The 120,334-nt window shown below is 37.9% G+C and overlaps 11 protein-coding genes and 2 long non-coding RNA genes across 21 annotated transcripts; 4 read left to right on the top strand and 9 right to left on the bottom strand.

Moving 5' to 3' along the window:
* The first annotated feature begins 4,125 nt into the window (after positions 1–4,125).
* LOC127807361 (internal alternative NAD(P)H-ubiquinone oxidoreductase A1, mitochondrial-like) lies at positions 4,126–7,906 on the top strand. Its single transcript, XM_052345146.1, has 8 exons — positions 4,126–4,878; positions 5,549–5,759; positions 5,831–5,991; positions 6,073–6,138; positions 6,375–6,538; positions 7,061–7,175; positions 7,302–7,481; positions 7,601–7,906. Exons 1-8 carry the CDS (start codon positions 4,468–4,470, stop codon positions 7,751–7,753), a joined length of 1,461 nt encoding a protein of 486 aa, XP_052201106.1. The 5' UTR covers positions 4,126–4,467; the 3' UTR covers positions 7,754–7,906.
* A 251-nt stretch (positions 7,907–8,157) lies between these two features.
* Positions 8,158–10,931, bottom strand: LOC127807357 (zinc finger CCCH domain-containing protein 66-like). The gene is made up of 2 exons (XM_052345133.1): positions 10,688–10,931; positions 8,158–10,373 (listed from the first exon to the last, which is right to left on the bottom strand). Exon 2 carries the CDS (start codon positions 10,358–10,360, stop codon positions 8,246–8,248), a length of 2,115 nt encoding a protein of 704 aa, XP_052201093.1. The 5' UTR covers positions 10,361–10,373; positions 10,688–10,931; the 3' UTR covers positions 8,158–8,245.
* Positions 10,932–13,318: 2,387 nt separating this feature from the next.
* LOC127807999 (protein SMAX1-LIKE 6) lies at positions 13,319–19,639 on the bottom strand. 2 transcript variants are annotated; one of them, XM_052346300.1, is made up of 4 exons: positions 18,039–19,639; positions 15,650–15,893; positions 15,320–15,487; positions 13,319–15,241 (listed from the first exon to the last, which is right to left on the bottom strand). In XM_052346300.1, the coding sequence occupies exons 1-4, from the start codon at positions 19,493–19,495 to the stop codon at positions 13,556–13,558; spliced, it is 3,555 nt and encodes a 1,184-aa protein (XP_052202260.1). In that variant the 5' UTR covers positions 19,496–19,639; the 3' UTR covers positions 13,319–13,555. The 2 variants fall into 2 exon arrangements, with proteins under 2 accessions (XP_052202260.1, XP_052202253.1); XM_052346293.1 differs by having other exon boundaries at positions 13,319–15,487; positions 18,039–19,636.
* Positions 19,123–21,608, top strand: LOC127808013 (uncharacterized). Its single transcript, XR_008024850.1, has 2 exons — positions 19,123–19,270; positions 20,110–21,608. It is a non-coding gene; the product is annotated as an uncharacterized LOC127808013 (long non-coding RNA).
* Positions 21,609–40,862: 19,254 nt separating this feature from the next.
* LOC127793600 (putative serine/threonine-protein kinase-like protein CCR3) lies at positions 40,863–43,930 on the top strand. The gene has a single exon (XM_052324384.1). It carries the CDS (start codon positions 41,045–41,047, stop codon positions 43,388–43,390), a length of 2,346 nt encoding a protein of 781 aa, XP_052180344.1. The 5' UTR covers positions 40,863–41,044; the 3' UTR covers positions 43,391–43,930.
* Positions 43,931–45,488: 1,558 nt separating this feature from the next.
* On the bottom strand, positions 45,489–49,054 carry LOC127793601 (phosphoinositide phospholipase C 2-like). 2 transcript variants are annotated; one of them, XM_052324386.1, is made up of 9 exons: positions 48,658–49,054; positions 48,352–48,551; positions 47,726–47,861; positions 47,425–47,637; positions 47,123–47,331; positions 46,786–46,903; positions 46,334–46,477; positions 46,159–46,245; positions 45,489–45,927 (listed from the first exon to the last, which is right to left on the bottom strand). In XM_052324386.1, exons 1-9 carry the CDS (start codon positions 48,964–48,966, stop codon positions 45,616–45,618), a joined length of 1,728 nt encoding a protein of 575 aa, XP_052180346.1. In that variant the 5' UTR covers positions 48,967–49,054; the 3' UTR covers positions 45,489–45,615. The 2 variants fall into 2 exon arrangements, with proteins under 2 accessions (XP_052180346.1, XP_052180347.1); XM_052324387.1 differs by having other exon boundaries at positions 47,123–47,328.
* A 2,943-nt stretch (positions 49,055–51,997) lies between these two features.
* Positions 51,998–65,023, bottom strand: LOC127791395 (phosphoinositide phospholipase C 2-like). 5 transcript variants are annotated; one of them, XM_052321262.1, is made up of 10 exons: positions 64,874–65,023; positions 64,340–64,652; positions 63,999–64,198; positions 63,309–63,444; positions 63,007–63,222; positions 62,710–62,921; positions 61,633–61,750; positions 60,325–60,483; positions 60,134–60,220; positions 51,998–52,410 (listed from the first exon to the last, which is right to left on the bottom strand). In XM_052321262.1, the coding sequence occupies exons 2-10, from the start codon at positions 64,646–64,648 to the stop codon at positions 52,105–52,107; spliced, it is 1,743 nt and encodes a 580-aa protein (XP_052177222.1). In that variant the 5' UTR covers positions 64,649–64,652; positions 64,874–65,023; the 3' UTR covers positions 51,998–52,104. The 5 variants fall into 5 exon arrangements, with proteins under 5 accessions (XP_052177222.1, XP_052177214.1, XP_052177238.1 ...); XM_052321254.1 differs by having other exon boundaries at positions 64,340–65,023; XM_052321278.1 differs by having other exon boundaries at positions 60,340–60,483; positions 64,340–65,023.
* A 151-nt stretch (positions 65,024–65,174) lies between these two features.
* LOC127791390 (phosphoinositide phospholipase C 4-like) lies at positions 65,175–84,339 on the bottom strand. Its single transcript, XM_052321243.1, has 9 exons — positions 83,787–84,339; positions 82,784–82,980; positions 80,960–81,095; positions 80,640–80,873; positions 80,297–80,532; positions 80,046–80,163; positions 66,499–66,651; positions 66,294–66,380; positions 65,175–65,704 (listed from the first exon to the last, which is right to left on the bottom strand). The coding sequence occupies exons 1-9, from the start codon at positions 84,099–84,101 to the stop codon at positions 65,411–65,413; spliced, it is 1,770 nt and encodes a 589-aa protein (XP_052177203.1). The 5' UTR covers positions 84,102–84,339; the 3' UTR covers positions 65,175–65,410.
* Positions 84,340–93,252: 8,913 nt separating this feature from the next.
* LOC127791420 (probable pyridoxal 5'-phosphate synthase subunit PDX1) lies at positions 93,253–94,552 on the bottom strand. The gene has a single exon (XM_052321293.1). The coding sequence runs from the start codon at positions 94,418–94,420 to the stop codon at positions 93,488–93,490; it is 933 nt and encodes a 310-aa protein (XP_052177253.1). The 5' UTR covers positions 94,421–94,552; the 3' UTR covers positions 93,253–93,487.
* Positions 94,553–96,923: 2,371 nt separating this feature from the next.
* On the bottom strand, positions 96,924–101,682 carry LOC127797893 (uncharacterized). Of its 2 annotated transcripts, none has more exons than XM_052331092.1 (6): positions 101,324–101,682; positions 100,615–101,192; positions 98,470–98,659; positions 98,245–98,309; positions 97,455–97,665; positions 96,924–97,355 (listed from the first exon to the last, which is right to left on the bottom strand). In XM_052331092.1, exons 1-6 carry the CDS (start codon positions 101,423–101,425, stop codon positions 97,035–97,037), a joined length of 1,467 nt encoding a protein of 488 aa, XP_052187052.1. In that variant the 5' UTR covers positions 101,426–101,682; the 3' UTR covers positions 96,924–97,034. The 2 variants fall into 2 exon arrangements, with proteins under 2 accessions (XP_052187052.1, XP_052187059.1); XM_052331099.1 differs by having other exon boundaries at positions 100,675–101,192.
* Positions 101,683–109,667: 7,985 nt separating this feature from the next.
* Positions 109,668–112,269, top strand: LOC127796901 (peptidyl-prolyl cis-trans isomerase CYP19-4-like). Its single transcript, XM_052329309.1, has 7 exons — positions 109,668–109,834; positions 110,154–110,235; positions 110,779–110,826; positions 110,962–110,985; positions 111,329–111,511; positions 111,659–111,734; positions 112,013–112,269. Exons 1-7 carry the CDS (start codon positions 109,760–109,762, stop codon positions 112,149–112,151), a joined length of 627 nt encoding a protein of 208 aa, XP_052185269.1. The 5' UTR covers positions 109,668–109,759; the 3' UTR covers positions 112,152–112,269.
* Positions 112,270–114,073: 1,804 nt separating this feature from the next.
* Positions 114,074–118,005, bottom strand: LOC127796911 (uncharacterized). Of its 2 annotated transcripts, XR_008022102.1 has the most exons (5): positions 117,983–118,005; positions 117,637–117,688; positions 117,303–117,376; positions 117,099–117,153; positions 114,074–116,767 (listed from the first exon to the last, which is right to left on the bottom strand). It is a non-coding gene; the product is annotated as an uncharacterized LOC127796911 (long non-coding RNA). The 2 variants fall into 2 exon arrangements; XR_008022101.1 differs by having other exon boundaries at positions 114,074–117,153.
* A 21-nt stretch (positions 118,006–118,026) lies between these two features.
* On the bottom strand, positions 118,027–118,482 carry LOC127788441 (protein EARLY FLOWERING 4-like). Its single transcript, XM_052316744.1, has one exon. The coding sequence runs from the start codon at positions 118,480–118,482 to the stop codon at positions 118,027–118,029; it is 456 nt and encodes a 151-aa protein (XP_052172704.1).
* Between the last annotated feature and the right edge of the window lie 1,852 nt (positions 118,483–120,334).

Genomic DNA, 120,334 nt, shown 5'->3' with positions numbered 1-120,334 from the left:
AGAACTAAGAAATCTACTTCTTTTGGACCAGATTTTCTTACCTATATGGTAGAAGATGAGTCTCAAACTTTTAATGAGGCTATGACATCGTCAGAGGCTCCGTACTGGAAGGAGGCCATCAATAGTGAGATGGAGTCCATTATGCAAAACCAGACATGGGTGTTGGTTAACTTACCTCTAGGAAGTAAGCCAATTGGGTACAAATGGATATTTAAGAAGAAACTAAAGGCTGACGGTACTATAGATAAGTACAAGGCCCGTTTAGTAGCTAAAGGCTATCGCCAAAAAGAAGGGCAAGACTTCTTCGATACCTATTTTCCAGTGATGAGAATCACATCTATAAGGATGTTGATCACAATCGCAGCGTTACACAATTTGGACATTCATCAGATGGATGTAAAGACTGCATTTTTAAATGGAGACTTAGAGGAAGAAGTGTATATGGAACAACCCGAAGGGTTTGTCGTAAAGGGACATGAGAAGAAAGTGTGCAAACTCATAAAGTCTCTGTATGGACTAAAGCAAGCACCAAAGCAATGGCATGAGAAGTTTGATCACACTATGCTTGCAAATGGGTTCAAGATAAATGAGTGTGATAAATGTGTTTATGTTAAAACCATAAATCACGAGTGTGTCATTGTGTGCTTGTATGTGGATGATATGCTGATAATGGGCACTAATAGAAGTGTCATAAACTCCACAAAAGGGATGCTGAATTCCAATTTTGATATGAAAGACCTGGGTCTTGCTGATGTCATTCTTGAAATTCGAATAACAAAGAATGCCGAAGGGTATATACTTTCTCAATCACACTATATCGAGAAAGTATTGCATAGATTTGGTCATTTTGAGAGTAAGCCCGCAGTTACTCCATTTGATCCAAATTCTAATCTAAAGAAGAACAATGGTGAAGGTTTATCTCCTTTGGAGTATGCTCGGGTCATTGGAAGTTTAATATACATCATGAATTGTACAAGACCCGATATTGCCTACTTGGTAGGAAGGTTGGCAAGATACACGAGCAATCCTGGACGTGACCATTGGGATGCTTTGGTCAGGATACTCAGGTACTTAAAGTACACATTAGAGTATGGGTTGCATTACACGAGGTATCCACCTGTACTAAAAGGGTTTAGTGATGCTAATTGGATTTCAGATAGCATGGAGACTAAATTGACCAGTGGGTATGTGTTTACCTTAGGTGGATGCGCTATATCGTGGAAGTCTTCGAAACAGACGTGCATTGCACGGTCTATTATGGAGTCAGAATTTATTGCTCTGGATAAAGCAGGAGAAGAAGCATAGTGGCTTCGAAATTTCCTTGAAGACATTCCTCTGTGGCCTAAGCCTGTAAACGTGATATGTGTCTATTGTGACAACTTAGCTGCTTCAATGCGAGCTAAAAATAGTGTCTACAATGGGAAGTCGAGACACATAAGGCGCAGGCATAATTCTATAAGGCAACTGCTCACCAATGGAATAATCTCCATTGATTATGTGAAGTCGAAGGAAAATTTGGCAGATCCTTTGACAAAAGGAGTGACAAGGAATACATCAAAGGGAATGGGGTTAAAGCTTGCGAAATGAATTACTCGGTGGTAACCTAACCCAGTTGACTGGAGATCCCAAGATCTAGGTTAAATAGGAAAACTGGCTGGGATAATTCATAGTCTACACACTAAGGAACTTATAGTTCCTCCCCAGTTCCCGGTAATAAGAGTGTGTATTCTGTTGATGGTTCAGGTAATATTGGTATCTTTTGTAAAATGAGTATTAACAGAGTGCTCTTAATCAATGCTTACCTATGTGAGAGTAGAAGTGGGTCGCTTCTATGAGAACTGTTCTTAAGGCTTAGGTTCTCTAGAGAGCTCTCATGAATTCAGGATATTGTCCAAGACCAAAATGGACACAACCGTATAGAACTCGAAGGTGTAAGATGAGTTGTGTGTGATATCTGTTGTCTAGATTTACCACCAGGAGGGTAATTCGAGAGCTGGTCTCACTACTTCTTCGGTAAGTTCGACAGATACTCACTAAGGGAGGTTCAAGTCCAAAAAACACATTCCCTGATGCATAACTTGTTGTTTGCTCTCTGTGGTGTCGTGTCGATCGGTTTGGTTATACACACTTACACTCATGTGAGGGATTGTTGGTTTTCCTAGTGTGTGAGTGTAAGTGTGTGTGTGGGTGGTTGTCCCATATTGGTTGTATAAAGAGGTGAGAGTGGGTATTTATTCTCCTCTCTCACACTAGGGTTTGGGGCCTAAGAGGCATCCAGATTTTGTGAGCGGGCAAACCCCTTGGCCCACGCGCCGCCGCCGCCGTCCGTCCGGTCAGACGGTCGAGTCGAGTCATTAAGATATATTTTTGTATAAAAAAAATAACAAATTAAATATTTTCTTTTATTTTTCTCTTTCAGTGGCTTCCCGAAGCGTTCCCATTTAATTTCGAGAAATTATTTCTGGCCGCTTCGTCTTCTCCAAGCATCGGCATTCATTCCGACCTTCAATGCTGCTTTGATGGCAGCGTCTGTTCGGCCTCTTCGACCCGCCTATATAAGGCTTAGACGATCTTCGTTGAGACTTAGTCGATCTTCGTTGAGAGGTAGAGATTTTCATTTTTACTTCTCGTGTGTCACCAACAGAGAGCGAGTGCCTTGCGAGTTCTGCTAGATCCGGTCGAGCTTGGTCACCGTTCTCCCAGAGTTGGCCGTTGAATCCTGCATTGACAGACGCCGAAGCCTGTTGGTGACGGGAGCAGGGCGTCACTGTCTTTAGGACAACGCTTCAAGCGTGCCTCGGCCTTCGTTGTTTCAGTTCTTCCTTTGCTGATTTTCGGGTTTGAGTTTCTGCTACTGATATATATATATCTCTTGCAATAGATGCGATTTCATATCTGTTGCTGTGAATCTATTGTTGCTGGCGGCTAGTTGTTGAACTTAATTTGATCTGTGTTGTTGTCCTTTTTAAGGGATATTTTGCATTACTTGCATAGTGTTGGGGCATTGGTTATCTGTGTATTTGCCATACCAGTTGTACCGTGGTTCTAACATCTTATACATACGTCCATGGCATCGCCCTCTCTTACAAAAACACAGACATCCAAAAGGGAGAGAGAGAGAGAGAGAGAACGCGGCTCTTGTTCAGCTTTGCTATTATCTGCTCCGCCCGAAACACCATTCCACTCCCCCCTGGACCTGGTACCTGCTGTGATCTAAATACTTTGTTAATTTTTCGAGAGAGAGAGAGAGAGAGAGAGAACGCGGCTCTTGTTCAGCTTTGCTATTATCTGCTCCGCCTGAAACACCATTCCACTCCCCCCTGGACCTGGTACCTGCTGTGATCTAAATACTTTGTTAATTTTCGGGTTTCATATTGCATGGTATTATTATTATTATTATATATTGTTATTTTATCTGAAATTAATCATATGTATATATAGGAGAGAAGGTGGCAACGGCAGGAAGGTCTCTGGTGAGCGTAGAGCTCGATGACTACGGCGAACCGCGGCCACGATCCCAAGAGCAGAGGTGGCGGGCGCCGAGGCCCGCCCGTGATTAATTTTCCTAATTATATAATTAATTAGTTGAATGGATCCGATTGACAGATTACAGTATGATAAAAATAAGTGTTTTTAACATCTGCTGGCACTTTGAGCAAGACCCAAGTGTATGGCATTCAGCATTCTAGAAAGCCTTGAGACAATGTACAGTACTTGTAGTTATAGGACTCAAAAGGAGGATGCTCTCTAATTCACTCATTCAACTCAAAGTTTAGGCTTTTCTTAATTGGATCAAGTCTCTCCACACATAAAACTATAATGTCATGCAATTTCAAGCATTTGGGTGGAATATATATATAAAAGAAAATGAAATTGAACGGTCATCCATTCATCATATATAAAAAGAAAAGGGCGAATAGTAATTAAAAGAAATGAAATTGAACGGTTATCCATTCATCATATATATATATATATATATTCTTGATTAGAATTTAATGCGCGCATGAAAACTATATAAAATTAATAAATCAAAATGGTTTGATTCTTCAGTTGGGGGCAGGAATTGAATTTTAACCAAAAATAAATAAATAAATAAATAAATAAATAAAAGCAAATGTATCCTTGCAGGCAGGTACCAGGAGGCAGAGGCTCGGAGTCGCTGCTAGTGCTAGATTGATTTGATTCGTAGATGCACGGTACGGTAGTTCTCGAAATTTCTTCCAATCCAAATACGTATGTTTTTCTTAGATCGCCGCCACCTGTCGAGTGGGGAGCGTTGCAGCTGCCGCCGCCATCGCCAACACCACCACCTTCCGATCAGTGCCGTCGGCTCTGCTTAATTTCCGCCGAGTCAACGTCTCTCTCTCTCTCTCTCTCTCTCTCTCTCTCTCTCTGTATATATATATATATACACATATATATAGGTATACAGAGACGCCATACTTCTTGCTCCACCATTCTCTGAACATGGCTATGGCTTCCTTGAGAAAAAACCTAATGAAATTACTCCCCCTTTCCTCCCCGGCCAGACACTCAATTACTCCAAAAGCCGCTTCATCTTCCTATGGATTCAGCACGGCGCCGGCGGGGCTGGGCCCAACGAAGCCGAAGGAGAAGGCCAGGGTGGTGGTGCTGGGATCGGGGTGGGCCGGCTGCCGGCTCATGAAGGGGATCAACACGGGGCTCTACGACGTCGTCTGCGTCTCGCCGAGGAACCACATGGTGTTCACTCCCCTCTTGGCTTCCACCTGCGTCGGCACCCTCGAGTTCCGGTCCGTCGCCGAGCCCATCGGCCGCATTCAGCCGGCAATCTCCCGCGAGCCCGGCTCATATTTCTTCCTCGCCCATTGCACCGGCGTTGATACTGATAACCATGCGGTATCTCTACTTTGCCCTAACTTAACAATGAGTCGGAACATTGAATTCTGTATTTATTCATGACCCTATACGATATATATATATATATACACATATAAGGTTATGCATAGGAAAAATTATACAAAGTGATAAATGCAATAAAAAGTTGAGATCTTGAGAAAGATACGGGAAAATTCCAAGTTCTTGGTAGTTAGGGGATAGGGATGTATAAACAGGGGAAGCGCAATTTTAAGTGACACCATTAATTACTAACATTTGGATGAAGATGGTATTTGTACTGAAGTTTTAATTAGATACAGATGGCCTCCCCTAGTACTGTATGAAATTTTTATACCTGTCTTCTAGTTGTACAGCATTGCATAAATATTATATGATTTCATACGAGATATCTCTCCCTAACAATTAACATGAAACCAGTAACCAGCTGTATTTACTTAGAGTGGTATTTCTTGGCAACCAAGCAGAGCAAGATGGTTTATTATCTTGTTTGTTATGATAAATTGTGCGAGAGGAAGATCAATAGATATTTCTGTCAGTAGGGGGATGGAATGAAACAAGCATCTAATAAAAGAGGAGGTAGAGAAAGACCTTGTAAGGGCCATATAAGGCCATAGATAGAAATAGTTGACAAGCCAGAAGATAAAGGATTGCACGTTGTTCTTTGTAATAGGTGCATTGCCAAACTGTAACTGATGGTGACACCTTAGAGCCATGGAACTTCAGTATCTCTTACGACAAGTTAGTCATTGCTGCCGGAGCTCATCCCTTGACTTTTGGAATCAAGGGCGTGGAAGAGCACGCTGTTTTCCTTCGTGAAGTTTATCATGCTCAGGAAATTCGGAGGAGACTACTACTAAACCTGATGCTCTCTGATGTACCTGGTATGGTGTGCTTAAGAACTTGTTTCCATTTAGCATTGGTTATTCCCTCTAATAGATGTGGGCTGAGACAGGAGTTTCTGAGGAAGAAAAGCGCCGACTGCTCCACTGCGTGGTGGTTGGTGGTGGCCCGACTGGAGTGGAGTTCAGCGGTGAGCTTAGTGATTTTATTTTGAGGGATGTTCACCAGAGATATGCACATGTCAAGGACTATATTCATGTCACTTTGATTGAGGTTAGTTGATTAAGATTTTTGCAGGATTTCTGTGATGTAATCCTATTGTTAATAAAGTTCTGGGTATGATAATCTTCACAGGCAAATGAGATTTTGTCTTCTTTCGATGATCGCCTAAGAAAATATGCAACAAAGCAATTAGTAAAGGTAAGAGACAAAATTGATTGTTTGGAAGTTGTATTTTGTGGAGTTTCCATCTGTTTTTTATAGCATATTTGTACTGGAATGTTAAACAATCTAGCCCTGTTTCCATCTTTTCTGAGTCTCTTCAACATAGAGGTTTATCAACCGGGGATGGTGGTCATGTTTTTGTGATTCTATCATACTTGTACATACGCATTTGGATTCAGAATTTTTGTTTTTAATGTGTTAGTTCCTCTCAGTCAGGAGTTCGTCTTGTTCGTGGAATTGTCAAGGATGTTCAAAGCCAGAAGATAATACTCAATGATGGAACCGAAGTTCCCTATGGGCTGCTTGTATGGTCTACTGGGGTTGGTCCCTCGCCGTTCATACAGAATCTGGAACTTCCAAAAGCTCCTGGTGGAAGGTGAAGAATAGTTCTTATTCATCAAATTATATTTTCACTTTGCAGTTGTTCAGTTTTTACTCCTCTTTTGTTTTTTTTTTTTGTTTTTTTGTTTTTCTTTTTTTTGGTTAGACTCCACTCAGTTTGGCAATGCACCTAGTATAAACGACAATATATCAAATCTTTTGTAAGTTTTTGCATTCAATTTTGGAAGTCAATATGTAGTTCCGGGAAACTCTTTTCACAAAAGACATATTTCCTAGAAAACTCTAATTCCTCGGGGAGAAGCCATAAGTCTGTCTGAAAACCTAACCGAAACTGGCATCAGTAGCGATATGATAAGTGTATTGGGAAAAGGTTGCAGGATGCTCAAGAAACACAAACGCAAACAGGCATAGGCCGGATAATTTCTGTTTGCACTTTGGCTTTGCAGCCTGAGAATTTTTTACAAACTCATTTGAGAGAAAGTAATGAAAAATCTTGTATTAGTCTTCTTGTTTCTTCTGTACATTCAAGTTCAACTCATTCATGAGTTTCTTACAGGATTGGTGTTGATGAATGGCTCTGTGTCCCTTCTGCTCCCGACGTGTTCGCAGTTGGTGACTGCAGTGGGTTCCTTGAAAGAACTGGAAAACCAGTCCTCCCAGCTTTGGCCCAGGTAAATGGGGAAGAAATTTTAGCTCCTCCTGATTTTCTTCTCCTCATATTTGTCCTCAAAACTTTCAAGCTGGCTGTGTCTCTTGTCTGTTTATCTGATCTTCCATTTTGGAGTGTGCTGAAACAGGTAGCAGAGCGGCAGGGCAAGTATCTAGCAGGCCAGTTGAACAGGATTGGCAAGGCCGGCCGGGCACATGCCAATGAGGCTACAAATACAGAATTGGGAGAGCCATTTGTGTACAAGCATTTGGGCAGCATGGCAACTATAGGCAGATACAAGGCCCTTGTGGACCTCAGGCAGAGCAAGGTAAAAATTTTGGACATCCAGCATTAAACTAGTCCGATCAAACAAACAACTGGTGATCTAAAATTCCCATAACTGATCCCACATATTGAGATAAAAGCTGTGTGTTATTGGTGTTATAGGAGGCAAAAGGACTCTCTCTAGCAGGATTTGTTAGTTGGTTTATTTGGCGATCAGCGTATCTCACCCGTGTCCTAAGCTGGAGGAACAGGCTCTATGTGGCAATCAACTGGTTGACAACCTTCATTTTTGGCCGTGACATAAGCCGGATATAGATTTGAATACAAGGTTACTAGTGTCTTCATGATTTTGTTAAAACCGTTGTATGTTAGTATAGTTTGCACTTATGGTACCAAAAATGAGAACACGATTTGACTTTTTATTGGTATTTTGTTTTATGGTTGTATGGTTTCCCTCCATATACGAATGAGAAGCATTTTTACTTTCAATGAAGAAAAAGTAGCTTATAAACTGCAACAAACAAAACAAGGGGGCAGAGAAGAGAAGAGAAGAGCAGAGGAGAAGAGAAGAAATATTCTCTCTTAATAAAGAGCCTAAAAATGGAATTGGCGGAATTACTTTATCCTGCCCACGTTTCTTGTTTTCATCCATCCGGGCCTCAGGTCCGTTACATTCTCTCCATTTTCTTAGCTTACATTTATATATATAATGAATACGATTAACAATTCAAAAATTAATAATTGAAAAAATAGCAAGAAATCTTCTCAGATTGTAAATAATGAAAACCAATTTGGACCCTAACATTGTTAAGCAACCATCTGCTTCTGGTCCATGTAAAGCGGCTCCACCCATGAAGGGAGTAATTCAGGGCTTCCGCTGTTTGGACTATATTGCTGATGCTGGTTCTCTAGGCAAAACTCGCCGGGCTTTTCCACCTTCACCAGAGACTGAACCCAAGGCACATCTGGATCGTCGGAGGTGTCCAACATTGACGGTGCAGTAGGTAATAAACTGCTGCTGCTGCGGAACCCGAAAGAAGAAGATTTTCTTAATTTGCTCAACTCTTCTTTCTGGACGCCCCAGTCCAATTTGCCATCCGGGGATCCCCAATCTGAAAGGTTGGGAGGTACCATATTAGCAGAAGAAGCCGGTGAAGAAATCCCGGACAGACGGTGTGCACCACTCCTATCAATGAAGCTCTGGCTCCTCTTTGCAAATGCAGCTGCCCTTGAATTCAAAACTGCAGCTGCAGTAGGGCCAGATGGGTCAACCCCAAACGATGATGCCCTGACTGGCGAGGATGAAAGGCTTGTCGGGTAGCTCGCACGTAGCTGTTGGTTTATGTTCTGGCGCATCTGCATTCCTGTCGGAGACTGGACCTGGGATCCAGGCGCATCCAGAGAAAGCCCGTGTAACTGGGTCAAACCTACGGGATCAAGAGATCCAAAAACATCATCAAGGTTAGTAGGTTTAAGGCCTCCTAGCCTGTTGGACTCCCCATTTCGGTCAACGAGGGAGGTAGCAAATGCTGCAGCATTGACGAAGGAATTATTCCAACTGGTCGGGGAGGACAGTCCTGAGATCTCATCTATCAACTGTTGTTGGCGACGAAGTCTTTCCAGTCCAAGGATTTCAGCATCTAAGTCCATGTCCCTAGCGTTCAGTGCAGTTTTCAACCGGCTACCAGGAAGCTGCAGAGTCGGCAGCACGATGTTGGGCTGGTTCTGCCACATCGACCCTCCCAGAGATGAAGCCGCTGATGGAGACATGGGCGGTGTTGAAGTGGACGGCATCAAATGGGATGGTGAACCAAGATTGAGGGGGCTTATTGATGTCATATCCAATGACGAAGCACCATTTGAGAATGATCTCGGAGAAGGCACTGCCGACCCAGTTGAAGCATACAAGGGGCGAAGATCTTCAGGCTTATGTGCAAAGAAGCACACCCTTCTGGTGCATCCTGTCTCGTCCTTGCATAGCCGGGTTCGATACTGTGCAGGGTGAAGCCAGCACTCAAAAATTCCATGGGCATACTCACAAGCATCCCCTTGCCTGCATGTACCCTTCCGAAACTCAGGACATGGCACGCAGCTATAATGATACTTTCGTGGATCACGCCGCCTGGCATTTTCCCCAGGGTGGACAAAAGGGCATTCTGTCCAGTCATGAGAGTAAGCCCTTGAGCAAGGCTTCACCTTGAAAACATACATCCTGAACTCATCCGTCCCATATATCCCATTCTTAATGTCCGGTAGAGAAAGATCAACCGGATACTCTTTCTTCTCAGTTCCATCTTTCGATGCAGCTGGTTTCAATGTCAATTGATCCAGTTGTTCTTCAGTATCTTTGACGGTCTGATCCTCAAATATACACTCTTCTCCAATATCACAACCGCCCTCTAGCAGGCGCAGCAGCACCCTCCTCTTTGAATTGAAGGACGAACCCAACAATGGAGAGATCAAATCAGCAGGTCGGTTCCCATTACCATCAAGAGAATTGGAGTCCGCGCAAGCGTGGAGCAAAAGCTTAACAACATCAGGCGAAGAACCAGAACCGCCAGCCACAGCACAATGAAGGGCGGTGGCTCCATCCGAACCACACGCCCTGTTAACATCAACTCGCGCAGTTTCAAGCATATAACTCAAAACATGCTTGCTGCCAAACATAGCTGCAATCATGAGGGGAGTCCTCTCTTCAAAGGTCATCTCCTTGGACCCAATTCTTCTCCCATACCAGCAGCTTGGCTCATCAACGCCATGACCGTCTTCTTCTACCGCAGCTCTAAAGCCGACCAGGTCATCAGCCGCCGCTAATTCAAGCAAAACCGAGTAATTATCTAAAACTCCCACCTTTTTCCCAAATTCACTACCCCCCATGACTAAACTAGCCGGATTGGTTTTCCTCTTGGAACCACTACACATGGCTTATTCCCTCCTACAAAACAACAAACACAGCCCCTCAACAAAAGCTCCACAAAAAGTTCCAATATTCGTAATTCAACAGCAAGCACAAGCATAATAAAAATCCTAAACGAAAATATACACACAAGAATCGTTCAATAAATGCAATTTTCACACAAATTCCATACCCTAGCAGAAGAAAATCAGAGATTTCAAAAAAAAAGAAGAAGAAGAAGAACATGAATCGCGAACAGGAGCTACAGAACTTATAACGATCAGGAATCGAAGAAATACAACTATAAAATAAATTAATACCTTGGAAACACAAAAGCTCATGTAAATTCATACCTTGATTCTATCGAATAGGAAGAAATAGCAAAACTAGCGGAAGAACTCAAACTGGTTTTGCCTAAACGATCCCACCACTAGATAATATAATTGAGAGAAAAACAGAACGATAGAGAGAGCTATAAATCCAGAGAGGGAGAGAGACTTTTCTTGGCTCCTTTTGGGTTTGAAGTCAAAAAGTAGAGCCTACGGACTCTGTGTGTGTGTGTGTGTGTGTGTGTCTCTTTCTCTCTCTTCTCCACCCAGTTTTCTTCTTCCCGAAGGCCGAGAAATGAAACCCAAATGCAAATGCAAATGCAAGGCAAATTATTTGCAGGTGGAGCCCACGGCGCATTAAGTATCTAACCGCCCCAGGGTACAAAAGCGCCACGTGCCCCCCAAAATCTGCCCGATTGAGATTCCCGGGTCGGGTTGCGGGGTGACGTGGACGTAAATACGCCGTCCCTATTGGGGAAAATTACAATATTGATTGTAGCGTCACCGGCCTGCCTGCTGCCTGCCTCCGTGTCTTTTCTTTTTTTTTTGTTAATGGACATGTGATGTGACAGCCGCTCCGCTTTGGACGATGGGCTTCGGCTCACGGCTTCGGATGGGCCGTCGCTGTTGTGTTCTTATCCGCTATGTTTGTTTGGAATTTGGATATTTTCTTGCAAAATGCAGACTCAGCATCTTTGGAGCCATCCACTTTCGGTCGTCGGTTCCTAGCTAGTAGTAGTAGTAGTCGGAGGAGCCTACAATGATGACCCGTCACCTTGTCCAGTCTCCTCTTGTCCCTTCTTCTTATTTGAAGAAAAGAACCACACCTCTCTCTCTCTCTCTCTCTCTCCCTCTCTCCCGTTCACATTTCAATCGGCCGGCCGGGGGGGGGGGGGGAGGTATTTACTATGCTATGCCTGTCCATACCCTCCCATTAATCAAATCTCCCGTTGACTCCTTTTTTATTGTTATTTTTGTTATAAAAGAAAAAATATTGAAAAGCTGTTGGCTATTTAATATTTTTATATATGAATTAAAAAAATAAAAAAAACAATTATTCCATTTATAAAAAAATGAATCCATCTTGACTCTTATTTTTATTAATTAAACTAACTATAACGATTAGTTCATGATCCAATCAACTAAACTAAATCAACATTGAGTTGGAAGCTCCTCTCAGTTCTCTCTGATTTAATTGCCAAATATTTGTTTATTTTTGGATGGAGTATTCCTATTTTGTTTGCTACACTGCAAAATATATTTTATAAATATAATTATTAATTTTATATTTTATTTATTTTAAAATAATTATTTTAGCTATTTTATTCTTTATCCAAATAAAATAGAGAATGATATTATATTTATTTACGTTTTATTCTTTTGAATAATAAATTTTATTTTACTTTATTTACTTTTAGATTTTATTTTACTTTTTATTCCACCTCTTTCTACTACCAATGGCAAAGTAAAAAAATTACGAGAATGTGAGGTGAATAATAATATATGCAGATTAAATGAGTTTTTAATTGATTTTATTTGAAATTGTTCTGATTAAGGTATGTGTAAAAATTAATAATTAAAAAGATATAAGTATAACACTTAATTAAAAAGGCATTAGTAAAACAAGTATATATAAAATAAAAAAAGTTAAATTTCCCTTTATGATTTCATTTAAAATTGTTCTAATTAAGACAAGTGTTAGTAAAACAAGTATATATATATATGTATATATATATATATAAAGTTGAATTTCCCTTTGTGGAGATAAGGGAGGGTGGGGCTTGACTTTTGGAAAGGCTGTAGCAAAAAGGCTGCTGCTACTTTTTCTTTGATTTCTTTCTCTTTTTTTCTTCATTTCTAGAAGACGACAAACTTCCCTTCTATCTACATTATTTTCTATGCTTCATTACTAATGGCTATGGTTATGAATTAGTAAGACCCTTACATGTATAAATGTTATATTTTAAAAGGTAATTATTTCATTATGAGCACATAGACATAGACGTGGAGGCCCCTCCATCCCACTACCAATAACACAACTTTTTGGATGATTTCTTTTCTTCTCTTTTTTTCATTCCATCTCATGGTGGAAACTTTGCGGGTTAGCTTTATCTTTTTACGCGTCCACACGTGCGATGACAAAATTCTACACGTAATCTTAGGTTTTGGATTCTATTTTATGCTTTTACTGGTGGTTGACTTGCTCTTTATTGCTTATCAACTAGCTTCCGGCCTAGGTTTGTCATTGTGGGCCTCAGGCCCAGTAGTAAAGAAGACCATTGGGCTGAGGGGCAAAGCCTTGCTTTTTTTTGACGTAGAAAAGCGAGGCCCAATAAAATGATCCAGCGGGCTTTCATCAAGGACCCGCTCCAAAAACATGGAATCGAGTTTCTGCTGACTGCAGGGGAAAATATGAAAGATGATGGGGCTTTGGGGGGGGGGGGGGGGGAGGGGGTGTTGTATTTGAAGCGAAACCGAAACGTGAGTATGTTCACAGATCGGGTTGTTGGGTTTTATATTAACCTAAATTTGAACAAAACATGATCGGATTTATAAGCTAACTTATAACCAACTCAACCAACCCAATCAAATTTCAGGTTGGTTTGGATTAAGTTTTGCGAGAGAGAGAGAGAGAGAAAGCGCGGGGTTTACATGTGAGAACTAAGAATTATCTATTATACAGGAGCAGTTTACATGCAACAAAAATTTTCTGAAGGGGGGCCCCTAAAACTGTAAGTGGCGTTACCAAGGCAAAGGAAGGGTATTTGGAGAGGGAGAGCGAGAGGGGGAGCTACATCTTTACTTTATACATGCTACTAGTTACAAAGAAAAGCAGTTTTAAACTTTTTTTTAAGACAAGCAACCGCCAAAAACAAAGAAGGAACTTTGATTTCAATTGAGCATAATTCTAGTGGGAAGGCATGAGGATGATCCTCCAGGCTCCATTAAAAGGCGGCGGCGGCCTTGTTCTACGAAAGGAACCAGTTTTACAACAGAGCGAGCAGTGATGCTGTACCTCCGCTTGGCTTCTGCAAAGCTCCTGCTGAGAACCCCTTCCACCCAGTCCTCCACTGCCCTCTTTGTGTCTGATTGCCAGGCTGCGGCAAGCAGTTGCACCATCACCTCCTCATCGATCTCCAGCGAAGCCTCGCAGCATCCCACTATCTTCTGGAAGCATCCCCCGATTTCTTTCAGCACTTCTTCTGCAACCGAATCAAAATTGAAGGGCTCAAACACAACCCTTTCGTCCATTTTACCCAAGAAATCTTCCAACCAAACTTCTGAGTTTTCCGAGCTGGAGTAGTCACCCTCGTAGTCTGCACAATCATTGTCTTCTGATTCCACTGGAAGGTTCAAATCCAGGAAGCATTTTGCTGCCTTAGAAGCCCGTTTTGGTAAGTCCAGGCTCTTCTCCAGCTCCATGGACTCGTTCATGTCGATCAGCTTCCGTTTGCTGACAGATACCACTGCCTTGGCATTTCCCTTCCCTCGCATAATCGACACAACGTTCACCCTGTTACAGGAGGTTGTACTGGCATCTCCAGCAACACATCCAACTAAAACTTGCATTTGCCAGGCTTTGGCTCCCAATATTCTTTCCTCAGAAAATTTGACATGGTCTTCCTCAGAAGTATCTCCTTTATTAACCCATTTGGTATCTGCTGTGGTGACAAAGATCACATTGTTGGTACTGATTTCTTTCCCATGTGAATTGGGAAATCTACCAGTTTTGATAGCCTGAGACAAACTATTCTGAGCCAGCAAATCAGCTTTGTCTACATTTTCAAGAAACATAACCGAGCAAGGTTTCCTGCTCAATTCCTCAGCAATATAATCGACAACTGTTTTTCCCCTTAACTTTACACCATACTTATTTAAATCGTGACGGTCAAAGATGGAGTATGAAGTGCTCATTCCATCTTCAAAGCTCAGATCAACAGAGAATAAACTTTCCCTACTCCCAGATATTACCTCAGCAAGTGCTTCGGCAACTCTTTTCTTTCCCAACTTGTCTTGTCCAAGAAAGCTGACCCAAATGTCTCCTTTCTGGTTTGTGCCACGAAGTCTTCCATGGCCAGTTTTGCAACGGGATATAGCTTGACTAACAGTAGAAATGGCTTCACCTTGCCGGCCAACCTTTTCAATCAGTACTCTACAAAGGGACTTGAAATCTTTCAAGTCCACATGCCCTCCCAACTCAGGACCAGAACAGGATGAAGGAGAGGCAATATGATTTGATGCATTCTCACTGACTGCATCAAAACCTGCAGTAACAGAACCCGAGAAGTAATGGAGCCGACTCTTATGATCCTCAAATTTGGATAGTCCAGTTTCTGGACCAGACACTGCATAAATTGTTCCCAACCCCAAATCTGTGGTCACAGAAGTAACTGATGATGGTGATGTACGATCAGAGGGGAGGCCCAAACTGCATACAGGGTAAGCGGTAGGCCAGGGGATTTCCATCTCTAGCTGATGACTATTTGGGGCTTCTACCGGTAGCTTGGTTTGGGAATTAGCTTTTCCAGTTTCGGAAGCCACTGGAAAGGTTATGGTTTGTCTCTGGGCAGAAACCTTCTGCAAGTCCATTGGCACGGAAGAAATTAGATTGGAGGGTCTGCTTTCATTTGAAGATGAATATTTGCTGCTACTTGCCTTCCTATCTGAAATAAACTGAGAAGCATCCAAAGGTTGAACTTCTGGCCTAGTCTGCAAAATTGCAGGATGGAATGACCTAGTGGGATGAAGACGCAGGCAGAAATCATTCCATTTCCTCTGTAAACCCATCAGTTTTGCATTCAATGCCGTTCCATCATCCTTGGCCTGGAATGAAATTAACAGAGTTCATGTTTATCCAAACATTTAGACAAGCTAAACAATGGATGGAACACTTCGGTGTTGTAGCATGCATCTATCCTTATGCAGATCATATGCATGTGTAGGGTGGGTGGGATAAATGACTGGCATCATAAGATGAGTACATACCTTTACAACATCCTTTCTCTTGCTTGTGCCACATTCATTTGTCAGCAACCAAGAAGACAAGCCTGCTGAGTACTGACCGGCAACCGATGTAGTGGATCCTCCCATCAATATGGCAGAAACTTCTTGCTCATACTTTTCATTGCAGACATCACAACGAGTACACTGACTTGTGCTGCTTAATATATTCTTGTACTCGGTCGGAGTAGAAAAGAACCCACCAAGTGGAACAAATGACCCCATCAAGCTGAAAGGATAGCATGAGCATGGAACTGTGAGATCCAATGGACAGAAACAAGTCAGAAGCTAAAATGTTCCATGGGGGCATATATTCTTCTTCTTTAGTAGAGTAAATTGGAAAAATACATTTCTTGTGTAAATTTGTACACATATTTTGTATTTAATATAGAAAATAAAAAGAGATGACATAAAATAAAAAGGAGATGCACGTGTGGAGGTTTCAAAGTTACAAGTCATAGTGCATATGGCACTCAGTGTAATCAGAGGCAGGTAAAATTCCCAGTCTAATGCGCCGCTTTATTGGAGGAATAAATCTCATCAGTGGCCCAAACAGAAGATCAAATTAACACAAACCTAGATGTACCAACAAAAAATAAAATAAAAAAAATAAAAAATCTTCATTCTCAAGGGCCTAGATGCTTTACCATCAAAACTTTTACCAGCCAAGATTTCACTACCCAGAGGAATCCTTTCATTTGTCAGTGAGGCATAAAACTTGAAGGATGTCTAATTAAATGCAGGAGGTTTTTAATGTGTGAAAATAAATAGTAAAGTAAATAAACTAAAAGGAAAATTATCAATCCGTGCCATTTTTTTAAAATCCAAAGCTATCAATGGGGTTAAGGCTTGTGTTGCAGACTCTCAATCTGACTGCATATACTGCAAAAGTTGGTTCACATTTGCAGATTGAATGAAGAGAAACAAGGAGCGCTATGTTCAAATTAAATTATCATAACCGAAGTTGAAGGATAAAGCTAGAAAGGCCAAAATAAAATTTCAGCTTTCAATGGAAAATCTTTTGATTTTTGGAACCACGGGAAATATATGTTGGAAGGAAAAAGTTTGGAATCTGAGATATATTTCATATCATAAGGTAGGAATTTAAGAAGTGTAAAATCTCAATCTACACCAAGTTGAGTAAGTTATACCTACCATCTAAAGTCAACTATAAATAAGGTTGCAGTGAAACTTGTTAAAGATAAGATGCATAAGATGGTTGCGACATGCGAAACAAAAATTAATAGAAGCATGTGTGAGGAGAGCAAATGGTTTGTACCAAAGCTGCTAAAGAAATAATACAGAGACAGAAAGAAAACCTGACAGAAAACTTTTAAGCATGACATTAAATATAATAGTCTTATTAGAAGATACAATCACGGACAAAGATGATTAGCAAGTTAGAATCTATGTAGTCAACCTCACTTAGTAGATGTAAGGCTCATTGTTGTTATTGTTGCCATAGAAGTAAACTCCCAAAAATGTCCTCTAAAGTTAAAGAAGATATTTTCCAAAACTAGGGCATATAGGTTTCTCTACCAATAGGGCAATACTTGGCTGACAAATGAAAAGTAAATCACTAAAACCAAGTTAGTTCAGTGGAACATGCATTGTTTCAACGCATGAATCAGCAATTGGAAGTTGGAACATGATGCCCATATATTTTTAAAATGTGGTATAATAGGGATGGGATAACCTTCTATAGATTACATGATTACGATATAAGACATCCAAGATTCTTCTAATTTCAATTTTTGTTTAGCAAAAAGCCAAGCAATGAGATGCAAAATAAATGTTGTATATAGTTTTTAAATTGATCTTTGCAAGAAAGCTCATTTGTCAAGCAAGATGAACATTTTCCCCTTCTGAATCTTATGCATTCTGTCTGTTAAAACTCCAATCTCCATAATTCTCAATTCGTTGCTAGAAAAACGTCTAAAATAAATACACTATAAAATCTCCGGGATTACATTGGGTCATTAAAAATTCATGTTTCCTGAATGTATTTACCAATTCGTAAGTAGCTAAAAACTCACGGTTTTCTGGTAACTGAGGTGCCAAGAAAACACACAAACAATCCAGAATATTATGGCTAATAAAGGAATACAAAATTTTGCAGATGTTTCTCTTTAAACAAAGCGAGACATTTGGGCATTGCCAAAATTGGATCACAACAAAGCAACAATTATTTAAATTTCTTAACGTGGAAGGTTTTATTTTAAGGCTTCATCCATCCCTTTTCCAAAGAGCTTATTATTTATTTTATTAAACTGATGACGCCAAACGACCATTAAACAATACAAAATTTTAATGCCAAACGGACTACGTATTGTATTGTAGCGACAGAATTGGATATCTAAGATGAGTCACTGACCTGGGTTTCGAAGATAATCCTGCACTTGAAGGTCTTGAACTTGTGATTGGCAACAGATGCAAATCCCAATCTTTCTCAATTGCAGGAAATTGAGCCAACATCTTAGCGTATGTCTCGTAACTCTCAGTTGCTCCAATCAACCACAACTTCTCGCCGTGAATCTCCACCAAGCCAGTCAATTGAGAAACCACATACTTCACAGAATCATCCGAAGCGCCATCGCCAATTAAAACATTCAATTCGCCGATATTAGCAACGACCCCAGGCCCGGAACGATTCTTCGCTGAATCACTTACTTCTTTGAGCTTCAAATCAATCATTTGCTTCACTTCATGACTTCCCGCTTTGGCAACGAACTCGGAAATCTCTGTCGAGATAGAGACGACGCTCAAACCCTCAATTTCAGATGGCAATACGCCGTTTTTCCCTGTTCGAACGCAGGCTAGGAAGCTAGAGAGCGCATCCTTGGAGCAAACTCCAATCAGTAAAGGATTTTTGCCCTTTTTCTTTAACAGAACCTCACCAATTCTTCGGCTGTTTCCGTCTTCGGTTTCGAACGTGGAAACGCCGGCGAAGGGGAACTTGAAACCGGGTAGAGAAGAAGAGTCCGCATCGGGGAAATTGCAGAGAAACAGAGGCGCGCACCGAGACCGCGAGAACCTCGGCGGAGGATGGAGAATGGCGAGCTTGATATCACAGCTGCGGAAACCCGCTTCCCCAAATACCCGGCTCACAATCGGGTCATCCAGAATCGAGAGCATAAAATGCTTGAGCTCGACCTTTACGCACAACACCGACGATTGACTACTTTGCTGTTGCTGCTGCTGCATCTGCTGGTACAAGTGGAACGTCTCGGGTTGCCTTCTCTGGTTCGCCTGCGACCGCCGGATCGCCGCCATGAGCGAGTTCGACACCGGCGGCTCCTCCAGAGCTTTCACCGTCGGCAGCCGGTCGAGTGACACGCCGACGCAGAGCTCCAGCGCCCGGAACTGCAGCCGCGGCGAGTAGGCCGAGCTCCGAGCGCGTGCGCACGCCTCCCGGAGCTGCGACGACGGCAAAGCCAGCAGCGCGGAGACGGCGTGGAGAGAGGTGGTCTGAGCGTGGCTGCGGCGGCGGGCGACGGCCACCGCATCGTCGAGCGCACGCGCCGCCTCCTCGGTTAAGCATTGCCTGGCTGTGCCGACCGGCGTTGGCATCGCCGGCGAGCATAAATATGTACACACAAGCAGCAGGTAAGTAAATTTTTTATAATATAATAAAAGGATATAACAATAACAGCACACGAGTCGAGGGGAAACGGGGGGAGGGGGTATGGAATGGGAGGAAGTCCAGGGTCGAAATGGAATAAAAAATTCAAAGGGGCGTATAAAATTATTTAATATGGCAAAATGAGAAGGGGTGGAGGGAAGGTTGGAATGAAAGAGAAAGAGAAAGAGAAAGAGAAAGAGAGGTGGCATTTTCTTTTTTGGGGGTGGTGGTGGTGGTGGGAGTGGTGTGTGCGATAGTGGGGGCCGCAAAAGAACAAACACATGGTGAGCACAGATTCCCTATCACTCAAAAGGAAAAATCTTTTTGCCAATTCGATGTTGTAGTATTATACCCAGACCCCTTTTAGGCCCCCTTTAGCCCGTCTTAAAATTGCCCTATTGGCCTCCCGCACCTTTCAACTTTTCTCAGACACCCCAACCCAACCAGCAATAAAGATAGATAGATAGATAGATAGATTCATTATTATTATTATTATTATTATTATTATTATTATTAATTAACAGAAAGAAAGAAGGCTTATTAATTCATTCCCATTAATTGGCTTTCGTGGAGCTCCCAAACACGGCCTTCGAGGAGATGCCATTGTCTGTGTCCACTTGATCGTGAGAAAATGGGCTGGGCCACACGGCCCACTGCCATCGCTGTCTTAGCTTTGAGCCTTAAAGCGACCTTTTTAAACCTCTCACAGAGAGAGAGAGAGGGGTAGGGGTCTTGGGCTTCAAACTCAACCCTTTAACAGTCCCTCTTTCTTTTTCCTTTCTTTTTTTATTTCTCACTTCGCCATCATGTTCGAACAAGACAGTCGCCCACGGAAACTCTTACGCGCCCTCCGCCCGTGACAACACATCCCCCGTGGGGCAGAGCCGGCCGTGTTCATGAATGATTGGGCCACGCGTTCCAAGTCCAGCAGCTCTGTCTAAGTTTTGTGGTCGGGAGAAATAGTTGTCTGACACGTGTCCGAGTGCATGAAGGTTATAGTGAACCGCGTTGACGGTGAGGTTATCGTCCCGCCCCGTCCCAGTAAGGCGTAAAGGTATGTGATTTGACCCTTCGTTTTGTTTTGATCATACTTTTTTTTTTTCTTCTTCTTTCGCCCTCCTTATCTTTATTTTTATTTCAGAACATAAAAGGACAAAAAAAAATATTTATGTGATCCACGAGTTGTTTATAGTTTATTGCAAGTTGATTTATAGCATTTTTTAAATAACAATGGTCACAATCAAGGAAAAAAAATTATTTTGCTAATTTAATTTTAGCGTGACAATATTTTGTTTGGAAAAATAGTAATAAATTCAATTTTGAGGGATGACAAGCTGACACTGAGGGTAGGTAAGAATAGTAATTCAATTTTAGCATTTTTTTTTTCTTCTTTCATCACTTGGGGGGGGGGGGGGATCTCTTAAAGAGACTAAATTTTTATGATAACATTATAAATTGTTTTATTAACATAAACTCGGATAAACATACAAGAAAAGACGATAAAACTCCAGACTTTAAATTTACAATATATACTATTTACCACCACATAATATTTATTATTTAATAAAAACAAGAAGAGGCAGAGCATGGACCATCATCTCATCTAATGTCATGGCTCGCTCTCCCTTGTAATGTTGGTCGAATCGAATGGTTAATTGAGGCTTCAACGTTTAAGGGGTTCTTGGGATTTTCAGCCAAACAAGCCGTAGCAATCATGCTGTGCGCTCATCCTCTCGGGTGCCAGAAGGGCCACCAAACCCAAGAAAAGCTGTTCGTTCGTGACTGACTGTGACAGCTTATTTTGGACCTGCATTACGCCCACTTGCATCGCCTTGGTGGACTCCACCTCACGGCGGCGCACTGGTGGCGTGGACCAGTGATCTGTGGCCTGCGGGGTTGTGTGTGTTTTTACTGGCTGAAATTAGGGAATAAACGAAAAGGAGAAAACAGGTGATAATGGGTCTTTATGCAAGTGAAGTGAGGCTCTCACTTTCTCCAAAAAGTGGCTTTTGCTTAAATTGGTATATTACCCATTGTTTCCACCTCGGTTGTAAGGTTCCATTCCCTTTCTGAGCCAAACCAAAGCCCACAACCCAGTGCTTGGGACACTGCCTTGCCAGAGCCCTATTTTTGGTTGGCTCAGTAGTGTCCTGCCATTGCCCTAATTTTGGATAATCTACATAAATGTAGATGGCTATACGTCCTGCCCTTACAGCATTTGGGTCAATTTGGTTTTTGTCACCATTCTTAAAAGTCAAAATCTTGCCTGTTCAACCCTAAATCCTTCTAATTATTCTATTTAGGTTTCTGGGTTTGATTTGATTCCTTGTAATTTCATCCTTTTATAAATGGGTTTGTCATTTTTTTTTTTTTGGGGGGGGGGGGGGGGGGGGGGGGGGGGTTCGATTTGACTGGGTAACTCTGGTCCAAAACTAAATGATCACTAGCCATTAGCCAACTGCAATAATGAATCATCTTGGTTGACCAGGGATTGCTTCAAGTCCACACCTAAATTAAGATTGATCAATATCATCACCCATTCTGTTTTCTTCTCAGCAAACTCAATAATGAAATGAGAACAAGCAAACACATTTAAGACACAATCTTATGCAAGATATGGACGCCAAATATGATAGGATTGAGCGTAATATAATTTTTATTTATATATATATATATATATATTTTTTAAAATAAATTTCCGATGAGAATCCATAACCCACCCTTAAAAGAGATGCTAAAACGTTAAGAATAAACATGCATATTTTTCCGAGTTGTATATCTGTTGATGTGATACAAGTGGTAGAGTAGCCCTATGTTGGCTTCAGCATGAAGATTAGAGCAAGTGGGGCTTTCGCACCAAGCAGCTGGTCAATTTTCCCGGGACCATGACAAGTCTCCGTGGATATCATTCCAACCTTTAAAGCAATGGAAAGCTTTGTTTCCGTCGTCATCTGGACAGGTGCCATCTGCATCCGCGTTTATGTATATCTTTATCAATTCCATTTCACGGGGGTTCAATTCAAACTGTTAAACTATAGTTTTTCTACATAATTTTGGGTTTTCTTTTAAGTAAAAAAAAAGAGTAAAAGGGGGGGAGAGGCAACTGAGTAAACAAGTACAACCACCCCGCTCGTTCATTTGGTAGGTAGGGCCGATTCTGTCAAACTAGTTAATGGTATAGCCAAGTACTATTTAAAAGACCAATAACATTCCCATTAAGTTTTAGTTATAATATAAAGTTCTTTCATTATTTAAACTCAATTAATAATTATTTTTGAAATATTTCTATTAGAATATCCTAATTTTAGAAAAGAATAAAAAAAAAAAGATGAGTTTTTTTTTTTAGGTTTTACTGATTATTATAGATGGTGGGTGTATAAGAATCCTGGTCCACTCATGTCTTATCAGCCTTAGGTTTATGGTTTGAGATCTTAATTTAATCCAATAAAGAGTTGAAAGCAAGGAGAAGTTGATTGAAATTGGATGGCTCTTCTCTAGAGGAAGAGTTAAGTGAATGTCAAGTGGGTGACTTCTCAAATCTCGTTTCCTATAGGCGGTTTAAGAGTTGACTTAAATGACTAATGACAATTAAGCAACTTTTTCTGGGCGGTACAGCGTTAGGCACTTGGATCTGTCTGGAAGAAGTCTCGTTTCACGCTACTTCCAATCCGATCAAACCCAACCCAAAAGCTTGGCAGGAGAAGAGACCCATTTACCAGAAAGAAAATTCCAACCAACCCACCCACCCACCACCTGTTCGCCAAAATGCCTGACGGAATTAATAGGTAATTAACCAGCATTTGAAGGCCAGAAATGAGAAGAGTGAAGCAGCCCTTATCACAATCAAGAGGCTGAAAAAGCTACCGAGCGTGTCTCTGCTATAGTAGGCTGTCTTCTTCTAGCTCGGCACAATAATAATAAGTAGAGAGAATCTCTCTCTCTCTCTCTCTCTCTCTCTCTCTTTCTGAGTCAACTGTTGAGGAGTAAGACGCATTGATGCCATGGAGGAATTAGCCGAGATGATAAGGCAGCAATTGGGCTCCGTGATGTGACGGCAATTTGTGCAAAAAGCGAGATCATGAAGATCGCAGCGAGATTTAATGGGTCGGCGAGTGGGGTGGGGGTGGGGGGGACCGGTCCCTGCAAAGACGCTTCACTCATTAACACACGCACACTCACTCACTCACTCACTGTTATGAGTGATCGATCTGATCTGCTTTCTGTTCTTTTGCAGATTCTTAGTGAATGGGATTCAGTCCTCCACTCCCTCTTTCAATCGCTTGAAAGCTACTTACCAACTTGCTTAGATCCTAAACCATCTGCTTCTTCTCATTTTCTTCCCCATTTCAAATTCAGAAGACGTTGCTTGCTTTTGGTGTTAGGGAAACACATCCCCATAAGAAAACAAAACACTTCAATCGTATCTCGCTTCTTTCAAGTAGTTTCTTGACCTTTTTTATTTTTATTTTTTTATTTTCGTTTGTCTGTCGGTGAATATATGATTCTTTGAAATCCATATTGAAAAAAAAAAAAAAAAGGGACTGGAGTCTGGATTGATCGGTTCAGTTAGTTAGTGGTTCCGTCCGGTTGGTATTTAAAGATCAGTTGGGAAACAACCAGCTACGACTCAGCCGGCCGGTTCACTAATTTTTAAACCTCCCTACCTCTCTCTCTCTCTCCCTCTTTGTCACTGTCCATCGTTAAACCATCTATTTTCGGACAAGGCTTTAAAGACAACTAATTAACTGGATAAATTATTATTATTAACAAATAAGGGTGTGTTTTCAATTTTTTATTTAAACCAAAAATTCAATCTGATCTAAACACTAATCACACTCCAATTCCGTCTTCCGTCCACTTATTAGTTTCAATCAAGTTTTTTTATATAAATATATATATGTATATCTTGTATGTATGAAAATGATATATGAAAAATGAAATCGATCAAATTTATTTATGAGAAATTATTGTTTTGCCATTTATTTATTTAATGTTAATTTTCCGATTTAATCTTTTAAAATATTGAGAATTAAACTGTTTTATTTATTTCAACAGTCGGGGAATATATAGGCTATGCCTGAAAGGGACAATTTAATCATTATTGGCTGTCGTATTCAATTATGACTTGCTATAAATGATAGAGGCCAAGTGTACTTCTTAGAGGCATGCAGAACCCAGGGAAGAGGAAACCCCCGCCCCAAGTGTATGGCTAATCCATATGCAAATTTTGATTGAAAAATCATCTTCATAGTGTGAATAAAGAGATCTAGAGGACGAGGAAAGGATTGATAAGGGTCTGATTTTATAGAATAATATATATGATAACAAACTTAAATAATTAATCACATAAAATTCATATAATAGACTTATTCAATGTTATTAATGTTTAATACGTTACGTTATTTATTAGTAAATTTTGTGTCCACACTTTTTTGTTAGAGTTGAGAAAATGTCAGCAATTTATGTGTCTTTTTATTTTTCTTTTCAATTAAAAAGCAAATCGATATGGGTTATTGAGGTAATTTTTCATCACATCATTACCTCAGTGATTTTTATGTGTGATGATGTTTTAGAGTTGATCACTGTTAAATCCATTTACTTGTTGCATTCTTAATTAACTTTTCTTAATTATAAATTATTTTTGGTCTTCGTCAATTCTGGGCTTGTCCAAGATTCGCTCAATTTACCAAAGAAAGATGGAGTTTTGTCTCTCGTTAGGTCTTATGATGATCAAGTTAGTCATAAAATCTAAGACAACGTGACATAATAATAATATAATGATAATGTTACTATTATATGTATTTTTCGCACTACTCATTATGGGCTAAACTCAGTCTGATGGGTCGACCTAATCGCCCGGAGTCTAAAAGATCCAAGTGACCTCGTCAAAGAAATCCCATACGCCATCGAAATCCGAAACTCATAAAGCGAGCTCCTTGCAAGCTTCCGGTGAAACTCCTAACGAGCTCTCAACGATTGACTAACGAGCTCCCAGTAAAACCTTTAGTTCATTAGACTATCTAGATCGCTGGCCTAAAACCTCTAGCTCACATAAATGGCAAAACTACTGAAAAGTCAGAGGTATGGTCCATTTACTTTATTTGCAACGGCTCATGCTCCTTGTAATGATGATCTCACTCTCAGTTTTATACAGATGATAAGGACTGTTTATCCCCCGTTATATCATCTTTATCTTTCTATATGTTATCCAAAATTGTAAAGGCCCCTCAATATAAATAAGAGTCAGAGATACCATAAGGGGCAAGGAGAATAATCAGACACTGCCATTTTGAAAGAATAATTAGAGTGTGGTAGTGGAGTAAGCATCGTTCTGGCCGAACCACATAAAAAGTTGACTCATTTCTAGGATCTTTGTTTTCTTCTTCTTGAAATTTTAGACTCACTCATCGCGTTCCAAAATGAATCACGATCGACTAAAATCGAACGTCGACAGTTATTAATTAAGCATCTAACTTTTCAGGTTCATACATTTATATTGGTACATCGTGAAATTGGTGGAGAGCCACAATTGTGTCATGCAAACTATTAAAATTTTTCATCATTACAACACTAATTAAAAACACAAAAAAATTAAAATAATACACATTTTTCATCTCTAAAATGCATGCAAATAGAAATTGATATATCTTAATTATTCGTTCACCCAACTTAGGTTATAAAAGCCAAATACTTAGATGGGTGTTAACAAATTCTTTTCATATGATATCACATTATATACTAATTATCTTAGAAAGCGTACAAGTTGTTCTATATATGTGGCCACTACCACTGGCCACTGGCCGCTGGCCACGAATAGGCACATTCTTGCTAGTTGCTAACCCAAAAAGAAGAATATGAATGAGATGAGTCTTTGTTTGGGGGAAGGGAGTGGACTGACTAATGAAGTGGCATCACAATGAGTGAAATCTAATGTAGAATAAGAGATGGCATGCACATAGTTGACATCAAATTCCTTTCAAATATCTCAAATTATTGTTATATTTTTAGTATTTAAAAATAAAATAAATAGATAGATAAAACAAAATAAATATATTTTTTTAAAGAATAAATTAATAAATTTTATTTTAAAAATATATTTTTTTTCAATCAGTTTTTTTTGCTGCTGATCTTGTCATTTTTCGACCAATTTTGGGCCAAGCGATGAGACCAGCCGATTTTCAAAATATTGGTAATGGGCTTGAAAGCCCATAATATTGGAGTCCACTTGGGTTAAAAGGCCCGTTTTCAAGAGATAACTTTTGACTGGTTCAATAGCCAACTGGGCCGCAGGATAGATAGTTTCAGATATGACTGGTTCCGACGATCTCGAGTGCGATTTTGTGCACCAGGCAAAAATCAAAAAATCAGCACTGGGGTTTTAAGTAGGGTCGGCAATTTTGGACACAACCCGATTATACGACATGAGACGACACAAAGTTAAGTGGATTAGAGTTGCGGTTAATTGGGTTCGGGTCATGATTGGGTCAACTCGTTTATGACACAATTATTTTTGTATCTTATGCGGGTTAACCCGTCTAACTCGATTAGACACGTAATGACCTAGTTAATTAAACGTGTTAACAGATTAACTCGAACACGTTAATACGATTATACACGAAATAACATGTTTAAATTAAATAACATGTTTAACAGGTGACACAGCACAACCCGTTTAAATTAAATGGGTTAAACAAGTTAACAGGTGACACGACACGTTTAGTTAAACGAGTTATATCGTGTTACACATTTAATAAACGTATCGTGTTCGAGTTTAAGGAATTTGATACTATTATTAAACGGATCGTGTTCAGGTTAGCCTGATACGTGTTATATTTGTGTCTTAACACGACACGATTACGTCTTGTCAACCCGTATTGTCACCCCTAGTTTTAAGAAATTGCAAGGACTCTCTTATACTATTAAAAATTTATATTTTTTACCTTGTGAATTAATATGTGTAGTATAGAGAACCTTACTTGTTAAAAATCTGTCTATCTTAAAATCTGGTGACAATCAGATATACCAAAGTACCCCTATAGGATCCACCAGAATAACTAAAATAAATAAATAATTAGAACAAACAAAAGCAATGAAATGAAAAAAAAAATTAATTAATAAATTTTCAGTTGCTTGAAGATGTTACCGTTGGTCATACAATGGTTAGTTTTTAGCTATAAAAACTACACTCAAAAACCATAAATCATTATATTATTTTCTTCCCATTTATTGAAACACCACAACTTCCACATGAATTAGGGGAAATAACAACGTCAAAAAGCTCTCAAACCTCATAACTAGGGGAAATATCTCAGAAGCTCTCAAAGAGCATTCCTCACCATCTTTCCCACTTTAACAAACAACTCCATGGCTTTTTCTATCTCAAATGTCATAAGTAATGTAAATGTTGGAATGATAATGTTCAAGAATAAGAGATACAATTGTGGGAAAAGACTATTGTGAAGATTTTTGAGTCAACTAAACCCTGAAAATATGTATTTTCACTTTGAAGTCAACAAGTGTAGGTACTACTATTTTTGGACATATAAAGAGAAGAAATCAATAGTGCAAGTGTTCAGGGACTAAGTGATAACATGGTTGTGCAATTGGGGATTATCGCCCTTGCGCGCGCGGTCTCCTGCCACTTGTACTCTCGATTTCAGTAGAGGAACTAAATCACAGGTGAATGTTTTGCCTCATTGCGCAGAGCAAAGAATCGAATTCACAACCTATTGGTGTAAATCATAACTTATCGTGATCCAATCACTTGACATGTGTCTTGAAGACAACATAATTGTACAACTTACTATGAAGATTGATGCATTATTTAGGAAGTTAGACAAGTTGAAATCAATTATGCCGGAAGGATTTAAGATGATTTTAATCTTAGTGGTGCTAACAAACAACATAGACAGGCCAAAAGTGAAATCTTTGATAGCTAATTTTTAAAAAAATTAAAAAATCAAACCCACATATCTTATTTTTTCCCATACAGCAATCACAGAACCCATAGACACCCACCCTATGCGGAATTAACATTCCAACGTCACCATACATATATATTTGCAGGCCATATACTTGCAAAAATTAATTAGGAAAAAAAATAGTATCAACCCTATATCAGCAAGCACAAAAAATGCTCAAAAAAACCTACCCTAATGAACATGAAATCACAACACCGTAAAAACTCTAAGGGTGTGTTTGATTGGAATAGTTTTCCATGGAAAATGTCACATGAATGAAAATTTTTTCATACTTATATGTTTGATTACTTAATATTTTTTATGAAAAATTTTCGTAGTATAACACATTGAACACATGTTTTGACCTATTTTTCATAAAAATTGCAATTAAGGGGAACTGGGAATTATTTTTCATGAAAATGAAACATATTTTCCTTTTTCATCTTTTTCCAATCAAATAGACCCTAACTTTAGAGTTGTTCTATCTGTTGCCCTAATCAGTTCAAAAGGTTCAAACTCAAAAATTTGTTTCAAAATCAAAAACATAACAAGAACCTCAGTTATTTCAAATGGAAAAATTGACATTTTTACAAAAATTAAAATTTGTCCATAAACCCACAAAACACTTTTCACAAAACATATCTTTTGGGGCTTCGATGGAGACTTCAATAATGAGCAAGCAACCATACCTAAATGGGATCAAGAGCCTTTTTGTGAATCAAGTTTGTTGCCCAAAAAAATATCCATGAAGAGGGGTGAATTGAATTTTTTAAAAAATAATTAATAATTTTAACTCTTTTAAAAACTCTTAAATTTGTGATTTTAATATATAGTGATTGGAGTAGAAGTAATTATAATAAAATCACACAATCACAAGAAACAAAAGAAATTTATAGATGTTCGATTTTAAAGAGCCTAATCTTCTCTCTCAAAACTTAGCTTGAGATTTCACTAGAGAGAATCAGCACTAGTTTTTAATTGGAACTAGAACAAACATACAATTTTTTGCCTAAACAAGAACCACTAGCATACTACTAGCAAATATAATCCTCTCATACAACAAGTGAGTAAAATAATCTCCTCACACAACGAGTAAAAATAACAAACTTACAACTAGAGACAATTATAAATAAGTCACCAACGGTTGAAAATTTCACTAGTCAGCACACTTCCAGCACTTCGAATCTTCTCACTCTTGTTTGAATGCTCTATAAAGTTTATTCTTATTTGAGCCTCCATACTTACCCTATATATATACATCTTTCAAACAGACTAGCCATTAAAGAAATAGTTAATATGAAATTTGAAATTCAAAAAATATTTAGGCTTTTTCAAACAATAAGAAAACATGTCTTACCTTTAATTCAAAATAAATTTACTTTTTGTATAAGAAATCAAGATTTAAAAATTCAAATATAAGTTTTTGAGACATAAATGATTAAAATATGAAAACGTGTCTAAAAATAACCTCTTTTAATTTAAAATAAATTTACTTTTTGCATGAGTAAGAGAAAACATGTCTAAAATTAATTCTCCTTTAATTCAAGATTTAAAAATTTAAATATAAACTTTTGAAACATAAATGATTAAAACAAGAAAATATGTCTAAAAGTAATTATCCTTTAATTCAAAATAAATTTATTTTTTACATGAGTAAGAGAAAACATATCTCCAAATAATACTCATTTAATTCAAAATAAATTTACTTTATGCATGAGTAATAAATGCATTTATCAAGATATAAAAATTTAAATATAAACTTTTGAGACATAAATAATCAAAATAAGAAAACATGTCTAAAGATAATCTACCTTTAATTAAAAATAAATTTACTCTTTGTACCCAATTTTAATTCAAAATAAATTTACATTTTACATGAATAAAAAATACATTTATATCATAAAAATATTTTTGTTATCATCAAAATCATATTTACTTATCCTTGAGCTTAACGATCTCCCTTTTTTATTATCATCAAAATCATATTTACTTACTCTTGATCTTAACAAAATTTGGTCAAGATCATCTATTTTCTCTGTCTCCAAATAGATTTAGAGGTGTTTGCTTCAATGGAAATATTTTGGCTGAGCAAAACGTTTCGTCTCCCTCATTCCTTTTCTCATGTGTTTGGCACCAAAGCCTTAGAGACTGATTTATGATGGGACATGTAAACCCTACTTTTTCTCATGTGTTTGGCACCAAAGCGTTAGAGACTGATTTATGATGGGACATGTAAACCCTACAATTTTGCCATCATGCCGCTACAACTTAACACCAACAATCTTTTGATAGGATGAAAAACATATATTTTTAATAGTGCAAGTGTCTTTGCAGTTTCTTAAAACCCTAGGGTGGTTTTTGATTTTTGCCTTTTGTGCACCCGGGTAAATATGACCCCTCCATTAGTTTTGGGGGGGGGGGGGATCTCTGCCACTCTCCGGCCGAAGTTTACTATCATTCTTGGAGGGCAAGTCGGAGTGTTTTTCCATCGAGAGAAAGAAACCCAATATTGGACCAATAGGATTCACTGATCGAGTCGAGGTTGGTTTGTCAAAAGTTCAATAAAAAAGTTCCGACATTAACCAAACAGAATGTAGATCGAAACAGAAAACACAAACTAGCTAGGACCCAATTAAATGATAACGAAATCCGTTTTCAGCCAAATAGACAGTAGAATGAATAAAAACAAAAGCAGTCAAGGGAGAGTAAACTCATGAAACCTCTGAAGAAGAAAACAGTCATGAATCTTGTCAGTGTTTTGTTACTTCTATTGCTTAACGTTTGTTTTATAGGGTATAAATGCGGTACATGGTCTATGTCACCTTCACCACTTAGATTCTTTCATGTGTTTTCCATAATCTCTTTCGTTGCATGAAAATTTTGAAGACTTGGGGCACGAGTCTGTTTTTGACCCAAGTGGCTGTTGTAACTGCAAGTTCTGCATGAGCAAGCTGTAGTGTTGAATAACATCACCAAGTTTCTAAACTGTCTTACATCAGTTTATGGTTGTCTGTGCCTCTGCAATCAAAATATTTATTTACCGCTCCAAGATTCCTGCAAATACTCTTTAACAGAATGCCAGATTCCTGACGACTTTATAATAGAATCTGGAATTATTATAAAGGGGGGCAAGCTAAAAAAACTGCAAGATTCAATTGTCTTTGTTTCAGTGACCACGTCGAGATGCTTTTGTTTTGATTTTTGTTGTTTGTTGTCCTGACTGGTTTTAGCGCCCAAGGACAGGGGAAGTTTACTAGAGAGATGAAAACAGCCTGAGCCTTTGGCCTTTGTGCCTTTCACTACCATGGGAATAAAACAATTGGTTTTTGGCAAGATAACGGAGGATCATATGAGTATTATGATAGCTGCAATTTTGTTGACGTGGAACACAATGAAGATGCCAGATACTTTTCACAATGTTTTGCCAATTAAGTAGTTTTGTCCGCTAGAATTTTGGATAAGGTGTGTGGGATATAGTGGATTTTTTCCTTAAAATCGTTCCTTTTAATATTAGTTCAGTGGGCTTATCCATCTTAAGAGCTTCATTACCTTCTAGTACTGGGACTTAATTGTGAGATCAGCGTGGGAGTCTTGTTATAATTTGCACCCGTGGTAGTGTATAGCTACTGGTGATTCCCTTTCCTGAGGCAACCTTCACAGTTGTTAAACCATCAAGTCCGTGATTTGCCATAGAACTCAATGCTATGTATTTTGTACGTTGCAACATATCAAGCCTTACTGCGACTAAGTGGAATCAACTACATAGACTCTAGCAGGCCAATAATCTTTTTCTATATCTTCTTATAAGGTCATTATAATTTGTGCCATGCCTATATCTACCTATTGTATTAGAGTTACAGAACATTGGTTAATGTTAATGGGTTTCAATGCATAATTCTTAGCAGAAATGGACGATTTGAGGTATGCTTTTCGGATTTGAATGCACTGGGGACAATGCACCGGTAATCTAATGAATCACGGGCTGTAGTTGGAACAGCCTGTAGCACCCCAACCAGATGCGGAGCAGTTCGTCACGAAGTAATTCGAAGAAAAGGTCATTCCAAGAAGAGTTTTAATATGACTTGATCGGTTTCGGTACCAAAGAGAGGGTCCGTGAGTTGTTAATGAAAGGAAATTTTCAAAGAAAAACAACTTGAATGTAGAATCTTTCTTGGATCGGAAGTTCAAGTTCTACAATGATTTAAATAGTAAAAAATAACAACTACTTCCTCCTAATCAGCAGAAAAATAGGAAGATAAAAAGCAACCAATCTGATTCCTAATATATCTCTAACTATGTAACAACCATAGCTAGACTTATTCAACAAGAGATAAAAACAAACTTTCTTAACAACTAGCCTTAATAATCTAACACTCCTCCTTAAGGTAGTTGTTGGTCACTCCCAGCTTCTTCCTCATATCTTCAAATTGATCACGTGAGAGTGCCTTTGTGAGAATATCAGCTAGTTGCTCTTCTGCTGGACAATATATCATTTCAATCTCCTCTGCCTTGACTGCCTCTCGAATGGCATGAAACTTGACAAAAATGTGTTTGGTTCTTCCATGCTGAACTGGATTCATTGTGATAGCAATAGCTGACTTGTTATCCACATGCATCCTAGTAGGAGAATTTTGAACCATTCCAAGGTCTGCAAGCATCTTCCTTAGCCATAAAGCATGATTGCTAGCTGATGCAGCTGAGATATATTCTGCTTCAGCTGTAGATTGAGCTACAACATCTTGTTTTTTTGAGTTCCAAGAAAACACTCCATTTCCAAAAGAAAAAACATATCCTGAGGTGCTTTTGAAATCATCCACACTACCAACCCAGTCACTGTCACAGAAGCCTTCCAACTCTGGGTTTTCAAGCCTTGTGTATGTAATACCAAGGCTAGCAGTGCCTTTAATGTACCTTAGGACCCTTTTTGCTGCTGCAAGATGAGTTTTCCTTGGAGCATGCATAAATCTCGAGAGCAAACTAGCTGCAAACATTATTTCTGGCCTTGAGGCTGTTAAGTACAATAAAGAACCAACAATGCTCCTAAAAACTTTGGCATCAACAACCTCACTTTCATCCTCCTTAGATAGTTTAGCATTAACTACTAAGGGTGTAGGTACTTGCTTTGCTTCACTCACCTTGAACTTCTTCAATAGGTCCATGGCATACTTCTTTTGTGTTAAGAAGATGCCTTTTGATTCTTGATATACTTCCAGGCCTAGGAAATATTTCATCAGTCCCAAATCTGACATTTCAAATTCCTTGGCCATCATCAACTTGAACTCTTTTGCAGCCCATACATCTCCTCCTGTAATCAACAAGTCATCTACATACAAAGACAGAATTAGTTGAACCTTGCCATCAACTATTTTGACATATAGTGTGGCTTCATTTTCACTCCTTTTGAATCCTTGTTGCATTAGAAAAGTATTTATTTTGCTGTACCAAGCACGTGGTGCTTGCTTCAATCCATAGAGTGCTTTATGCAATCTATAAACTTTATCCTCTTCTCCTGGAATACTAAAACCTTCTGGTTGATCTACATAAATGCATTCTTCCAGAACACCATTGAGGAACGCTGACTTTACATCCAAATGCCATATTTGCCAACCAAGTGCTGCTGCTAGTGCTATTAACATCCTGATAGTGTCATATCTTGCCACAGGAGCAAAAGTCTCATTAAAGTCTACTCCTGGCTGCTGAGAGTAGCCTTTAACCACCAATCTAGCTTTAAGTTTGTTCACAGAACCATCAGGATTTATTTTGGTTCTATAAACCCACTTAACTCCAATTACTTGTTTATCTGTTGGCCTTTCTACGAGTTCCCAGGTACTGTTTTTATAGATCATCCTTAGCTCTTCCTTCATTGCTTCAATCCATGCTAACTCAGCAGCTGCTTCTTCATAGGTTGTTGGATCTTTGATAGAGAGGCTGCACCTTTGATACACATCTTGCAAGGATCTAGTGCCTCTAACAAGAGCAACATCAAATTCAGCAACTTCTGATGCAGGCAACTCAGATAGATTAGGAAAGTTCTCCTCCTGAACAACAGGATCATTCCTCCATTCCCATTCTGCTCCTTCATCAAATGTCAAATCCCTACAGACAAAAAACCTATTTGCAGTAGGGTTATAAATCCTATACCCCTTAACATTGGAGGCATAACCAAGAAATATACATTTCTCAGCCCTATAGTCCAACTTATCCCTCAGCTGCTCATGCACATGGGTGTAACAAATACAACCAAACACCCTCAAATGATGAACTAAAGGTTTGAAGCCAAACCAGACTTCGGATGGTGTCTTTTCTGCCAGAACCCTTGTTGGCAATAAATTAAGCAAGTAGACTGCTGTATTGGCAGCTTCAGCCCAAAACCTTTTTGGTAGATGCTTCTCAAACATTAAACACCTTGCCATTTCCATTACTGTCCTATTTTTCCTCTCACTGACCCCATTTTGTTGAGGAGACCTAGGAACAGTGAACTGTTGCAAAATTCCAGCTTGCTCACAGAAGCTCTTGAAGGGACTGGATGTAAATTCTCCTCCATTGTCAGTCCTCAGTACCTTAATTTTGTACCTTGACTGATTTTCCACTAGTTGCTTAAACTTAACAAAAGAGCCGAACACTTCAGACTTCTTCTTTAAAAAATAAATCCAACTGTATCTTGAGTAGTCATCTATGAACAGCAGGAAGTATTTGCTGCCACTAAGTGATTCAGTGGACATTGGTCCACATAAATCAGAGTGCACAAGCTGTAACTTCTGAGTAGGCCTCCAGTTTCTTTCCCCAAAAGGCAACCTTGTTTGCTTCCCAAATTCACAAACAGCACAGATACCTGGGTTTGTTACAGTAATAGGGAAATCCTCAACTAGACAGTTTTCGTGCATCCTTTTGAGTGTGCCATAACTGAAGTGTCCAAACCTTTTATGCCAAAGGTTAGACTGATTGATACTAGCAGCAAAAGACCTCAGTTTAGACTTCAACTCTATTGGAAAACACTTTTCTCTCATAGGTACTTCTAGAATCAAAAATCCACCAGCATCACTTACTAGGCATTTCTTATTCTCAAAATGCACAACATAATTTTGTTCAAGTAATTGTCCCAAACTAAGCAGATTTTGACAAATGTCTGGTACTAAAAGAACATCAGCAATAAACTTGGTACCTGAAGAGGTGTCTATTGCAACCAACCCTTTTCCTTTGGTTTTCAGAAAGCTTCCATCTCCGATCTTCACTTGGGTTGAATGTAACTCATCCAACTGAGTGAAAAGCTTCTCATTTGGAGTCATATGTTGAGAACAAGCACTGTCAATGAGCCAAATATTTGACTCAAAGTCAGTACCACTTTTTGTGGCAGAGAACAATCTCTCCTCTTGACAATGATTTGCCTCAGTCACCTGAGCCTGCTGGTTGGCTTCTCCCTTTCTCTTACAGAATTTCTCACTATGTCCAGGCAGGTTACAAAGAGAACATTCACTATGTCTAGGCAGGTTACAAAGAGAACATTTGTATCCTGGCCTAAACCAGCAAAATGCTTCTGCATGAGTGTTTTTACTGCAATGAGAGCAAGGAGGATATTCCTTCTTTTGCTTGTAACTTTTCTTTTTTAACTTGCCCTTCTTCTCTCCATCTCCTTTCGTATACTCCTTCTGCTTCCCCTTGCTTTTAAAGCTAGAGAAAAATGCACCTTCCACCTGTTCTTCATGTCTAATAGCCCTCCTTTGTTCCAGTGCTTGGAGTGAACTCACCAACTCATCAAGTTTGAGCGTGGTTAAGTCCTTTGAGTCCTCCAAAGAGGAGATTTTAGATTCAAATCTCTCTGGAACACTCACAAGGACTTTTTCCACTATTCTTCTATCAGGGAGATCCTCTTGAAGCAACCTAATCTGATTGACCACCTTCATAAGTCGATCAACATAGTCCTTGATGCTTTCAGAGTCCTTTATCCTTGACAAATCGAACTCTCTCCATAGATTGAGAAGCCTCATCCTCTTGTTTGCTTCACTACCCTGGAACATTTCTTTGAGCCTATCCCATGCCTCTTTTCCAGTTTGACAAGTTAAGATTCTAGCCAAAATTCCTTCTGAGACTGATGCATGAATAGCTGACAAGGCCTTATACGGCTTGACAGATTCTTCACTTTGTTGCCTCAGCTGGTTGATGGTGGGATTAGTTGGTAATGCTCTCTGCACATAGCCTTCCTCTACACAAGACCATAAATCCTGTGACTGCAAAAAGACTTTCATTTTGACAGCCCAAATTTGGTAGTTTTCACCATTGAAGAGCTGTGGTGATGGGACGATGAAGCTACTGTTGAATGATGACATTTAGGTTGGCTTTTGAGGGTTATTTTTCTGAGGTTGAAAAGGTAGGCAGATGGCAAGAAGAATGGAGATTTTTTTTTTTGTTGAAGTTTTCACAGACCCTTAAGATCAAAAAAGGGCTCTGATACCATGAAAGGAAATTTTCAAAGAAAAACAACTTGAATGTAGAATCTTTCTTGGATCGGAAGTTCAAGTTCTACAATGATTTAAATAGTAAAAAATAACAACTACTTCCTCCTAATCAGCAGAAAAATAGAAAGATAAAAAGCAACCAATCTGATCCCTAATATATCTCTAACTATGTAACAACCATAGCTAGACTTATTCAACAAGAGATAAAAACAAACTTTCTTAACAACTAGCCTTAATAATCTAACAGTTAAGGTAAAGCACCTTAATTTGACTTTCGGAGTTTCATGGTGTTTTAGAATGCTGCCGCCAATCAGCCAATGTTTTTTCTTTTCTTGTTTATTTTTTCTAATGCCAAATAGAACCTTAGATTCCTGCACGTTGGGCGTGCCCACAAACTTTAAATAAATAAAAAAAAGCTTCTTTTTCTCTTCTCAATTAAGTTTGATATTACACCATACTAGCCACCATACTAAGAGTAGATATGCATCTCCATCAACTTCATTTGTTTGTCTTATGCTAATATCTCCATCAATCTTTTTAATCTCTCTCCAACTACTTCATTGGCATTACAATGGGTCTGATTCACCTAATCGTGGATGATGTTACCTATTATTGCATGCATTCTATGCACTTTTACTCTTTTCATTGAAAATTTAACCCAACGTATTTTTTATTATGCAGAATTAAATTAAATTAACAGTTAACCAATAAAGTCGTGCTTCTTAATTACTTTGCTACTATTTTATAGCCAACAATTATCCAAGGAAAGGAAGGAGGAAGAGAATTTATGTTAGCTAACTCATAATTAACGTAAAACTTGTTAGATTTAAAATTGAATAAAACAAACGTGATTCTTTTGAAAAGAGTAGTAGGTGACATAAAACAAGTAATTAATAAAAGAGATAGAAAAAAAAAAAAAAAAAGGCTTGATGATAGACTTAAGTTTGATATTAAGTATACGAATATTACTGAAAAAAAAGATATTGGATAAGAATTAATGAATACAAATTTAGAATTTATGTGGTTAATTTTACACATTTATAATAAAATAAAAACGTGATAAGGGGTTATATATATTCAAGGACAGAAACATAACATTAATTTCTCTCTGCTGCAAGCTCATGTGTTAAATTTTGCTTGCAGATGGAGTAACATCTGGTGTTGGAGGATATTTTATTTATCACATCGGCTTTGTATTTAAATGGAAGAGGATGTTAATTTAAGAACTGTTGAATCTTTTGGCATGAATTTTAGTTGAAGTTTAAAAAATTCAGAATTTATTTAGGGTTATGATCATGGCTTGTTTGATATATATTGTTGTCTGCTATTAAAATAATATTTAATAAAATAGTGTTTGATAACTGTGTTATACTTCACTACAAGAAAAATAAATTTTAGTGACGGAATAATCGTGGCTAAATTTAGCGATGAAACCCGTTGTTAAAAAGAAAAATAATAAATTTTAATTTTTAGCGATGGGCAAACCCATCACTAAAAAGAGAAAAAAAAATTTAAATTTAAATTTTAGCGACGGGATGAACCCATCGCTAAAAAAAAAATTAAAAATTAAATTTTAGTGATGGGCTAACCCATCGCTAAAAAAAAAAAAATTTAAAATTTAAATTTTAGTAACAGAATGAATTCGTCGCTAAATAGAAAAAAAATATAAATTTTAAATTTTAGCGACGGGACGAACTCGTCGCTAAAGATAAAAATTTAAACTTAAATTTTAGCGATGGGTTAACCAGTCACTAAAAGAAAAAAAAATTAAATTTTAGCAACCGGCAAACCCGTCGCTAAAAAGAAAAAAATAAAAATATAGTTAATTAAAAAGAAATCCATAATTTATATTTAATGTGAAATTCATACTTTAATTTCACATTTTAACAACTAAATTTATATTTCTAACTCAATTTAATCAAATATACTTTATTTTTTTTGTAACAACTTAATTTTTTTATTATTTTGATTACATGTACTTGTATTTATCTTTAATTTTTAATTTTTTTATTACATTTATCTTTGATTACAACATAGTAAATGGGTTAAATTGATAAAAAAAATAAAGATTTAAAAATTAAATTAACTTAAAAATACAAATAAAGAAGTGTAATTAAATAACAAAAAATTTAAATGACTTTACAAAAAAAAGAAGAGGTAAAAGTACATAATTGAATAATATGTCTTTTTAATTTATCTCTTCTTTTTATTTTAAATTTATGAATTAACTCATTTAATTTAATTTAATTCAAATAATTTATTTTTTAATTAATTAATTTAATTCAATTAATTAGTTTAAAAAATTTTAAACTATGAGCTTCTCCACATAGTTTTCATAATTAACCGTAAAATTTATAAAAATTTCAATTAACTTCAAGATAAGAACAAAATTTTTCGTTACTAATATAATAATTTATAAATTTTTATTTAAATTAGTAATGAAAAAAAATTAATAAATATTAAAATTAATATTCATTAAATAAATTTAAAATTTTTTGGAGTGTACGGGCCTACTTAGGCATGCACGGCCTTGTGCGGGAGAGCCCCTCGCCTGGCTGCGCCACCCCAGAGTGACCCCCACCCGGGGATTCGAGGTGGCTGCTCAGGCGGCCACGTGGCGCTACCTCCTTCCTTCAATTCCTCTGCCTATTTTCACTAATTCATTTTGTGTATTTATTTTGTAGGATATATCACTTATTAATGTTAAAATAAATGATAAGAGTTTGGTTAATATTTTATTATTATACTGTTTAATAAAAAAACTGTTGTATTTAAAAAAATGTAGCAATAACAGTTTGACAAGCCCATGAAACTGGGAGGTAGCTAGCAACTCAGACAGTGGTTGCTACATCTCAATTCAATCTGTTTCTAGAAAGAAAATTTACAAAAAAACGTTCATTTTCAGTTTGGTAATCCAGCGAGGGCGAACATTTTAAGGAATTAATAACTCTAAACTCAAAACTAATGCTGGTTTAGTGCTCTTTTAATAACCACCAAGGGCACAATGTTGTGTTGACTAATCTTGTGCATTATTTGCCAAAATTAAAACCTGGGTCTTGATAATCTGTTCTGACTTTGATGCCCATTTGCATAGTTTTTGACAGATATTGAAGCAATAGAATGATATAACTTGCAGATGACGTGCTTTGTGCTGTAAAATGCATTAAACAAAGGCCACCTCCCTCAAGTCTCCGAGACCAGTTGACAAAGTCAGAAGCCAGCTTTTTATTGATCAAAACCCAGAGACGAAGGGAATTTGAGATGGAGATGAAAGCTGAAGCTTCCAGAGACGTTGATTCGTACTCAATCATACATCAAAAGTGACAAAAAAAAAAAAAAAGAAAAGAAAAAAGAAATTGACATTTGAGAAAGGAGGATGGCATTCATTGACATCCTTGTATAAAATGAAAGTTGAGTTCATGTCCTTCCAAATTAAGCACCTCCCGTGATGTCACAGTTAACCCTCCTTTTTTTCAGACAATAAAGTCACCATCACCACCACCACCACCACCACCACTATTAATTAAGTAGCGTTTTAAGGATGCTTCTTTGTTGTTTCATGTCATGGAACAACACTGTTGGAGACGCGTTTGGTTTATACACGGGTTTAGATTTAATGTACTCATCACACAAACTAATATTAATAATATTTTAGATACCGTCGGAATTAATTATTGGCACTATCTGTATGCATAATTAAACCCGTTATCAAAATCCCTGCCACTTGGTATATATGTAGCTCCCTGCTTGCTGCAATGAATCTTAATTTAATGTACAAATATATGGTGGTTGAGCAAAAACAAATAAATACAAATACAGTCAAATGTATAATGCAATGATTGTCAAAATAGTAGCCTAGTTTTAAGTGGAAGCGTTACTGATCAGTTTAGTATTTTGTGTTTAAATTTTGCAAGTTTGAATGGTTTCTTCACTAAATTAACTGAATATTCAGATTTAAAATTAAAAGTGAAGAGATTAATTATATTTTATTAACGTATGCGTGACGAGAGTTATTATGGGATTCTGATCAACAACAGATGAGGTGTGGTGTAACGAAGATCATCAATTTTTTTGTATTATAGAAACAACTCTACTCATGAGCCTAAACCAATACATGAGGCTAGAGAAATTCTTGCGAGAAATTAAAAAACAAAAGAAAACATGCACAGCTTTGTAGCAACATGGAATAATCCACCACGACCAGGCCACCCAGCCACATTCACACGCTCCCTCCACCCAGTTTCTGTTCTTCTTCTTCTCCTGCAGCTTTCACTTTCACCTCTCTCTCTCCAATGAAGGACAAAACAATAAGGACCTTCGCGACCGTGCAATCCGACCCTTTCCCATGAAGCCACCACTCGCCTCTTGCGCGGCAATCATCACCTTCCTCATCGCCGCCACCTCTCTGTCACTTCTCGTCTCCAGCCTCGGCTCCGGCTCCACGCTCGCCCTCAGCTACGGTCCCAACACAGTCACCGTCTGCGGCATCGCCGCCGGCGAGCCGAACCAAAGAATCCAATGCTACAAAGACGGCCGCACCCTTTTCCTGGAACCCAACATCTCCTACGAGTCCGTCTCCGGCGGCCTCCACCTCATCTGCGGCCTCACCTCCGGCGGCTCCACCCTCCTCTGCTGGGACACCACAACCTTCCGAGCTAAGCGTGTCCACTACAGCTCCTCCGGCCGCTTAAATGACTTATCTGTCGGCGACTCTCAGGTCTGCGCCGTTCAAGCCGGTGACGGCACGGGACTGTGCTGGAGATTCCCATCACCCGAGGTATCATGGAAGTTCGGTACGCTCACTTCCGGCGCAGGGTTCTCTTGTGGAATATTAAAGAATACCAGAAGAGTCAAGTGTTGGGGTAACGAAATTGGAGCTGAGATTCAGAACCAGTTTAGTGATCTCGCAATGCTAAGCATAGTTGCAGGTGAATCTCATGTTTGTGGAGTGACAAAAGCTGGGAATTTGATCTGCAAAGGAAGCAATGCCAGTGGCCAGCTTGATGTTCCTTCTCATTTGCCTTTTGAGTTCTCTGGCTTTGCATTGGGCCCAAATCATAGTTGTGGAATTCTAAGGAAAAATGAGTTGGTGGTTTGCTGGGGAGGAGGGTCAAAAAGATCAGAATTAGCAAGCAGTGTAGTAAAATCTATTTCATTTGAGGCCCTAGAAGCTGGTGTGGATTTCACTTGCGGGTTAACAACCAAGAATTTATCAGTGATTTGTTGGGGGGCTGGTTGGCCCGGTGGGCTTAGTTCAGGAACTGTGCTTCCACTTCAAATGGTGATTCCGGGTCCTTGTGTCGAAGCTTCATGCAGCATTTGTGGCGTGTTTCCAAACTCAGAGAGTCTTTGTGCTGGTTCTGGCAGCATATGCAAGTCCTGTGACACTGAGCTCCCAATTCCAGCTCTGCTTCCTCCAGTGCCACGATCATCACCACCATCCCAAGCTTTGCAGCCCCTCTCTCCTCCACCAGGAGACCAAAACAGGTTTTTTTGGGCGTTTGGCATTGTGGGGTCAGTTGGGGTTCTTGCTGGGATTTGCAGTTTGGTCTATTTCCTGTGGAGGAATGGTCTTTGTGGTTTGTTGGATAAGAAAATTGACGATTCTGTGCAGCCCACAACTGGTAAGGTCAATGTGGCTGCTGCCTCGGAAGCTAATGGTGGTTCTAAGGTTCCTCCTCGGACATCAAGCTCCTTAAAGCGGGATAACCTGGCGTCGTTTAGGCGCCAAAGGAGTGGAACTTCATCGCGACACAGCGACAGGGCGCAGAAATTTTCCCTGGCAGAGCTGTCTGCCTCCACCAAGAATTTTTCATCGGATAATAAGATTGGTGGTGGGAGCTTTGGAACAGTTTACAGAGGCAAACTTGCTGATGGCCGTGAAGTAGCCGTTAAAAGGGGTGATACAGGTGCTAGAAAGAGGAAATTCCAAGATAAAGAAAGTGCATTTGGTTCAGAATTAGCATTGTTAACACGACTTCACCACAAGCACTTGGTGGAGCTTCTGGGATTCTGCCAAGAAGATGAAGAGAGGCTTCTGGTTTATGAGCACATGAGCAATGGTGCCCTATATGATCATCTGCATAACAAGAACAATGTTAAAAACAGTAGCAGCGAACTGCATTCTTGGAAAATGAGGATCAAAATCGCGTTGGATGCTGCCCGGGGAATTGAGTATCTTCACAACTACGCAGTGCCGCCTATTATACACAGAGACATCAAGTCCTCAAACATACTTCTGGATGCGAATTGGACAGCAAAAGTGTCCGATTTCGGATTGTCATTAATGGGTCCAGATTCTGATCAAGAGTTCCCGCCAACCAAGGCAGTTGGGACAGTTGGATACATTGACCCCGAGTACTATGTACTGAATATTTTGACTGCTAAAAGTGATGTTTATGGTTTAGGAGTGGTGCTATTGGAGCTTTTAACAGGAAAGCGAGCGGTGTTTAAGGACGAGGGATCAAGCCCCATGGGTGTGGTGGATTATGCCGTGCCCCTGATAGCGGCCGGGGGACTAAAAACTGTCCTAGACAAGAGGGTTGCGCCGCCTGCCATGAACGAGGCCGAGGCGGTGGAGCTGGTGGCTTACACAGCCCTGCGGTGTGTCAACTTGGAGGGCAAAGAGAGACCCACAATAAATGAGATTGTGGTTAGTTTGGAGAGAGGTCTGGCTCTTTGTGGGGAATAGCATAGCGTTTCTAGCACCAAAGCTGGCTTTCTTTTCCTTGCCAACGAGAATTCACCCACAAGGAAGAACTAAGAAAGCAATTTCTTTCAATTCTTTCTTGATTCTTTCTTTATCTTCTCACAACACCCCCCCCCCCCCCCCCCCCCAATTTCTTTCCGTATCCATTTCTCTTTATAGTTGGGAAAATTGTCCTGGTGCAAGCCATGATTTTTGTGGCTGCATCGCTCTGTTGAAATGAAGGGCTTTGCCTAATTCTTTCCATTGCTTCTCTAATTTGTCTCTACCACAAAGTGTAGCTTTCAACACTGATGAGATGAGAGGAACCTGCGATTGCATGTGCCTCAATAATATGCCTGAGCCACCATGCAAAAGATCCCAAGCAAAAATGATGAGCAATGGTTGGTAAAGCGTGCAAGTGTGCAAGTTCTAGTGCCCTAATTTCAATGTGACAACCTGTTTTACATAGAATAGATCTCTAGAAATATTTCTAGGATACTCTGTCCCAGATTCCTTGTGTATTTTATAATAGGTACGGATAAGTCGGGAACTTTGTGTATATATATATATATATATATATTATTTATTTATGGAATCTTAAAACTGGCATGGAGGGAGAGAACTGGCAATCTCAGTTACAGCAGATACAGGCTGGTAGATCCACTAAACAAAAATTAGAAAATGCACGACCCAGAATTTAATCACATTCTTTGCACTAATCAAGATTTGGGGATGTTAAAGTAATCGGTATTGGAAGATCATGGAGTGTAAATTGTTAAATTTAAAAAGAAATGAGAAAATGGTCTTTGAAAGAGATAAGGTGTCACAACCCAAAATTCGGGATCGTGATCGGTACCATCCCCCAAGAAGCTACAAACCCTAACAAGGAATAGTAAGTTTTATAACACACAAACCTTCAAACATTTAACCATCTCATATACACTACAAAATAAATGCATTTCCATTAACGGATATTGAAATGTCCATCGGGTTATAAATCCATTAAATACTTACAATATTCAAAATTTCTCACTTTACATACGAAAAGAATATTAACTTCCACATACTCAACCTGTGAAATGAGATACATGTGTTGTAATCGGAGCATGACTAGAGTAAATGGAATAGAATCGTTTACCACGACTTTTACTATAAAAAATAATGTCAACCTACAAAATTTAAAATATTAAGGGGTAAGCTTGACAATGGCTTAGTGAGAGGCGAAAAGCATTATAATAGGGGGAAGTATAGAATCAATGCAATAGTATAGATCATCACGCTATGACATTTCAAGTAATATATAATACCAAATGAGAGATGATGAATAAATATGCACATTGAGAGTAAACCATTTAAAACAAAAATTCACACATTTCTTTCCCTTGGTGCGGATTATCTTTACGCCACCAAAATCCACTTTGACGGATTATCTCACGCTGTATATAAACATGGATGGCGGACTATTTCACGCCCATCCAAAGTAGACTATCTCACACCCTAACGTATATGTAGTTCACCAATGGCTAACTCTTACTGTGGTTAGCAATACAAGATTCTAATAGTTACTCCATTCAACACTCATTTCATATCAATATTTAATATTATCAAGGCCATATGTAATAAATCACATACAAGTATCACCAACTAGTCCACGTTAACAGGAATGCAATCAATCACAGGTGTCAATATGTGCAAAACAATTAATATGGATTTCAATTTTCCCGTATACAATTTACGAACGAAATCATGAATAACATATATAGAATACTAGAATGTATGCTGCTATGTCATCACTCGATGACATGTCACTGCCACCTTACTTGATGACACATCACTGAGCTAGTGTCACTCTCCCGAGCTAAGTCTAGCTACTTTGAGTTGACTTGAGCTAGAGTGAGCTAGAGTTGAGTTGGAGTGAGTTAGCTTAAACTACTGTGAGCTATTCAAAACTCACATTGAGCTCTCTCTAGCTATCTCGTGAGCACACTATTACTAAGCTTCAATTTATGATCTATTTGATCAAGTTTAACTTGTGCGTAAACAAGTATTCACTCAAATTCCAACAAATATAATAGGAAGTGAGATAGAGATGTGGGTTGAAGATAGCTGAGCGAAACAATACTTAGAATTAAACAGTGTTGAGGAACAGAAGCAATAGGGAAGAGATGAACTGCACAACAAAGCAACATCATCATGTCTTTTAATTCAGCACAAACCAATGCTGAACTTCAACCATATATATTTTCATATATGAAATCAAAATGCATAAGAAGCCTAACAGATTTGTACTTGTCTCCCCGACGACTGTACAGGGGAACAGATCGAATTCCAGTTCTTAGCTCTGAAACAGGCAAGCAGGTTTGGCCTCCAAAGTCATGTCTCCCAGTTGTGTCGTACTCCATCACTTCGATCCGAAGCAAAGCCAGTTCAGGAATCCTCAGAGGGAACTCAAACTCCTCATTCCACACTGGTATCCACTCATCTTCAATCGCTTTTGTCCTCTTCATCACCGAATCCAGCTTGATTCCGGCAATCCCAACCTGCAAACATATCAGTCAGCCACAATATCGATCTATCTTTTAAGGTGGGTTCTTTATCTGAAAGTGATAGTTGAAGGCACGCTATAGGTTAATAGGACCAAGTAATATAACCTTAAATCTTTCCGGTGAACTACCGATGTGGGATTAGATCTTGATGGCACCACATATTTTGCTACATGCAACAATGAATGATATAGCTTAAGATAACTGAGTAGTTTCTCATCATCTTACCCTTGCATAGAAGTCCGGAGGGGAGTACAGATCAAAGTGGTTATGGCTGAAATCTAAATGCCACCCATCGCCCATTAATACTTTTACCTGCTTATTACAGCCCACAGGTTAGTAGGATTGGTGAGCGAGAGAGATTAAGGAAATGTAATTAGTCACATTATTGTTAGAATCTCACCTTCAAAATTGTCCTAACGGGGAAGTTATCTCTTGGATCGAAAACGTTAATTGGATCCAACATGAATTCTGGTTTTTTGACATAACCACAGCCACCATTAGCTCTGAACATACCTTGCATGATCCATAGATACTTTCCATATCCCTGTTACAGATTAATGGAAATCAAAAGAAAAAAAAAAGGAAAGAATGGCATCTGTTCTACGAAAGCGTCAAATAGTATTCTATCTCACTGGTAAATAACTGCAAGAACAGGAAAGAATCGCCTTATTGAGCAATCATGCCTCCTTAGGAAGATGTCTCATTGATCTCAAATGAAAAACACCTTTACAACTTTTTGTGAAAATTGCCCAAATTTGAGGACAATAATGCAATTGTTCAAACAGGTCATATACCTTTCAACCATTTAGCCAACTTATAACTTAACAGACTAAGAGTAACTTGCAATCTAACCTGCATGTTAAAGGCAACCATTTGAGCTCCATGCATCCATCCAGTTATAGGATCGTAATTAGACGAGTTAAGGCGTGTACCCTTTGGATACACTCTCAGTAAATTCCGCTGGGTAAACCTGACAAAAATAATTTGATTACAGTTAATGATCACCAACACGGGAAAAAGAGAGGGAAAAATTAAGCAACTCCTAGAAGTGAACACTATATCCATGTTGTAAACAAACTCATTTCGCAAAGCATGATTAGGCAGTAAACACGCACACTTGTGCGAAACATGATTAGGCAGATAGGAGACCTAGCTAGTTCAAATGATCCTGAAGAAAATCCATCGTTACCTGACAATGTCAGTTGCATACATTTCTAAAGCACCCTCAAGCTCTTGCTCGCTCAAGCTAATACGTTTAGCTTTATTAGGATCGTCAAAAAACCATTTTGTTATTCCACCTTTCTGCTTTCCAGCATGAATTGCTATTAAATGCCTGTACTCGGGAACTGCATGCTGTAAATCTTCATCCTGATGCTCTTCTCCATCATCTGCTTCCTGCTATTGTCAAATAGTTAGTCTAAAATCAAGGGAAGACAACTATAGGTCGACTAATTAAGCTTCGTACTCGAACAAATTTTAGAATTCATGAACCTCATTATCTTTTTGATTTTCTTCTCCAGAGGGCTCTTCCTTAGCTGGACTGTTCTTCTGTGGATTCCTTTTTGGCTTCCCATCAGTTTCTAGGTATTCTTTTGGTGGCTTTGTTGATATCAAAATCCTCTTCATCAGTGATGCTGGCGAGGGAAGCTCTTTCAACCCCGAGCCGGGGCAGTACAGTATGCTTCCAAATACTTTTTGCACCATCTGCAGGAGAAGTTTATTTGCTTCAAGAAAATGTATGGTCTTAAATCATAGGATGGTTAAAAGGTAGAGATGTCGTATAAATACTCACGGAAGCTACTTTAGCTTGGAGATCTGAATTAAGGTGGTCTTCAAAAGTAATCACAACTGGATATTGAGAAGCAACGAAGGCATTTTCCTTAATGGCTTCCAAGCATTTCATGAGTTCTACTGGAGTTGTCAGTGTCCTAAAATGGTAAAGAGAATGACCAGTTGAAGCTTGTAGAGGAAAAACTGTTGTCCTTAGACCAGGCAAATGAATGCCAGTCATGAGAGATTTAATTATAATGTCACAAGGATGTTTCACTGTGATTTGATAACAAATTTTGTGGGAAATTATCTTCATATCCAAGTTGCCATACATTATTGTTTCAATGCAAGTTCAACAGCCTCAAGATGGGTTCCAATGGGGAAAAAAATTCATAGAAATTATGCAGCATGCAGATCAAAATTTGAAACTTCCACTAAAAGCCTTAGGTACTCATTCAAGATAGAGCAATATCATACTTCACTAAAAACCAACAATTTTTTGAGCAATATCATACTTTCGTATCCAGTTGCAGAGGGAAGGTTGCATACAAGTACATCCCTCCCCTAATCCTCTCACAGCCGGGAGTCAGCCAAATTAGGACCATGTCATATGGTACAAAAATTCGGAAAGAAATGCCAAGTTCATACCCTCCATGACGAACATCAACTTCATCTTGTTTTGTTGTACTTGGCCACAGATCCAATTCAATGACCCTTACACCTCTACGCAGTGCTCTGATGATAGGTTCAGTACTGCAATCACTAGTGACTTGGTTTCCTGTCAAGTATGAGTTATGGCCTGTGTACATAAAATAATGAGCCAATGGTGCTTCCATGTCATGGTGAACCTGTGTACAAATTCTATGGTTTAGTTGCTATAGAAGACCCAACACACATTAAACATTTAAGCAAGACTATAAGTTGAAAACAATATGAAGAACAAGCGGAGATTACCCCGAGATTTGGGGGAAGGGGAGGATTAAGGTCACCGAGGAGATATCTTAAGAATGCTTCGAGATGCAGCTCCCTCCGCTGGAAGATATTGAGATGCTTGAGGCTGTCGAAGATAGCCTGAGCATCCTTCTGTGTTGATTCTGTTTCTCCTTGGAACTCTCTCAAGAACACGAGCAGCTGATCAACTTTCATGGTGCCATTATCAGAGTAGCTATCGAACACTGCCTTGACATATTCAGGGGTTTGGGCTGCCTTTGGCCTGAACATTCGCCCGCAACAACAACACACTTTGTAATATTGCTTCGACATGTCTTCCCCGAAGAAAGAGCGAGGGTGAGAGACTTTGCCCGGTAATGGCGGACTGCTTATTGTTGATCTTATAAGATTACAGAGTGAAACAGATTGTTATAGATAAAGAATATAAGGCTGTGCAAGTGAGATCCCAAAGTTGTTTGGCCACTCATTCTGGAATGGCTTGTGGAAGCAAGTGAGAATATATTCTTACTTAAGCCAGGGTGCTGTACAATTCTCAAGTTAGAAGAAAATGTAAAGTACAAATGCATGCAAGTGTATGGTTGCGTAAAAAACAAGAGATTGCTTTCCGTGATGAATTCTAGGACTCAGCAATCCTTTCCCTTGTTTCTATTCTAATGTAATCAAACGCATCAAACCAGTTAACAAATTCTTCATTGAGAAAATTGGACCAAATTCTTCTTATAACCAAACAAGGATAGGTGATTCCCCCGTGCTTCATGCAATTGGGGACGGATTCCTGCATCTATGGTGTTTTGAGGCAATTGAAAAAGTTCCAAGATGGTTATCTGGTAGACATCTACTGGCGTACAACATGTTTGATGTGCCACGCCACGTTTTACATTGTTTGTTGACTACCGAATGTCATTCTTCTCCTTTATCGGGAATTTGGGGCCAACTATAAATAGAAATTCAAGGGTGGAGCTAGTCATCTACTAGGGTGATGATGCCTAAGTCTGGTACAACATGTCCGTGTAGCGACTAACTCTGTTGATGTCATAAGAGTTTCATTAGAGACTTTTAAGGTTAGAGATATTTTTTGAATGGTAACTTTAGTTGGACAGTGTTTGGTCTACTAGTATGATCATTTATAAGTTATATAACTTATTTTGTTACGCGTTTGTTAAAAGTTAAGAGTTTAAATATTACTTATTTTTTAAGCTATTTTGGTAACTTATTCCAAAAGCTCCCCCCTTAGACGGTGTTTGGTCTACTAGTTTGACCATTTATAAGTTACGTAACTTATTTTGTTAAACGTTTGTTAAAAGTTCAGAATTTAAACGTTACTTAACGTTTAAGCTATTTTGGTAACTTCCCCCCCTCCCCCCTCCACTTTAACGCTACTTAACTTTTAAGTTATTTTGGTAACTTATTCCAAAAGCTCTCCCCCATTTTTCAAATAAGCTCTTTGTAACATCTCACATCGAGCAATGGGAAGGACCAGAATAACTTATCCTGATGGATCTATGCGAACTTCCCAGGGGGTTACCCATCCTTAAGCTTCCCCACCTCAAGCATGTTTAACCTCGGAGTTCTTTACCTACATTCAGCCCAAAAGATATTTAGTTGGTGTTGTTTCCTTCCTTACTTATTTTCGATATATACTACCATTATCTAGGCTCTTAGGGTATTACATTCTTTCCCCTTTAAACACATGACGTCCTCATCATGCGACCTTACAACCGGTCCCAGATCTCCCCCTTTTGCATGGCTGATGTGGGATTTGCCTAAGGTGCCACGCACCCCCATTAGGGACTCAGCATCATTGCTGAAGTTTGCCCTACTACTGCGTTTAGAGGCTCGGGGGTCGACTCTGATACCACCTGTAACATCCCACATCAAGCCATAAGAAGGACCAGAACAATTTATCCTGATGGGCCTACGCGAACTTCTCAGGGGGTCACCCATCCTTAAGCTTCCCCACCTCAAGCACGCTTAACTCCAGAGTTTTTTTGCCTACATTCAATCTAAAAGGTATCTAGCTAGTGTTGTTTCCTTCCTTACTTATTCTTGATATATACTACTATTCTCTGGACTCTTGGGATATTACACTCTTTGTAGCTTATTGCATTAATCAAAGATGAAGAATTTACGCCCCTAGGGTTTAGCCTGGTGGTTCCTAGTGATTCCCAAGGGTGTTGCCATCACGTTTGCATTGATCTAGGATTCGAAACCAAGGGATTGTTAGGTCCTGATTTACCTCTCCCAGTATCAGGGGGTGCCAGTGATAGGGTGTAATCTAAAAAAAAAAAAAAAAGATGAAGAATTTACTCTCAAACATTCTAGATATTTACAACTCTATTTTTTCTCCTCTCTCTGCCTTCGTCGTCACCTGACCCATTTTCGGCCGCCACCTCCATCACTGCCTCCTCTATGTTTGTTGTCGTCGTCTATCGTTGTCGCCCCCATCTGTGATTCCATTCCTTAAATATATATAAAATATATATATTTAACATATATACATATATATATATTTTAATGTATATCGAATTAATATATTTAATATTTTAATTAAAAATAATATTTTTATAAATTTTATTTATATTATTCAACTACATGTCTATTTTTTTTTTTTTTTTCAAATTCTAATAGTTTATCAACTTTTTCAAACCAAACACATAACTATACAACTAACAATTTAAAATATATTTATCCAAATACATTATCAACCTAAACGATACCCAACTCCTAACCTTTACACAACTTATAAGCTATAAAATAAACTGATAAGCCAAACAGCATCTTGGTAAGATGTTAGATGAAAAAGAATGATAATTCAAAATTCTATACTTAAATTCTAGAAAAGTAGTTTGTAGTAGATAATGGCTCATATACTCTCTTTTGTAAGGAGCTTTATGTTAGTGAAATGAGAACTGAGAAAAACGAGTGAGAAAATTTATTTCTCTGCAATTTCTTTCTCTCTTATGTTCTGAAATTTAACAATCTCGGTAAACCTCTTTTCTACCGCAAATCAATTTGTGTCTTGTGGGGTACTATTTGGTTTAGTGTTTGGTGAATCTGTCCACTGCTTTATTGATAATTTACAGAGTCCCAGTCCCAAGTTGGAAGCGTCGATACTATATCTGGTAAATTAAGTGATGGTAGCAGCTATGGAAGCCAATAAGTATAGAATTGAGGGGGGAAAGAGAACACAACAAAACATGAGAAGACAATTAAACGAGCAGATGGTGAGCAAGACATCAAAGTTTGCAAAACCTAAAACTTGAAATGAACTCGAGCAATGTGCCATTATACGTAATGTTGAATTCAGTGGGATGATTGCTGCAAAACAATCAGAAACTGCAAATTCAGGAACTAAAGAAATGGATTGGAAGGATCACCATCATTCATTTTGCTTTACAATTAGTCATCTCTTTCTTGTCTTTAAAGACTGCACGTAAACCAATGCTAACTTCAATCATGGATGTTTTCAAATTCGAAACGCATAAGAAGCTTAACGGATTTGTATGGTTTTCCCCTACGGTCGTGCAGTGGAACTGCTCGAATTCCAGTCCTTAGTTCTGAAACAGGCAAGCAAGTTTGGCCGGCAAAGTCATTTCTGCCAGCGGGGTCATCATCCTTCACTTTAATCCAAAGCAATGCCAATTCAGGAACCCTGAGTCGGAATTCAAAGCTCTCATTCCATTCTGGAATCCACTCGTCAGTAACTGTTGTTGTCCTCATCGTTTTCTCATCTGCTCGCACTCCGGCAATTCCAACCTGCAAACACATCAAGCAGGAACTCCATCCATTTATCCCGAAGACAATCCCATATAGCAGGATAACAGCTTGATATGTTATTGTTGCATGTTGTTTAATTAAGCAATAACAGTTTCGACAAGGAATCATATTTAGCACCAAGACAGTCTACCAGATGGCAGAAAAGCAAACTAAAGACAAGAAAATGCATGGTTTGATGCATTATCAACTGGAATTATAGGGTAGTAGTACATTTTGGTAGTAACAAATTGTTGAGAAATAGTGACATTGTTACTGGTTATCTAATCTGCTGTAATTTTACTGTTTTGATGAATATTTTATTTTTGCTATGATCAACTAGCTGCAGCAGAAATTAAGGAAGATATTTCTTAGATTTTCAGCATCTAAGGTTTTTGAGCTGTGAATATGTGGTCCAGCTTAAATTCAGCTGAAATTTAGAAGTCAAAGTGTCTTTATCAGTCAAGAGCAGTAGTTGACTGTTGAAAAAGTGTATTTTGTTATCAATCTTATGAATGTGAAGTAGAAGATGTTCTGGTCTTTTCCCAGCACATATTACTCTCCATTTCTTTGCTTAAAAAGCTAACAAGTGGTATCAAAGCAGCAATCTGATCTTAGAAAGGGCTGTGATTGTTCGAAGCATAGAAGCTGAGAGGAAATCTACAGGATAAAAACACTTTGCAGATGGCTTCCAGTCATTATACAGCACAACCACCACCACAGTTCACAGGTGAAAACTATGCCTCTTGGGCAATAAAAATGAAGGCTTGCCTGCAGGCTTATGATCTGTGGGAGGTAACAGAGACCGGAGAAGATCCGCCACCTTTGAGGGCAAATCCTACCATTACTCAGATAAAGCATCACAGCAAGGAGGTTGTAAAAAAGTTCAAAGCTCTATCAGCTATTCATGCAGCTGTTTCTGAGTCTATCTTTATTAGGATTATGGCGTGTACTTCAGAAAAGGAAGCTTGGGACAAGATTAAGGAAGAGTTCCAGGGAAGCACGAGAACTAGGCAAATGCAAGTTCTCAATTTAAGGAGAGAATTTGAGTCTCTCAAGATGAAGGAATCAGAGACTGAAGGAATTCTCTGACAGACTTCTCAAGGTTGTAAATCAGATTAGAATTATGGGTGAAGAATTGAATGATAAACGTGTGGCGGAAAAGTTTCTAAAAAGTCAACCAGAAAAATTTGAAGCAAAGATCTCATCCCTGGAAGAGTCAAGAGATCTTTCTCAAATTTCCTTAGCTGAGTTGGTAAATGCTTTGCAAGCTACAGAGCAGAGGAGGGCTATTAGACAAGATGAGTCCTCAGAAAATGCTTTTGTAGCCACTCAGAAAGGAAAAACACCTACAACTAATGGAGGCAGAAAGAGCTATGGTGGTAAAAGAGACAAGGCAAAGAAGGAAGGCCAGAACAGTAGGTTTGGTGATAAGAAAGGAAAGTATCCACCATGCTCAATCTGTAAGAAGAATAATCATTCTGAAAGGTTCTGTTGGTACAGACCTGGAGTACAACGCAGAGCTTGCAAACAAATGGGTCATGTTGAAAAGGTTTGCAAGAATAAAGGAGAACAAGCAGCTCAAGTAGAGGAGTCAGCACAGCAATCAGAGGAAACCTTGTTTGTTGCTAGTCGTTATTCAGCCAACTGCAGCTCGGAATCATGGCTAATAGATAGTGGGTGTTCTTATCACATGACCTCTGAAATAAACAACTTTAGAGAAATTGACAAGACCTACAAGTCAATTGTTAGAATTGGAAATGGAGAGCTCTTGGAGGTCAAAGGCAAAGGGATTGTTGCTGTAGTCACTCCCTCAGGTACCAAACTTATCTATGATGTTTTATATGCTGTAGTCACTCCCTCAAGTCAATTGTTGGTCAAATGCTTGAGAACAACTATTCACTGGTTTTCAAGGACAAAATGTGTACAATATTGGACCCTGCTGGTTGTGAATTGATGCATGTTAAAATGATACATAGAAGCTTCTCCTTAAAATGGAAAAATTCAAATGCTTATGTTCAGTAGATGCATCCACCCTTTGGCACAGGAGGTTTGGTCATTCAAATTTTTCATCATTAAAATTTATGCATGCTAAGCAACTAGTCTCTGATATGCCAGCTATACATGATTATGGGAGCATGTGTGAGATTTGCCAGCTTGGAAAGCAAAACAGGCTGCCTTTTCCAACAGGTAATGCTTGGAGAGCTAATGAGAAACTTCAACTTATCCACTCTGATGTGTGTGGCCCTATGGGGACTCCATCACTAAATGGGAGTAGATACTTCATATTATTTATTGATGACTTTTCTAGAATGTGCTGGGTGTTCTTTATGAAGCAAAAATCTGAAGTCTTCAAAACTTCAAAGCAAGTGTGGAAAATCAAAGCTGTAGTAAAAATTAAAGCACTTAGGACTGACAATGGTTCTGAGTATAATTCAGAAAAGTTCAAGAAGTTGTGTGATGCTAATGGCATTCACCATCAACTTACAGTGAGGTACACACCTCAGCAAAATGGGGTATGTGAAAGAAAGAGCAGAACAGTTCTTGGGATGGCCAGATGGATGCTATTAGAAAAGAATCTGCCTAAAAGTTTTTGGGCAGAAGCTGTGAATGTTGCAGTTTATCTCCAGAACAGACTTCCAACTAGATCGCTGAAGAAACAAACACCATTTGAGTGCTGGTTTGGCACAAAACCTTCAGTGAATCATCTGAAGACATTTGGATGCATTTGTTATGTACATATACCAGAAGCTAAAAGAGACAAGTTAGGCAAAAAAGAAGATGTAGGGCTTTTCTTGGGTTATAGCAACAATGTAAAAGGGTACAGAATATTCAATTTGCTGTCAAAAAAGGTTGAGATAGGAAGAGATGTGAAATTTTATGAAAATGCATGCTGAGATTGGGAGAAATCTTAGATTTGGTCCCCTCTCAAGAAGCAAATTGAGGAAGAGACTTTCCTAGAACAAGATGTAACTTCTGTTGGGACTTCAATAGACATTAATTCAAATACTGATGAAGAAGAAGCGATAAGAGGTACCAAGTTACTGTCAAAATCTATGCAAGGAGTTATGTAGCAGTGCTAGAGCCAAGCTGTTTTCAAGAAGCAGTTAGAATATTTGAATGGAGAAAAGCATTTAAAAGCAATGCAAGAAGAAATGTCCATGATTCAGAAAAATGATACATGGAGATTGGTAGCAAGGCCAGAAGATCAAAGAGTAATAGGAGTGAAGTGGGTATTTAAAGCGAAATTAAATCCTGATGGCTCAATCAATAGATACAAAGCCATACCTGTTGTCAAGGGATATGCACAACAATATGGGATAGGTTTCTCTGATACCTTTGCTCCTGTGGCAAGATATGACACAATCAGATTGTTGATAGCCTTAGCAGCTCAAAATGGGTGGAAAATATATCAGCTGGATGTAAAGTCAGCTTTCTTGAATGGGTACCTTGAAGAACAGATTTTTGTTGAGCAGCCAGAGGGGTTTCAAATTAAAGCTGAAGAAGATAAGGTGTATTTGTTGAATAAGGCTTTGTATGGTCTTAAACAGGTACCCAGGGCCTTGTATGACAGGATTGATAGCTATTTAATTAGTCTGGGATTTGAAAGAAGCTGCAGTGAACCCACTCTTTATGTTAAAAAGGTTAATTCTGATTTCATGATCATTTCTCTTTATGTTGATGACCTCTTAGTCACAGGCACCAATTACAAACTGGTGGAAGAATTCAAAGGTGAGATGCAAAAAATTTTTGAAATGACAGATCTTGGCAAGATTTCTTCTTTTCTTGCATGGAGATTATGCAGTTTGAAGGTGGAATTTTTATATGCCAAAGGAAATATGCAAAGGGAATTCTAAATAAATTCTCTATGGAGAATTGTAAATCAATTAGTACTCCTCTAGCTCAAAATGAGAAGTTGAACAAGAATAATGGTGCTATGAAGATAGATGCAAGTGTTTACAGGAGTTTAATTGGATGTTTGTTGTATCTAACAACTACCAGACCCGATATCCTATATGCCACCAGTTTTTTGTCAAGATTTATGCAAAGTCCTAGTGAGTTACACTTCAAGGCTGCCAAATGTGTGCTGAGATACATCAGACGGGCAATAAACCTGGGTATTTTGTATAAAGAGTCAGAAAGTGTGAAGCTAGTTGGGTACACTGAGTGACTGAGGAGGCTCATATGATGACTTAAAGAGTACATCTGGATATGTTTTTGCTCTTGGATCAAGTTTCTTTAGCTGGAACTCCCAGAAGCAAAACACGGTAGCTCAATCAACAGCAGAGGCAGAGCATATTGCACCTGCTGCTGCTGTTAATCAAACAATATGGCTAAAGAAGATTCTAACTGATTTAAAACAGAAGCACAGAGGAGCTACTGAGATACACTGTGATAACAAGTCTGCTATAGCCATGTCCAAGAACCCAGTATTTCATGGGAAGACCAAGCATATAAAAATAAAATATCACCTTGTTAGGGAGGCAGAGAAAGAAAAAGAAGTTGACTTGATTCATTGCAATTCTGAAGAGCAAGTTACAGATATAATGACTAAAGCCTTACCCAAAGCAAGGTTTGAAAAGTGTTGCGCAAACAACAGAATCGCACACACACACAGATACCACTGAAGCCTTTTGACCCAATCAATAGAGACAAAATTGATACTAAAAATAAACACAACCAACAAACACAAACATAAACTGATGGAAAATAAACGACACGAGAGATTTACCGTGATTCACCCAAAAGGGCTACGTCCACGTTGAGCTCTGGCAAAGGAGTGCTCACTACACTATCGGAGTAAAATAGGGTTTACAATAATTACAATATACAAGCCTCACAACCACTCTTATGTACACAGATTGGTTCATTATCAAAATCGCCTCAAAACCATAAAAATGGAAGATCAGAGGCTTACCCTATTGAACCAGAGAGAAGAACGAGAAGGAGCCAAAGAGTCTAAAACAACACAAATGAGAAAAACCCTCAAACCTCTTGGCGTCTACTCACTCTCTCTCTCAATCTCTTATCATTACAAATCCCAATGCACAGTGAATAAATAAGGGTTGCACGATGTAAAAGAATGGCTGGGATTACAGCAGATAAAAGGCAGCATCGACGGTCCAGATTGCACACAAGGACAAGGCATTCGGTGTTAGAGTTATGCCCCACAAGCCAATTATATTTACATGTAATTGATCATACTTTACATTTTGATTCTTTATCTTCAATCAATTGTTATTGCAAGGCATTATGTTTTTATTTGTCATTCATGGTTGTCATCATTATTTATTGTAATCCATACTTGACAAAGTCCATAAATCAAATAGACTCATGGAATATGGTTGTGTATAGAGATGACGATCATGAAACATATTCCTTTCAAGTCTTGATCTTAAATGTTCCTAGTCATAGAGTTATTAGGATTGGACACTAATAACTCGGATAGACTAGCACATATGATGCATGCTCAATTAGAAGAATGTCTCGTTTCATGGACATTGGTGTGAGGACATTAGTGCGTATATGTGGGTGCTTATTATAAGAATAAGTACACTGAACTGACCCGTTACAGAATTCCAAATGGTTATTATTTAATATCAAATTGAAATTTCTGTGTTGCAATAGTGCAGATTGATCCTTAGATTTGAGACATCATGGTAGTCTTATATTTGACTGGTTACACTTTGATTCTTTTTTGGATTCTAATGGAGTCATTAATAAATTATCACTGGGCGTAACCTTATCATATATGAAGGCTTGTGAATGTCGAAATAGGATTCATCACTTATTGATAAGATGAGAAGATGTCCTATGTATTCCGATGATTTCATGACTGAGGAAATCCTTGGCCAAGGTGAGGTGGAAATCAAAAGGTGTTTTGATTTCACCTATCAAGTCATAAATCTGGAATGGATACATAGTTATTAAATGATTAGGGTTTCATCATAAAACCATACCCTAAATTCAATTGGGACATAGATTGATTAAAGGATTTTACTGCACGGTAATTGCAATTGAAAAGGTCTGTGTTTTTCATCGTTGGCTAGGTATTCATGGCATGTTGCTAGACATTAACCATGATATGTAGGGTTTTAGAATTAATTTGATTAATTCTAAAACTATTAATTAAAGAGTTTAATTAAGAAGCCCATGAGATGTGCTAATTAAAGAGTTTAATTAATCTAATGAGTTGGGCCTTCATATAGCCCAATGGAATTGGCCCTACATCTAGCCTAATAGTGAACCTAAGGGGTCACACACTTAGGTCGAGCCCGTTCCACAATTTAAAAGAGAGATTCGGCCCAATGTGATTAAAGGCCGAGCTTAAATTGTTTAGGGGTTTTCCAAGGCACTATTAGGGTTTTTAACTCTATAAATATGCCACTTAAGAAGTTGGAAAAAAGAGAAGAAATTCAGATCTCTCTCAAGAGGCGCCTAAGGATGCTAGCACTACTCGAGGCGTTCGTGGAAAGGGTCGATCATGTGGACCGACTTGGAGGAGTTCGTGCTTGCAACTCTACGGATCATAACCGGGCAGAATCGAAGCTTCACGGTCGCTGGTTTCCTAACATTTGGCACGATCGACAGAAGGACAACCGGGCGGTTGCCAAGCTGCCCTCTGCTGCCATGTGGCAGCGGTTGCAGCTGACCCTCCTGCCCGGTTCCTTTAATTTGAAACAGTGTCCCTTTAATTTGAAACAGTGTCGTTGAATGCTTCATAATCAACAAAAAGCTAAGAGAACTGCTTGGTGTTTCCAGTAATAATGTCAAGGAAGAGTTTTGAGAATAGTGACATTGTTACTGGTTATCTAATCTACAGTAACTTTACTGTTTTGATGAATATTTTATTTTTTCTTTGTTTTGATCAACTGGCTGCAGCAGAAATTAAGGAAGACATTTCTTAGATTTTCAGCATCTAAGGTTTTTGTGCTGTGAATATGTGGTCCAGCTTAAAGTTAGCTGAAATTTAGAAGTCAAAGTGTCTTTATCAGTCTAGAACAGTTGTTGACCGTTGAAAAAGTGTATTTTGTACTAGTATATAATCTTATGAATGTGAAGTAGAAGATGTTCTGGTCTTTTCCAGCACATATTACTCTCCATTTCTTTGCTTCAGCCAGTTGATCAAATGACCAGAACATATATAAGAAATGTCTTCCTTAATTTCTTAAAAATGTACTAGTACAAATGGCCATGAGGATTTCTCAACTAGGTTGATTTTTTGTATACAAATTTTGGCCATGTTCTCTTTCTTGTTTTCAGGTCATTTTCAATTTTCTAAAACAGTAAAAACATGTTTACTTTCATATTTTTAAAAACACATTTTCGAAAACAAGAAAAAAAATTTGTAAAAAAAACTTAAAATAACAAAAAGTCGTCTTAGTTGTTTTTATCACAAACACACTCAAAAATTTTCAAAGCATGGAAAACAATACAGACAAAAAGAACGCGTTTTCAGTAATTTCAAAACAAACACTCAAAATACAAAACTGAAAATGAATTCAAAACTAAAAACTAAAATACGAAGAAAACAACCCCTTCATAATTTGTATATTGTTACCCTTCAATTGAAGAACTAAAAGCATTTATTTAACCCTTTGTCCATGAGTATGATGATTTCAAAGTGTGCACATACCTATATATCTTGCTACATGAAAAAATGAATCCAATCATTATAGGAGGAGAGAAGAAAATGTATCTTTGTATATAGAACTCATCATCTTACTTTTGCATAGAAGTCTGGAGGGGAGCACAGATCAAAGTGGTTATGGTGGAAATCTGAATGCCAGCCATGGCCCATATATAATTTTACCTGCTTATTGCCCATGGGTTAACAGAGATTTGTAATTCACAGAGAGAGAGAGAGAGAGAGAGAGAGAGAGAGAGAAGATTGAGGAAATCTAATAGTCACATTACTTTGGGAATCCACACCTTCAAAATTGTCTTGATTGGGACGTCCTTGCTTGGATCAAAAACAGTATTTGGATCTAATAGGAAATTTGGTTTTTTGACATAACCACAGCCACCGTTGGCTCTGAACATGCCTTGCATCTTCCACAGATGATGTCCATATCCCTGTTAAAAAATGAAAGGAAAATAGAGAAGGAATTCAATGAAATAATGTTCAACAACTTGTATACATTTTCCTATTTCACCTTTAAAAACAGCGAGAATGGGAAACAATCACCTTATCATGCAGAATGTTATTGCATATTCATGTTCAAGAAAGAGATCTCCTTACACCTTAAATGCAAAAGTTTTGGCAACTTCCCTAAATGTTACCCAACTAATTTAATAACTCTAGAATTGCCCACACAGGTCGTAACTGATTTAGCAAACTTTCTTCCTTATCTTAACCTCATGAACTGCAATGCCCTTTCTTTAAACTAAAATGAAGATGAGATCTAACGAATCAATGTCCAGGCGGGAAATGCTTTGCTAGTGATGCTACTAAGAAAGAAAGAGAAGGTAAAATAATTGCTCCTTGTCCCTTAAAGCCCTTCCAGACAAAAACAGGGCCATACTCACCATACTATATGTAGGCTCCTTACAAAACTAAGAGTAAAATTGCGTTGAGAACAAAGAACTCTTGTCTGATGATTTGTTAAGCCACATGCTTCTTCAAAAGATGATGAGATCTAGGAGTTGTCCAAGAATGGATTTGGCATCACAGAGGTAGAAGAGTTCTAAATTGATACCTTAATGTTCCCTATTTCAAGGCGAGAGAGAGAGAGAGAGAGAGAGAGAGAGAGAATTTCCTGGTAAGTTTGTCATAAATCTTGTGGCCATTGCATTATTGTGTACAACAACAATCACAAGTCTTAATCCCAAAAGGTGGGTCATTGCATTGATTTGCTGTTTTCTGTTTGGATTAGTACATAAATAGGTAAGGTTGTAAAATTTGAAATAAAAACACATTCAAATATGCATTCCTGTATATAAATAGTACATAAAGCAAGCAAGGGTAAGATTTTATGTAGCAAGTGAGAGCTTTTGAAAAGGCAACTAAAAGTTCAAATTTGGCACCCAATCTAACAATCTAACCTGCATATTAAATGCAACCATTTGTGCTCCATGTGTCCAACCAACCATAGGATTGTAATTGGATGACAAAAGACGTGTACATAAAGCAAGCAAGGGTCAGATTTTATGCAGCAAGTGAGAGCTTTTGAAAAGGCAACCAAAAGTTCGAATTTGGCACCCAATGTAAATTAACAATCTAACCTGCATGTTAAATGCAACCATTTGTGCTCCATGTGTCCAACCAACCATAGGATCGTAATTGGATGACAAAAGACGTGTACCCTTGGGATAAACTCTCAGTAAATACACCTGGGTAAACCTGAAAAAAATAATTATTACAATGAATTATCAAGATGGGTGTGAGACATGAGAGAGAAAGAAATTAAGCAAGTAAATAATTTCCAACTCCTGATCCAGTTATAATTACTACAGGAAACTCCTGATCCAGTTATTATTACTACAGGAATGACTTAAAGCGGTATCTCTGGTTGTTGGATCAAATTATTCATTCAATCTATAAATTCTAACCCACCATACATTGATAACATGATTCAAGCCAAGGTTTAGCCAACCCTTGATAGGTTCAGCTTTCTGAATTCATGGTCTCAGACTCAGCCTGGCCAATGCTTAGTAGATAAAGAACCAAAGAAGATGCAGTGAAGATGATGGGGAACCACAAAATAACAAATAAAGATATTAGTTTTATGTGATTAGTCAGTTTGATTTTATCTTAAGGAATTGTAGTTTTATTAGAATTCTTAATAAATTATGTGGTGGAATTTAAGACGTATTACATTACCATATAGATGGGATTAGTTTTAAAAATGTTTTAGTTGTTTTAGGATTTTTATTAATCCTATAATATTGCTTATTGACATAATCAGAAATTATGGTTTACAGTATGATAAATGTAAAGTTTTTGGAGAATCTTTAAACTCTCCCTCTCTCTCAGCCACTTCTCTTTTCTTCTTCCTCCTCCCTCTCTCAGCCACTTCTCTTTTCTTCTCTCTGTTCTTCTCCTGATATTCTTCACTTCTCTTGCTCTTCTTCTTTGGTTCTCCATCAGTATACATCTGGAAATCTTGAAGGAAATTCTTCATTTTCCTCCAAATATAACAGTTGCAATGGTGTATTACTTAAAATTGTTTTACTTAAATGATTGAAATAGTCATAGACAAACTTAATGCAATAGGATACTACATATTAATAAGCACGACTATGTAGATAGTAGAAGACCTAGTTTACAAGAACTGATCATGCAGAAAACCCTATCATTACCTGATAATATCAGTTGCATATTTTTTCACAGCATTCTCAAGCTTTTCCTCACTCAAGCTAATACGTTTAACTTTATCAGAATTGTCACAAAGCCAATTTCCTATTCCACCTTTCTGCTTTCCTCCATGAATGGCAATTAAATGCCTGTATTGAGGACCTGCTTGCTGCAAATCTTCATCCTGATGGTCTTCTCCTCCATCTGCTTCATCCTGCTGAGTCAAACAGTTAGCCTAAAATCAACAAAACAAATAGAGATGTGCTGAGCACAGCACCAAACAAATTTTAGTAGTCATGAACCTCAACATCTTCTTTAACTTCATCTCCACAAGGTTCTTTCTCTGCCGGACTCTCTGCCTTCTGTGAATTATTTTGTTGCTTCCCATCAGATCCTGGTAACTCTTTTGGTGGGTTGGTCGAGATCAAAATCTTTTTCTTCAGTGAGAATGGGGAAGGGAGCTCATTTAAGTTTGATTTGGGATGAAACAGTGTTTCCCCAAATGTTTCATGCACCATCTAGTGGAAAAGTTATTTGCATCAAGAAACAGGCATGGCCTTAAATCCATGGAATGGAGGAATTTTACAGAAGTTTAGATGCTCACACTAGCCACTTTAGCTTGGAGATCTGGACCAAGGTGGTCTTCAAAAGTAATCACAACAGGATATTCAGATGCAGAGAAGGCATGATCCTTAATGGCTCGCAAACATTTCACGAGTTTTACTGGAGCTGTGCTTGCCCTAAAATTATCAAGAGAATGACCAATTGAATCAAGTTTAAAAAAAAAGAAGAAGAAGCAAATATAGTCCTTAATCAAGAAATGAAATGTCAGTGAGAGATTTAGTTCATAGGGATTTCTCTGCTTTATTTGGCAACCAATTTTGAGGGAGTTTAGTTAATCCACATCAAAGTTGCCTTTGTTATGATTCTGCACTGCAGTTTCAGGTGAGCATTGCCAAGAAAGATGAAATAACCAATAGAGAGAAGCATGAACCTTAAGGACTACATTTCAAAGAAACCAAGATGGATTCCAAGGGAAAATTTATATATTGTGCTGCAAGCAGATAAAAACATGTTTCAAACTTTCAATGAAACGTTTAGGTACTCAATCAAATTATAGCAACAACATAATTCTCCATCAAGAATATGACAACTTGCATCTGCAGATGTTTGATTATACATCTCACAGACATAATTATACAACTAAGTGAACACATGAAAAAGAGCAGCACATCCCCATGAACTAAATCAAAACCATATCATATTTTGAAAACAAGTGCAGGTTAACTCGTACCCTCCATGACGAACATCCACATCACTTTTTTCTGTCTTACTTGGCCATAAATCCAATTCAATGACTCTTACACCTCTTTGCAGTGCCCTGATGATAGGTGCAGTACTGCAGTCACTAGTGAATTGGTTCCCTGTTATGTATGAGTTGTGGCCTGTGTACAAAAAATAATGTGCCAAAGGTGCTTGCATGTCATGATGCACCTGTGTAACAAATAAATGTTTAATGAGTTCATTATGTCGTTATAGATAGACCAATTGATTGTATTACCATGGAACAGCCAGATCGATTACATGAACGTAATTGTTTAAATTAGAAACTGAAAACAAAGGAACAGGGATTACCTGTGCAGATGGTGAGAGGGGAGGATTATGGTCACTGAGGAGATATCTGAAGAAAGCTTCAAGATGCAAGACCTTACGGTGGAAGATATGGAGATGCTTGAAGCTGTCGAAGATGACCTGAGCCTCCTTTTCTGTTGCACTTTCTTCTCCTTGGAATTCAATCAAGAACTGGAGCAGCCGACCAGTGCTCATAGTGCCATTGTCTGAGTAATTATCAAACACTCTCTTTATATCTTCAGGAGTTTCAGCCGGTCTTAGCATGAACTTTCGTGTGAAACAGGAAACCCCATAATATTGCCTGGACTTCATTTTCCTGAAGAAACGAGGGATTGCAGTGAAAAATGGGCTTCTTATTGTTAAATCTTCTAAGAGCGCAGGGCAAATCAGATTGCTAGGTTATGGCCCACTCTATCCAAAAGATGTAACATTTCAGATCAGAAGAAATTGATACGCAAGCATACGCGTGCAAGCTTGTTTGGCAGGATAGAAGTTTGCCCCTGAAGAGAATTTTAAAACCAGACAGCGGGATCCCACCTTTAATTCAGCCAAATGCTTTAATGTCTTTCTTTCTCCTTTATTGGAAATCAGACGCATCAAGCAAGCCATGAAAGTAAACTGAGGAAATAGGTAATGAGACCTTGCTTTACTCGGTGGGTTTTGAATATGTACATTGCCCAACTCAATGGGTTTTGATATCGGCAAGATGAAGATGGTCACAAGCCAACTGCAAAATCAACCTGCTTCATGAGCACCACTTTGTTTACACAAAATCATACCGCCAAACAATTTTTTGTGAACTCACAATCATCCGATCCACTATGCAAGATTCAAGAAATGCTGGAAAGTCAAACAGAGAGCTCGGCTCTGATGGTTTATTAGTATATACACTGATACACAACTCCCAAATAAAAGGGTATACATACAAAAATATCATGTATTAAGTGATAACAGAAGCTCTGTAGGCCAAAAGTAAAGGATTGAAAAGCAACCACACCACATTAGCATACACAACCGTAAAGAGCCAGACGTGGGGGAATTTCGAGCAACAGAGATGTGAAAGTCAGCAACATTTCAAACAAACTCAAAGCGCATGAGAAGCCTCACTGAGTTGTACGCCTCTCCTCTGTCGCTAAAAAGGGGGACTGCACGAATCCCTTCCCTCAGTTCGGAAACAGGCAAGCAAGTTTGGCCGGCAAAATCATCTGTCTCAGACATGTCATACTCGTGTACTTCAATTCTAAGTACAGCCAATTCAGGAACAGTTAATGGGAAAGTGAACTCTTCATCCCAAACAGGCGTCCAGTTGTCCTCTTTTTTATTCGTTTTCTTCATTATCTCGTCATCAGGCACCCCGGCAATTCCAACCTGCTCAATTAAAGAGACCACCAATAAATTCAACAAATAAATTCATCTGATTATCTCAACTAGTTTCTTAAAACTTTTTCGGTGTTCTAGTTATAAAATGTCTTCTCTAGCCATCTGTTTGTGAAAAAATATAGACTAGAATAATAAAATTACAAGGGTTACTTCAGTCCAGACAAATGACGGAACAATTAGCAGAATCAGCGGATTCATCACAGGCAATGCGATTTCTCTTTAATGCTGTCCTTCACAAGAATAGATGCTCACCAGTTGATCAACAATAAAAGAATAATGGATGTATGATGACCATCATAAGAAATATGTACTCTCAGATTCATCATAATGCTCAGACTGGCTCAGGAGCTGACGCTACGCCAAGAATTTGGCGTATCTGTTACACAAAGTTACTCAAGTTGATAGTGGAGACTTCCCTTAAGTGCACGGTAAGCCAACCTATGGTCATTCATGTCCCAACTTAATATATGACTTATACTTCGTATTAAATCACCTCAGCCGTCCAAATGTAAACCATGTAGTGTCATGAATCAACTAGTGCAATGTAGTAAATGTAGTAGTGCAGGCTACAAGTTACCCTTGTGTAGAAGTCAGGCGGTGAGTACAAATCAAAGTGAGTTTGCTTAAAATCCAAGTGCCATCCATCACCCATATATATTTTAACCTGCAGGTAAAAAATCATGCTCTGGAATTATACACACATACATATATCAATATGCATAATTTGAAGAGCAAGCACGCAAAGAAAATAGATCTATATTTGCTTCAGTGATGATAGCTACCTTTAAAGTTTTCTTCACTTGCAACTTGGCTTTAGGATTAAACACCTCATCATGTGGTCCCTTTGTCATCAAAAGATCAGGCTTCTTCACATAACCACATGCCCCATTTGATCGAAACATCCCATGCATCAACCATAATGCTCTACCATATCCCTGAAATTGATACAGTGTGATGAGTGGGTCTGTCAACCATGACCTTAGAAGTCTTGTGAAAGATTCTAGAGAAAAAAGCAATCCAAATTGCTTATATATGGATTATTAAAGACATACGTCAACAATGACAACATACCAAGCCTTTATCCTACCATCTTGCAGGGGCGGACGCAGGGAGTGGGCAGGGTGGGCTTCAGCCCTGCCAATTTTTTTTAAAAATGGATTTTGTACACTTAAAAAAAAAAAAAAAAAATTTATTCTAAGCCCCCCAAATCCAGCCTAATCCCAAGACCCCTCCCCACCAGCCTAGCTTCCCCACCCTTCTTGTTTTCTTTTTCAGATTTTGTTAAAATTATAGTTCTGTCCCTAACTTTTGCGATCGAAAAAAAAAAAAAAAAATTTATTGGTGAAGCTCATGATTGGAAAAAAATTTTGAAGCCCCCCCCCCCCAGGTAAAAATTCCTAGGTCCGCCCCTGCCATCTTGGGTTGATCACATGAATTCTAGTTTTCCATTCATTTCTATCTATGGCTTCATCTTCTATAAGACACATACAATTTATCAAACCTGTCTCCAACTAAGTTTTTTTTAATCTTCCTCTACCCTTTTTTGCTAAGTACTTGTTTCCTTCCATTCACTCTTCTCACAAGAGCTTCTATTAATCTTCTTCTCACATGACCAAACCAACTCAATCATGTCTCGCGCATATATCACAAAGAAAAAATAAGTAAAGGACTTCTATAGAGATATGGGGCTTTTCTAATTAATATTGGATTATATTAAAAATTTGCATTGAGCTCTTACCTCCTAGCTATAGTGATGGACGAACTCAATAAGCACATTCTAGAAAAGGTGCCTTTATGTATGTATTATATGATGACATTATCTTGATAAATGAGTCAAAAAAAAGACATGAATGCTAAAACTTGAACTACGGAGGAATTACTTAGAATCAAAAGGTTTCAAGTTGAACAAGTCAATAACTAAATATATAAAATGTATGTTTAGTAAAAAAATTTGAGTGGTGTTGTGGTAAGTCTTAAAGATCAAATTATCCTAACAACATATAGTTTAGATCTTTGGATCAATTATTCAAAAAGACTAAAAGATAATTAAGAATGTTACTCATATATTTGCTTTCAGTATTTTATGCAATGGTAAAATCTCTTTAAAGCTAAAATAGAAATTTTATCAGACAACTGTAAAACCAGTTCTGTTATCTTACTTAACAAAAAAATAAAATAAAACCAATTCTGTTTTATGTGCAAAATATTAGTGGAACTATGTTGATGTAATTGTGAACGTGCGACCATACACAAAAAGATAATTAACAAAGAAATTATCAGTAATAAAGTTGGAATAGCATCTATTATGAGAGACATTTAAAAAGGCCTAGATATGCAAGGATAAGAACCAATAGACGAACCTGCACAGAAAGTAGATGGAATACAATAAATTTGTAGCAAGAGATGTAGAGAAAGACTTAAAAACTTGGTGAAAACTGAACAAAGTAAGGTCTCTTAGGTAGAGAACCCGAGACCTAGAATTTTAATTTGAGTGAAATTAAACTCATACTTTGATTAATCGAGGGAACTGACTCTATACATAACTCTATGCTATCTAATCCTAATATTTAGGAGATAATATACAATAGAAAATTAAGATACACAAGATAAGATAACTACCACATCTTACATCCTACTCCTATTAATTCTCCTGATTTTTAGGAACTTATCTAGATTATCTCTTTTGAGTCTTCAATTACTTATCATCACATGATCGGTACTTGTTCCTTGCGTAGACTCCTTAGCATTTACTCATTTTCTTCTCGATGAGACTCCTTCGCAACCTAGGACTCTCCAACACCCTCCCTCAAGCTAAGGAATAGATATCACTCATTCCTAGCTTGTTAATGAGAGTCTCAAACCCTAGTCTTGACATAGCTTTAGTAAGCACATCTGCCAATTGCTCTGCTGCAAGAACATAAATCAGCTCAATTTCCCTTTGGATAAAACTCCGATCAATCCTGACATGTTTCATTCTATCATGCTGCACCAGGTTGTTAATAATGCTTATAGCTGACTTACTATCACTATATACCTTTGTTGGTCGAGTTAGAGGCATTTGTAGGTCCTCCATTAGTCTTACTAGCCAAGTTAGCTCACAAATACCTTAGGCAATTGCCCTAAATTCTGCTTTCGCGCTGCTTCTTGCTACCACCGATTGTTTTTTACTTCTCCATATAACCAGGTTGCCCCACAATTTTGTACAAAACCTAGATGTTGACTAACTATCCATAATTGATCCTGCCCTATCTGCATTAGAAAAACCTTCAGCCCCTATTTCACTACTCCTTTGGATCATAAGTCCCTTACTAGGTGTTCCTTTCAAGTACCTCAAAATATGGCATACAACTATCAAATGTTGTTGAATGGAAGCATGCATAAACTAGCTCACGATGCTTACTGTATAGGCTATGTCCGAGCGAGTTAGGGAGAGATAAATCAATCTCCCAACTAGCCTTTGATACCTCTCTTTATCAACCGGTGGGTCACCATCATTTTTCACATATTTCCAATTTTTTTCTAGAGGAGTATATCTTGGTTTACATTCTAACATTTCAGTTTCTTTCAAGAGATCAAGAGTATATTTTCGTTGAGAGATTATTATACCTTGTTTGCTTCTAGCCATGTCCATTCCAAGAAAATACTTCATCGCACCCAATTCCTTAACTTCAAACTCCTCTTTTAACCTCTGTTTTAAAGCTGCAATTTCATGAGTGTCATCCCCTATAACGATTATATCATCTACATACACAATCAAGATGCATCTTTTTCCGTTAACAACATGTTTAGTAAAGAGAGTATGATCAGCCTCACCTTGTTTGTAACTGAATTTAGTGAGAGTAGAGTTGAATTTCTTAAACCATGTCATTGGAGATTGTTTTAACCCATATAGAGATCTATGTTGTTTGCATACCTTTCCACTTCTTTCTTCTTTCTCAAATCCATGTGGAATCCTCATGTATACCTCTTCTTCTAACTCCCCATTTAAAAATGCATTTTTGATATCAAATTGAAACAATTCCTAGTCTAGATTTACAATAATGGATAGCAATACTCTTATAGAATTTAACTTTGCTACTGGAGCAAAAGTCTCTTCATAATCTATCCCATAAGTTTGAGAGAATCCTTGGGCTACTAATCTAGCTTTATATCAGTCTATACCTCCATCTGATTTGTATTTGACAATAAACACCCATTTGCACCCTATAATCTTCTTGTTTTTTTAGGAAATCTACAATATCCCAAGTGTGATTGTTGTTTAGTGCTCGGATTTCTTCCATCATTGCCTCCTTCCACTTAAGATTTTTTAATGCTTCTTGAATATTTCGAGGTATAGTTACTTCATCCATAGTGGTAGTGAATGCCTTGAATTGAGGAAATAACCTGGAATATGTCAAAAAATTTGGTATTGGATGCTTAACACATGACCTTACCCCTTCTCTAAGAGCAATAGGGACGTTCAAATCACTGCTAGCTATAGGGTTTTCCTCCTCATTTGTTGGACCTCCCCTTGGTTCTAATACTTGGTTGATTTGAGGAGTTGGATGTTTAGCTCGTCTTGAGTATACTTTTATTGGCTTTTCTAGGCATAGATCTTCCCCTGAATCAATTACCCCTGGTTCTGTTGAGGATTGAGGAGCTTGAGGAGATGATGAATTAAGATGGTTAGGTTCAAATGGTGCTGGCTATGAGTGATTAGCAGCAGCTGTTTGAATAGGATTATCATTGGGAGGCGGGGAAGAAATCAGTAATGTAATGGTCATTGGCACGGTAGGATCCCAGTGAGTTTCTTCCATTTGTAATGGAGTACTTGAGTGATAGAACTCATCTTCAACAAAAGTTACATCACAAGAAACAAAGAATTTTTGTGATGTAGGGTAAAAACACTTATATCCTTTTTGGGTAGGAGAATACCCAATAAATATGCACTTGATTGCCCTAGGTTCCAGTTGACAATTAGGGCTGTTTTGATAGAAAATACCACACAACCGAATACTTTGGGAGGGAGAGTGCTGAGAATTCAAACATGGGGAAATACAGATATGAGGTTGTGCAATGGAGTTTGATAATTTAGGACCTTGAAAGGCAGCCTATTGATTAAATAAGATGTTGTTAGGACTGCTTCTCCCCAATACCTGTTAGGAGTAGAACTAGTAAACATGAGAGATCTAGCTACCTCAAGCAAATGTCGGTTTTTTCACTCAATTATCCCATTTTGTTGAGGTGTATAGGGACAAGTGCTTTGATGAAAAATTTCGTTGGTAGTTAGGTATTAAGTGAATGAGTAGGAAAAATATTCCCGACCATTGTTAATTCTAAGGATACAAATAGAGGACTAAAAATTGTTTAGAATGAGTTTATGAAAATTCTGAAAAATTGCACACACCTCAAATTTTTCTTTCATTATGTATACCCAACAAACTCTTGTGTGGTCATCAATAAAGGTAGCAAACCATCTAGCACCATTCAAGTTTAGAACTCTAGCCAATCCCCAAATATCATCATGGATCAAGTAGAAAGGTTTAGAAGGAGTGTATGGGTTCGATTGATGAGTACTATGAGTTTATTTGGCAAGAATACAATGATCATCACACTTAAGTACCAACTTCTCTTTATTGATAAATAAACTTGGGTACAAGTGTTTCAAATACGAAAAGCTAGGATGATCAAAACGTTTATGTCATAACAAAATTTCAGAATTTGAACTAACATTAAGAGAGAACCTAGGAGGAACATGACTAGGGAAAGCCTGGTTATCAATTAGCCAATAAAGTTCATCCTTCTCCTCAACACTACCAATCATCTTCCCCTCAACACTGCCAATCATCTTCCCTGGGGATCGGTCTTGAAAAACACAATATGAAGGAAAAAATTGTCATAATACAATCCATATCCCTAGTTAGCTTGCTCACAAATAGTAGACTGCATTTGAGATTGGGCACATATAACACAGATTCTAGTTGTAGACCAGCAACACACACACTTCCTTTTCCTTTGACTAGAGATACGGTACCATCTGCCATCAAAACAATTAAATCCTTATCTCTAACTTGAAATTTATCAGATATAGTAGTAGATCCAGTCATGTGATCAGACGCCCTGGTATCTACCACCCCTATTCATCCTCATAGCAGTTAAAGAAAGAGCCTGGTTACCTTTTTGTACCATGGATGCTGAGGAGTTAGCTGCTAAATCATCTGATTCCTTTGCATTGTGAAAACCATTCACCAGTTTCTATAAAAATTCAATCTGGTCAGTTGTTAAACCCATACCTTTTTCACTGGTAGGTATACTAACCGCTTCATATGCTGGTTTCTCTTTTTCCCTCTTAGATCTGGGTTTCCAGTTTGGTGGCTTTCCGTGTAACTTCCAGCATGTGTTCTTTGTATGGTAAGGTAGGTTGCAGTGCTCACACCACTGTTTGTCCCTATGATTGTCTTCTTTCTTGGTAGCAGCAAGAGCCAATCCTGAATTTGGCTCTGTGGCTGTGAGCATAACCTTCTTTCCGCTTTCCTCTCGTCTAACCTCAGCAAATACCTCTCGGAGGGATGGTAATGGCTTGGTACCTAGGAGTCTCCCTCTTACTTCATCCAAATCTGGATTGAGCCCTTGGAGGAAGTCAAAAATCCTCTCCTTTTCCAGCATCTTGCTGTATTTTTGACTGTCAACTGCACACTCCCAACTTGGATCATAAAACAAATCCATCTCTTGCCATAACTCTATTAGATTATTGTAATATTCTATAACTCCATAACTACCCTATTTGGTAGTCCTAATTGCTGCTCTCATCTCAAAATACTGAGCTGTGTTTTCTAAATTAGAGTAAATTTCTTGGACTGCATCCCATACCTCTTTTGCAGTCTTGTAGAACAGATAAGGCCGTGCTGGAAATATGCTAAAATCAAGGGAGATTTGTCCTTGATCCTAGAATATTCTAGGATCAAAGTTTTATGTAAATAATATGTAAATATAGTAAGTCAAGAATGTAGTTTAGGATGATGTCAATATTTAGATTATTTCCTTCCTTTTTTGTTTATAATCCTCTGCTTAAAAGAGGATGTTGTTCTTGTTCATTTCAATCAATTAAGACAAATTGTCTTTGATTATTTCTGAGATGGTATCAGAGCTAGATTACATCCCAGCCATCCATTCTGTGTGAGGTTCTTCATGCAACCGTCTACGCCTCCTCTATTGGCCTCTTGATTGGTCACTAACGCCCGGATTCGGCAATTCCCAGCCATCGCCCAGCCTGAATCTACTGGTCGCGGCCACCCAAGATCGACCCAAGGTCATCTTCTCTATCGCATCCTCCATTGTCAACCGCAAGGTCTCTTTCTACCGCCTGCGAGTGCAAGCTCTTCATTCCGAACGGTGACACCCACTCCGATTGGGTCCGCTGTGTTCGCTTCAGCCTCTGCCGATTGCTCGCGACCTTGACCAACTTCAGTCACTGTTGCTGCACAGCGCAGCGCAGCCGCACATCACAGCCACTGCAATCGGAGCCACCGTAGCCACTGGAAAGCACTACCGCAACTGTTTACTGTGGCCGCCGCGTTGTGCAGAAGAGCTGCAACTGCCTTCTGCTTGCTGGCACCTTACAATCGACAGCAACCAATTTTGCAGCCATCTCCCAGATCTTGGTAACCTTACTTGCTTCCTTTCCTTCTTGTTTTCCCTCTTCCAACGTGTAAGTTATGTCGGAAGTCACTTCCGAAACATCCTTAAATCCTGCCGCTGCTATCCAAACAAAATATCCAGCGACCCAGCCAAACCATTCTATCCAAATCACCACTATTCGTTTAAATGGTGATAATTTTCTTTACTGGTCTCAATCTGTCCGGATGTATATCCGCGGGCAAGGAAAAATTGGCTACCTTACTGGCGACAAGAAGGAACCTGCAGTGGATGACCCAGCACACTCTGTTTGGGATGCTGAAAACTCTATGGTCATGACATGGCTGGTTAATTCCATGGATGAAGATATCAGTTCCAATTATATGTGTTATCCTACTGCAAAGGAGTTGTGGGATAATGTAAATCAGATGTACTCTGACCTAGGTAACCAATCTCAGGTTTTTGAGTTAACTCTGAAGCTAGGAGAGATTCGACAAGGAGACGACTATGTTACTAAATACTTCCATTCCTTAAAAAGACTGTGGCAAGATCTTAACCTCTTCAACACTTATGAGTGAAAATCTACTGAAGATTGCAACCACCACAAGAAAATGGTTGAAGATGGCCGTATTTACAAGTTTCTTGCTAGCCTTAATTTTGAGTTCGATGAGGTGCGAGGGAGGATTATTGGCCGATCCCCCTTACCTCCCATTGGTGAAGTATTTGCTGAGGTTAGAAGAGAAGAAAGCCAAAGGAGTGTCATGCTCCGCAAAAAAACTGCTAGTGAGTCGATTGAAAATTCTGTTTTGTTTACTGATACAGCTGCCTACAAGCCTGCACATTACCAGCATAGAAGCAATGAGCGGCCTTGTGTCTGGTGTGACCATTGCAACAAGCCACGCCATACTCATGAGACTTGCTGGAAAATTCATGGCAAACCTGCCAATTAGAAGAACAACAAGCAAGGAGACAAAAGCAGTAATCGTGGGGTCCCTACTGCGAATGAGGTTGACACAGGTCCCTTCAACAAAGAGCAGATTGATCAACTCTTGAAGCTGTTACAATCCAGTTCCTTATCTAGTATTCCTAGTGTTTCCTTGGCACACACATGTAGAAAACCTAAAGCTCTTTCTTGTCTACATTCCTTTCCATGGGTTATTAATTCCGGAGCTTCTAATCATATGACTAGTTCTCCTTATTTATTTAATACCTATTCTCCTAGCTCCGGAAATGAAAAAATCATAATTGCCGATGGTAGTTTTTCATCTATTGCAGGAAAAGGTCTTATTCAACTAACCGAAAAAATTAATCTCCATTCTGTTCTTCATGTTCCTAACTTGGCCTGCAATCTTTTGTCTGTTAGTAAACTTTGCAAAGACTCTAACTATCGTGTTACTTTCTTTGAATCCTATTGTGAATTTCAAGACCAGAACTTGGGGACGATGATTGGGCGTGCTAGGATGATTGAAGGTCTTTACTACTTTGATGAAAAGTCTTCTAGTAATAAAAAAGCTCAGGGCTTTAGTAGTACTAGTTCAATTCATGTTCAAGACACAATTATGCTATGGCATCTTAGACTAAGACATCCTAGTTTTACCTATATGAAACGTTTATTTCCTAAATTATTTGAAGGAATGGATTGTTCTTCTTTTCAATGTGAAAGTTGCATCTTGGTAAAAAAATCATCGTTCTACATATTTACCAAAACCCTACCAAGCATCCAAACCTTTTTATATAATTCATAGTGATGTTTGGGGACCATCTAAAATTTCTACTCTATCTGGAAAAAAATGGTATGTTACCTTTATAGACGATCATACCCGTTTGTGTTGGGTTTATTTGATGCACAAAAAATCTGAAGTGGAAACTTTATTCAAAAACTTTTACACTATGATTTCAAACCAATTTCAAACCAAAATTGGTATTTTACACTTTGACAATGGCACCGAGTATTTCAATGAGCACTTGGGGGATTTTTTGAAAACCAAAGGTAATCACCACCAAACTACTTGTCGGTATACTTCTCAACAAAATGGCATTGCTGAACGTAAAAATTAACATTTACTCGAAGTAGCACGTGCCATCATGTTTTCTATGTATGTTCCAAAATATTTATGGGGCGAAGCTGTTTTAACGGCGTCCTATTTGATAAATAGGATGCCTACTAAAGTATTAAAGTACCAAACCCCCCTTGAGTGCCTCAAAGACATTTTTCCCAACACTAGATTACATTCGAACCTTCCCATCAAAGTTTTTGGATGTACTGTGTATGTTCATATACCTACTCAATTTCGCTCAAAACTTGATCCTAGAGCTGTCAAATGTGTTTTTTTTGGGTTATACCTCTCATAAAAAAGGCTATAAGTGTTATGATCCTCTCACAAAAAAGACTCACGTGAGTATGGATGTCTCATTTGTTGAAAACAAACCTTATTTTACCAAAATTCCCTTCAGGGAAAGAACCATGAAGCTGAAGACAATTTTTGGGATGTTTCTATCCCCCTTCCAAATGCAATTTGTCCTACTCAGGAACCACATGTTTCTAATAATGGTCACCTAGGAGATTCTGGTTCTTTGATGCCAAGTAAAGGGGTTTCTCGGGCAAGGGGAGAATTACTACAAACTGATCATAATGATCTAAATTCTAAGCTTTAAGTTTATACCAGGAAGAGATTTCATCAAAAGAACAAAGACTTGAATGTCAATTCTGCACAAAACCAATCTAAAAACCTGATAAATGGCACTGTAAGTTCAAGAACTCCCACTTCAACTTCTAGTCCACCTCCCTCTACTTTACCTAATAGTTCCAAAATTGATTCTTCAACTATTTCCAATCATTTACCTACTATTTATGATCTTGATATTCCTATAGCAATTAGGAAAGGTGCCAGAAGTTGCACTAAATATCCTATTGCTAAATACCTCTCCTACCACAGATTATCTAAGAATCATAAGACTTTCACATATAGGATTTCACACTTGTTTGTGCCAAGGAATATACAGGAAGCTTTGAATGATCCAAACTGGAAATTAGCAGTTATAGAGGAGATGAATGCTCTAAGGAGAAATGGTACTTGGGAGATAGTTAACTTGCCCAGAGAAAAAAAAATAGTAGGGTGTAAATGGGTGTTTACAATAAAATGTAAGGCTGACGGGAATGTTGACAGGTACAAAGCCAAACTGGTGGCTAAAAGCTTCACTCAGACTTATGGAATTGATTATCAGGAGACCTTTGCTCCTGTGGAAAAAATAAACTCTATCAGAGTCCTGTTGTCTCTTGCAGTAAATTCAGATTGGCCTCTACACCAACTTGATGTCAAAAATGTGTTTCTTAATGATGATCTTGAAGAGGAGGTCTTTATGAGTTTACCTCCTGGATTCGAAAATAAACTTGGGAGTAACAAAGTATGTAGACTGAAGACATCCCTGTATGGTCTCAAACAATCTCCAAGAGCATGGTTCGAACGCTTTGGAAAGGCAGTTATCAGTTATGGCTTCCTTCAAAGTTAGGCAGATCACACTATATTTTACAAACACTCAAAAGGATGGTAAAGTTGCAATTTTGATTGTTTATGTTGATGACATTATTTTAACTGGTAATAATGAGACAGAGTTAGCAGTCCTCAAGTAGAAACTTGCAAATGAGTTCCAAATCAAAGACCTGGGAATCCTAAAATACTTCATTGGAATGGAGTTTGCAAGATCCAAATAAGGCATCTTTGTCAATTAGAGAAAATATGTTCTTGACCTTCTTGGAAAATAGGATTACTCGGCTGCAAGGTGTCAGAAACTCCCATTGAGCCTAATGTGAAACTATATGCTGTCAAAGCTGAAGAAGTAAAGGACAGGGAACAATATCAGAGACTTGTGGGCAGATTAATCTACTTGTCTCATACACGACCCAATATTGCTTTTGCAGTGAGTGTGGTGAGTTAATTTATGCACTCACCAGGGCCAGAGCATTTTGAAGTAGTCTACAGAATCCTAAGATATCTGAAAGGGACTCCTGGAAGAGGCTTACTATTCAAGAAACATGGCCACCTACAAGTTGAGATCTACACTAATGCAGATTGGGCAGGAAGTGTTAATGATAGGAAATCTACTTCAGGCTACTGTTTGTTTGTTGGGGAAACCTTGTCACCTGGCGAAACAAAAAACAAAATGTGGTGGCTAGAAGTAGTGCAAAAGCAGAATTCAGAGCTGTTGCTCATGGAATCTGTGAGGGGATGTGGATCAAAAGGATACTTGAAGAGCTGAAATTTCCTCAATCAAAACCTATAAAAGTCTATTGTGACAACAAGGCTGCCATCTCTATTGCTCATAATCCGGTGTTGCATGATCGTACAAAACATATAGAAGTGGACAAACATTTCATCAAGGAGAAGCTCGATGCTGGAATAATATGCATGCCATATCTTCCAACAACTGAACAGATTGCTAATATTCTAACTAAGGGTCTTCACAAGAAGCAATTTGATAAACTTATTGGCAAGCTAGCTATGGAAGACATCTACAAGCCAGCTTGAGGGGGAGTGCTGGAAATATGCTAAAATCAAGGGAGATTTGTCCTTGATCCTAGAATATTCTAGGATCTGAGTTTTATGTAAATAATATGTAAATATAGTAAGTCAAGGATGTAGTTTAGGATGATGTCAATATTTAGATTATTTCCTTCCTTTTTTTGTTTATAATCCTCTTCTTAAAAGAGGATGTTGTTCTTGCTCATTTCAATCAATTAAGACAAATTGTCTTTGATTATTTCTAAGAGGCCGGCCTACTTTGGGCTCCATTGAGTTGATGAGCCCAGCCATCAAAATTGATTTTTCTATCTCCCATCGTTGATATTCTCTTGAACCTTCTGGTGGAGTGGGAATAGCCCCGGTGAGATAGCCATATTTTCCCTTGCCTTTAATCACCAAGATAACGGATTGAAACCACTCTCTGAAGGTTCTTAAGTTCAACCTATGTTGCGTGATTTGCAGGGTGTGGCTCTCCATTGACAGGGTGTTGGTTGGTACTATGGCAGCTGAAGTTGTTGTTTGTTGAGGAGTCGGACTAATTGACGATTCTGCAGCGGTAGAGACTGCATTCCCATGGCCTTAAGTATCCATACAATTTGAATACTTAGGCTAGAAAGAGTCGAGTTCTGATACCATGAACAAAGTAAGGTCGCTTAGGTAGAGAACCCGAGACCTAGAATTTTAGTTTGAGTGAAATCAAACTCATACTTTGATTAATCGAGGGAATTGACTCTATACATAATTCTATGCTATCTAATCCTAATATTTAGGAGATAATAAACAACAAAAAATTAAGATACACAAGATAAGATAACTACCACATCCTACATCCTACTCCTATTAATTCTCCTGATTTTTAGGAACTTATCTAGATTATCTCTTTTGAGTCTTCAATTCCTTATCATCACATGATCGGTACTTGTTCCTTGCGTAGACTCCTTAGCATTTACTCCTTTTCTTCTTGGTGAGACTCCTTCACAGCCTAGGACTCTCCAACAAAACCTCTTAGGCATGAAACAAGTGCAACAATCTTATAAAAGATGTGGTCATGGCTAGATTTCATTGGCAAGCTAGAATCCATGTTGTCAACCTCACCAAGTAAGAATAAGGTTTGATACAATTGTTGTTGTTATCATCTATAACTAATTAGCATGCCACATGTGAATTCATCACTAATTTGTCCCATTTTCTCTTCAATCTCATAGCACATACATATTAGACCTACCCAATTGATCTAAACCATTTTTACACCTGTTGTAACCTAACTTTCAGCATTATGAGTAGGGATTTTGGTTTCACTACACAGTACCTAACAAAAGTGCGAACAATGGATTGGAAATATATAATATCATTGTGGGTTGGGAATTTTGAAGTTTTCTTTAGAGTTCAATTGTTGATCATTTGATTGTGCTGGCCAAAATTTGGAAAAATTCATCATTTTTTTCTTATTTTCTAGTAGTTTGCAAATGAAGCATCAACAGTAAAGAGAGAGATGGAAGTTGTGAGTATTCTTATTAATGAAATTTTGGTCCATCTTTCTTCCAAACATTACTCATCTCTCAGTGTCCCCTCCATATACACATATATACACGTGTTTGTGCTCCTCTCTTTTCCTTGTTATTTAAGTAGGATATACATATATATACACAAATGCATATTTGCACATATAAGGGAGGTACATTGAAGATAAGCACATGAAGATGGTGAAGGTGGTGGTGATTGTTGGTATGGAGGATGCATGTGGATGGATGGATGGCTCCATGCTTGGATATGGCAATGGAAAGGTCAGCTACTTGTGATAAAATGATTGTATGAGGCACGGTGGATTGGGCAGCTACCATTAAGTTCCACTGACCAAACAGAACATTAGGCTTTATATGGAACTGTCATACTTCATTTGGAAAAAATGGTATTTATCAAGAAAAAATGGTATAATGAACTTGTCTGGTGCCACAGAAACTCAGAAAGCTTCACACATAGCACCACTTTCAAAAAAGCAACAAAACCTCACATATGCTTTTTTTTTACTAAATATAGATGACTTTGTAACTAATTCTACCAGCCACAGAAAAAAAGTGTAATCTGTTTCTTTCAGCAATAGAACTTGAACCATAAACATGAAACTGATATAGAGACAGTAATGCAAAATTATCATACTTCATTTGGAAATTATAACCACGGACAGAGAATCAGACCTGCATGTTAAATGCAACCATTTGAGCTCCATGCATCCAACCAACTTGAGGCTTGTAATTGGTGGATGTAAACCTAGTACCTTTGGGGTACACTCTCAGAATATTCTTCTGAGTGAACCTGGATTCAGCAAAAGCACCCATGATTTGGTAGCTAGAAAACTCTGAAGTGCAAAAGCTTATATCACTAACCATGCTAATGAACTTTCATGACATGATGTTCAATGCACTAGAAGAATTTGACTAGTATATACCTTACAACATCCATTCCACATACTTTAGCAGCCTTTTCAAGTGCTTGCTCGCTCAAACTAAGGCGTCTAACTTTACAACTTTCAATTTTCAGTGCCTCCTTTAGTCCACCTTTAGGTTTCCCAGCATGAATAGCAATTAGACGCTTGTACACAGGTGGTTCACATTGATGTGAATTTTTATCAAAATCATCGTCATCATCGTCATCTAGGTTGTGGTCATTCTTATCATTATCATTCTGCAAGTAAATTTTATGAACTGCAGTAAGCAAATGCCCCAAGATATAGGTGTTACATGAGATTCAGGTGAGAGACCAAGGCACATCATATTTGATTTCCTGCTCACTTTATCATTATCTTCTTGATTGGTTGTCAGGTATGATGGTTCTGTACCCCATATATCTTCATTAGAATCCTTCTCATTCTGTGACTTGCTTCCTTTGAAAGTATCAGTTTCAAGGTACTCTTTTGGAGGTTTGGTTGAAATGATCACTCGATACTTCAATTCTTCTGGAGAAGGGAATTCCTGAAGGTCTGATTCAGGGTAAAACAACATATCTTCAAATGTTTGGGTGAGCATCTACAAACAAAAGACACTGTAATCAAGAAAGGTTCAAAATTAAGAAAGAAATAATTAAAGATCATGAAAGAAAGAAAAAGGTTAACCTGTGCTACTTTAGCCTGAAGAACTGGATTGAGATGATCTTCTAGGGTTATTATGACAGGGTATGGAGAAGCAAAAAAAGCATTATCCTTGATGGACTTCAAACATTTTCTGAGTTCCACAGGAGTTGTCAGAGTCCTGTATTTCACAACAAATGAGGTTAATGGTATCCAAAATGAAATAGACAAAAGTAAAATAAATGAATGAAAAAGGATATTATCATCATCTAGTGACAATTTATTTTCATTTTTATTGTTTGCTTATATAATCTGCATGGAACACCCAATTGAATGAGAAGCTTAGCTTATTGTAACTGTTGGATGTGCAAGCTAAAGTCCCACATCGGCTAGACATAGGGAGGATCAAGGGCTATATCTCCATTGATATGAGGCCTTTTGGGTAAAATCCAAAAGCAAATCCATGAGGGCTTAGGCCCAAAGTGGACAATATCATACCAATGTGGAGATTTGGAAGGTCCACAATCCTAACAGTGGTATTAGAGCCCAGGCCCCAGACTTAGCTAGGAGAATGTGTGGAGGAAATTCTCGGAATGCCAGACAAAGGTAGTGGGCCCCAATTAAGCTCACAATTGGATCCGTGGTTGGGCTCTATTTGGAGCAAGCTCTTGAGGTAGAGGGTACTCTGGAACTGGCCCACGGTGAAGATGAGTAATTGATCTCAATGGAGCAATCAGATGGATGATCATTGGAGGGGAGGCCTAGAAAAAAATACCACAAGGATGTGATCCTTTGTTTGAGGGGAGGATTGTTGGATGTGCAAACTAAAGTTCCACATTGGCAAGACATAGGAAGGATCAAGGGCATATAAGTGTGGACAATATCTCCATTGGTATGAGACCTTTTGGGTAAAATCCAAAAGAAAACCAATGAGGACTTAGGCCCAAAGTGGACAATATTATACCAATGTGGAGATTTGGGAGGTCCATAGTCCTAACAATAACAAAAGCAGCATATTCCTAGGAAGGTAAGCATAGACTTTACCATCCACAGTTGACTTGTTTCTTACAGGAATCTATATCACACGATCTTTACAATAGAAACATATATTTTAAACAACTTGGTGAGAAATTTACTGTCTTAACGAAATCTCTCAAGGACTTTTGGTTTCACAACAAGAATGTCAATATATTTAGGCTGTCCAAGAACCACCAATGCCTGAGCGGTAGACTAGGATAGAGGCACAACTTACAAAAGTACCATTTTTAAACCTGACAATGTCATTGGTGGTCCCAAGGAAATCCCATACTGTCAATTCTCCAACACTTACCATTCCTTGATTTCTTTCTCTTTTTAAATGGAGGACCTAGTTTGTATTAAAGAGACTAGTTAAAAGAATATAAGCCCTATTGTTCTCCATGGTACACAAATATGGACTTGGAATGCATTGAAGGCTCAGAAGTTTGGACATACAACTGCAAGGTGACATAGAATTCCAAATCTATCTTGCTAACTAAATGACATGTTTATTTACAGGTTAAAGGGGAAAGTTTACGTAGCCTATACACATCAGAGGAGCTACCTGCTTTCAAACAGAAAACTCACATTAATGTAGGAGCAGCTTCAAGAAGGCATTCCCAAATATTGAGACAAAATATACAGGAAATGATAGGTCATTTTTTCCTCTCTACTTCTATGTTCTCCTAGGGGTGTCAAATTGTAAACCTGTATTCAGTTTTTGGTTATACAACAGAAAAATGATTACAGTTATGGAGACTTGCCCTATTCAAGGAGATCTTCCATGCCATGGAGAGGTGTTGAGGAAAAACATGAAGCTAATGCTTACAGTTATGGACATTCATTGCATACCTTCCGTGCAGAACATGGACATCATCTCCTGTGGAATTGGGCCATATATCAAGTTCTATCACCCTCACGCCTCTTTTCAGTGCCTTTATAATTGGGACATCACTGCAATCACTGCTGAGCTGGTTTCCAGTCAAATAAGAATTATGCCCCGTGTAGATGAAGTAATGGGACAATGGAGCACTCATGTCATGGTGAACCTGAAATGGTTAATATATTGTCAGTTAGCAGGAACAGAAATGGTGTATAAAACGGAAAAAACAACTATATTCTCTTTAAATCGCCACCTACAAACAAGAGCTCAAAAAACACAAACAAAACAGAACAAGAACCATAAGAGAGAGGGGGGGGGGGGGGGGGGGCAACGAAAAACCGTACTCGAAAAAGAAACATTTTTTTTAAAATTCTGAAGATGAAGTCAAATAAGTTCTTGGCAACTTCTAACTGTCCAGTTCAACTAGAAAACCTTCTGCGCGTTTCACAATGTCACTGACTATTTAGTCGGTGAAAAACTACAAGCAAAATTTGATATATCTCAGTCGATCAATTTGCATGACTCAAATTGGTTACTGAATGTTGCCAATTTCTTGGCCGTTGGCGCCTCCAGAATTGAAAGAAGAAGAAGAGTGGTAAAACAAGTGAAGATCATAAACTTGAAATACGCAAACACGCAGAAATGTTGCAAATATAGCTAATAGCTGATCAGGGAGTTTCGGTAAAACAGACATTGCTAATTAAATTCATGAGGCCGTTCAACAGTTTCGATCTCTCCATACTCTTTCCACTTACAGAAGTGGCTAGATTTGGATGGTCTACTTTCCTTTCTTTTCATAATTTTGGCTCTAAACAAACCCGTTGAAACTCAAATAAGTCCGTTGTCCCAGAATAGGAAACAGTAGAAAACAGGGAAAAATCACTACAATTTTGATCTGTCTGACGCAGGGTGTCTCAGGTACATTCAAGCAAAATGTTAAAACACTCAAGAGGTTGTTAAATATCAGTATACCTGAGATCCGATGGGGGAGTTGAGGTCGGGCGAGAAGAGGAAGTGGTGGAAATCGTCGAGAGTGAGAGTGTGCCTGGTGAACTTGGCAATATGGTGGCGCTTGTGGAGGACCTGCTCCACTATCCGCTCGGCGGAGGCGGCGGAGGCGGACTCGCCCTGGACCTCCGCCAGGAACCGCCGGAGCTGCTCCGCCGTCATGTGCGTTCCTCCTTCCGAGTACTTCCGGAATGCCTCCTTGACGTCCGGCGGAGGCTCCGCCTCCGTTACCCTAAATCTCCTCGTGAAACACATGCATATCCTATATGTACTCCCCATCACCCCCGCCCCCCCTTTCCCTCTCTATCTCTCTGTTGTGGAAGGGGAAGAAGATAAATGACCAGCTGAATATATCGACTAGATCGAGTGCATCAAAATCCACGGAGAGAAGAATGCGAGCAGCATAGATCAGGGAGGGAACTAATCTCCAACTTTGTTCATGGGAAGGAAGCCTTTATTATATATTCTGGGTCTCTTCTCTTGTGTACTCGTTGTTGTCGGTTTCCTCTCGGTCCTCACCCACCACCCCCACAGCTGGACCCATCATCTTCCTACCTAGTCGCAGTTCTCTTTTTTTTATGTGTTACAATAATAATAATAATTATTATTATTATTATTATTATTGTAAATTATTATTATTGCATTGGCTTGGCGGGCATGGTTATGAATGATGATGATTCTCATGCACATGGGAAAGGCTAGTTACTACTGGTATTATTAGTTAATGCGCAAAGAAAGTTGGCAAAAATCAAAGAGCCAGCCAACCGGCAGATCCTTTTCAATGGGAACAGCATAAAGATAAAGCGACAGCTTAGCTTAGATGGGGGCGGGGGGATTCTCAAAGTATATAATGCGCATGGCAAAAAGGCTAGTTACTGGTATACATTAGTTATAATAAACAAACAGATTTAAACTTGTACGGGATAGATTTGGCTTCCCTCCTCCTCCTCCACTCGTTTGGCAGCTAGCTAGCTCTATTTAAAATAACTCAATAAATCAACTAAATGAATTCGTTGTTCTGAATTAATAAGATATTTATGAGATAGATAGATGTACGTATTTTTGACTCATTTAGGTGAAATGAAATGAACCAAATAGAGACAGACAATACACGTGATTTATTGTCTGAGTACTACTGTTGCAAAGGAAGGAAGGGCCAACGACTGTCAGTGTGCATTTAAAGCCACGGAGCAGCTTTTTCTTTTTTGAGCCTGGCTGGGAGGCAGAGCAGACAAGGGAGCGGGGTGCTACTTACTGTTCATAAGTTCCAGAATAATCCAACGAATTAAATAAGATTATATAGATTTTGTTCATTTCATTCGGTTCCCTTTTTCGTTTTTTTATAAATTTGAGTCAAATTTAAATTTAATTTTTCATATTGAATTATTTAAAAAAAATATATTTGAATTAATCCTAACCCATTAACAGTCGAAGCAGATTCCCCATTTCTCAGTCATCATGATATGAAAGAATTTATCCAACAACTCCAAATCGCAATTCCTGCATGCATGGATATGCTTTATTAATTAATTAATTAAACTAATTAACATCTCACTGGAACTGGAAGTACCTTCTCGGCATTTGGGCCCTTAGAGATGCCTCCTCCTCTCCTCTTTAGTGGTGGAGTGGAAAAGACCAGAGCCTGACAGAACCAGCACTAGAAGATGTGGATTGGACTGGAATGCCCCCCCCCCCCCCCCCCCCGGGCAAACACAACACAAAAGAGGATCTTATGCTCTTGGCTGCATTCCCTTTTGGTATCATTATTGACACCATCGCAAAAAGAAATTCTTCTCTCCGACCCCAGATCAACCCTTTAACCTTAACTGTTTGCCACCATCTAATTTTATATTCATAGCATTATCATGAAAAAAAAGTTGTGTCTCATTTAATTTTAATTAACACCATTTCGTGATAAGTTAAGGTCTTAGCTCCATTAATGACGTTGATATTTCTCAAAATCAAAAAGGGAGACTTATTACAGTTTCAAGTTAGAAACCACGAGAGGGTGTTGGGACTTTTCAAGAAAGAAATGGTGGTAAAAAATTTGGGCCTGCCCCCGGGCTCAAATCTCAAATACAGCCCTCTCTCAATTGGACCTCTTTGGATCCATATCTCAAACATGGGCCTCCGTAATCCCCTGTCAGAAACAAGAAAGTAGACGCCATGTAATTTTTATGATGTCCTTTCTCAATCAACCAGCTAGTTGGAGGCTATAATCGACAGAAATTTACCGGGACGCCATTTCTAGACTGTTTTTATAATTTTAAGAAAAAATATTTGTGATTGTTTCATAATATTAATATTAAGAAAATATTAAAAATATATTTTCAATTTTAAAATAGATTTTCATCCATGATTAAAGATGAAATTTTTTTAGTGTCTAACTCAAAATTTTATATTTTTTCTAAAATTTGTTTTCAAAATTTATTTAAATGAATTATAAATTTATATTTATTTTTAAATTAAATAACTATTTTTTATAATTTTTATATTAAAAATATATTTACTAAAAATTTTCTATAATTTTTTATTTCTTATTTTTTTTAAAAAAAATAACATTTTTTTCGTTTTCGTTTCCATATTTTACAATGTAGGTTAGAGAAACCTACCACTGAATCGAAGTGCACTTGAATATATTGAATTTTGAGCCACCCAAGCAATTTATTATTAACAAATCAGATATAGGAGCGCTACAAGTGCAAACTTTTAAGTATAAATTATTATGCATCCTATAAATAAATATATAAACAATAATAGACTAACACATCTTAGATAAGTTTTCACGTATTAATTTACCCTATCAGTCTGCCTATTTATTTTAAGATAATATACTGTAGACATATGCAGGTCAATGTTCAAGTTTTTGATCAATTCTTACCAAAATGGACTAATAAAATATTGTTTCTATCCGACACAATAGACTGAGAAATACCATATAACTTTACCACTGAATCCAGAAAGATCATTGCTATTTCTTGGGTAGTGAAGGGATGAAAAATGCTCAAGAAATGAGGAAGTTTTGTAAATTTATCCACTACCATCAAAATCACATCATTTCTTTCATATTTAGGTAATCCTTCTATAAAATCCATAAAAACAATTGTCCAATCTTGACCAGAAATTGCCAATGACTATAATAGAACAAGTGTAGCCACATTTTTGTGTTTGCAATGCTGGCAAATGGCATAAGCCAGCACATATTCAGTCATAGTCTTCTTAAGTTTAAGTCAATAGAACAATTATTTGACCTTATGATATAGGTGGATCAAATTCCTGAATGACCACCTATAGATGAATCATGTAATGACTGTAATATCTAAGTTTTGAGTGAGTCATCATCTCCAAACACAATTCTTTCTTGAAATCAAAGTAAGTCATTGTTCAAAGTATAGCCAAGTTTGTTGATCAGGCTAATAGGCAGTTGTGTTAAGATCTCTTGTGTCCAAGTAGTGATTCCATAACTAGAAGTCACCTTTTACAACCAATTCGATACCAATGAAGTGATGATAGCATAATTTCCTTCCTCAATTCTTCTAGATAATGCATCAGTTATCATATTTTCTTTTCCTTGACAATATTAAATAATATAATCAAGCTCTAATAACTTGGACATTCTGTTTTGCTGCAATTGTGTATGCAGTCTTTGTTGTAATAGAAATTTAGACTTTCATAATATATTCTAATGATGAAGTCATTTGACTTCTAAGTAATGTCATCACTTTTCCACAACCACCAACACCATTATTAACTTGTTATCATAAACATTGAGCCCTGGATGTTTTGGGCCAAAAGCCTGATTGATAAAAGCCAAAGGTTTACCTTCCTACATCAGAATTGCCCCACACCTTTGTCACTGACATATGTTTCTAGAATGAAAGACTTTGTGAAGCTCGACAAAGCCAAAATAAGTGCATGTGTCATGATCTTTTTCAATTCAAGGAAAGTTGTTTGTGCTTAAGAGTTCCATTGAAATCCTTCTTTTTTAAGTAAATCAGTCAAAAGGTTTACTCTTGTAATGTTTAATAAATCTCTTATAATAGTCTGTCAATCCCAAAAAAACCTTATAGTGACTTGACAAATGTTGGGTTAGCCTATTCTACCATAGCTGCAATCTTTCTTGGATCAATACCAAAACCTTTTTCCGAAATAACATATCCCAAATATTTCACATGATCCTTTGCAAAAGTACACTTAAGACTTTTTAACAAACAATTGATTGAATTGGAGAACTTCAAATGTAGTCCTAAGGAGACCAAGGTATTAGTCAAAAGATTTATTGGATGCTGAGATATCATCACAGAATACAAGTATAAAGCTTTTCAAGTAAAGACTGAATACATGGTTCATAAGGGCTTGGAAGATAATAGGTGCATTGGATACACCAAACTGCATGACTTTGAACTCATATAAGAGATCTTCTATAATGGGTATGGAAAATTTTTCTTCAATGGTATTGTCATTAAGTTGTCGGTAATCAACACAAAATCTTCAAGTGCCATATTTCCTTTTGACAAGTAAAACTAGGAATACAAATGGACTATAGCTAGGTTGGATAATAGAGTTAGCAAGCATTTCTTTAACCAATTTCTCAATTTTAGATTTTTGAATCAAAGGATATATGCAAGCACGAATGTGAATTGGTTTAACATTGGGTTTGAGGGGTATGGAGTGATTAAATGGTCTTTGAGGAGGTAAGGTTTTAGGCTATATAAATAAGTCATTAAATTCAATCAAAAGTAAATGTAATGAGTTTAAGTTTTGTACCTATGTTAAGGATTGAGTATCATTGTAGCGATCAACTTTCAGACTCCACAGCTTTATGATCTCAACCTCATTAGGATCTTCCACTTCCACAACTTGTATTGAGAACATTTGGGTCAATTGAATCATCTTAGTTTTGAAAAACTTCTGTAATTTCTTCCTTCCCATAAATCAATTTACTAGGTCCCATCTCTAAGCCACCAATAAGGGTTATCTTCTTGTCTTTCTTCTCAAAAGTCACCTCCAACTTATTAAAGTCAAATACAATCTAACCAATAATTCTCATCCAATTCACTCCTAAAACAATATCACACCCACCCAACTTTAATAACCACAAGTCAATAACAAAAGTTTGTACACTTAGATTTACTGTACATCTTTCTCTCATTCACCATTGTGACCAACAAAGAAAAAATATTCTTCAACTTACAGCACAAATTCTTGACAGTATTTTCATGAGTACTACCACTATCAATCAATATTATCAACTTCTTACATTTTGTCATTCCTTCCACTTTTATGATAATATTAGCAAAATATCCCTTTAGGGTATATAATAAAATTTTTCCGTCCTCATCATTAATGGAGATATTATTAGTGGTTTCTATTTCCTCTCTTAATTCTTTTTCTTCCTCATTTCCACCTTCCAATTGTTACAACTGTCTTTTACATTAATATGTAAGAGTATTTTTTTTCCACATCTATAACAGAGTCCCAATTGCCTCATTTGTTCTGAACTAGTAGCATTTGTCATATTAGGTTGATAGGAAAATGATGGGCCTTGTGGAAGCTTCAACAAAAACTTTCCCTTATTGATTTCAGAATTGAAGTTCTTGGAAATCGATGAAGCATCTGCTCCTTCCGACCTAAGGGAAAGTTATCTACTTCTATTGCAAGAATTTTAGTTTGTTTAAGACTTAAGCCATTATCTTCCAAGAATAGGATCTCTATTCCCCTTGGGCAAAAAATCCTCCAATAGGCTTAGTTGTGGAATCTTATAAAAAACATCCAAAAATTTGACCATCATACTAGCCAAACCCTCAATTGAAGCATCCAACTTGTTTTCCAACAACTGAATTCCTTCCTAACTCATGCTCGCCCTAGCCAATAATGCTTCCATTCAGGTCTACAAATTTGTCACCAAGGAGTAAACATGGTTGACCTAAGAGTTAATTTGGTTAACCTATGCCTCTAGTTGCTTCATTCGAGTGCCATCTGCCATGGTGCCAAACTTTGTAAATGCAGGTTATCGTGAGTAAGTATTCAAGAATCGATTACTCTGATAATAATTGTCAAAATCGTAGGTTTCAAATCTAAAATTTCTAGTTGACAATTGAGAAAGAAGAAAGAAAGGAAGAGAAAAGAGAGAATTTAAGGAAAAAACCGTTGGTCCCTTAAGTAATGGTTACTCAAGAAAGAAGGGGGTGAATTGAGTGATTAAATAAAAAAAATTGCTTATTCAGTTATTTAGATGATTATTCACCCTATATCAAAATATATTTATTTTACGACAAATAACGATATAGATATGAAAGCAATAAAGAACAAGAAATAGACACAATAATATATAGTGGTTTGGTGTATCTCAAACACTTAATCCACTCTCTAAAGATCTCAACCACTCTTGAGATTTCACTAAACCAATCAATGTTAAGGTTTTCCCTTAAGTTGCCTTGAAACTATCCACAAACACCTAAATTTTCGACGAATCTAGGAAACCAAAACAATCCACACAAAAGTTTAATGATTACAAGGACCATCATCATAGGGACACAAGAAAATCACAGAAAAAATATTACAAGAAAATAAGAAAATAAGTAATCAGCTATACCCTCAATTGATGTAACAATTTCCAAGTGTCTTGGGCCAGATGTCGAATGTGCAATGAGGCACACAAGTCATTCGGATCTTGAATGTAATAGTAGGGACTTTGAGAACTTTAGATAAAGGCTCTGTGATTGCTTTGAACGTGATTATTGAGGCTTCAAATTGAGTTTAAGGCATTTTTATACTCCTTACGGCGATCTACTTTCTTTTTAAACTTTTTTGCCCATTAGACTCGAATAGCCAACTAATCAGAACCTTTAGCCGATTATTGCTGAACCTTTTGTGACATATCCTTTATATGGCTATCCCAACAGCAGTTACTTGACAATATAGCATTGACTATTTGCATTTACCAGCTAACATGTCACAAACCCAAAAGTTTAGAAAGTAAAATCAAAGATATCAAGACTGCTCGGGACAAGATATTGAATTTGCTGTTGGTATGATACAATACCGATACCAGACAGTACCAAACACCATTTTGGATATATAGTTACAATATTTATGTAAATTATACAATTAATTGAATAATATAACATATGAGTAAAATCACTAGCTTCAAATGCCTAATTCAATTAATAACACTAGCAGTAAGAAGCCTTAATCCCATTATGTAAGATTGTACATATTTTAGAATTCTATTCATCTTTATCCATAGCTACATCCATCGATTTTCTTTTAGCATTTAATGACCATGTGGTTTAATTTTTTTCTCTAACCGCCTGGCACATTAAGCCCCACTGGGACCCGATAGTTTTACTTTTGTATTTTGCGCCCCTGTGAGTTACTTGAATACAAAAAAATAACTCTTTAGTACAAAATTGCAAAAAATGCTAGATACACTAATCGTATTCGTATATTTATTTTAACAAATCATTGCATCTCTTATCCATTTATATACTTGTATATGAATTAACTGTTCAAGGTTCTTAGCTCTCTATGCTTGTTGGTGGATGCGCAATTAACAGCCAAGAATATCAGCTTCTAACCACAAGTGTCTTGTATCCCTTTTGGAGGAAGCACTCTACCTCAGCAAAAACCACAAGGAGGTGTGAAGGCCTTTTAGCTCAAACAGAGACGAGGTTTTAAGAAAAACGGCCCAAGCTCTAGAACAAGATGGCCATCAGCACAAGGTGTAGTAACAACAATTTGGTAATATCCACTTTGAACAAAATCTCTCAAGGGGGGCTCCATAGATTGCTTCACATATACATGGCCACGGTTCATGAACCGCCGGTTCCGGTTCAAGAAATCTTTGAACCTGAACCGAACCGCCCAAGGGCGGTTTGGGACGGTTCGGTTCCGGTTCCGATTCGTGCCGGTTCGGTCAACGGTTTGGACCGGTTCGGTCAACGGTTTAAGCCGGTTCGGTCAACGGTTCCGGTTCCGGTTCAAACCGAATTTTTTTAATTTTTTTTAAATATTGTTGTATTCAATTTTGGTCCTTGTTCCATTGTTCGGTTCGGTTTGGTTTCGATTTTTAATTGTTAAATGTAATTGTAAATATAAATATTCTCAACCATATTTTTAATAAAAAAACACTACTAAAAATTGAAGAAATATAAGTAATAATTTCATTAAAAATAATTAAAACAACTAAACAAGTATGTAATACAAGTAATTAATTTTTACAAATGTGAAAAATAAAAAATAAAAAATAGAATTAGACTTAATTTCATTAAAAAATAATTACAACAAAAATGTAAAATAATAATAAAATAATATAGTAACAAGTAATAAATAATTAACAATATAATTGAATAAATTGATAAATAACAAAATGAGAAGATTGAAGAAATTGAAATTGAAATATTAAATGAGAGACAAAATTGAGAGAATAATAGCTTGAGACTTGAGAGAGAGAGAGAGAGAGAGAAAGTGTGAAAAATGAGTGGGGGAGGGAGGGGTATATATAGATAGGAATTATAAAATTAAAAAAAAAAATTAATAAAATTGGAATTGGACCGTTGGCTGCCAACAGTCCAATTTTGGACCGTGGGGGGGGGAGGGGTGCTGCACGGGGGGAGGGGGTGCTGCACGGGGGAGGGGGGTTGTTCCGGTTCCGCGGAACCGGAACCGCGGAATCGGAACCGGCAGTTCCGGTTCCGGTTCCGCGGAACCGGCAATTCCAGTTCCCCGAAACCTTGAACCGGAACCGGACCGAATTTCGCCAGTTCAGTCCGGTTCCGGTTCGGCCGGTTCCGGGTCCGATTCCGGCCGGTCCGGTTCCGGTTCCGATTCGAACCGCCGGTCCGGTTCAATTTTGGCCATGTCTAGCTTCACATGCACCCCATATTTTTCTTTACCAACGAGAAAAGAGAATACATATTATTTCATAAGTGTGAATACAAAGCCAAAAAAGGATATGGTAGAAGAACTTAAGAACAGTTAAATCACATAATAACAAGCTAGAGACTAACCATTTGCCCAAGAACCTGAATGGCTGAAAAGTGCAGTTAAGAACACAATCTAAACATACAATTCCTACAAAATTGAGGCATAAACTTCCATGAAACAGTTGACCTTCTAGCAGAATTCATGTGAGAATGAATAATTTAAGGACAAAACAAGATGAAAAACACGATAACTGAACATAAGGAAAAAAAAAAAAAACATTAACAGAATCCTATGTAATAACATTCTGGCCAACATGAAAGCCCAGTAGCACAAGTGACTAAGTCCTAATTACCTTAATTCATAAAATTAGAAATGACTTAAGACTTAAGTTACTACTGCCAACAGCAATTCAAAAACCAAGGCCTATAAACACAACTCAAACTCAGCCAACTCTTCTATACAAATCACACTTGATATTACCCGGCATCCATGACCAACTATGTCAGACAAACCAGTAGTAAAAGAACTTCATATAACACAACATAAAAATCACTATACAGTCAAAAATCCTATAAGAGAGAGAGAACCCAATCCACTCCATTGCACAGATAAAATTTAAAAGTTCTTCAAGGCCTAAGATGACACTAATAAACTAAAATTATAACATTGAACTTATTAAAAGAAAATAGTGCTAAGACAGGCAAATATAACGGTCCAGGCAATGTCAACGAAGTCGATCACTCCGACCTGTTGGCGTACCTCTCGACCTTATCGTCGTTTAGATTTATCCCAACCATAGCCTCGCCCAAACCGCAGCTGACCTCGGCCAGGACATCCGGGTCACTGTAGTGAGTCACGGCCTGAACAATCGCCCGAGCGCGCCGCGCCGGGTCACCGCTCTTGAACACACCGGAGCCAACGAAAACCCCGTCGCAGCCAAGCTGCATCATCAGAGCCGCGTCGGCCGGGGTCGCGACACCGCCGGCGGCGAAGTGGACCACCGGAAGCCTCCCGAGCTGTTTGGTCTGCATCACCAGGTCATAGGGGGCAGCGATTTTCTTGGCGTACGTGAAGACCTCGTCGTCGTCCATGTTCCGCAATAACCTAATGTCGCCCATCACGGAGCGCACGTGCCTCACCGCCTCGATGATGTTGCCGGTTCCGGCCTCGCCTTTGGTACGGATCATCGCCGCCCCCTCGCGGATGCGGCGGAGGGCCTCGCCCAGATTGCGGCAGCCGCAAACGAAGGGGATGCGGAAGTTATGCTTGTTGATGTGGTTGTCGTCGTCGGCCAGGGTGAGGACCTCGCTTTCGTCGACGTAGTCGATGCCGATGGCTTCCAGGATCTGAGCCTCGACGAAATGGCCGATGCGAGCCTTCGCCATAACAGGAATCGTGACCGCCTGCTTGATCTCCTTGATTAGCTGCGGGTCGCTCATCCGCGCCACGCCTCCCTGCGCCCGAATGTCTGCAGGCACGCGTTCCAGCGCCATGACGGCGCAGGCGCCGGCCTCCTCGGCGATGCGCGCCTGCTCGGCGTTCACGACGTCCATGATGACTCCGCCGCGCAGCATCTGCGCCAGCCCTACCTTCACCGAGAACGGCGATTTCTTCGTCGTCTCGGTGATTGCGCCATTTCCGTACACCGTCACCACTCCGCTTCCGGCCATTCCTAATGAAATAACAGAGAGAGAGAGAGAAGAGAGAGAGAGATCAAATTCCAATAACTGCAAAAACCTGAGGCGGTAGCCCTAAATCAAAAGCGAAAGGGTATTTACGAACCGCTAATGCTCCTCAGAAGAAATGAATGAAAACGGTATATATCGAAGAGGGGGAGGGGTATTAATGAATGATTCGGATGAGACACAGGGGAAAATAAGATAATCGGGGCAAGTGGGCGGCCTTGACTGCAAACATCCGTCAAAAATTTATTTTTTAATAAGATAATATGTGTGTCTGTTTTTTAATTTAATTAATTAATTAATATTATTATTATAGTTTTTTTGGGGGGATAAGGGGGTCTGGTACCAGCAGCCACACACTTTCTAAAAAATATAAAAAGAAAAGGAAAAATTGATTTTTTTTTTAATGTGGCCTTTCTGGTCATCTCTGATTCCGTGGTCCCCCCACTCGAAAATGGAATTTGGCTTCTCCGGTGCATCAGCGTTTGTTTTTCATGGTAAGGAGACGATTTAGATATTAGAAAGCTAAAGCAAATGCTGCCATTCTGGTCTGGTCTGGTCTGGTCTGTAGTCCAACTTAAAATTATTTTAATAAACCCCAATTCAGAAACTAGGGGACTCTATCATTTTGTCTTTTGTCTGATTTTTAAGCTAAATTACGCACACAATTTGCTATTTTCAAGTCTTATATATGATTACCCTTAATATGAAAAATTATTTCATTTAAAAAGTTTATCTATTAATTTTTATTCATAACACGTGAAGTCGTTTAATTAATTGAAGTCACTCATTTTTCATTGGGTCACAAAACAATGTCTTCTGATAAACAAACGAGAACCTTGCAATTGCATTGTATGCACGTTCTGTACATTGGGTAGAAAAGCGTGCAAACAAAAAAGGGGGTGGTAGAGAGCGTGAGGCGGGCAAACTGAGACTTGGCAGTGTCAAGCTCTCTCGTGCGTTCTTGCAAAACGGGTGCACGCAACGCACCAGCTGCAGCTAGCCACCACCACCCCTTTTTTTTCCACATCATCTTCAACGAATCTTCTCCTCCAACTCCAATATAAATATTTTCTTCGTTCTTTTATATTTTCCATCGCTTTCCAGTCTCTCTGGCTGTTCACAGTGGGTGGAAGCCCCTTTTAATTGGTGCTGTGCTGTGCTGTGGGGGGTTGTTGTTGTTGTCTCTGGAGTGCTTCCAGTCTAGCCATCCGAGTCAAGCACGCAACCGCGCTGCGAGGCACTATATAATTTTTTATATGTCAATTCATTGAAAATAAATTATATAATTTTTTATCTGAGATTATACAAATAAGTTTATGTTCCCTCTCTTTAAATAAATTTAACTGAGATTTTATAAATAAATAAATAAAAAATGACCGCTCTCCATCTCATAAAATCTTCGTTATTTAATAAATTAATTAAATTATAAAAATAAAATATAATAAATTTGCAGAAAATGGTGTAAAGGCAACGAGCTCAAAAAGCGATACTAAAAAGAACAATTATCATGGACAGGATGCATATCCATATTCATAATAATAATTAAATTCCAAATGGCTTTGTCTTATAAAATAGCTAGATTTTTATGTGTTCAGTAAGTATACTTGTTGATCCTCCTTGAGATATATATATATATATCATATTTACTCAACAGCTTTCTTTAATAGAAATTGTAGTGTAAAACAAATTATCGTTATCTGTCCTCATTAATAGGATAATGGGATAATCAATGTCTGTGTTTATTTTGATTAAAAAGTTAATAAATAAAATCTATTCTAACGACTTCTACAACTAAAATCAGGAAAGAGAATCCGGTGAAACTGAATTTGGATTATGGCATTTTTATCATCAATTAATTTGAGTAGGCTATTTTGTTTTCAATAATACATAATTTAACATGAAATTATATCAATTTTAAGATCTTGTTTATGAGTTTAAGCAATTATTATTATGAAATACACAAATTATGAGTAAAGGTGTTGAATAATTCAGTCAAATCAATTCAAGATTTTGACTACGAAACGGCTGCGAAACCCAACAATTTCAAGACTTCCTTCTTATCATTAATCTTCCAACCCACCCACCACATTTCTGCTTTTCATCGTTCCATTTAGCACAAAGAAGAAGAAAGCGATGATGATGAGGTAAGTTCACCAATCACCATAACAGCCAAGACAAAATGGGACTCTTCAGTCAAAAGAAGACTCCAACTTGAAGAAGGCAAGCCTTTAATAATTAAAAAGTTATAAATTTAAATGGTTAAAATAACTTATCTCCTAAAAAGTAAAATTAAAAAAAGAAAAGCCATATACAAATAACTCTTGCAAAAAAAAAAAAATAGGCATTCTTTATATGAAGTCTTACCAAAGAATTAAATTTTACAATTTTTGTCTTGTTTACTTTTATTTTTAATAAATTTTTAATCGATTAATTAAATCTCTTTCCTCTTTTTCATTACGCGTCAAAAGAGTATAATATTTGATTGCCAAGCTATGGCATGGCGGAAGTGTTGGTAGAAACTGCAAATTTGTTTCATTTTAACGAGCGCGTGACAAATGCTCAATTTTCAGTCCCTATTTAGAAACAAATTCTCACTCAGCTACAAAAAATTTTGCACGTCCTCTATTACTCTACTCTTCTGCTCTAGCCAGCTGCTGATGAAATACTTATCATGAGGCGGGAGACTGCACGGAGGCGCTGGCGAAGGCGAAGCAGCAGACCTTTCGAGGAATGGCCTCTGCTTCTTGTCGGCGAAGCAGAGGAGGGATTCATCGCACACTTCACTAGAAGACGAAGGCGGGTCGGGCTCAAAATCTAGCAGTTTTGAGTACTCTGTTATGAGATGAAGCATGTAATCATAAATCTTATCCATGCTTAGGCTTCCCATGTAGTCCTGTGCTGCTTGTCCCATTGTCGCAACCTAATAACGAGAACATATCAAACTTACTTCTTATTTCACTATACAATCAGAAATCAGAAAGGCTGGCAAGCATGAGGCACAGAAACAGCAAAATAATACCTTATCTAAGTGGGTGTTTCCCCATTCAACAGCATATTTTATGGAGTTGCATAAGTTATCAGCAGAGATAGGCCAATAGTTATCCTTGGGGAACAAACCACGGCTAAAGAAATCTTCATATTCAGGAGATATTATTAAGGGAAGAGAACCACATGCCAGAATATATTTCAAGCTCACGGACCAAGCATAGCCTTCAGCATAGATCTTATACCTGTATAACGAATAAACATCTGGACATTAAAACAAAAAAAAAAATAATAATAATAAAGTGCTGATAAAGATATCGGCAGTAATAATAATAGCAATAATTTCCTATTCCAAGCCATGCACTTTCTGGCTCAGGGTGTAATGAACAAAAGGTTGTACTCCATTCAATGACTTTTTTTTAAGTTCTCTTCATCATCAAGTAAAGAGCCCAATTAGGATACTCTAGTATACACCAAGTATGTGGACAAATTTCATTTATGATATACACCAAGTATATGGTAATTAATATGTTCAGAAACCATAACATCAGCATTCAGATCAGAAATCATGCAAACTACAAATCATGAACGGACAAGGAGAACACGGTAAAATAAAATTTTTGCATCAAGAAGAGCTGTTTAGTCATGTAAAGAGAAGAAAAGGAAATATGTTAAAATCAGAATCACATCTCAGTTCATTTTCACTGACAATCTCAATGGGTTCTCGAATCAATTGAGCCATAGCGAACCCACCACAAACCCATGGATACCCATCTAGTAGTCTGTAACATGAGATTGCAGATGCAAAACATATGTATACTAACCGATGATCACACTGTTTTGATAATTTGGACTGCTCAAACCCTCCTGCTTCTTCTGCAATCCAGTCCTGCAATTTGTGATATATAACATATATATATATACATATTTTTTTATGGTAGCTCCTAATTGAAAAGAAAGATCGATAGCACCCATTGCATGTATTAAATAAAAATGAAATCCAGTTCAATTTTCCAAAGGCACTCCAAATGGTGAATAGAATTATCAACCTGACGCATAATTTGGGCCCTCCACATCCTGGTGTCATTGCACTTTAGCAATTCGGTACGAACAGGAGAACTAACATCTGGATTTCCTTTCCAGTATGCAACAGGCCACTTGTTTCGCCAACTTCGTCCTTTCGAACCTTTTTTAATGTTCTCAAACTCTTCACTCCATGCTTCTATATTCACCTCTGGCCTGAAAACAGATGATCTATGTCAATTTGATCTGTGCAAGTGAATACAGAAGGAAAGATAAAGATCAATGATGTAAGCAAAAGCAGTATGACCTTCTAATTGAACGCTTGCTACCACACACCAATGTTGTCCCACTAAGACTCATAATATACTCAGCCATAAAACAGTCAAAGTAGCACTTAACTTGCCACATTTTAGAATACCCTTTTTTTTCTTTTTTGGCATACTTGGTCGCCACTTTACTTCAACTCTTAATATTTCTGGGTTGTGAGTTTTGGTGTATGCTAGAAGGCTTTGCCAAATGACCCCAGTTGACCCATCATCTTCATAGATACATGTATGCTATGGTAATATGAAAATTTCACAGATTTGAAGGATGACACACCTCTAAAGGGAGCCTATAACTTGATTAATAAGATATCAGAAACATGTACGGAATGATGGACCGTAATTGGAGAAGAGATGAAAGAAGAAAAAGTAACCCCTGGGAGCAAGCAAGCAAGCTAAAACTTTTCTATCATTAAAATCTATAAAATGCTTGATTTTCAACAGAAAATTGGGCATTGCGTTCAAATGGAAAAATAGAAAACTTTACTTTCCATTTTTTCAAATTTATGTGGACAGTTGCAAAACATCTTTAGAATGTTTCACTGTTCTTTACAAAAGATAAAAAGTGGTATTCCACATATTTTCTAAATAAAAACACGGATTTCTAACCTGACCAAAATCAATATTAATTAATCTACATTAATATCAATATCGATAGTAAAAGTAAAAATTTTAAAATTGAATATTAATAAATAGTATTATAATATTATAAATATCAACAATATTAATATTATAAAGTGTAAAAACGTTAACGAGAAATATTGGGATAATAAAATTTCAAAAATATTAGAAAAGAACTAAAACTATAATCAATATCACTAACATTTATCATTAATGTTATAATATAAATGTTAGCAGTATCATTATTGGCAATATTATTTTTGGCACATAATAATCTAATTTATCCCCAATTTGAATATCATAATGTTACCAATATGATAAATATTGTATTGATAGTATGAATACTGTCGTATAACAATAAGAACAATAAAAACGTGATAAATTTGTTAGCAACAGAATATTACATTGCATAACAATTGAATGCATTAACTATCTTGAACAATTTTTTAGTTCTTAAGATAAAAAAAAATAATTTTCTGTATTCAACAACTGAATGTATCTTCTAAATTGTCTATAGAAAGAAAACTAGAACATTGAATATGAAAAAATGAAAAGCAAGTGTACTTACCATTAATGTCTAGACGCCCAGAAGGAGTACAAAATATATTCACGACATTCAGTTGGTTGCTTCTAGAAACAATCATCGAGGCATTGTGGTCCCTTGGGACTCACCGATTAGGCATGTGACCATCTATCTAGTGGGGTAATTTTTGAAATACTGAATATCATTGTTTCTGCATAACTAAGCCACTAGACACCCCTTGGAAAACAGGAGTCGCTGGCTGGCTGGCTGCCGATTTGGTCAAACTGAGAGACGGAAGCTTAAATTCAGTAGCCAAGCTTCATCCTGTTAAGTGTTAAGACGCGGGTATAGAAAAAAAACTAATTAAAAAGAAGAAGAAGAAGGGGGTGAACAATGGTAACCTGGTTACCATAATGGCAAAGCTCTAATTGTCACATTAGATTTCAGTTTGACCACATGAGCAATTCAATCTGGTTAAAAGCAAGGTAGTCATTTCATTTTACTTTTCTTCTTCTTCTTCTTCCTCGTTTTGGGTGGTTGGGTGGGAATCCAGTTCGATGCTAATGTCTTAGGGCAAGAATGAATTTAATGAAGACAAAAGCATTCAGTTTCTGGATGCAGGAGGCAAACATGAAGGATCCTACACTAGACATTAAACAAAAATTTAAACCTGGTCATATATAGAAACAAATACCAATACTCACCATCCCCAAAAAGACCAATCAGGAAATGGGATGTCAAAGTGATTAGGCGTGGTGCAATACCGAAACAGCGGCAAAGGCATCGCCTGATTCTCTGTCCGATTGATGGTGGGCTTGTCCATGCAATCAAACATCATATCAACATCTGGAACCCTCCCAGGGTATCTCCTAAGGAGCTGCAAAAACCCCCAAACCGTGAACATTGATCGACTCTGCACGCAAGCATAATAGAAGTCCACATACAGTTTCCCCTCAACAATCACCACGCGAAATGCAGCATACTTCTGAGCTTCCATCACATGGCTTAACGATATCCCGGACTGAGCCCAAGGCTCCAGGTCCTGATGAATCCACCTAAACAATTCAGGGCATTTCCCGGGTTGGTGGCTTAATTCAGATTGATTCTGCGCAGGCACATCGCCGATTTCGCTGCCTCGGCAAGAGAGGTACGAGCATTGTATAATCTTGGAAGCCAGTGAGTACCGGCTCGATTCGTTGAGGCTCTTGGGTTCGAACTGATGCCATGGCGTCGGTTCCAGGTTGTGGCCTGCAACTGTCTTTATCTGCGACAAGTTGTCCACCTGTTCGATCAAATCGCCAATCAACTAACTGAGACAAATCGAATAAAACCAACGCTCACCCACTGCTCCTCGACCAATTCCGCACAAAAACAAAACAAAAACAACAAAAGAAACCAAAAATATAAAGACACCTCAAAGAAGACGAGAGCGGCGATGCAGAACAAGGCCAGTAGAGGGACGAAGAGACGGATGAAGAGAGGGGATCGAGGGTGGGGTCTGGATGGCACGGCCATGGCGATGGCTGGGTATGGCGGTTGAGACGATGATGGGAGATTGGCAGCAGCATTGTGTGGTGATCGGCGGATGGCTATCTATTTCCCGGTTTCGTCCGCAAGAGAAGTGTCCATTTGTTGGAAGCTCAGAAGCCATTAGTGCCACCGTGTGGTAAACCAGGGCCTCACCGCTTCCGCCGGCGACTCCTTCGCGAAGCTATCCTAATTTTAGGAGTCGTCGAAACAAGACAACTCACTTTGTTTTCCCAACTGCAGAGTTTACACGTGGCCCCTATTTTGTTGAATTCCAACTTAACATCTGATCTGTGTGCGTTCTTGTTAGAACGTTTCAAATAACGTGACAACAGAGGACTTGCTAGAACCATACTACTAATAAATAATGGTGTCGATTTTTTTATTTGGGTGATTATGAATATTTATGAATCTAGATAGATTTGAAAATTAAATTTAATATTAGACAGGCTTATTCTTTTTTAATTGGTGTTTAAATTAAGTTTTATAAATCTTATTAATATTTGGTTTGCTGTAAGCTTTAATTATAGAATTTTTTTTTTATACAAGGATATGATCAATGATGCTCCCTAATTTTGTAAGAACATCATTTTCCCCATTATAAAATCTGACCCACGTTATAAAATCTGTGCCAACTCTGAATGGTGAAAGCAATCTAACAATTTCCCCATTGCATATAAAAGTAGAGGAAATTTTGAACATGTTTTGGATTTACCTCAATCTCCTCCTCCAAGTTAAAGTTGTCCACTGCAAAATATAATGCATTTAGATTCTCAAAATCTGTCAATGATTTCAATTTATTTTATTAAAAATATTATCGTTAAATCGTCTGAATCTATAAAAAAAAAAAAAAACAATTAGAGGGTGTTCAGAGATCTCCACGCAAGCACTCAATTGCTTAAGTCAGATATTGAAAATAATGAAAATTGTATTGAAATCAATGTCAGAGACATACATTTTCAAGAATTAATGTCTATTTATTTATAAAGAGATATTAAGTAATGTTAAGTAATTCAATATTAAGATTTTCATAAATAACTTCTATTTTGAAGTTTTGAAACATATTAGAATTAAGATTTTTATATTTTTGAACATGTTAAAATTAGAATTCTTATGAATGATATTTATCTCAATATTTTGAAATCATTTTAGAATTAAAATTCTTTATAGATAATTATCTATTATTTTTTTTAAATATTTGAAAGAATTTTTAAATGTCGAAATTATCTAGTTTGCACATGCGGGATCTCCTAATTATAAGAAAATTTACACCTTTTAACCCAAAAAATTATTTTGAGCTTTTGAATTTTTTTAAAGTTTTAATAAACTTTTGCCTACTACACAACAATTATATCACCAGTGGGTTAAGTTCTTAAAATGAAGGAACTCCATTTTACCTTGGGCTATTACGAAGGGGCAGAACTGGGGGGGATTTGACATCATCATATGAAATGTCCACTCAGATGCTTTGTTAAGAAAGAATTCCCATTCCTGGCAATGCAAGAATAGATAAAAACAACGGGGCATTAGTTCCATGAGAAGACAATGCTAGAAAAGTGATAAAGAAAATGGCTAGGAAAATAAAAAGAGGAGGGCGGGGGCGGGCCTTCTGATAATCTAATTTGCCTTTTGATAGTTGGATAAAATAAGTAAATGATGTGATTTCAACAAGCAGAGGAGGGGTTTTATAAAATCCATACAGCACCGTCCCCGGTGTTTGAATTCATCTGTTTCCTGCACCTGTTTTCTTATAAGCAAACTGGATTACTGTGAAGTAGTAACAAAAGCAAAAGCAAAAGCAAATTCAATTGAGAACCAATTAGCAAAGCAATAAGGGACCTTAATTGACTGCACAAGGAAAGAATTAGCAAAGCAATCAGGCGCGAGCAGTTTGGGGACAGAGATAAGAAGTTCTCAGTCTGATCCAAGAAAGCCAAATATCGGAGTCATGGATGCTGCTGGTGACAAATTTAATGTGGATTGGCCTCGACGCGTGCATCCATGATCCCGCAACCACGGAAAAAATCTAGTTTTGGATAGTGGAACTATAGAACTCTCCCACACTGTTTTTACACCGACAAAAACTATAGAATACACTCTCTGTACACATAATCACTCTACATTTATCTCATAAACTATACCACACTGGTGTCGTCTATCAACAGCTAAGCTAGGGAGATTAGGTTTCCTACGCCTATCTCTATTGCTATTCCCCATTCACAGTTAGACTGGTTTCATCAGATAACTCAATCTCCATCAAATTTCAATTTGAGGAGTTATTTAAAGACATACTAACTGGAACCAAGTTTCCGGGCAACCAACCAGAGGACCAACACACAGGAAAAAAAAAAAAAAAAAAGGTGTTGGGTTTGTGTTTCCTAATACGGCCTAAGGCATTGACGATGGTTCAAATTAGTTTCATAGGTTTCGGCCCTAGATTGAACCGATGGTTCAAACACCCTTATTGGTAGCCCAAATAGAAATCGGGATATAATCCCTTAACCCTCCATTCGGAGGAGAAATGGGCCTTGGCCCATTTGCTCAAGGGAGGGAGGAAGCCCATGAAGCTCAAGCCCAAGCCCATTACCATCTTAGCCCATTTTCTCTTATGCCCTAGGCCCTTAATATAAAAGAGATTCTTTCCCCTTTTTTCCCTATGTGTGGCGGCCGATTGTGTTCTCTCTTTTGTTCCCTCTCTCGGCCGATTCTCCTTTCATTGATGGCCCATCCTTTTGGGGTTTTCTTTCCTTCTCAGTCAGATGCTTCTTTCCTTGCTAAATGCTGCACTTTCCTTGTGCGTTGAGGCTGTTCGTCAATGGCATTTGCAACGTCTATTTAGTTCGAGTTGTTGTCTTCTCTTAGAGGTAAGTTTTTTGGCCATTGTTGAACCCATATCTTCGTGATTACTCTCTGTTCCTTGGTGGATCCTACTATGTGTGGAAGCTTGTGTGGCTTGGGTGAGGGGTGTCGATCAGTCGAGAAATTTGGGGGTTTGAGGGCATCTGTTCTTGGGGGGGGGGGGGGGGGGCGAGGGGGGGTTGGGCTCATTTGTGGCTTGGTGTCCCTATTCGTTGGCGTTACTTAAGTGGTGGTTTGTACGAGCCCAGATTTGAGCCTTGGAGCAGTCTTCGTGACTGCCTTTATAGTCGAAACAGGGAGTTTAATTTTCTACCTTGATTTGTTCTTGCATTCAGTTGTTTTGGTTTGATTTCGATTGAGTACTAACCTACCGTTTTGTAGAGATTTTCTGTAACAATTGGTATCAGAGCCTTGTGTGGCTCTTGGGTTACTCGAAATCAAGACCTAATTGAGAAACCCCTTTCGATTTTGGGTTCGATTTCATGGTAAGAGTTTATCAAAGCCAAATCTGTGTTGCCTTGATTGCTGTGTGCAGGACTCAATTTGGGGGTGAAACAGCCCATAGCCGAAAATCAATCGACCAAGGAAAGTCCCCTTAATCGACGGTGGCTCGTAAGGAGACGACTGCAGCGACGCGTGCCAACTTCGGCAAAGGCAATGGTTCAAACTCTTTTCTGTTTACAAATTGTTAAAACAATCCGCTCGGTGAGAAATTTTCAAACCCTAGTTAAATTTTCAGCAACTAGCAAGTCATCGTGTGGGGGTGACCATTAGGTTTTGGGGGTTATTCTGTGGTGGTAACCATTGCTTGTTGCTAGAATTAGGATTATTAGTGATTTTCTTATGCGAGCATAACTTGTTTTAATGCGATTAAGTCTTGCTTAGAAAATCAGTTGCTTAGTGCTGTGTGTGAATTTTGCCTGGTCTGATCCTTTGTGGGTTCCAGTGGCTGTTTATGATTTACTATTATCTAAACTGCTTAGTGCCTTTTAGATATTGCGAAGTAAACTTGTGTTATTTGGTACCCATTTTTTTGTTGGAATTGATTCTAAATGAATCTATTGCCTAAGTTTTAAATTGAAACTTTGTGTTTTTTTTGTATGTCTACTTAGGCAGCATCGTATCTGTGTTTATTTTGTTGCTACCATATTGAGATATTCTTTTTTTGAGATTTATCTATGGCTATTTTAACTACTTAGTGTTTTAAAATTGTGCCTAATAAATCTGCCCCTTGATTGAATCTGTTTTGTGCATACCCATTATTTAGGATACAGTGTGAAAAACTTAGGCTGCGTTCTCTTTACTTTTTAATTTTCAGTTTTGAGTTTTGAATTCATTTTTAGTTTTCTGTTTTGGTAGTCTGTTTTTAGAAAATTAAAAATGTGTTCTCTTTGTCATTTTGAAAAACTATTTCTCAAAACAGAAAATTAAAAAACGCATTCTCTTTTGAAATTTAGAAAATAAAATTTTAATGATATTTTATTCAATAAATTTGATTATTCAGTAAACTAAAAATATTTAATGTTTATAAATTATTAAAAAAATATTTACATTTTAAAGTTAATGAATTTTGTAATATTTTTTTCATTATAATAATAAAATATGAATAAATAAATGTGTTTTGAGTTTATTTTGAATGAAAACACTTAAAACAATTTTTTGTTGTTTTGAGTTTTCTTTACATTTTTTTTTTATTTTCAAAAATGCATTTTTAAAAACAGTAAAGAGAACGCGTTTTTATTATTTTAGAAAATTGAAAACTAAAAATGACTTGAAAACAGCAAAGAGAATGCAACCTTAGTGTTTTGTAGGTTGCACTTCTTATTTGTGTGTTAATCATATTCTTTGTGAATATGGCTACACATTTTGAAATGTGGGTGTTCGATGGGAAGGAGGACTTTTCTATTTAACAATAGAAAATGAAAGGGATTTTAGTTCAACAAAAAAGTATCAAAAGCCATTGATGGTAAATATCCTGAAAACACAACAGCTAAATGAAAATCAGAAATAGATGAACTTGTCTATACTTCTATAATCTTGCATCTCTCTGATTCAGTGTTAAGGAAAGTAGGAAAACTTGACACAATTAAAGAACTTTGAAAAAAATTGAAAAAACTATATGTTAAGAAATCCACCCCTAATAAGCTTTATTTGCTTGAAAGTTTCTTTAATTTTAAGATTGACCCCTCTATGAACATAAATGACAACTTAGATGTCTTTAACAAGTTGGTTCAAGATATCACGAATTGTAGTGAAAAAGTGTCTGAGGAATATAAGGCGGTAATTCTTTTGAATGTCATTCCTAATGCCTATAAAGAGGTAAAAAATGCCATCAAGTATGGTAAGGATACTCTAACACCAGAAATTGTCATAGATTCTCTTAAAAGTAAAGAAATTGAACTTGAAAGTGAGAAAAAATATGGTGAGGTCCACAAGATGAGGGGTAGGTCTCAATTAAGGAGTCAAGAGGAAGGTAGCAAGAAAGGGAAATGTAGGTCAAAATCCAAAACCCAAGGGAAGGGTAAGAAGTGTTACGGTTGTGGGAAAATCCGACACTTTATTAATGACTGTTATGCCAAGAAAAGTAAACAAAAGGAAGAAGCCAATGTAGTGACCCCCTATGACCCTAGTGAGGTTGGTGAGGTGTTCACATTCTTAGATTTAACATTTTGAGTGTCATGAATGGATTCTCAAGCGAGGTGGAGAGCCGTCATAAATAGAACCTCAAGTAAGGTGGAGAGTCTTAGCCAACTCATTTTAAAGTGAGATCCTAACCTAAGTGGTAGGATGAGTTAGATCATAGCCTAAGTGGGAGGATTAGAGAGATTCTAGGCTAAGTGGAAGGATGAGATGAGGCCTTAAAAACATGTTTATGCATTTGTTGCATTTCCTATGTGGATGATATGCATTTGTTGCATTTTCTATGTGAATAATATGCATTTGTTGTATATTTAAGCTTTTGTTGCTTATAAGCATTTATTGCCTATCTTATGCATTTGTTGCATGTTTTGCATCTGTTGCAAGTTTTGCATTTGTTGCATGTGCTTGTTTTGTGTTGCCTATGTGTGCTGGCCTCATTAGGAATCAAGATGGAGATTGTTGGGTTTGTGTTTCCTAATGAGGCCCAAAGCGATGACGATAGTTCAGGTTAATTTCATAGGCTTTGGCCCGGAATTGAAGCGACGGTTTAAACACCCTTATTGGCAGCCCAAATAGAAGTCAGACCATAAGCCCTTAACCCTCCATTTGGAAGAGAAATGGGCCTTGGCCCATTTGCTCAAAGGAAGGAGGAAGCCCAAGCCCATTTTCTCTTGTGCCCTAAGCCCTTAATATAAAAGGGATTCTTTCCCCTTTTTGCCCTATGTGTGGCGATCGATTGTGTTTTCTCTCTTGTTCCCTTTCTCGATCGATTCTCCTTTCATTGATGGCTGATCCTCTTGGGATTTTCTTTCCTTCTTGGTCAGATGCTTCTTTCCTTGCTGAGTGTCGCAATTTCTTTGTGCATTGAGGCTGTTCGTCAATGGCGTTTGCAACGCCTATTTAGTCCGAGTTGTTGTCTTCTCTTGGAGGTAAGTTTTTTGGTTATTGTTGAACCCATATCTTCGTGATTACTCTTTGTTCCTTGGTGGATCCTACTGTGTGTGGAAGCTTGTGTGACTTGGGTAACGGGTGTCAATCGGCTAAGAGATTTGGGGGTTTGAGGGCATCAGTTCTTAGGGGGTTTGGGCTTCTTTGTGGCTCGGTGTCCCTATTCGTTGGAGTTACCTAAGTGGTGTTTTGGACAAGCCTAGATTTGAGCCTTGGAGCAGTCTTCGTGACTGTATTTATAGCTAAAACAAGGAGTTTAATTTTCTATCTTGATTTGTTCTTGCATTCAGTTGTTTTGGTTTGATTTCGATTGAGTACTAACCCACTGTTTTGTAGAGATTTTTCGCAACAAAGGGAAAGAGCAAGTATAAGGAAAAGCTAGTAAGAAGCAAGAAAAGAGCATACCAAAGAACCAGAATGTAAAAGGCACGGTGAGACAAGACCACATATCTTTCCTAATCTGGCCTGAACCCACATTAGATAAGGGAAAATTTAACCCAAAAGATACTCTGGCAGCCGCGATGGTGGCAATACAAGATAATTCTTACTCATTTGTTTATTTACATCAATTATCATTATGTGAGTCACCAGATAATTCTCACAACGACGACCTAGATGCTCCACAACCTGGTAGAATTGATTGTTCTCTTATGGTGCTGCTGCTTCTTCTTTAGGGACCTCTAAAGAAGACGATGGACCTTCAGTTGCATCATCATCATCATCGTCATAAGGGCGAATGCCATTTTCATTGTGCTCTGGTTCTTCTTCCATTCTGGATTCAAAAATTTGATGGGTATTCGGGTTCATGCTTGGAGAGCGTTGCTTGAAGTGGCCATTGGTGCAATAGTGGAGGAGGAAGCCGGGTAGGCTTGCTGGTTCGACTAGCAGTCTTGTGTCCAGTTACACGTATTTGGCTCCTTTTGGAAAGGTAAGGCTACGGGCCAGAGTTCTTAACATTCCCTCTTATGAAAATGATTTGTGCATGTGTTGTTTTATTTTGATTTTATATATAATAAGAAATGAAGAGAGGATAATGATATAATTATATATATGTTATATATATTTCCAAATTGAATTGATATATCTAAAGGACCAAAATGGCAAAATCTATGTTTCATCCAAGGGAGATGCACAAATAATTACATTGTCTCTTGTGGTTTTTGAGTCACACGGATTATTATAAATTTAATGAGCTAAATAATTCACCAGAACTCTAAAATTTACATGTGTAATTATTATGAGCGATTTTAATGAAGTCAACTATTATAAGTTCTCTCTTTGATTATAAAGGATTTCTTTTTATTAAGAAAATTAATAATTAAAGAATTTTAATATAAATGATTTAATATGTAATTAAGCAAGATTGTTAAAATCGTCAAATCGTAAGAAAATCTTCTCGATATGTAAAATCGTAAAATTAAGTGCGATTTAATTTTAAAATTATAAGAATTTTTGATATAAAAAATTATAAATTATTCTTATAAAATTCAGAGTTTAACAACTATGTAATTGAGATAAAAAAAAAAAAAAACTTAAACAGACTTGGTACTGCTACGTGGGTGACCTCGTATTTAGCCGAACTTTGGCGACCCCCAATTAATAATTTAGCTAATTCAATTAAAATTATTGATTGACGGAATCAAATACTAGCGATAAGGTGTACAGGTGTACATACGTAATTCTGGGAGAAGAAGGGCACAATTGCGTCGCACGAGCCACGACATTAACCAATGGCGTGAAGCCAAACAATGTCACCAGGTGAGGTGTCGAACGCCAATTGGTTAAGCATCCAAGCCGGGACCCCCTTATATATAGTCTCTTCCCCAGCTGTCCTCTCACTCCTAAACTGGTGAGTGATTCCAGAGAACAGAGACAATGGCCGGAAAGCGGACCTTCTCACTAGCACTCGTGTGGACGCTAGCTGTACTCGGAACCCTAGCTCTCGCTCAGGTCCTCTATCTCTCTGTCTCTCTAATCTGTCTTCAGATTTGATCATCTCACAAAATCTCCATTGATCTTCACCTTAGATCTGAAATTTCTAGGGTTTCCAACGACCTATACCATTATGTATTTGAGATATTCTAAGTTGGTTGTTTCGTTATTGATCGCGTCGATAACTAAACGTAGACCGATCAATAATCGTGTGTATTTGCAGTTCTGTAGCAGTAAGCGATGCTTTACTGCATGCTCGTAGGAAATTAAGTTATGTTTGGAATCGAATTGGTTGTTTCGTGTGATGGATGATATGGTGATGTAATTTTCCATTCAGGCGAAGAAGAAGTCGCAAGAGGATTTGAAGGAAGTGACACACAAAGTTTACTTCGATGTTGAGATTGGCGGAAAGCCTGCAGGTTGTGTTTGCAATATAGGTTGATATGTCTAATGTTGTTTCGAAATTATGGATTCTTTTACTTCTATATGTTTTCTGTTTATTGTTATCTGATCTTTGCCTCTTTGAAGACAAAGAAGCAGACTTAGCAACATATACTTCATTACTTTCTCTTGAGTGGTTTTTTCTCCCCACATTTGTTATGGTGGTGTGAAAGCAAAGAAAATTTTTTCATGGATCTATGCTGACTTACTGAGAAGTGAAAGCAAAAGGTCTATACTATTGTTGCTCTCTTGCTGTGATCTATCACTATTCTTTCCTCAGCATAGAAGGATTAATAAAATATGCATGTATTTATCTGATGCATTATTGTATCCATATGTTTCTGTTTGCCATTTCCAAAAAAATCTCTTTGGTGATTCCTCAGGAACAAATGTTGCCCCTATAACTTTCTTTTTCCTTATTTATATTCTTTACTTTGTGTTTTCTGGAAGTGAAACTTTATGTTCATGTAAGCGCGCGCTCATGATGTTGACACTTTGCCATTACCACCGTCTTTTTCCAGGTCGTATTGTCATGGGTCTCTTTGGGAAGACAGTTCCTAAGACAGCAGGTTGGCCTCTCATATTTCTTAAGAGGCAATCAACATTTTTAGGGATAGATGATGATAAATTTTCTTGTGTACATTTTAACGTGAGCTTTTAACATTTATACTTGTTTCTTTTTCTTTTTCCTTTTCTTTCTGCAGAGAATTTTCGGGCATTGTGTACAGGTACATTCGAGAAGTCAGTGTGATTGCCATTTTGAATTTTGCCCATCGGTTCAGACATCTTATTCCTCTTGAGTTCATGATACGAACAAATAAAATTCTACATTTTTGTTGAGATACTAACAGTAAGATATTTAGTTACTGCTAATTTGTTTTAGGTCTATGTTCTGGAGAATGTTTGGTCTAGGTTTAGATAAATGTATGTAGCTAAAGGGCTTGGCAGTAAAACAGTCCCCCCTAATTATTTGCTGTCAATTAAACCCTCGCCAATGAAAATGATTCCATCAGTCAGAGCCTGCTGTTCTAGAAGTTAGTTTACCATGCATGCATATATTTCTTGCTTCAGGGGAGAACGGTGTTGGAAAGAGTGGGAAACCTCTTCATTACAAGGGAAGCAAATTTCATAGGATTATTCCCAGCTTCATGATCCAGGGAGGTGATTTTACACTTGGTGATGGAAGAGGTGGGGAATCAATATATGGAGAAAAGTTTGCTGATGAGAACTTCAAGCTGAAGCATACTGGGCCAGGTATTAGATAGGTTTAGGAGTCTTAATAGTAGTAAGATCAAATTATACGATTTATCCAAACAAACTGCAGTAATACTACTTGATCCTGGATCAAGGAAATATACCTAGACGATTGTCTCTAAATTTGTTTTTGTTTCTTGTGTGTAGGGTTTCTTTCAATGGCAAATTCTGGTCCTGACACAAATGGTTCACAGTTTTTCATTACAACTGTCACAACTAGCTGGTACGTAGGTGTGAAGAATTTTATTTGTGTATTATGAGAAAAGGCTTGCGATTGTTGTTGTTATAATCATTTTAGCAGCTTTTAAGTAGGCTTAAATCAAAGTCATTATCACTGGTCATCTTCGCATGCCTGCCAACCAATTTGGCGGGCAACAATTATATTTGCAATCAAGGTTTTCCCAAACCTTCCTGTGTGCATTTGTGTCATCCACATAGACGTGGCCTAAATTTTGTAGTTTAATTATCAATTTTATTTGTACCTTTTTAATTAATCTACAGGTTGGATGGTCGGCATGTCGTGTTTGGAAAAGTGCTATCTGGCATGGATGTGGTTTACAAAATGGAAGCTGAAGGCCGGCAGAACGGCACACCCAAGAGCACAGTTGTAATTGCAGACAGTGGCGAACTTCCGCTGTAGTTTTGTACTTCCTCTGTTTGTTCTCCTTTTCAAGTTTATTCTAGACATTGGCATTTTTCTTCTCTTTGTTACATTGACACTCTTCCGATATAACATTATGAAACTGGTTTTTACTTAAGTTCGTTTTTTTTTCATTTCATTCAATCACAAACTTTCACGCTAACACAGTCCGAACGCGTAGGATTGGTTGATTCAATCCTGCTGTTATATCATCATGGCCGAGGTTGGGATTCATGATATCATTTTTCCTATAGCTGGTATATTGACCTCAAGGAGGGCCCGACAAGTCTTAGATTGATTGGTCGGCGGCTAAAATTATCACAATTTCCTTAATTTCATCTGGATCCACCAATCCGTTCACCAAATTCAAGATTATCCGTGCTCTATACAAACGATATGCATCTTTTTGTTTAATCAAAATAGGTCCAATCGGTACCGTATCATATAACAGGTCAGTTCTGGTGACAGCTGCCCGCCTCACTGTAAAAGAAAACAATACGTTACAAAAAAAAAAAAAAAAATTGAGAAATGTGGAGTTAAAAATTGCCATGCTTACTAAAATCAGTTTGGACAACCTACATCTATATATATCATAATTATAGAAAGAATATGTAAGTTGTGAAAAAGAAACACACTTACAACAAAATAGAAGTTACTAAGTGCACAAGAAATCCAGTAATTTTTACTTGAAAAAAGTGCAAAAACAAAAGGGACTTCAGTCTTAGCTAAAATGATTATTACTCTAGAACACATCATAATTATAGTGTTTCGAGGCTTGGATTTTACTCTAGCAGAGTAAGCTTTGCTATTTTCACGGGTATTGCCAGTTTTAATTTATTTATTGCTAAGAAAAGTTGACAAAGCCAAACTCAACCGAAGCTAGAAGATGCACCCTGAGAGTCGGGTAGAGTTTGCTGGCAACAACAGAAGCCCTCTCTTGGCCACAAATGTTTTGTACAGAAAAAGGAAATGGTAGATCTATGATCAAACCAACATGGTAGCTTTTTACAATATACTTCTATATTGTGGGTATAGGGGAACTCTTTCTCCTTGGTGCTCAGCGTAAATTAACTCGCGATCAGGTTAAATAAACCCCCCCAAAAAGAAAGTGCACCAGAAGTGCTAAAACCTAGACATTACATAATGAATCAATGATCTATACTTACTTTGCCTCGCGAGAAAAATCCTACTTTTGTTCTCTTGGGCATCAGCCCTGTTTGCATGCAGTGTTTTCAGAGGACAAAAATGCACAACGAAGATTGACGTCAAAAAGCACAAACTGGGCTATTTCCTTTTGAACCAAGGAGGGAGCAGCGAAACACAATCCCGTGGTAACAGCTGCAGCCTTTACAGACAACTAAACTGAACTACAAATGTCACAGGGAATTGATCATCCTACAATACGTCATTTATGTAAAAACAATTTAACTATGCTACCTAGAATCATTGCGTATACCAACTGGAGAGCCTTCAAAAATTACGACTACAAATCACAAACTCTGCACTAACAACACCCCCTCAATTTTTCATATGAATCTTGGCTTCCCCTTGAAGAGAGTGGATACTAAACATGTAATGCTAGAACATGAAAACAAAAATACCTCCCTGCATCTGAATTCTGAAGTGATACAGCACATATTTGACAACAGTTCCTATACAAAATTAAGAAACTCATACACAACATCTAGTTTCTAACTTTCAGTTGATGCAGTAAACATATATTATATTTCAATATCAAGGATACCAAAGGTATCATCTTCATTATTGTGACTCAAGTATGTCAATGACATCTGAAGCATTTCAGTGCAGAGAACAGGAAAATAAACTCGAATGTCAAGCAGGGATGAAAACTGCAAATGATCAGCTGGAGATGATGGGGGAAACGTTGTGGGCAAAAGAATAAGGCTAATAGAGCATTAGGAGAGAGAAATAGCAGTATGGCATTAATGATATGATGAGGGCAGAATATCCACTATTTACATAGTTATCATATCTCACGTCTTTTTATTTGATGAGTTTTACACGGTCACCCGCCTAATGCAACTTCCTCCTTTATCTTGGTCTGAGACTGGTTGCATATATGCAGAACACCTTCAACGGTAGAAATGTTGAAGGAATTACTCAATCCACAGATGGCCTTTATCATAGTTAGGGAATAGTTATCATAATGAGAGGTAATTTAACAAGTCAGTATTGGTTCAATAGTTCACCAGCAGCTTAATTGTTTCAGCTTCTCAAATAATTAAAAAGTACACACACACACACACACACACAAAAAAAAAAAAGAAGCTCCATATCAATCACTGTGTTTGAATAGAAATTCTTATACAGATTTTAATAAAGGGCATCTTCAATGGGCGAGGCTCCCTCCTTGTAAGTCGAAAAAGGGTTGTCTTTGTATGCAGTCTTATCCTTATTTTTTCAAAAGAGACTATTTCTTCAACTCGAATCCATGACATTTCAGCCACAAAAGAGCAACCTTACCATTGCTGTAAAGGCTTGTCCTCGCTTATACAAAATTTAATAAAAATGAACAATTAGAATAAAGAATAACATAAGTAGGTGTCCATGCTATACCACTTCATCAATGAACACTAACCAAGGTAACTGAACGAAACAGAGAGAATGCATGTTAACACGGATATAATATTTATTTTTGAGGAAAACAGGATATTCAGGATAGGAGTTGGTATCAATAGAAGGAAAATGAAAACTTGTGTGAGCTAAAATCCAAGTAGTAACTTAAGCAACATCATGTAGTTTCTAGTAATGAGCAACCTGAAGGACTACATGGAAATAATCATCACAGTTCCTAACATACTAGTTTGTGAAGAATAATCAAGAAGTTACACAGTCCAATAGAACAATAATCACAAGCCTTAATCTCACTAGCTCAGGGTCAACTACATAAATTCTACCTCTCCAAATATCTCCATCTATGGCAATAACCTTTTAAGATCATCATAACCTATGTCATGTCTAAGGATTTTCCACCAAGTTTTCTTTAGGCTTCCTCTGCCTCTTTCTTTTTTCAGATATATGGCAAGTGGATGAAATAGAAGAATCTCCAAATATCTCCATCAATGGCAATATCCTTTGTAAGGTCATCATAATCTATGACATGTCTAAGGATTTTCCACCAAGTTTTCTGTAGGCTTCCTCTACCTCTTTTGCTATTAATTTATTCAATTTCATCCACTTGCCATATAGCTAAAGAAAAAAAGGTAACTGTTTTATTAATCACATACCTTAGGTTTTGAAACAATTACAATAGAGAGTTTACTTCAAAAAAAATGGTTGAGGCTTATTCTGGGGGTTGGGGTTTAATTGTTCACACGAATAATAGCAATAAAAACAGAAGTCCTGCAGCAATTAGTTGAAGTTACATTATGTCACATTCATACTTGTGTGGCCAATTTGTGGAGGAATGATGTATTAGCTTTCTCACCTCTTGAGGAGGAAAAAAAAAAAGAAGCCATATTATTTTTCAATAACCAGATCTCCTGAAGATTAGAATATATCTTGAAGAAGCTAGCATCATGGATTAGGACAACATATGTATCTATTATTAACAGAGCCCTAAATTACTGCTGTTTTAATCATATATGAACGTGCATCACTGCAACACCAAGTGCAGATTATATGTATCATATAACTCATACATAAAATATCCTTACACACAAAGAAAAACCCAGATTATTGTGTTGTTACAGTGCTTTTTCTTTGTTTCGTACCTAAGCCACAAATGGTATATGTTGTTCCTTCCATACCTGCTGGTTTAACAAGACTTCAGAAAATCAGCCACTGTTTTTGCTACTAAGCAGTTCATAACCAGATCAGACCAGATGATGAGGCAATACATGGTTTATCTTTTCCGTGTGGATATAGGCAATGTCAGAGAACCTGGGCCAGTGATGTGTGCTTGGTGACCGTAGAAGATTCAATTCTCTCTTGATTTAAATTAGGGTGAGGTGCAGAAAATGTGTAGAGACCCTTACCCTTTCCACATCAGTCTATGTTATTAGTCAATTGGCCAGTATTTCCTCAAATCCTAGATGGGATCCACAGAATGAACCTATGCTTCTGTCAAAAATTCAAGCAGTTAAAAAGGCGCCCGATGATAAAACCCCCCCAATAAGGCATTTATCAATCCATGGATGATATCGTTGTCACGATTTTTATTCCTAGAGGACAAGATAAATAATTCTCATTCCCTGTCATCTCTTATCAGATCTAAGTGCTTCATTCTATATCAAACAACATGGGCTCTTGTTAGAAGAATTGGTCCTCTGTATTGAGCTTGGTATTGTTTATCAAAGGCCATACTCTATAGCCCTTTATCAAGGTGTAGGAAATAACCTCTGCATTTCTAGCTTATTAATTATGACCTCAGGATGGTTCCCTTAAAGAGGAGCCAACAAAATTAACCTTTAATCAGCAGTAACATTAACATACCTCCTCCTCTAAAGCTGGATACTTTTTCTTCTTTTCCATCCCTCCAAGCCAGAATAAGCAAGTATCCTCCTGTACTTTTGGTTGGTCTGACAACAACAGGAACTTCACTTGCAGTCTAGGTTCTTATAAATGTCTTTGTTTCAACCTTCTATATAGTTTTCCTAATGCAAATTCATTGTTAAAAACAGAACAGGGACGAGAAATTCAAACAATAAGGAACAGAGGTCGTTGATACTAAGCTCTTTTGCAATATAGTGTGTCCCGAATACCAAAGATGTGAGAACATATTACATAAAATTATTTATTCTGAGAATTTAACTAGTAATAACATAGCCCTGCTTGCTCATCTTGGAGCTTTATGTTAGTAGACTGTATGTGAGCCAATTTTCATGATACTTTCACATTCACTTCAAATGTCAATGGAGCAATTTAATTCCACTTAGGATCAAATATTATTGATGCATTTGTCTTAACAGAAGCATTCATACTCACTATGTACATTCAGAAGTCTGGCAAAGATTGAAGAGATCCAGAAGAGGTAAGAAATCTGCCAGAATTAGAAACCACAATAAAATATCAGCAAATTTTAAAAGAAATAACAAAAACGAAGAAACTATTTATCCAAGTTCTAGAATCTCATAGGAGTTTGTTGATATATTTCTTGTTCCTTCATAAACTCATAAGGACAGTACATACAGTATTCAGTTAATTTCTTCATCTCTCCTTAAATCCAAATCCCCATCGCAAACAAAAAGAATATCACATTGCACCTGGACCATTGAAAGATGAAAGACGAATTATAAACTTTAGCATATCTCCAAATATTAGACTTGGCCATAATTCTTATATCAGTTTTTAATTGTGCCATTATGCCATAATTCTTATATCAGTTTTTTACGCTAATTTTTCATGACCTGCCTATAGCTAATAAATCCAATTTCCTCAATGGTTATTCGCAAATGATTAGCAATTGAAGAAGCTAACAGATTTATGCAGATTCGAGACAGACAAGCAAACAGAAAGTATGTACCTCAGTAGGTCTGTGGGCAGCAAGCAACAAAAGATAGTCCCGCAGCATCATCCTTATAATCACAGAAAGATAACGAAAGCACCAAATAAGCATCGCATTTATCATTAGCACCGCCACCAACCCAAGTATAACTTAAAGGAATCAATAATCCAAGCGGAAATGAGATCTCAGAGACGCAATAGACGGAACATCTAATTGACCTTTATTCCAAACACTATAAACCAATGCCAAGCGAAGGACAGATTAAACCGAACCTAGAGAGAACTAAACAGAGCAAAGCTTATTAATTCACTGTTATCGCTAAGGTCAACGCAATAGCTCACAGATAAGAGTGATCGGAAATTACTGAAATTGATCGATCGGCGAGTTGGATGACTTTGACGAATGAATTCAAGCGCCGGTACTATGGACCTTGCTGATGTTGGTCTTCTCCATGTTGTGGTGGTGGTGGTGGTCGTCGATGTTGGAAGCCAGGATTGCGCGTCGCTGCCGAACAACGTTGGAGAAATTGGAGGAGAGATCGGAGTAGAGGGATACGATTTTAGATATGTTACCGTTGATCTCACGAATTAGGGCAACGTTCTTGACGAGGTTCTCAGGGATCTTGGATTGATGATTCTCGTCAACTTGGTGAATCAACAGCCGATTCCGATCCAACACCGACTGGACCTGGCGAAAGCTCTTGCTCAACACGTTCCAGACCTCCTTATCACACTCCTCTCCATCATCATCTTCTTCATCGTCGCAGTCGAATCCATTCGCTTCGTCTCCGTTCAGGCGTCGGCCACGGCGGAGGTGGTGGTTGTTGTTGGCCGTGATCGTTAGGGTTTGACAGGTGTCCTCCATGCTGAATCTACGGCGGGACGACTGATTCGAGCGCGTTATGCTCTCTCTCTCTCCCTCCCTCCCTCTCTACGGTATAGTTTTTGCAGCTGGACAAAAACTCAAACACAGGCGCTTTATATGCAGAGAGAGAAAAAACATTACCAACCGACAACTCTAAATGGCGGTTGCTACATTTTCCCTTCAATTTAATTACAATTAGACCCCACAACTATGAACTATTTTCACAAATTAAATGGAAGATTTTTTTTTTTTTTTGGTTTCCATCTTGTTAATTAAAGAATGCAACGATGTTATAAGAGCCTCACTTAAACCCGTCTTCTCCGTGAGCTTTTTATAAGGTTAATTTGGTAGTTTATTCTATTTATACAAGACAAGCGTATTTTCAAATTTAATATAACATATAATATTTAAATTTAAAATCTTTAATCTTTGTTTAAAATTTACTTTAATTGAGTTGTCAAATAAAAAAGTTTCATATTTACTAAAAACACGTATATCTCTATATTTAAAAATTTTGGTAAATACATAATTAAACTAAGAAATTTTTAATACATAAGAAATACAGAAAATGTCCATACATTAAGGGGTATAAGAATGTTAAAACTTATGATAATATAAGGGTTAGTTTTGAAAATTATTTTATTGACAGTACTATCACTTAAAATGTGAAAATCAAGTATTAAGCATCCAAGAGGAGAAGAATGGGCCTGAGTCAGGTAACCAGGCCTGTTTTCTTAGGCCCGGAATCAGTACTCTAGCTTGGGGCCCAGGTTAAGGCTTTTTGCATATTTTGGGCCGGTTGAGATTGCTGGGTTGTTTTCCCCCAACATCGATCTGATTAACAATGAGTTAAATAACTATTAAAATGCTAATCTCCTCATACTATTTTGATGATATTTATTTAATTATTTCTATCATGAAACAGATTACTTGTGATTAACAACTAGAATAGAATTTTGGCCTTGTACAACTTAAGGTTCAAGTCTCGTGCCTTAAATCATAACGAGATAGATTGATGGTTGATCTAAACAAGCATCAATGAAGTTTCTGAGCAACCCATTAAGCTAACAAAACTACAAAGATGTAATAATATATATGCAGTGGCCCTTCTCGGCTTATACAATACGGCTAAATATGTTGATCAGGAAACGACAGAGTGTTCATTAATTGATTAATTTGGGTGTAAGCCATAAGCAAATTAAAGTGAAAATTATATCACACTGATGACAGATGAGTACAATTAATGAAAACTTGGTGGATATATGTAGAGTAAAAGTTGGATGAATTTGCCACTTTCCGAGCAAGCGAGCGTTAATAGCGTGGAAGTATATGCAAACTAAGTGGCGTCGATCATCACCGTATACGTAAAGTTACGTTCACGGGTCAAGGGAGTTTTGGATGGTTTGCAACATATATACGGCAACAGTCGAGAGAGGAAACTTCGCTCTCCAACAGAAAGAGATTATCGTAGACATCATCGTACGTGCATTGCTTGGTTGGAGTTGGAGATCATGATCACTACTGTGGGAAAAAGATGACAACCGTCTGATATATATATTCTCTCCGCGAGGAGGGATCAAATCACAACATGGAAGGAAGCTTCTTATATATATATATGTGGAAGATTTACGGATCAGTTTGTCTCTTTAATTACAGGGTTAAAATATATTTTATCTTAATTTAGAGGATTTTGTTTTTGTGGATGAGTTGGTTTGTGTCACTGCTTTGTGGGTCTTCCTTTTGCTGTGATTCGATCTCTTTGTGGATATGAAGACAGGAATTTTCAGTATCTTTCTGGGTCTTGGGCGCACATACAATTTAATTGACCACTGTAGTGTACAAGAAACTATTT

The sequence above is a fragment of the Diospyros lotus genome, chromosome 1, assembly GCF_014633365.1.
Source record: "Diospyros lotus cultivar Yz01 chromosome 1, ASM1463336v1, whole genome shotgun sequence".
NCBI classification, from domain to species: domain Eukaryota; kingdom Viridiplantae; phylum Streptophyta; class Magnoliopsida; order Ericales; family Ebenaceae; genus Diospyros; species Diospyros lotus.
The sequence above is the reverse complement of the archived record's forward strand: the minus strand, read 5'-3'. Positions and strand labels throughout refer to the sequence as shown.

What these genes read in the sequence shown, in the direction of transcription:
- LOC127791390 (XM_052321243.1), bottom strand. Translation starts at nt 84,101, where the DNA reads ATGGGGAGTACATATAGGATATGCATGTGTTTCACGAGGAGATTTAGG. An exon ending in TGGTTGCATTTAACATGCAG is followed by an intron (nt 66,652 to 80,045) that starts GTCTGATTCTCT and finishes TATCAATTTCAG; the next exon opens with GGATATGGTAGAGCATTATG. An exon ending in CGCCTGACTTCTACACAAGG is followed by an intron (nt 65,705 to 66,293) that starts GTAACTTGTAGC and finishes TTAATTGAGCAG; the next exon opens with GTTGGAATTGCCGGGGTGCC.
- LOC127797893 (XM_052331092.1), bottom strand. Translation starts at nt 101,425, where the DNA reads ATGGCCGTGCCATCCAGACCCCACCCTCGATCCCCTCTCTTCATCCGT. An exon ending in CCGCTCTCGTCTTCTTTGAG is followed by an intron (nt 101,193 to 101,323) that starts GTGTCTTTATAT and finishes TTGATCGAACAG; the next exon opens with GTGGACAACTTGTCGCAGAT. An exon ending in GATTGGTCTTTTTGGGGATG is followed by an intron (nt 98,660 to 100,614) that starts GTGAGTATTGGT and finishes ATCTGTTTTCAG; the next exon opens with GCCAGAGGTGAATATAGAAG.
- LOC127793601 (XM_052324386.1), bottom strand. Translation starts at nt 48,966, where the DNA reads ATGTCGAAGCAATATTACAAAGTGTGTTGTTGTTGCGGGCGAATGTTC. An exon ending in CCCTTCCCCCAAATCTCGGG is followed by an intron (nt 48,552 to 48,657) that starts GTAATCTCCGCT and finishes ATTTGTACACAG; the next exon opens with GTTCACCATGACATGGAAGC. An exon ending in GTTGATGTTCGTCATGGAGG is followed by an intron (nt 47,862 to 48,351) that starts GTATGAACTTGG and finishes TTACCATTTTAG; the next exon opens with GACACTGACAACTCCAGTAG.
- LOC127796901 (XM_052329309.1), top strand. Translation starts at nt 109,760, where the DNA reads ATGGCCGGAAAGCGGACCTTCTCACTAGCACTCGTGTGGACGCTAGCT. An exon ending in GAACCCTAGCTCTCGCTCAG is followed by an intron (nt 109,835 to 110,153) that starts GTCCTCTATCTC and finishes TTTTCCATTCAG; the next exon opens with GCGAAGAAGAAGTCGCAAGA. An exon ending in ACAACTGTCACAACTAGCTG is followed by an intron (nt 111,735 to 112,012) that starts GTACGTAGGTGT and finishes ATTAATCTACAG; the next exon opens with GTTGGATGGTCGGCATGTCG.
- LOC127807357 (XM_052345133.1), bottom strand. Translation starts at nt 10,360, where the DNA reads ATGTGTAGTGGTTCCAAGAGGAAAACCAATCCGGCTAGTTTAGTCATG.
- LOC127788441 (XM_052316744.1), bottom strand. Translation starts at nt 118,482, where the DNA reads ATGGAGGACACCTGTCAAACCCTAACGATCACGGCCAACAACAACCAC.
- LOC127807999 (XM_052346293.1), bottom strand. Translation starts at nt 19,495, where the DNA reads ATGCCACCTCTCTTTCTCTTTCTCTTTCTCTTTCTCTTTCATTCCAAC. An exon ending in GGATTATCTTCGAAACCCAG is followed by an intron (nt 15,894 to 18,038) that starts GTCAGTGACTCA and finishes CTATCCTTTCAG; the next exon opens with CTTGATGGGGTCATTTGTTC. An exon ending in AGAGAAAGGATGTTGTAAAG is followed by an intron (nt 15,488 to 15,649) that starts GTATGTACTCAT and finishes ATTTCATTCCAG; the next exon opens with GCCAAGGATGATGGAACGGC.
- LOC127791420 (XM_052321293.1), bottom strand. Translation starts at nt 94,420, where the DNA reads ATGGCCGGAAGCGGAGTGGTGACGGTGTACGGAAATGGCGCAATCACC.
- LOC127807361 (XM_052345146.1), top strand. Translation starts at nt 4,468, where the DNA reads ATGGCTATGGCTTCCTTGAGAAAAAACCTAATGAAATTACTCCCCCTT. An exon ending in GATGCTCTCTGATGTACCTG is followed by an intron (nt 5,760 to 5,830) that starts GTATGGTGTGCT and finishes GGGCTGAGACAG; the next exon opens with GAGTTTCTGAGGAAGAAAAG. An exon ending in TCCTCCCAGCTTTGGCCCAG is followed by an intron (nt 7,176 to 7,301) that starts GTAAATGGGGAA and finishes GTGCTGAAACAG; the next exon opens with GTAGCAGAGCGGCAGGGCAA.
- LOC127793600 (XM_052324384.1), top strand. Translation starts at nt 41,045, where the DNA reads ATGAAGCCACCACTCGCCTCTTGCGCGGCAATCATCACCTTCCTCATC.
- LOC127791395 (XM_052321254.1), bottom strand. Translation starts at nt 64,648, where the DNA reads ATGAAGTCCAGGCAATATTATGGGGTTTCCTGTTTCACACGAAAGTTC. An exon ending in CCCTCTCACCATCTGCACAG is followed by an intron (nt 64,199 to 64,339) that starts GTAATCCCTGTT and finishes TTTGTTACACAG; the next exon opens with GTGCATCATGACATGCAAGC. An exon ending in CTCCAGACTTCTATGCAAAA is followed by an intron (nt 52,411 to 60,133) that starts GTAAGATGATGA and finishes ATGTGTTTGCAG; the next exon opens with GTTGGAATTGCCGGAGTGCG.